This window comes from Symsagittifera roscoffensis, chromosome 1 (genome assembly GCF_963678635.1).
Source record: "Symsagittifera roscoffensis chromosome 1, txSymRosc1.1, whole genome shotgun sequence".
NCBI lineage: Eukaryota > Metazoa > Xenacoelomorpha > Acoela > Convolutidae > Symsagittifera > Symsagittifera roscoffensis.
This window is the reverse complement of record NC_087062.1, coordinates 73,510,251-73,654,429: the sequence shown is the minus strand read 5'-3', so window position 1 is coordinate 73,654,429 and position 144,179 is coordinate 73,510,251. Positions and strand designations below refer to the sequence as shown.

Sequence of the window (144,179 nt, the reverse complement as noted above, 5' to 3'; positions counted from 1 at the left end):
CTTCGAGATGCTAGGTCTGGACGTATTTGACTTCGCAATCTGTTTCAACAGTGCATCTTCATCATCAGAGCTAATTACGATCTCTTCCCAGGCTTTCAGCTGTTCAAAGGACCGCGTCCATTCCCTTTGCTCCTGCAATCTCTTTGCTTGGTTGGGCAAACTCTTCACCCTCGACTCTCAGTTCAAACAGAAGGAATTGTGCAGACTCAGGCTCACGTTTTTCGCCAAGTCTTCCTCCAGTATCGACTCTCTCGCCTTGGTATTGTTTCTTGACACTCTACCAACTCTTTTCCACCCCGTCGTGATCGCATTTCGATGGGTCAGCATTGGTCTCTTGAAAGCCTCCGGTCCTATCTCGGCAAAGAACTGTCGATATTTCTTTTGATATTTCTTCATATGATCTTTTGTCACCATGTACAGCCAAGATGTCAACGTCGCTCGAAACCACTTGAAGAACCTTATGCGGCTCCACACGTGCCTGAATTCCATTGGTATGGCGAATACCTTGCATGCAGTCTCAAACAACTCAAGTCTCCTACTGTAATCTATAGCGTACATCGACTCCGCCGTTGGCGTCTTTGACTCTCGATATTTCGTCACATTTTCCTCGATCCATCGTAAAGCCAGCATCGTGCTCACCACCAAGAGCGTCACCTTTTGCCTGTGATCCGTTAACCCTATTGACCGAATTTCTTCCACATCCCATGTTAGGCAGAGGTTTGCGTGATCCGGATACCACACCGTTTGTGCCAGACAATGGCATGGGCATTCCCCATGTGTGATATCAATGGTCCGAAGATTGTGCTCTCCCGAAGCTTCTAGGAGATGTTCAAGTTCCATCACTTTCTCATGTATCGCATCGTTCTCCTCCAAGTTTGGAGCACTATTCATCGGCTTCCCAGTCACGTTTTGTCTCTTGTGGTCACTCGTGTTCTCAATTTCCAAACCCAGAAGTTCTTCCCCCCAGATTTCACTCAAGTTGTCCCTCTGCTCTCTCGGCACCGTTACCCGGATTTTTATCAATAGCCTGTGTGAGTGATGCGACATTCGACCCAATCTTACACACTTGGGTACCGAGAAGGCTTTGTCTATTAATACCCTCTGGCTGGATACCTCCATTATCGCCATGTGCGAAGGGTAGTGGCTGCCTCATAGGTTCGCCATCACTGACCGCACTAGGGACTTCGCATTTAATGGCAGACCATAGGCCTCACTTATGGGAAATCCCATTTCCGCCTCAAGTCCAACTTTCCAGCCTCTGATGTGTTTCTGGGTTACCTGCAACACCCCAGGCCATGACTCCACGCTCAACGTGGTCAGCAAATGGTGTTCAGACTCTAGCCTCTCCAGTGACTGCGGACTGCACATCCTTGAGAAGAATCCAAGAATTGTTGCTATGTTCACGGTGGTATTCGCGTAACACTCAGCCACTATCTGTACTTCACTCTTCTCCCTTTCTGTGATGTCTTCAAACCAAGTGACTAGGTCTTCTTTTTGAAAGGACTGTATTCTGACGCATGATCGTCCATCACAAGTGTGCTTTCCGCTCCCACACGTCAGATCAAGACAACTACCCGGCTCCATCTTCTTCGCTGACCCTAGCTCACTCGTCGCTTCGCCTGACTCCCTCATCTGAGGCAAGACCAGCTTATGCACTATACTCAGTGTTGCTAGGTCTTCGGGAAGGTAGAAATGTACTGGAGTTTTTAATTTTCAAAAACTTAAATTGTGACGTCACTTTTCTGAGAAATGCTGAAACGGCCAGTTTGGAGAAAAAACAGAAAAAAAAACAAAACAAAATAGTAGCAGTGAAAACAACTATGAAAAAATAAGGACAGTTGGCAAATAAGTTCATGGAATACGCCAGTGGGAACTTCAGTGACTTTGAAAGACAAAAGCAGTAACGATCAACAAACACGGATTACAATGCAGTAGATGAGAATGATGAAGTCCAACGAGTGACGATTTGAGTGAAACCACTACTGGAAGCTTCGGAAAAACGTAGTTGGAGGAGCATCACGTCAACACAAGATGAGTTCCCCTGCCATTGCTTGCTACAGACATGGTGGTACACCGGACGTAGTAATCAGGTGTTGATCTGGGACTGTGGAGAGCTGCTCTCCATAGGTTTACCAGATTCATCACAGCCCATAACGATAGTGATAGTAGGAGTTATGATGGCGATAGGATGGCTGGAAGCTCATGTAAGGGAGAACAATAGACAGAAAGCGCCGACGAAAGAACAGTTGCAGGAATTGGGTTGTCTAAAAAATTAGATCTTTTTGAGACAATATGCAAAATCTCGAACATTCCGACGAAAGTGAAAATGATATGGGCCAGAAGACGACTGATACCATGGTTTAGAGCCAATATGACCGCATGGTTGTACGAGTGGACAGTGAGTATCAGCTGGACATTGGGGCAGGAGCTTTCAAGCGAGCTTTTGTAACTCATCGGAATGCAGTAACCACCGCAGTGAAGAGAACTCCTAGGACAAGTGGATGTGACGGAAGGGAAAAAGAAGAGATGTGTAAGAAAGACTTGGAGAGAAACGTGACGTTGTGCCTCCACAACAGCTTCTGCCAAAACAGAGAAACTAACATTGATCCTCTACCTGAATGTAAACAAAGGGTAGAAGAGCAGAAGTGTTGGAGGACTGCTTCTAACAGCGTCAGATGTGCCAGTCGGTCATATCTGGAAGTTTGACCTTGAGGAATACGAAATGCGTGGTTTTGGAATGAAGTTTAATTTTTCAAAAATTCGAATTGAGCCTGTCATGCTCAGTTTTCTCGCGACAACTGAAAACATCAAATATAAAATCAGAACAACCGAGTTACAATTGCGGGAAAGTTGTCAAATAAAGACAGTGGGAAATTGCTATTTGCAATTTCCGTCGTAGGAAACGAGAGTAGAGCTGTCCCAACTTGATATAGGAGACAGAGTGATTACAAAAGAAGATCGGAATTCAGCTGAACCAGAGTGAGCCTTCAATGGAAAGGTAGACAACTGAAGTCTCCCAATGGTTCAGACCCAAAACTACCTTCTCAAGCTAAAACTCATTTCCTTTGATTGGAACTCATTGTTAGAAAACCTCTCGAGTTATATTCAATTATATTCATGCTAGAGTTATTAATTAGCTCAATTACTCTGATTCTCAAGTGTTCTGCTATGTAAGTACCTAATTTGACTTTCCCGAGTGCATTTTTTGATAAGTATGTTGAGGTAAGGCGAGTTTTAGGTTGATCCATCTGAAATGGATCAATGTTCCACTGTCCAATAAAAAGTAACTTAACGGATTGTTCCGACCCTGTTTTTAACGGCGTTCGCGTATTTTGAGTGTTTCGAGACCTAAGTATTGGGACGTTCTTATTTTCTAGAGTGGGGGGGTTTTCGGAACGGGCCCTTAAGCTGTAACGGGTTCTAGTCTCATGTCGCAAGTGAACCGAATTGGCTCCGACCGTTTTTGAGGTAGAAAAACACAACAGATAGTGTCCCTGACTCTTGAGCCAATGGTTATAGGGCCTATTTTTCTTAAGCCTCATATGTGACCGAAGTAGGCGACTGTTACATAGTGTTTTTATGGCGCTCCTGGGTGTTTTACGACGTCATGACTACAGAGTCGAACCCACTTGACACAGCTCCGGGCTACATGCCCATTCTAGAGTACCGGTGGTACGGTTCAGCGGGAACGTGCAAACCTTCCGGTTGTACCGCGATAGCTTTTTAAGAAAACTTGAGAAAACTTCCTGGTACGCTCTTCGAACGAGGCTTAGCTAACCGAGTAAGGGGGGGGGGGGGACGTAACTAGGGGGACAAAAACACGAGCAAAAAGACAAAAAGCGAAACAAAAACAAGAAAAAAGAATGGAAAAAGGAACCAAAACCTTAAAACAAAAAAGACAGTGACTTTGACACCAGATTAGTTGGATCAAACCTTTATATTAATTAAATAGTATACCCATACTGTTTTACAAGACCGATCGTTTCGATCAATCTAGCAATCTAATCCAGTGAACCTCAATAAGTTGCCCAAGTGGGGGGCGTTGTTAAGAGTTTTCAGAAAGCTTGCAACTTAGCTGGACAACTAGGAGACTTGACTGGAAGAGGTGACCAGCCGAGTGGGAAAGTGGTTCACAAGGATTGAGCTGATCCACTAGGAGACTTGACTGGAAGAGGTGACCAGCCGAGTGGGAAAGTGGTTCACAAGGATCGAGCTGAACCGCTAGGAGACTTGACTGGAAGAGGTGACCAGCTAAGTGGGAAGGTGGTGCTGGTGTCAAGTACAGTGCACGTCAAGGGGACAACCAGCACGGGACCGGTACAACAAGAAGAGGACGCGCAGGGGTGTTCTCAAGTTGGACAAACGGGTATCGTTAAAATCCACATTACAATATAGGAAATAAGTGTAAAATTGGATAAGCGGAAACCCCATTGTTTTGAGGAAGTTTTTACTCAAGCGGGCCTGGAAACAGGTCTACGGTTTTCTCTCGAGAGGTTTAGCAACCGGCGCTTAAAGGAATTTTGGGCTTAAGAGGGGGGCTAAAGAGGGGGGAGGTTAGAAGGGGGGCTGGTTAGGTTAGAGGTTGGCGGTTGTAAATTGTAAAAAGCGGGGACACATTAGAGTAACTAATTGATCGACATTGTCGATTTAGTTACATTAGAATCTTACACGCGTTGGTGATCAGAAGCGGATATCCAAATTTAACATCGAGTCAAGGTAGGTACCCTGGTCGGATCGGTAGGGGGGAACGGACATAGACAGTTCTTGTTATACCCCATAAGATCGCTAGCAGGGGGGAGGAAAGCGCGTGGCAATCGGTACCAGACGTTTTTTTTCGGACAAAGGGCGACATCTGTCAGCTTTGAATTTTAGGTGGGTTCATCTCTCTGTTTTTAAATTTTTCCTGTTTAAATTTTTACGTTTTTGTGAGAACTTGTTATTGGTGTTTGAACGAACAGGTGATCACAAGATACCTGCGAAGAAGTTGGGGTTTCAAATTGCCTGAAACAACGAAAGGGAGATAAATACAGGGGGGTCAGTATTTGAAGCTTTTGGCCATTAAGATAGGTTTTTTGGGAAAATTTTTACTAGAGCTCAAGTGGTGGTACACGGTACAGTGGTTCAAGAGTCCCCACAACGAAGAGGAAGAAATCCTACTATCCAAACACTTGGTGACAAGTCTTGGGACAGTACCGAAGAAGTCTTGGGACAGTGCAGTCTGGGGACGGTCTTGGAGCAGTGCAGTCTTGGGACAGTCTTGGGACAGTGCAGTCTTGGACAGTCTTGGGACGGTGCAGTCTTGGGACAGTCTTGGGCCAAAGCAGTCTTGTTACGGTCTTGGGACACTGGCCTTGGGAATGTGGTCTTGGGACAGTAGTCTTGGGACAGTGGTCTTGGGACAGTGGTCTTGGGACAGTGGTCTTGGGACAGTGGTCTTGGGACAGTGGACTTGGGACAGTGGTCTTGGGACAGTGGTCTTGGGACAGTGGTCTTGGGACAGTAGTCTTGGGACACTAGTCTTGGGACAGTTGTCTTGGGACAGTGGTCTTGGGACAGTAGTCTTGGGACAGTGGTCTTGGGACAGTAGTCTTGGGACAGTAGTCTTGGGGCAGTAGTCTTGTGACACTAGTCTTGGGACAGCAGTCTTGGGACAGAAGTCTTGGGACAGTAGTCTTAGGGCAAGAGTCTTGGGACAGTAGTCTTGGGACACTAGTCTTGGGACAGTAGTCTTGGGACAATAGTCTTGGGACACTAGTCTTGGGACAGTAGTCTTAGGGCAAGGGTCTTGGGACAGTGGTATTGGGACGCTAACAAGAAGTACTGGGATAGCACCGAATAGTCTTGGGACAGTAGAGAGAGAGAGCTCGGGACAGCACGAAGAAGTGGAGTGACGGTACTAAAGGGTCTTATGACAGGACGAAATAACTGAATCAAAAGCAATAGGACTAGTCGAAATGCGATACTGATACGATCACGAATTAGTTAAGTTAAAAAAAATCTTATAAGGAACAGAAAGGTAGTTTTTCTTTTCATTATCAAAATTTTGTTTTATCCTTAGAATATGATTTTGTAAATACCAATATTGTAAATAGAATCAACTGTAAATAAAAATCATGAGACGGAGCAGGTTACCGGTGGCTGAAAAAAGATCTACAGAATCAAAGACAAAATATAACTCGTCGCTACGTAAAATGACATCGGTTGGCCCAAGAGTAACAAAAAAGAACTTTTCAGTTAGCATGGTCAACACGAGGAGTAATAGAGAGAACAAAACAAAAGAGGGCGAGGAAGGGAAACAAGCGGAACCCGCCAACGAGATTGACCTAGAAACAACTGACCAGAGTGTGGATGAGGTGGAGAAGAAGACCAATGCCGAATGCAGAAGAACCAAACCCAAAGTCCATGGAGTTCTCGCCGATAGACACTGTGGAAGACACAACGGGCAACACGCAAAGAAACTGTAAAGGACGAGTCTCAAGCAAAAAGAACGTCATTTACTGAAAGGTTGGCAATGATGGTCGGGATGAAATCAAGAGACATAGTGACGGAGGAACCGAAAACCGAGAAAGGCAAAACATTCGGAACGGTTTCCACGAAAACGACAGACACCGACCAAAAGGAAGACCAGGTCAGACCAGGGGCAGCAGCCAACAACAGGGTAACAGTTGACCATGAAACAACAACTTCTCTCGATCTGGGCGATCCGATGGCGAAGCTAGATCAGATCGACAAGAGACTAAAGCACAGCGAGGAGGATAAAGAGGTGATAAAGAAAGAATTAAGATACAACAAACATGAGTACCTGGACAACTATTTCAATCTGGCGGAAGCGACAGAGGAAAAGCTTCAGCAGATGTCAGACAAGGTAGATGCCACTGACGGAGAGCGAGGCAAGAACATCAAAAAAGACATGCAAGAAATGAAGCAACGGTATGACGCAGTGAACAGCCAGTTGGGGAGTCTGGAAACAAGAATGGACACAATGAGTAGGGAGCAGATTGAGACTTCATGTGCAATACAGACAAAACTAGACGCCATCTTGAGAAACTCTACGTCACAGGATAGGCCGGCAGCGGAACGAATGCAAGGCAACAGAGTTGACTTCGTGGAACCACAACGGAACAAACGGCAATCAACACCGTTACCATTACCCCGGGATGCCGCGAGTACAGCACCGGGAGGGGCCAAAGCCATTATGAAAAGTGGAACAGCAAATACGACGAGTGGTCCAGGGGATTCCACGACTCACAATAACGTGGGACCGGATGTCATGACGTGGGCAAGCACCTGGGAAATGATGAACAGGACACTAGAAGCCTTCGCCACGAGGAACACCGACTCGAGTGACGAAGGAAGTAACAAATCCAGGAAAACTTTCAAAAAACCGAAAGAATTCAAGGATGATTCAGATGGATGCATTGATACTTGGCTAGAAGTCATGAGATTGCACTTGGAACAAGACAACTTGAACGATGAGAGGCAAGCATGCACAGCAAAACTCAGGAACTTAGAAGGCACGGCGTTGAAAAGCGTGGTTGCGAAGAAGGAAGAGGAACGCGACACTGCGGATAAAATCTTCAAGATAGTGTTGAATCGATTCGGGTCAGGCATGAAGGGTCATCAAGCGATGATGCGATTTGAGAAGAGAAGGCAAAGGGACGATGAATCGAAAGATAGGTTCCTAGATGATCTTGAGAGCTTGAGACGAAGGAGTGACCCTGAAGAGTCGACAAACAGAAGAAACTTTAGCGTCGCCTCAAAGTTCATTGATGGGGTAAAAAGTGACGACTTGAGAACAATGTTAGCAACATACTATACATTGTCGAAAGATAGTGCACCGACTCCAGAAGAGATGAGACAGAAGTCAAGAGAGTACATGCTAATGAAACCCAAGAAATAATCATATCAGATAACAGGAATATGCAAGGGGGGAACCAACCACAAAGGTCGTCATGGTACAAGCCTAGAGATGACATGGACAAACGCAGATCATGCGCGAACTGCGGGTCAGCTGATCATCACGTGGCGGATTGCACAGCATACAAGCAGGGAATGAAGAGTCTGGGATACGCACCAGATGATGAGGATATTAGCCAGATGGAAGAACACGAGTACTATAGTGGCTTAATCATCAAAATAGGTGCAAGATGCTTCTTCTGCAATCAGGAGGGGCACTTAAGGATGGACTGTCCTTTGTTTTGGGAGGCAGTCAAGAACCAGAGTCACACCAAACATCAATTGGCATTAGCGGCGGTGCAGAATCAGAGAAATAGACAAAACGAGTTTGAAACAAAAAACTTAGAAGCACCGAGTACGGAACTGCCAGCGAAGACAGTGATCGCTGTAACGCAGGTTAACAATGCGATAGAGGCCACGGCCAGGAACGCCCTAGAGAAAAATTATGAGAAAGCGTCGTCAGAGGCGATTAACAAGGTGAAACAGGACCTAGCAACGAAGGAAATAGAGCAACGGTTGAAGCAAGAGATCGACAGACAGAGATTGAATGAGACGTTAAGTTGTTCGGTGCCAGTGCCAGAAGCTGTAGCAAGGTCGACAAAGAGTTGAAATTGCAACACTCTGAAAATGGTGACGGGAAAGCCATTTGGCATAACGATAATCGGAGCCAGGATAATGTCGATAATCACTGTAGGTGGCCATGAGGTGACATGGACATTGACGTATACGCTGATTACTTGAGTGCGATAAGCCCACAGACGACATCTAGAGCCTTGAGGGCGCGACTCACGAGAGGTGGCAGCAAGTCAGTCAGTGTGGACAACAGATACACAGAAGCTTATGTTCCGCATGAGGTGATGTTGAATATAGATGGGATAAACATCTACACGAAAACAATGATAACATGTGATAACGACCTAGCCGGACAGATCTACGTGGGCAAAGAAGAATAGAAGTAAGATCGGTTGGACACTGTGCAATGTTAGAAGAGGATACAATGCACATCGGGACGGAGGCAGACGTATCAGCACACGTGCTCGAGATGAGTGGCAAAAAGACTCAGTTACGCGGGTTACTTGATACGGGAGCAGTCTTGAGTGTTATACCAATCGAGACTTGGGAGCGAATGGGTTTCGACAAAGATGACTTGATAGACTCAAGAATACGGCTGTCAGCTGCAAACAAAGGGGCCCTTCGGGTGCTGGGCAGGACGCCGATAATAGCCCTCAATTTGGGGGAACGTAACCTGTGGATGAGCTTTATCGTGGTAGAAAACCTAGATGAATATGACCAATTCATTTTGGGCAGAGACTTCATAAGGAATTTCGACGTAACGATTGATCTAAATAACGCAATGTTCAGGATAAGAAACCTGGATAGGAGGTACGCAATTAAACCGGTAAATTTAATAATAGCGAATGAAAATAAAGCACCGGTATTTTTGAGTAGGAGGGTGAGGCTAAAGGCGAACGAAGCGGCAATCGTAAGCTTGTGAATGAAAAATTACAATGAACTAAGTGACAACAAGCAAGTATGCATAGTCCCGAATCCTAATAGTCAAAGTGCTGCTGTTTTAGGAAGATCCTTCTCGATAACCAACAGCGGTCTCTGCGTCAGTGTCTTGTTGAATACTCTTGATATACCCATCACGATACAGAGGGGGAGGAAGCTGATTTATGCTTTACCCGTTAAAACTCGATATGAAATGACTGAAAAATCAAAACAAAATGAAGTTGTTTATTGTCCCAATCATAGGGACAAAATTTGTATCTTGAAACGATTGAAAAAAATAAAAGATTCATCAGGTCTTGTGAAATCGCTTAAGTCAGAGACAGACGATGGGCTATCGAGTTGTTCGAATTTTCCGGAAAGGCCCACACTAGATGAAATGCAGTGTGATAAACCGGTCCTACCGGAGATCAAACATTTAAGGGGCAAGTTGACGGACGAACAGCTCGAAGCCATCAAGGATGTACTAGAGCGGAACGAGGAAGTTTTTTAGAGACATAAGGCAGACATCGGGTGTTGCAATTTTGTTGAGCATGAAATAGAATTTGAAGAGAGTGCGGTATCACACAGGGAGGGGGCGAGGCGCATGACCCCCCACAAATCAGAAGCATGTAGGAAAGAAATAGAGACATTACTAGAGTATGACTTGATAGAACCATCTAAGTCACCGTGGGCGTGTGGAGTAGTGATGGCCAAAAAGAAAGGCGACCAATTGAGGTTTTGCTGTGACTTTCGGTATCTGAACTCCGTCACGGTGAAGGATGCCTATCCCATACCTAGGATTGACGAGAGCCTCTCGAAGTTGGGTGCCGCTAAATTTTTTACAACTCTTGATTTAGGTTCGGCATTCTGGTAGGTCCCGCTGAGGAAGAAAGACAGGGACAAAACAGGGTTCGCTTGCGAGTTGGGGCTGTTTCAATGGAAACGGATGCCGTTTGGTCTTTGCAATGCCACAGCCACGTTTCAACGGTTGATGGCACATGCGCTGATAGGTTTGACGAAGAAGTACGGCAATCTGGTAATGTGCTATGTGGATGACGTGGTAATAACGACGCCCACACTGGAAGACCACATCGAGCGACTGGACGAGGTGTTTGCATGTATGATGAGGTCGGGGCTAAAGTGTAAACCGTCAAAGTGCGAGATACTCAAGGATTCGATAAAATACTTGGGCAGTATGGTGGACAGGCACGGCATCAGACCGGATCCAGATGCAGTGGAAGCAGTTCTAACTTGGAAATCGCCAAAAACGGAACACCAGTTGATGAGCTTCCTGGGTTTCGCGAACTACTACAGGGAATTCATCAAGGGCTATGCGGACAAGGTATACCCGATGCAATAATTAATGAGACACAAAGGCAAAAAGTTTACATGGAACAACGCAGCAGAAGAATCATTCCAGAGAATAAAGAAAGAGTTGTGCGAGGCACCGGTGTTAGGGATGCAAACGGAAAAAGGGATGCACGTGTAAGACACCCTCTATGACGCGAGCGCATCAAACGGAAGAGGCGTATCCGGACCTCAATAGTCTGAATAGAGAACTTGAGGGGACACAGAGGGATAGGAACAAGGTGAGTGTCCTCGGTGGTCTTAAGACCAATAGCATACGGGAGCAAAGTCTTGAGTAATACAGAAATGAAGTACGGGGCGCCGAAAGCGGAGATGTTCGCTGTGGTTACTTTTGTCGAGAAATACAGAGCATACTTAGGCAGTGAGCCATTTAAGCTGCGGGTCGACAACAGGGAACTCAGCTGGCTGAAGACGTACTCGATGGACCAGAGCTACATTGGGAGATGGATAGTTCGCTTGGATGAGTACAAAATGATAATTAAGCATAGAACGAGGGACAAACATCAGAATGCCGATAGCTTGAGTAAGAAGACGGAGTTCTACGAGCGACAGGATCAGACGGAGGCGGACAGTCCCGAGATTAAAGATGGCTTCTCCTCCATGGACAAAGAAACGTATGACAGTCTTCCACTCACGAGATGCCTAGACAAGTCAGGCAAACCGATAAAAGATCATCCCGAATTACCAGAAGAGCCTCAAAAGAAAACAATCTTGAAGAAGAACCTAGGGATGCCGATAGAGATTATGCTAAAGTCAAAAATTGTGAGAGAGACGCTCAAGGCAAAAGGCTATGATCTCAACCAGATGGAAACGGGAGATACTCAGGTAGATGAAGACTTGTGGAGATTACTTGAGAAACTGGCAGATGATAAACCCATGAACGTAGGAGAGGGTAGGGAGAAACCGGAAGTCACGATGCTGCGAAGGAGTGAAACAGTTGGCAACGCAGACTCTCTAAGAGGAAGCGTTACTGATGGCAAAGAAGTCGTGCGGTCACTGGTTGACAAAATCCCCGATAACATACTTGAGCGGACTCAGGTTAGGAAGAAGAAAGTGGCGTTTAAGGAGGAAGCTGAACACCTGGGACTAGGTCAAGAGTCCGGGAAGTGGTCCACGTCCACGGAGGAAGAAGAAACCGGAGAAGAGAAATTGTCCGGGGAGTGTGAAGAATGGGATGAAGATTCCGAAAAGAGCAGCGATGATCAGGATAGTCAATGCATGATACTGGCAGAGGAGAAGATGAGACACCGCGACAGGGAGCTACAAACAGATCCCTCCTCAGGAACGTACAACTCGGATGAACAAGAAGTACAAGGAGGTGAAAAACTTGAGGAAATAGCGGTATCGAGGAAACCATTCAGGGAACTATCATGCAACTCAAATGTCAGAACAAATCTGATGCCAGAAGATGATATGAAGATCGTGAAGAGGATAATATGCGTAAAGCTGAATGATGACATCCACAACCCTGGGGAAATGAATGGACAGATCATGGCACGAAAGGAACATGTCAAAGCGAGATATAGGCTGTCGGAGCTGATAAGGGCCCAAAAGAATGACAAGATGACAAGTAACCTCTCTAAATGGATCCGGACGGGGTCCAAGGAGAAAGGGGAACTCGATGAAGACAGCCACAAGATCTTGAGCCAGTTCTACAAAGAAAAAAAATATTTACTCTATCACACAGGTGATGGGGTGGTAGCGTGCAAGAGAAAAGATGAGGAGAAGATATTACACAAGCACAGCCTCATCATATTACCACAATTGTATCTGACGGAGGTGTTATTCAGATCGCACGATCAGATGGGGCACCAGGGGATAGACAAAGTGCAACAGAGAATACTTCACAGGTTTGATTGTCCAGGATTAAGGGAAGCTTGCGAGAAATGGGTGAATGCATGCCTGGCATGCCTGCAAGTAAAAGACCCAAGGAAGATGAAGTTCCCACTCAAGTCCGTTGAAAGCTCGAAGTTTAACGAGGTGGTGCAGATAGACCATCAAAAGATCTGCATGACGGAGACGGAATATAACCAGATACTGGTTATAATAGATCACTTCACAAAGTTGGCAGAAGCGGTCCCGTGTCAGACAGCCTCAGCAGAGGAGACTTGTGACCACCTTATAACGCATTGGATATCACGGTATGGTTGTCCGATGACTTTTCAGTCAGACAACGGCAAAGCCTTTGTGGGGGACTTGACAAAAGAATTGATGAAGAGGTCACACATTGCTCAAGCACACTCGACATCCTACCATCCTCAGACCGACGGGCTGGTAGAGAGACAGAATAGAACGTTGGTGAACATGTTGAAGATACATGACGGACTGGGATAAATATCTGCCGCAAGTCGTAGGGGCATACAACAGTACGCAACACTCAACAACGGGTATCAGTCCTTTCATGATGTTGGCGGGCAAGGAAAGCAATGCCTCTAACATTCTTTTACCCGGAATACGAAGGGAAAAAGACGTCGCCTCAAGCTTAGTACCGCCAGAATGTCATACCGCCCAAAAGGACAAAGAAACTACTTAGCAAATGGAGAGGACCATTCATGATAACGGAAGTACATCAACAAGGACGGTTCTATCGCTTGAGTACGGGGCGAGCAGCACATTATGAAAATCTGGAGCTTCACGTCCCATCCCCAGAGGGCTGGTGTATACCACAGGACATGGAGGGACTTGAGTACCTACTGGTGGAGCCAGCGTGTGAAGTGAACGAGAAAGGCACCAGGGAGAAAAATGATGGCAACGAGAACTTGAGTTTGGATGACAATGAAAAGATAGAAGCGGACTCTGAGGCGGAATCCTTTGTGGAAGAAGACTGGAACGATCCGGAGCAGGGTGAGGTGCCGAAGTGGACAGAACCAGATTTACCAATAACAGCGGGGACTAGGAGTGGCAATCGCAAACGGACAGGCATGAGGTACAACAGGTACGGAGATGATTTCTTGATTGATAAGATACAGCCCGATGAACTAAGCGAAGAGCTGCTAAGTGTGGGCGAACTGGCAGCTGATGATGAATCGCAAATTAACAATGATAATGAACACTACCCGCAGGAAGACTACTCGACACCAGAACGAGAGACAGATTTGGAACAGAGCGAGATAGAGAGGAGGGAGAATACGAACTTGAGGATACTAGAATGGATGCGCGCTGTCAAGAACTGAAGCGGCGAAGGACAAAGCATCCAACAAGTTGACGTATCAGCGGGAAAGCACATGAAAACGGAGGATCCCCTCTTCGGCTTGACAGAAACAGACAGGCCGCTCGAGATTCCACCAGATAATTTAGACCCAGCACCATCGACGGGGACGTCGATAAATATTTTTGTCCGGGGAGTGGGGGTAGGACTTACCCACACCGAAAAACTGATGATAAAGAAACTCAGGGAAGTGAGAGAAACGAGGGGACTGGAACTGGATGGGGAGGAGGCTGAGCCCACAATAGGACGGAATTTCGAAACGAAGTTTGAAATACCCAACGAATACTCGGAGAACATCCTGATAACGGATAGCGACTTCATTCTGTCGGACAGGACTAGCGCAATCTGTATCACGGCGGACATGAGTTTCAAATCAAGACTGGAGGCCGACTTCAAGAGAGAGTACCAGAACGTGGAGTTTCTGTTTAGACAGAGACCGGGGCTGAGGGGAATGGCTGCGCTTCCACCATCAGTAGCACAATTCCCAGGCAAATACCTGTGCTTCTTAGTGACGAGGGTCAGTGAGAGGAACACGATCGATCCTGAACACGTGATATTGGCACTAACGAGACCGCGGGACTTCATGATCGAAAGAAGAATAACGGAAGTCTTAATGCCGGTCTATGACCCGAACAGGGGCAAGCTGAGCCCAAGGTAACTATATGCTATCCTATCCGCAGAAACGGAGATAATGGTACATCTGCACAAAAATACTACCTGAGTATCGCCTAAGTCAGGTACATGGGGGTCTTGAGTTGGGCATGAAGGGATCTCAAGTTAGGTGTTGGGGTACGGAACAGGTAAAAGGATCTTAAAAGTGATTGGCATGACAATTAAATTTTAAGTGATTGATGGTGCTAAAACATAAAATGAATCTGCATGCTCTTAGAAAATTTCCATTTGAAATATTTTAGTAGAACAAAAAGGATAAGGTTTTAACTATAGTGGCAGGGGGGGTTTTAGGTTAGGAACATAGCATTTTAGTCTAAAGATCAAGTTATATTTTCAGATTGATTTGGTAAAGTCAAATTGACTACCCAACTATACTGAACTGGAAGTAAAAGAAGGTCTTGAACGAACCCACAGTCAAGCAACACTTGAAGAAGTTAATTCTCAAGTACTCAAGTTGGGTACGCTAATTCTCAAGTGGTACGCTAATTCTCAAGTGGTACGGTAATTCTCAAGTGGTACGGTAATTCTCAAGTGGTACGGTAATTCTCAAGTTGGTACGTGCGCAAAATCACCCAGAAAATGGCAGATCGATTTTGGAAGTCCATGCCCGCGGCTCTGAAGAGGCCCACGCTTGATGAACTATACATACGATTGAGGGATCTGGATTACACCCAAGTGGATGAGAGAATGGCGGTGATGCTGAACGCCATCCTCCAATTGGAAGAGCAGGGTGAATGCAGGGAGTCTGCAACAGAATCGGTTCTAATGGTCGGCTACACCACTGATGGGATATCCAACCAAGAGCAAACCAGATGGCTGTCCTGGAATGTGGATGGAGGAGTGAGGGGATTCGACTTGGCCAGGAATCCTGGCATGAGCAACAACACCGAGTATGGCGCAGGGGGGTTCCCACTACCAATCAGACCATCAGCAAGATCAGCAGGCCAGATCACGAGTAAGACACCCTCTATGACGCGAGCGCAGCAAACGGAAGAGGCGTATCCGGACCTCAGTAGTCTGAAAAGAGAACTTGAGGGGACACAGAGGGAGAGGAACAGAGCGAACCTCGACCGGGATCAAGCGAAGCTCGAAAGAGATCAGGCGAATCTGGAGAGAGATCAGGCGGTCATTGAAAAGGACCAAGTGCGGCGGGAACTCGATATGCTGAAGGCCGAGCACCAGCAAGAACAAAGGGTGTGAGAGAATGCCGCGAATTGTGAACAGCTGAAGTCGGAACTTAGGAGAATCCAGCGGCGACAGCGCGAGCTCGACATGCAAAAGGGAGCCAGGCCCAAGGAGCGAACGGACGCCGGTTCAAGACCAGAGTCACGTATGGAGGTGGATGAAGCTCCCAGATCGAAGGGACGGTTTAACCTTGACCGCGCGGCTCAGGAACACATGAACGAGGGGTTGGAGGTATGGATACCGACTGAGTCAACGTCCTCCCTGCATGGTTTCGAGACGCAACCGATACGCCCATTGATAAAGTCGCACTGCCGGGGTATACTCCGAGTTCAACCCCGAGCAGCAGTCAGGTGAGCGGGAGCTTGTCACGTCTGAAAAAATTGAATGAGAGACTACAGCTAAGAAATTTCGAGAGTCCAGCAAGAGTGGAGCTACCCCCGACTTGGAGGGAGCAACCGATCAGGAGTGTGGTAATCTCAAGTTACAAGAAGAACACGGAGGGCAGGTACCACAGGCACAATTGCATGGATTGGAGCACAGCACAAAGAGTCAGGAGGGATTGCTTCCATGACGCGGCTTGGGTCGAATACCATACGCAGCCACGTGTACCAGAGGGTCGGTCCACCTAATCATAGGGGACAACCTGCTGCGGGTGCTGACCCGGATTCAGTCGCATTGGCAGACTGGGATCTTGAGTTTCGCTGGAGCTGCGATGCCATTGATATTGGCATCACTTTAGATGCTAGGGATGGCAAGAGTATACACGGTAACTCTAATGATCGGGACTAATGACGTGTCCAGGGGGGAGTCAAGGAAGGTTATGAGGCTACATGACAAGATGAGCTGCAATGGATCCTGCCATACTCACAGTGTGTACCGTTCCCTACAATATGAAGGCTGACCAACACGCGATGGAAATGAATACGAAGGTACGAAACCTGAACGAAGTAATCAGGCAAATACATCAAAGGAGTGTCCTTCCCATTATATTGCTGGATGTAGCCAAGCAAATGGAGCGAGCTGTGTTCCCCGACGATGCATTCTCAGACGGAATCCATTTTGACAGGCCTAGGGGAGTGGAATGGTTGAATGACGTTTTCCAAAGGCACATAAGCGCGTTGGAGGCAGACTTGCTGCAGACGGCCCAATTCACATTCGGACCACCTCCAACTCCACCTTTCCTCGCCTCAAGAACTCTATCCAGTCGCCTGGGGGCGAGGGTCGATTCTAGAGACAGCTCGAGAAGTAGCCGGACCAGATTACCAGGTGCCGCACCGATGGAGGCCGAGGAAGCAACGTCATCAACACCCCAGAGTTCGGTAGTGTCCTCGGTGGTAGTAGTGGAGAGCAAGAGGGTGGAGAGACCGGCGGAGACAAGCCGGTCGAGATATCTTGAGAAGGTAAAGGAGCTGGACTTGGAAGACCTGGAATGCAGACAAGAGTTGGCGGAAGCTCTGGGCCTCGAGCGCGTGTCACGCGAGGACTTAAGTAGACACCAGTGCGTGGAATGTTTGAAGGCTCACGAGACGCATTTCTCAAGAGCGAGAATAATGGAGACGGCGGATCTGACTGGGATTCCCACAAGATCAGTCATGGGACCTATCAACTACATACCTCTCAAGATGCTGGGGAGTCCGGGACTCATGGCGGAGCCCCCTAAGCATCGAACGAGCATTGCCAGAATCAGGTTGGCAACTCCAGCGCAGTTGAGGGTGGTGGACAAACTATTGGACCCAAGAGAAATGGAACTGCCAGATGTCGCTTACGATGGTACGAGATTGGCGGACGACCCTAGATATGGGAAACCCTGCGGGAACGCCCAATTGGCCAAGACCTTGGCAGTTTACGACAGAGCAGATCCAGCTGCCGCGAGGGTGATCATCGTGGCGGGATCGGATTTCGAGGGAACGTCTCCCAAGTTGTTCTGGCCGGAGACTTTGATATACTCGCTGCCAGGGGCTGAGTTGAACCCAATGTTAACACTGGTGGTCGCGATAAAATCGTAGATGTCTTGCGAGCCCGAGCTACTCCTGTTTGCAGGTATGAATGACCACCTGCATGCGACTGGGTTTCTTGAGCAACTCAAGGGCGATGAGCCGGCGCCGAAGAGAATCTGGGAAGCTATCCAGACGTTACTTGCAGCAATGAATGAGGTGCAGGAGAACGTCGCCTCACGATTTGGATCTAAGACAAGAGTGGTGTTCACGACGTCCCCCGGGTACGCGAGCATGCCTCCCGCTCTGCAGTTTGTGTATGCGGTTTTGATCTTAATAGCCCAGGGGAATACATGGCGGATCCTGATGACAGCTCCCAATCGAGAGTTGGAACCGACGAACTTGAGGCTTCGCAAGTCAGAACTGGCGGCGGCGTGGGCGGATGTGTCCCACGCAATGAGGGGCTTCTATGAGTTAGCAGATATCCTCATTGTATTGGACGAGGTCCTCTTGCTAGAGATATCGATTTTCACCAGAAAACTCAAGTTCATTCCGGCTATAGGGGACGACCACCCAATAATAAATCGCTTGACGGCCAGCTTGTGGTTTCGAAGCATGGACTTGACCATCACGAGCTCCACCAGTAAGTCGAGGGGACCAAGCAATAAAAGAAAGAATGTGGCTGCAACAGAGAAGCAACTGGAGTCGATGGTGTATCGACTGACGCAAGAAAGAGGCAGGTGGCCGTTCCTGACACCAAGGCTGGAAAACGCCACAGAGAAGACAAAGGAGAATGCCCCACCTCTTGTGAAGCAAATCTGGAGTTTTCTTGAAGAGCAGTTGGAAGTGGCCGAGAGTAGGGAGATGACGGTGACCAGGTTCGTCACAACTGCAAACGAGGTCACAATCGGAGGATTCTGGAGGGAGCACGCAAAGGGCGAGCTGAAGACGAGAAAAGATCACGAGATTCTCAAGTTCTTGAGTCCTTGTTGGGAGAAGAAGTTCATGGCTGGAGTGTTTGGTGCAAAGGGGACCATTTTTGGAGACTTTGTAAAGAAATACTGAGCATGCCCATCAGCTTGTTGTTGGCACTGTACCTAGTTTATCCGAGGTACCTATTCGACATGGGTCCATCGTATATGTTCAGTCGGGGTGTGGAAACACTCCGGATTGACTGATATCTGGCACTGGTGCTCCTGACCCATGGTGAGCTGGTGTCATTTCATCGATTGACGAAATATGGGGAGCCCCTGTCGATGGGGAAAACCCACTCGAGCATTGACACCTTCTCATATAAATGTGCTGCGGGGCTAAAGACGCTGCTAGTGGAGTATCTCCTGATGCAGAAATGACATATGACTGGTGAGGAAAAGAATCCGAAGACGAAAGATGAATGGAGAAAAGTGAATGGTGGCATGCCTCTGTTGACAGACCAGTGCCTGGCGATGAGATCGGACCCAATAGGGATAATCCGGGGGCTGAAGGAGGTCCTAACCTGCATTTACGGACCAGCTGTAACATACGCGTTTCCAGATCCTCTAGTGACGGCTTACCGCAACTCCGTGACCAACTTGAGCCTCATAAGTGTGCTGGATGGGACGGCGCTCAACTGGTGTCAGCAAGAGGTGCTGAGGGCGCAAATGAGTAACACGGTACTCTTTGGAAAAGTGAAAGATCCAGAGTTGATGGTATAAAATTTCCGAGGGCAACTGCAGTGTAGGATGGGAGGTAAACGCGAAGGATATGCAATTCCCTGACGGGATCTTCAATTCCCTGACGGCGAGTGGACAAGAGATCTTGAGGATTCCCGCGTGGAAGAAGAGCTTCGAGTTGGTGAAAAGGGAGCTAGAGGCAATACTGGAGAAGGAAATCTTGCCAGCAACCATTCCTGAGTTCCCAACGGTCAGGAGAATGACCCTGGGAATGAACGGTTCCCTGGTGGTCCCATCCCTGTTCGCGAGAGCAGCGGCGGAGAGGCAGCAAAGGGAATTCACCGATGGCCGGGATCAAATATTCATCGGCTACACTGCAGCGGTCTATTTTCACACCTGTGATATAAAAATAAACTCCTGGACGACTCAAGCGAAGAAGATGAGAGGCTCATTGCCCCCAAAATGCGAAGTACGAGAGATCTTGAGAAAGCTTGATCGGGCGGGTTTGGGGAACATGTTGCCGGTGTTGGACGATGGCAGGATGATTGTAGAAGAAGGACACTTTGCAATAAAAGACGAAATGAAGTTTGCCACGAGAAAAAACCGGGCACCTTACGGACAGGAACAGGTGGAGATGAGACAGGAAGGGAAGGAGCTGGATGCAGCAGGCCCGTTGTATGTGGCTCTGACGGAATACAAGAAACCAGATCCAACGGCACCATCACCCCTGTCGGTGGGCAACCCTGGAGATAAAAGAAGCGGCCCTGTAGAAGATCGGATCAGGAGGATACTTGAGAGAAGGAGAGTCGAGTCAGGAGAAGAAATCATGGATGAGACTCTCAGCGAGGCAGGAGAGGAGATGGACGTGGGGAACACGCCTGAACCAAAACCAGCAGAAGAAGAATTCACTACTCAAGAACTGTTGAAGGATCTGAAAGGGGAACATTGGGCAGACACTGCCACGGCACCTCTGACCTCATCTCCCCGCAAGAATCTAGAGTTACCACTGACGAGCGAGACTTCCAATATGGGAATGATACTCTTGAGTGCAGAAGAAAGAGAAACGAATACCTTCGAGGGAAACAAGATCATGTTCTTAGGGACTCTAGATGAGAACGCTTGGCGAGAATTCTTGAGGGAGTTTAATCGAGAAGTGAATAGCGAGACTACACTAGACAATTTCAAAGAAGAACTGTGGGACACGGTGGTGAAGTTCGGAGAACCTGTCCTGATGAGAACAGGTCTGGATGAAAAAGCAAGAGGAGAGCTGCTGAGCAAGATGGTCGAATTGAGAAAGGCGCCACTGAAGACCAAAGAAGACAAATGTAAAGTGAGCTCTACTCTGAAACAAAAAACTGTCAATAAAATAATTGAAATGGTAAGGGGGGATAAGGTCGAAACTAGTAATATAATTAAAAGTACTAATATCCTTAAGGCTCGAACAGGGGGAGGCAAGAGTTGGAAGGGTTGGATGGAGACAAAGAGGTCGAATCAGTGATGATAACGGCAACGCCCCAAGTAAAGACGTGAAGTCTCGCAAGAGAAAGAGAGAGGTAGAAGGGTTGGGTAGTCCTTCGGCGGATGCTGTCTCGGAGAAAAACCTGAGAGAGACGGCCCCCATGGTTCTGGCACGATGGAAGACAGCAGCCTACAAGAGTAGCTACGAACCAAGGAAACTGCTCGAGGTAGAAAGAGAGATGGAGGTTCCCACCAACTCGACAACGGAAGAAGACTTCAAACCTCAGAGGACGAAAATGAAACGAGGTTCGACGAGCGGGGAGACATGGGAAGTAGACGTTGGCAAAGAATGGGTCTCAAATGAACACCAGGCCATTGGGAAGCAAGTAACTAGCGATCCTCTTGAGAAGAATAAAACGAGGAACACCTCCCGGCCGTGGTGGATGGCCCTGGAAACATTGAAGGAACTGGAAGACTGCCTAAAGAAAATCGACAGTGGAGTGTCACGCAAGCGACGTATCTGGGCTACCCAGCAGAAGGCTGAGATTAACAAATTAGAATTGGGGAGCCAACTGAAGAGAACTTGGCAGAACTTGTTAAGGGATCATTTTGAAGAAGCGATGAGGACATCCTCATCGGCGTCGCCGTTGATGGCGAATCCCTTCGTTAGAACAGCGGGACAATTGATGTTCGCGTGGAGCCTGGTGGGAATAGAATTAGAAACGCTGACCTCGCATGACAAGTTGAAGTTGGGTTTAAAAAGTCTAGAAATATATCAGACATTGGATAACTCAGGCTTGAGCCTGGCAAGTAGGAAAGACGCTACTTGTTTCTTGAGGTGGATAATGTCGGTGATGACTGACAGCACCATCCTAGCATGTCAACAAAGAGCAATCGGGAGTAAAGCAGTGGAAAGGAGAGTCTCAGCAGTCATCTTGAATTATACCAGAGTACTGGGATAGAAAAGGAGGAGGTTCCAGGCAGTCTCTAGAGAGCAACAGGAAGTTAGACGAGATACGGAGATTCTACAACAAGACGTTTGAGGAGAAACACGACGTGCACCGTAACTTGGCCTCGTCAGGAGAGTACTTGAAACACAATAAGAAAGGAGAATACCAGTATGTGTCTGGAGTGATGGGGAATGGCGTATAACCCTTTCCTGGACTCGGAAGCCGGAGGCGCTCACAGGAACTACGAGGTGGCGGAGCTACTAAAGATTTGGACAGAGAAGAAAGTGGAAATAGACACTGTGGAGAGAGAGAGAGAGACCGAGCTTGGGTTTGATTCTCGAGAAAACACCAGAGGTGATAAGCGTGCCGCGCTCAAGTAAAAGAGTCGAGCTGAAGATGGGTAACGGGAGCGGCATGTTGGTCACGAATCTGGGAGTGGTGTGGAAATTGCTGAGGCCCTCCTGGTGCCCACATCCCCATGCGAGCCTGATCGAGGAGGTCACTCAGCGAGTGAGGCTAGCACCGACAAAAGGCGAAGACCTAGCAACACTGAGTATAGTGCATAAGCTGGTCTTGCCTCAGATGAGGGAGTCAGGCGAAGCGACGAGTGAGCTAGGGTCAGCGAAGAAGATGGAGCCGGGTAGTTGTCTTGATCTGACGTGTGGGAGCGGAAAGCACACTTGAGATGGACGATCATGCGTCAGAATACAGTCCTTTCAAAAAGAAGACCTAGTCACTTGGTTTGAAGACATCACAGAAAGGGAGAAGAGTGAAGTACAGATAGTGGCTGAGTGTTACGCGAATACCACCGTGAACATAGCAACAATTCTTGGATTCTTCTCAAGGATGTGCAGTCCGCAGTCACTGGAGAGGCTAGAGTCTGAACACCATTTGCTGACCACGTTGAGCGTGGAGTCATGGCCTGGGGTGTTGCAGGTAACCCAGAAACACATCAGAGGCTGGAAAGTTGGACTTGAGGCGGAAATGGGATTTCCCATAAGTGAGGCCTATGGTCTGCCATTAAATGCGAAGTCCCTAGTGCGGTCAGTGATGGCGAACCTATGAGGCAGCCACTACCCTTCGCACATGGCGATAATGGAGGTATCCAGCCAGAGGGTATTAATAGACAAAGCCTTCTCGGTACCCAAGTGTGTAAGATTGGTTCGAATGTCGCATCACTCACACAGGCTATTGATAAAAATCCGGGTAACGGTGCCGAGAGAGCAGAGGGACAACTTGAGTGAAATCTGGGGGGAAGAACTTCTGGGTTTGGAAATTGAGAACACGAGTGACCACAAGAGACAAAACGTGACTGGGAAGCCGATGAATAGTGCTCCAAACTTGGAGGAGAACGATGCGATACATGAGAAAGTGATGGAACTTGAACATCTCCTAGAAGCTTCGGGAGAGCACATTCTTCGGACCATTGATATCACACATGGGGAATGCCCATGCCATTGTCTGGCACAAACGGTGTGGTATCCGGATCACGCAAACCTCTGCCTAACATGGGATGTGGAAGAAATTCGGTCAATAGGGTTAACGGATCACAGGCAAAAGGTGACGCTCAAGTGTGTAAGACTGGCTCGAATGTCGCATCACTCACACAGGTTGCTGAGGAAAATCCGAGGGACAGTGCCGAGAGAACAGAGGGATGACTTGAGTGAAATCTGGGGGGAAGAACTTTTGGGTTTGGAAAGTGAAAACACAAGTGATCACGAGAGACAAAACGTGATCGGGAAAGCTATGGGTGGTGCTCCAAACAAGCAGGAGAACGATGCGATACACGTGAAGATGATGGAACTTGAACCTCTACTAGAAGCCTCGGGAGAGCGCAACCTTAGGAGTTTTGACCTCACACATGGGGAATGTCCATGCCACTGTCTGGCACAAACAGTGTGGTATCCGGATCACGCAAACCTCTGCCTGATGTGGAATGTGGAAGAAATTCGGTCGTTAGGACTGCCCGATCATCAGCAGAAGGTGACCATCTTTGTGGTGAGCACGATGCTGGCTCTACGATGGATTGAAGAGAATGTAACGAAGTATCGGGAGTCGAAGACGCCAACGGCGGAGTCGATATACGCGATAGATTACAGCAGGAGACTTGAGTTGTTTGAGACTGCATGCAAGGTATTCGCCATACCAATGGAAGTCAGACACGTATGGAGCCACATAAGGTTCTTTCCTTGGTTTCGAGCGACGTTGACATCCTGGTTGTACATGGTAACGAAGGATCATATGAAGAAATATCAAAAGGAATATCGACAGTTCCTGGCCGAGATAGGACCGAAGGCTTTCAAGAGACCTCTGCTGGCCCATCGAAATGCGTTCACAACGTGGTGGAAAAGAGTTGGTAGAGTGTCAAGAAACAATACCAAGGCGAGAGAGTCGATACTGGAGGAAGACTTGGCGAAAAACGTGAGCCTGAGTCTGCACAATTCCTTCTGTTTGAACTGAGAGTCGAGGGTGAAGAGTTTGCCCAACCAAGCAAAGAGATTGCAGGAGCAAAGGGAATGGATGCGTTCCTATGAACCGCTGAAAGCCTGGGAAGAGATCGTGATTAGCTCCGATGACGAAGAGGCACTGTTGAAGCAGATTACAGTGTCAAATACATCTGGGTCTGGTACCTCGAAGGCGAAGAACGCGAGATGAGCAGGTGGCTTAATGGGGAATTCTAGAGTCTTGATCTTGAGAGGTAAGGAAAGGGGCTCGAGGGTGAACTTGGATGAAATCTGGGTTCACGAAAAAGAAATTTTAACAAATGAGATATTGTTTTTAACATGTTATATCTATTATATAAATCAAAATGCTGCATGACAATTTCCTGATTCAATAGGACAAAATAAATTTTAAATTACTAGCTTAAAAAGCGAAAATTCAATGGTGCAGGTGTGTGCAGATTTTGATTGCTGTTTAGCGATAGTGTGAAAATTTTACATGGTTGTGAATTTTGGGGTGTAGATAAACTTAAGTCTGCTGCAAACTTCTGTAAATGACCACTGGCACTGTACCTTGAGCAACACTCGGGTTTCTGGGGATTCACTGACAGACAGCAGCACGCGATTTGGAAATCTATCTTGAGTCCGGGGAGTATGTGCCAGTCGGTCATATCTGGAAGTTTGACCTTGAGGAATACGAAATACGTGGTTTTGGGATGAAGTTTAATCCCAAATGAAGTTTAATTTGGGATGAAGTTTAATTTTGGGATGGATTCGAATTCAGCTTGTCATGCTCAGTTTTCTCGCGACAACTGAAAACATCAAATATAAAATCAGAACAACCGAATTACAATTTCGGGAAAGTTGTCAAATAAAAATAGTGGGAAATTGCTATTCGCAATTTCCGTCGTAGAAAACGAGAGTAGAGTTGTCCCATCTTGATATAGGAGACAGAGTGATTACAAAACACGATCGGAATTCAGCTGAACCAGAGTGAACCTTCAATGGAAAGGTAGACAACTGAATTCTCCCAATGGTTCAGACCCAAAACTACATTATCAAGCTAAAACTCATTTCCTTTGATTGGAACTCATTGTTAGAAAACTTCTCGAGTTATATTCAATTGTATTCATGCTAGAGTTATTAATTAGCTTAATTACTCTGATTCTCAAGTGTGCTGCTATGTAAGTACCTAATTTGATTTTCCCGAGTGCATTTTGTGATAAGTATGTTGAGGTAAGGCGCGTTTTAGGTTGATCCATCTGAAATGGATCAAAGTTCCACTGTCCAATAAAAAGTAACTTAACGGATTGTTCCGACCCTGTTTTTAACGGTCTTCGCGTATTTTGGGTATTTCGAGACCTAAGTATGGGGAGGTTCTTATTTTCTAGAGTGGGGGGGTATTTTGGTAGTGGCCTTTAAGCTGTAACGGGTTCTAGTCTCATGTCGCAAGTGAACCGAATCGGCTCCGACCGTTTTTGAGGTAGAAAAACACAAGAGATAGTGTCCCTGACTCTTGAGCCAATGGTTATAGGGCCTATTTTTCTTAAGCCTCATATGTGACCGAAGTAAGCGACTGTTACAAGAATAGCTACCGACGTGTTGCGAGACACAGAAACGGAAAGTGCGGATCAATTTAGCAGGAAGAGGAGTTGGAATATTGACGAAGGGCCGAAGAGAATAAGTTGCAAAAAGAAAAAAAAATAGAAGGATTTAGAAGTTTTAGAGCTTCTAAACGACAAACAAAGTCAACAAAGAAGCAACGGAAGAGAAGATGTTAAAACTCAGAATTGTTTGACAAGAACTCAAATGAGAAACAAAGCAACTAAGTTAGCAATTGAAACTGAAAGGAAAACATTTAGTTGAGTTTTGAAGATTAAAAAATTGTTGCTTTTATAAATTTGCATTATGATTTTAGTTAGAGGCTTTAGAGATCTTAACTAATTATTTAAAATTGCTTGAGTGAAGAGTATATTAAAATATTCCAGCATGCATGATTGTTTTTAATCACTAACTGATCACTTTGTGGTGACATGCAAGGCTTGGGTAATCTCTTGAAGAGGGAGATTATTTCATAGTTCCTTCTAACCACCGAGTTTCTTAATATTAAAAATCAGGACCAATAACAACGAAATTTCCGAAGGGAGAAGCATAGTAGGATAATTTTAGCTTGTTGGTTGGCAGGACTGTCCTTCAACCCAACACCTTTTGAAAACCTAAAAGAAAAAGTTTTAAATCAGAGCATTGACTTTGGATGTCAGAAAAGACGTTTATTTTAAGTCATATCCTCGAAAGTGCAGATTAGCGAAAGAATTTGGAAGGCTATAGTAGTGTGGTATGAGTTTAGCCATTTAAGATCTGCAGTGAGTTGATATGAGGCAGATAAAAATAATTTGATGCATTTTGTAAAATCTGTTCGATGATACTGTACCATTTTGATAAAGACTACGAGACTCAATTAGGACATTGACCGGGCTGTCCGGGGAGTATGTGACATTCGACCAGAATGTACGAAAATGCAGTTTCGCAATAGAAAAGAACATCTAACCTGTAAGATTGATGGTTTTGATGGATTAGCGACGTTATTTGAACAATTGGACAAATCGGGAAGGGTTAGTTTTAACTGACATGCTAATTTTAAAATTTCGATTTGGACGTGAACGACACGTAACTGGTTTATATTTCGCACTCACTGAAACGGCCAAACAACGGCAATAGTTGCAGTGGAAACCACAACGAATAAACGACAACAGATTGAAATTATAACTGGAGATTGTCATCGTTACAGCCCTGTTTTTTGGAGTGACCTCGTGGTCTGGGTATACTGAATTCCAGCTGTGAGCTCACTATTTAACTAAGTTATTTTTTGCGATCTGGCCGATAGCCTTAAATAGTAACGAATTTATCGACTTGATGTTATTTGAACCCACATTGAACTGGTTTGAGTAGAGACGGCTAAAGGCATGTGAAGCTGTGTTCAGACGCTAGCGGGTCGTTTTAGGACCTAGCTTTGGTTTCCGTCGGTGTGTACTTCGAGCGAATGTTACAGGTGCAGATTGCTGCGCAATAATCAATTTATCGTCAACTCTAAAAGCGCTATTGTAGAGGAAGGGCGGCTAAGATAAATTAATGTTACAACGATGAATTTATTGCTGATATTTGACTTCATTGATACAATGCAACAGTTTGCTGACAAATATGCATTTTAATAACGCTTGTATGGCCCTGTCCAGCTTGTGCACTGACCGTTACTAAACGGAATGGCCCCTTTTGTAATTTACCTATTTTTAATACATCTAATATCGCCTTAAATGAGTGTAGTACTCTGGGACCTTAAAAACATTCTGAAATTGGAACAAATTTACGGCCTGAGCTATACACTGAGAAGTGTGAACTTTGTTTTCTGGGACCGACTACTAGTACACAGTATAATTCAATTTTAACACCATTTCGAAAAATATGCCCCAAAATAAAAATAAAAACAAAAAAAGAACTCCTCATTTTAGGATCTCCAATCGGCGAACTTTGCCAAATAGAAATGCTCGACGAACAAAATTAGGGAGCTTGAAAAAATCTCAGATGTCATTGACAAACTAGACGCCCATTATGGTTTTTACCTCCTGAAAAATTGCTTTAGCATGCAAAAACTCCTATATTTTTTGCGTACGAGCCCTTGTTATTTGCAAAATGATTTTTTGGAACGCTACGATAAATTACTAAGAAATTCGTAATGCAAGGTGACTAACGTGAAAATGGATGATAACCAGTTTTTACAAGCAGTTCTCCCGGCAGCCAAAGGTGGCTTGGGCGTTTCTTCCGCTCGTCTACTCGCTTTACCCGCTTTCTTACCCTCAGCAGTAGGAGCAAAAGATGCCTTGAGCGAAATCTTTGGTTTGGAGCATGTGGATGGAACCTATGATGATGCGCTTAAACGGTGGTTTAACCTTGGAAAAATTGAATTGGCTCCGGAAAATGAAATCCAAAAAAAAACTTGGACGGAGCCAATTTTTGACTGCGAAATTGCAGACTTGATTTTACGACTCGAACCAACGGACGTAAAAAGGTTCAACGCGTTCCAAGATAGATTTGGCTCCCAATGGTTGAACGTCATCCCGTGCAAAAATTTAAGGTTGAAACTGTCGAACCAACAACTCAGAATTGCGATAGGACTTCGATTAGTATCAAAAATATGCGAACGGCATAAATGCGTGTGCGGAAAAGACGTTACCAAGGATGGTTGGCATGGTCTTTCTTGCCTCAAAAAACAGGAAGATTCTCTAGGCATTCAAACCTGAATGCCCTTATAAAGCAGAGTCTATCATCTACTCACATTCCATCTGTTTTAGAACCACGACACCTCTACAGGACCGATCAGAAGTGACCAGACGGTTTGACGCTCGTTCCATGGGCTGATGGTTGTAACATTCGCCCAAATACTACACAGCGACGGAGCGTAGAAAAAGTACCTATTAACGACTGGCAGGCGTCAGTTACCTTGATCCTACTCGTTTTTCACCGTCTCGACCTTGCCAGTTGATTTTATGGTTTGTTTAGGGCTAAGTAAAAAGTTACTATTTTTAGGCCATCAGTCAAACGACTTTTGATCAGCTTTCGTTTACATGCGAATACAACCACATAGCTGAGTCTCGGATCCTCAGACTACATGATTGCCATTAAAAACACGGCTCGAACAACCTATTTTAATATGTTTTTGTGTGACAGTTTTACATTAAATTAATTGGAGATGGATTGACCCTTTCCTCTTTCTAGCTACTCATATTCTAAAATATCAAATTATACCGGTGTTAATTCAGACTTCTACGACATCCAAGAAGTTACAAAGTTAGTTTTATATAGTCCCTTCACATGAAACAGTCTCTGGGGGACCAAGCCTCCGCTCCCGTAATCTTCCTGAGATAACGTCCTTATCTCTTCCAATTTGTGGCACGGGAGGGTTCCGTGGAATATTCCTTCTCCACTGAAGCTTCCTTCTCCACTAATATCCACTGCTAAGAGTCTTATCGTGTGTTGTTGCCACGATAAGAGGCTTCGTATTTTTTGTCTCTTGTGCGACCGTTTTCCACAATATTTGTCGTTGTTCTGTTTTTCGTCGCTTTTCGTCAAAATGGCCGTCTTTTTCTATTTCTCAGAAATATTCACTCTTCAATCGAAATTTTAAAAATAAAAATTCTAGAATATTACTACCCTCCTTCGCAATACTTTTTCGTTGCTAAGGCCTTTATTCGTTTTTTTTTCGTGTCGCCGGAAGGTTGCGCTGTGCCATCTGGCAGAATGGCACATACTCCCCGGACAAGTCCCCATCAATGTCCCTATTGATCGCATAACACCGGGTTATCGTCAAGTAGTGTTCCAGTTCTCTATAATCAATCTTACAAATCGCATAAGAAAATGAAATTTATCTACTCCACCTCAACTCACTACGTGTTCACAAACAGCATCGTACTACATCTCACTGCCTTTCAACATTTTCACAAAATTTGCACCATGAGGAGTGCCCTGGATAAAATTTCTTTTCTGACTACTTCCGTCGTCTTGCCATGAAACTTCTTTTCGCTCTTTGTGATTAAAAAGTGGGACGTGGCACGGCCAAGCACCCGTTAAAATTAACTTAACATCACTCACCAAGTATAATCAGTTATTTATGCGGTCCTTTCAATATTAAAACTAAGAAACTCTGTGGCTAGGAAAGTCATTGAGTTATTCACCCTCTCGAGCAAGTTTACTCAAACTCACCATGTCGCCACACAGTGATATTGTGTCTTACACAGGTTAAAAACTTCAGTCATGTTTAAATAGGTAAATATACTCACCTATGTTCAATATATATACATAAGTAGTATAACTAAAATTTTCTTTCAACAATTTTAACAATTGTAACAATTTTCAAAGTTTGGTTTGACCAAACTAAATCAAAACAAAAAGTTTAACAAGTTCAATAATCAAAACTTGGTTGATTGGTTCAAGTTTTAACACACAAAGACAATCAAGTTTTTTTTTCCTTCTCTTCTCTTCTTTGCTCACGTCTTCACTTGTTCTCTTCGTTCATAATCTTCACTCCATCACTTCTCCATCCTGATCTTCAGCTTCGCTGTCTTCTAATACTTTCTCCAACATGTCCATGGAGTTGCGAGCCGTGCCCCAACTCTCCTGTTCCAACAGCCTCGGTTTGCAACAAGTCCACATTCACCTTTTGCTCCCGGTTCCTGCAAAAGCTGTTGTGAAGACATAGGCTCACATTTCTTTCTAGGTCAGCTCTTAAGACCTCTTTCTTTTCATCTTCAGTTACACAAGGCGCTCCAGCTACTCGCTTCACCGCCGTGGTGACCGCGTTTCTGTTTGTCAGGATTAATCTCTTATAGGCTCCCGGTCCTATATCTAGCTGGAAAGATTGATAGGCTTCCGTGTTCCTCGACATGTGACGCTTCGCGCGTTCATACATCCATGATGTCATCACTGCACGGAACCAAGGCATCAATCTTTGCCTTGACCATATTCTTTCAATGATTTGGGTATTCTCAGAACCTTGCAGGTGGTTCTGAAAAGATCCAATTCCCCACTCATCTTCACGTTGCTCAGCTGCTCAGGAGTCGACAGGGCCGTCTCCTGTTCACTTGTGTCCGCGTTAGCCTCCAACCATCTCACTGCCAGCATGGCACTAACCACCACGATTGACACCTGTTGATTCTGATCGGGTAACCCCGTAGAGTACAACTCCTCCACGTCCCATACTAGCATCAGATTCCCGCGTTTGGGGTACCACATCGTCTGCGCCAAGCAGTGGCAAGGATACTCCCCATTGTTCTCACTATGTTCCTTCGAGTCCGATACACTGAGGCTCCCAGCAACGGTTCCACCTCCATCAGAATTCTGTGTAAGTCGTCTTTCTCTTCTATGGTGGGGAAATCAGTGGGTAACGCTCCACTCGCTTTCTGCTTCTGGAACTCACTCACATTACCTTCGTTCAATCTCAGAAACTCTTCACCCACTACGTCTTGCAATTCGCCTTCAGATCTCTTCGGGACTGCCCGAAAGATCTTTGCCAAAAAATTATATGACCTCTCCGACATTCTGGCCAACCTCACGCAGTTTGGCACAGAGAAAAGTTGGTCAATCAACACCTGCTGTGTCCTCGCATCCATCGGCACCATGTGTGTAGGATACCTACTACTGCAATATGGTGCGGAGCTTGAACCCACCAGATATTTTGAACCAGTAGGTTTATGATAGGCTTCACTATCTTTCAGATTCATTTCGTTCTCCAGAGCTTCTCGCCAGCCTCCGATCTTCTGCTCTGTCTGCAATGCTCCAGCGAATACTTCCACGCTGAGGGACGTCACCAGCTCATGGGCACGCTCCAGGCGCTCAAGCGATTCTATCGAACTCGTCATGCTACAAAGTCCCCAGGCTGTGGTCAAGTTTACATCCGTCACCCCATGACAGTCCGCGACCAACTCCATGCCACTCTTATCCGACATGCTCAATCTTCCGTACAATCGTGTCAGTTGTCAATGCTGCTCGCTCAGCGTAATCAGGCAGTGCCCCAAGTTACAAACATGTCCTTCCATCCCACTATGTTGAGCCAAGAATGTGCCTAGCTTCAACCAATTGCTCGATGGACCTTCCTCGGACAGCTCCGTGGATGGGTTGCTCTTCCGCTTCGTCAACCTCATGGCCAGCAGATGGTGTATCATGGCCAGATCATGTAAACTCGCGTCATCATCTAACGTGATATCCGCCGTCATGTCCCAGATTAAACCGGCGTTAGGACGAGGACACCAAGAAGGCTTCATGAGTTCCCACATCGTTACTAGACTGGTTTTCAAGGGACCGTCCCAAGATTCACAATTAAAACTCACTTGCCCCTTTAGCTCGGGAACCGAGGGTTCGACCACTCGTTCTTCCAAGATAATTCCCAGCTTGGGTTGTTCCACCATCAGCATTCCGGTTTCTTTAATCCGTTCAACCCAGAAATTGAGTACTATGACTTGCTCATAGTCGAAGTACGCTTCCCTGGCTTCTTCATTCACGAAGGGATTATACGCCATCCCCGGTATGCCAGACACATATTTGAACGACTTCAGTTTCCCTAGTGTTGCAAAGTCTTTTTGTCCCTTGACTGCTTCAATCAACTCCCGGCTCACTTTCGATTCTTTGTTGGAATATCTTCTCACTTCTTCCAACTTGCGATAGCTCTCCATGTCATTCGACTCCTTATTTGGTACAGTCAACGGCATATCCTAATATAGTTCCAGGAGTGCCCTAAGGAAGTTTCTTTCTTAATCAACTCCCTTTTGCCGAATGATCTTTATACATTCTCCCAAAACAGGAGTGAGGATACGATCCACCACGAACCTGACAAAGCAAAGGGCATCCTTACGCTTAGCCCATGCTATCGCAGAATCGTCTTTCGAAATCAACGCTCGCAGAGCTTCCATCAACTCCAGCTCCTGTTCCCGTGATTTCGAATCATTACTGGCTTCATATTCCGCCTTCTTGATGCCCATCAAGCACCAAGCCAACCGTACTTGCAGATCAGTTCTCGTGCACGGATGAGCCAGGTATGCTGCCACCGTCGCAGGTGCATGCATCGTCTCGTCGAAGTATCTCTGGAGGGCCGCCCTCCAAGAAATTTCTAGTAGTTTTTCTAATCCGATTTCGTTCGCTTCAGAGGACATTACCGTACCGTATTCTTTCCAATTTAAGTTTGAATTCTCCGTAAGCTCTTTCAGATATTCCTGCATGGCTTCAGGTGCCCAAGCCATCAGGTGCCCTCTCGCGGAGTTTCTCGCTTTCAACATCTCCACATAACCCCCTGCTGGATCTCCCATGTGGACCGATTCCGGCACAGTGCCTCGACTGTACTCGACCACGTCGAGTTGTCCTTCCAGTTTCAACTTGGCCATGTTGGTCCGCCAGGGCCTGTAATCTTCAAGTCCTCCAAATCCACATTGACTGATGATCTCCATCTCTAATTTAATGTCTGCCAGGGTTCGTGCTGTTTTCTTTGATCTCACGGCTGTCGTGGTCAGACCTGCCAAGAGCATAGGGGGTATCAGATTCTCTATTTCTCCCCCTGTCAGTGTTGCACCATCTCCTTGCCCGCTCTCGCCTGAACGACCTGCGCTCGTTAAAGAGGGCACCACTGCGCTGGCTTTCGACTTCACCACTCTCGGGTTCACGGCTCGACTTCCTGTCTTCCCTTTTAGTCGCTTCAGCCCCTTTCTGGCTCGTCTAACGGGTAATTTCTTTGTGACCTGCTGATCATCGGCACTGTCTTCTGTAACTGACTCGGTCAGAACATCCGACTCCATGGAGTTCACTATTTTCTGCAGGCCCTCACGCATGACGGGTTGGTTCAATCCCACCTTCATTATGGACTGCGTCCCATATCGTCGTATCACGTCCCATGACCTTTCCATGAAGTTCACTCGGCTCCAGGTTGCCCCTGTCTTGCCTTCTAATTCACTTTGATATCTCTCCCATTCATCTTCCGGTAGCGTACTCAGGAAGGATACCCTCATTGATTCTTCGATTTTTCTCCTCCTCGGTGACTCATGGAGCAATCTTTGCGGATCCCTGCTTCGGCATTCTCTCGCCTGGCTTATTGGGTCCATCGGGGATAAGTCGGCCGACGCCTCCTTTGTAGGGGATATGAAAGACGATGGCGTCATTAGCAATAGACTCCCATCGACTTCCTCATCGTCGTCTTCACTGAACCGGTATTCTAGCAAGTCTCTCTCCAACGCTCCTAGATCCGTCTCACCCGGTTTACCCGTCTTTCCCTCGATGTCGTTATCGTTATCGTCCTGATCCATCAATTCATCATCACTTGCATCAGGTTTCGGCTTGGGTCCTGAAGGGCCTTGTCGTGTGTCTATGCCCGAGTCCGGCCGAGCCGGTAAGGTCATGTCTCCTGCGTGATAAAACAATTCATCGTTCACCAGGAATTCTACGGACTCCTCGCCATGTGGTGCCATATCCTCTATCGTTATTTATGAGCCTCCTCTGCTCTCCTTTGCCACTTCCAGCATCACTACTTTCGCCTCTCCTGACCACTTCAGTCTTGATAAGTCATCTGTGGGAGTATACACCTCGTTCCACATTTCAGCCGAGATCTCTGGTCTCCTGGAAGGTAGTGCCTTGATCTTGTTCCTACTCCAAGCATCAGGAAATGAGAAGTCAAACGTGTGCGCGGCTGCAACATTCCAGCTGATGAAGCGCGGCTCCATCCCTTCACTCCACTTCAGCATTCTCTTCTCTGCATCACGAGCTCCTCCGATGCGAGGGGCAATGATGGGAGATGTGACTCCCAACAACATCCTCCTTATCGCTTGCTGGTTCTCTTTTGCGTGTGCATAGGCCTCTGGTAAGAGTGGGACTCCCATAGCCGCTCCTGTATCCTTCACTATTGGTCTCAAATTCCAAAGCTTCGGGTTAAACTGGATGTGAGAAAGGTCCTCACGGCCCATTCGGCACTTGAAGTGGTTGTTGAAACCCATCAACACCCAACCTAGCTCAGCTATTCTTCCGAACAGCCTATCGTCGCTGGCCAGCCCTCTCAGCTCCCTCTGCTCTACCCAATTCAGCACGGAACAGTCCACGACTGAGACCAGGTTGACATACAACACAGAATTCCTGTATGCCTTGACTTGCACGTCCGGGAACGCGAAAGACATCACCGTTCCATAGACCACCGTGACGAATTCCCGCAGTCCGTGAATCAGAGCCAACGGATCGATCCGCATCATGACAGCCAAATCTGTCAGCAAGGGCATGCCACAAAACTGCTTACATTCACCCGCATCCGTCGCCACCTTATCTTCTCCCGTGACGCTTCTGTTCTGTTGCAAGAGATATTGGAGCAGGAGAGTCCTCCAGTCTTTCATCTTCGTGAGCGAGGCGGTTTCCAACTGTGCATTGAACTCACGACTTGGTCCCTGAAGTTGTTCAGGGTAACGCAACAGCACAAGCAAACCACCCAGTCGACCGTAGGTCATGGCAATCAGAGTCAGGAGTCCATCCAATCTCAAATCTGCCAACGCTTGGGTGAAGAGATTCGCCGGTCCCTTCACGAAATTTTCATGACCAAATGTCTCGTATAGGGCTAATATCAGGCCAATCGACAACTTCCTGATGTCTTTGACGAAACTCGCGATCAGGTTCCGGGATGCCCTAGGATAGCACGTCGACAGGAAGGATGGCGTCCATCCCACTCCCATTCCACCCAAGATGGCATCCGATCGTTCATACTGTGCCCTCGTGGCTAGCACGTCAGCTTGGAACTTGTCCAGCGACATCGTGTTTACGTCCTGCATCAATTTCAACACCATGCCCCCAGCTAACTCCCGGGCATCAAACAAGTTCTTCAGATACACGTGTATCTCTTTTATCACTGCCGGCGCATGCTCGAACGCGTCCTCACCCAAGGTGCACAGCCTTGGTGACAAGTACAACCATACGTTGTTGTGCGGCTTCGTGCGCAAAGCCATTGCCATGAGATTTTCTTCCGCTGACGTCATGTTCTTCCTGACTGTCCTGCCCCGCTCATTCTCGGCATGATCCATCTGTCTGAACCAGATATCATCAGCCACTTGTTGTACTAACAGATGATCGTCATCTACCCCCGGTCTTAACTTCAACAATCTGGCAAAGTTGGACAGCTCCAACCCCAGAACCTCATCCAGCACCAACCGAGTTGTGCTACAATCTTTGAGTCCCTGTATGGCATTGGAAATGTCAGCCCAAACGGCGGGAAGCTCAGATTGGGACGGATAGTAATTGTCTGGGTCTACCACTCGCACTCTGTTCGGGGCAGGAATTATCACGTTGAACCGTCCCTCTGCTATCGTTGTGACCATCGTGTACACAAACTGAAGGGGTTCTGGCAATGCAGCGTACCCTGGTGACAACACAAAGACCACCTTCGCTACATTTTGGGTGAAAAACGTTGTTTTGCTGCTGTTGCTACCTCAGCCATCGCCGAGAGCAATGTCATTATCGCCTCCCCTATGACCTCGTTGCTCGGGATCGACCCATCCGTCAGACGTGTCAACAAGCCCCTGCTCTGCAGATGATCATTTGAGCCTGCAACCACTATCACCTGCGGCTCCATGCTGACCACCCTTCGTACACTTATCATCATGCCTATTGCCTGTCCCTAGTCCAATTTAGGCGCCGTCAAGAAAATCACGTCGGGCCAAAAGAGAGAACGGGGCGTATAGAGATAATCGGAACTGGCCACAATCAGATACTTTGCAGCTTTCATCTCTAAGGGATCATAAGCTGCAAACAGGCCGTCGCCTATTGGGGCCTTCAGTTTCCCATATCTCTTGTCATCTCCATCCACCGTGGTCGTTCGGGGGTAGTCCCTTGAATACTCGCCAGGCGTCTGACCGGGTGGTTTAGCAAACTGCCTGTACATCTGGTGATGCTTGTTATTGGGCTTGTTCTCTGCCTGAAACTTGCCCTTGCGAGCAGGTGGCGTCAGTTCCCGGGCTCTCTGTCGGACGTCCGTAAGAGACCGGGTATTCAAAGGTCCAAAGGTATTGTCCTGAGGCAACCCATTCAAGTCTGTGTGCCGGAGCGTAGTCGTAGAGCTGAACTGCTCCTGCTCTGCTAGCAGCCAATCCACGCCCGGTATTCGATATAGTCGCGACACTGTGGGACTTTCCCGCCAATCATTTTCATTGCGTCCTCCCGAAACGTCAGGGTATTCATGTTCAACTTCGTGGACATGTCCGTCTTGTACTGTCCCCAATGACTAGGGTCTGATCGGTTCCAAAGCAGCAGGCTGCCTGGTTCAACTCCCTCCGCTGGCACGGCGCTCGTAGACGGTCCTGCTGCTGAAGCAGGGTTTGCCGTGGCGGGCGGATCGTTCCTCCTAGACACGGTCTGGGAGTTATTCCTGTTCTGAACCACTGATCTCCCGAGTCGGCTTTCAAGCGGTTGTGTTCTGGGAGGAGGAGCAGTCCCTAGCCTCTCTCTTACGTTTGAGCTCGGAGCGATGGGTGTGGCTGCAGCCGTCTCCATTGCCAAGGGCCTTAGGCGGTTGACGAGGGATTCGGGCACGCTTGCCCTTATTCTACTTCCTCCGGTCGAGCTGGTCCGAGCCAGAGAACTGGTCGCCCTCGACTCCTGCTCCTCTTCCCTCAACTGCGTCTGAACTACATCATTGACCCAGGGTCTCCCTCGTTGGGTGTTGAAATGTATTCCATCTCTGGTAAGCGCGATGTGATCAATCATGCGTAGCATGTTCTCGAGATCCAGAAGTCGCAGCTCGCCAGGGTTGTTTCCCACCAGATTGCGGATCATTTCATTCCACCGTGTCACGTTGCCATTCATGAAATCTGCCACTGTGGTGCCCACCAGAGAATCTGGGCCTGTACTTCTCCTTCAGTTCATTCAGGAGGCATACCAACAGAGGCTCCCACTTGCTCTCCGGAGTCACTGGGACTCTCGAGACGTCGTTGGTTCCCTGCATTATCACCAGCGTATCCAGGTGATCCTCGCTCTGGAATTCCATCATCTTGATGACCTGAGCCACTGAGGCTCCTCCAAAGGACAGAGTGGTAGTCTGACCATAGACGAAGATCTCATTCAGATCCCTCACCAAACTGTCTCCTATGATCAAGTGGCGACTCCCTGGGGGAATTACCTGGTCGCTCGTAGCGGGGTTCCAGCTCATGTCATTCAGGCAGGCGCGAGGATGCTCCGCAGCTACTTGCGTGAACTGGTGACGTGTCATCAGATTCTTCCTAACGTCTACCACGCGGGACTTTTGAAAGTTTCTGCCATGCGCGGTCCCCGAGGACACTACCGTGCGGGGTGCTCGCTCCGAGCTATTGGATGAATGATCACGACGTTGGGAAGGAACGATCCTACCCAATGTCCGTCCAGTGGTTCGGTTGATCTCATCCGTTGTTGCTCTGGCCACTTGGTTGAACGATTCTTGGAACTGAGGAGCGAGGTAGGTGTCAGAAGGGTCCGATATTGTGTTTCTTTGACTGGAAGCAGACGGTTGTGTCTGCTGAGGAGCCTCGGGCCCTCTCGATGCACGTAAATCCAAAGCCTCGGGCCCTCTCGATGCACACAGCTCCTGTACTCTTGTCCTGGGGCGTGTGTCGCTGGATCCCTCCGAGGATTTCATTGTCGCCAGAACTTCCTGTGACACTTGGCTCACCTTTGCCATATACAGCTCCTTCAGGTGCTTTATTTTATCCTCCTTGTAGGCCACTTGCAGATCTTCATATTTCTTCTTCCATTCGTCTCTTTCTCGAGCTATCGCCCTATACTCCTGGAGTTTGGCACACAGCTCGCTCTGATCTCTCTCCTTCTTCTCCAGCGTCTCAATCGTCTCCGACGTCTGGATCTCTATTTCACTCACCCTCACTCTCTTCGGAGGAGGAGCAGCTGTTGGAGAGTCGACCGAATGTGACGGGCCTGGCCCATCACGTTGTCTCTTCGCTCCGATGAGTGGCTGCGTAGGTTGGACGGGTAAGGGCATCTCACCTAGCCGGTGGTCCCTCTGTTCACCTAGTCCTGGCTCACGAGCCAGGTCGTGGCCAGACATTTCTCCACGCCGCCATCTCATCAGTCGGTTTCGACCTCTCTCGGCGGTCCCGGACTCACCGAAGGCCAACATCAACACGTCTTCTGTAGGGCGATTCCCTCGACCCTCTCGTCCTAATGCATTGAGGAGCGCGACCACAAACATCGCCAGCCCCGGGTCTTCTCGTGTAAAATCAAAATCGATCAGCCGCTGATAGATCTCGTCTAGATTCGCTTCTAGACTCGCTGAGAGGAATTCCATTAGTTCGTTCGTGTCACCCATTTCTTATCGTGTTGATTCTTACTGTCGTGTAGTTTCTTCCTGTCTCGTTTGATTCAATGGATTCAATAAACAATTTCTGATCAATCAAGATCTAAAAAACAAGTCGCGATTTAAAACCATCATTTTTGGATTTAAAAAAATTCAACTCCTTGAAACTCTCCATTGAACTTCTCTTCTCAATTCTGATTTAAAAATTTAGCACCAAGGTGGATCGTCCACCTGTATCTTTGTCAGGGTAGCACAAATGAGCGCTGTCACCTTGATGACCTGGAGTACTCTAGTCTTTTATGACAAGAAACATAAAACATATCATAACAATAACATAACACATAAACACATAAACATCTATATCATCACATAAAAACATAATCCCTAATATTGTACCTAAAATCTAACCTAATCTAAAACCTGACACTAATTCTTATCGAGTAACTTAATAAAAACCACTTATCGCCAAACGCAATTCCTAGCATATGCTCAGATAGTATTTTTTATGTAAGTAAACCTCTATGTCAGTTTCTGAGAATATCACATGTACAAGTGCGTACAACTCTCTCGGATGTAGCCTTCCCCTATTAGGATCATATACTGGTAACGAGAGAGAGGTCACTCCTCTCTCAGCCAAAAAATCCCTAAGTCGAGTCAAGGCCAATACCAAGCTCTTTGGATCTACGTGTTGCCTATCAGTGGCCTTGGTAACCAGGAAACACAAATATTTCCCTGGTATCTGTGATGCAACAGGGGGCAGCGCTATCATCCCTCCCACACCAGGCCTATGTTCCCATAAAAACTCGATGTTCTTATACTCTCTTTTGAAATCAGCCGCTAGTGCTGTTTTGAAGCTTACGTCCGCGGTTATCGCTATAGCGCACGTGCGTTCCGTGAGTATGAAATCGCTGTCCGTTATGACAATATTGTTTGAATAATGGTTCGGTAGGTCAAAATACGATTCAAAAATTTGTCCAAAAGGTGGTTTTTTAGCATTCTCGCCCTCTGTCTCTAGTTCTCCGGTTTCTCTTGCCGATTTCAATTTTTTTATTATCAGATTTTCGGTGTGGGTGAGTCCTACCCCCACTCCCCGGACAAAAATATCCATCGACGTCCCCGTCGATCGCCCAAAGTCTAGGAGATTGAGGTTGGATTGTGGCACACGTAGAGGACCATCTGGTGCGACCCAGTTGGACTCGGTATTGTCATGACTGATGTATTTGATGCCGTCTTTATCGACGTCCTGAATCGTCAGGATCGTCTCTTTTGGATCTGTCGGCAGATCATGGAGCCATTCGAGCACGCGCAAGTTCGTTAGTTCTTGCTCATGAGTCTGTTCCGCTTCTGGCTCGAACTCCACTTCCGGTTCTGATCGATCGTCGATCCAATCCTGATCCATATCATTCACCAAGTCGATTTCTTCTAGCACCGCCACTTCGTCCAGTCCCACTAGCGAGTCCATGACATCACTTACAACTATCCTGTCTACCACGAAATCCTCGCCGTACGGATTGTATTTCTTCTTGTTCTTTCCTCTCTTGCTCTGGCGTGTTTCCATGGTGAGAGGAAAGTCAGGCTTAATTCTTTTGTCAATTTCGATTTGTTCCGGGCAGTCCCAGTCTTCCTCGGCATAAGGTAGAGTTTCGTCGTCCACCTCTTCTCGCTCGGTCAACTCCAGATCCAGTGGTAGGTCGCAATCGTCCACCACCTCATTCCCGTCGTTTTTGTCGCGAGTACCCCTTTCATTCACTTCACAAGCAGGATCCACTATCAAATAATCTCCCTCTTGAATGTCCGATGGGATGCACCAGTCCTCTGACGAGGCCTTAAGTGGTTTGATATTTTCGTAATGAGCTGCTCTTCCAGTGCTCAGTCGATAAAAACGACCTCCTTGGTGCACCTCTGTTATCTGAAATGGACCACGCCATTTCTTTAATAATTTCTTGGTTCCTTTTGGTGGAACCACTTCCTGGAACACCCAGACGTAGTCGCCAACTGAGTAGGCTTTTGCATCGGCTGTCCTTTTGTCAAACCTCCTTTTTTGTCTAATTTGCGCCTGTTGCGTGTTCCACCTGCATAAGTCATTGAGGTCCTGCTGTCTTCTAATAACATCCCGCACGTACGTTTGCGGTGCTGTCCTCTTCCCCTTATATTCAGGGTAGAAAAACGTCAACGGGAGCGCTTTTTCATGACCCGTTAGCATCATGTGCCGACTTATTCCCGTGGTGGAATGCTCCGTGCTGTTGTAAGCACCCATCACTTGCGGCAAGTGCTTGTCCCAGTCATCCATGTCACGCGAGCAATAGACTCTCAGCATGGATACCAGTGTGCGATTTTGCCTCTCGACTCGGCCATTCGTTTGCGGGTGATAAGTGGTCGAGTGGGCCTGCGCTACCTGCGACCTTTTCATTAACTCCTTCGTGAGATCACCCACGAATGCTTTGCCATTGTCCGATTGGAACGTGATGGGGCAGCCATGCCTCGCTATCCACACGTTTATCAAATGATCGCATGTTTCCTCCGCCGATGCTGTCATGCAGGGTGCTGCCTCCGCATACTTCGTAAAATGGTCGATCATTACCAGCACCTGATTATAGCCCGTTGCTGTCATGCAGATTTTCTGATGGTCAATTTGCACCACTTCGTTGAAACCTGACGACTCTATTGACTGTAGGGGGAACCTTAGTTTCCTGGGATCCTTCGCTTACTGACATGACAGGCATGCGGCGATCCACTTCTCACAAGCCTTCTTCAATCCCTGCCATTCGAATCGTTTCTGTATCCTGTTATACACTTTGTCCACGCCTTGATGGCCCATCTGATCATGTGAGCGAAAGAGCAAGTCGGTCTGGTATAACTGTGGTAACACTATTGAATTGTATTTATAAAGGACCTTGTCCTCCTCTTTTCGTTTACAGGCTACGATCCCGTCCTTATTCAGGTACAACAAGTCGTTTCGCTTCAGGTAGAATTGCTTCAAGATGTTGTAGCTGTCTTCTTCCAAGTCTCCCTTGTCAGGTGCTCCATTCTCGATCCATCTCTTCAGACTGCTCGTCATTCTATCATTTAGTTGAGCCCTTAGGAGATCCGACAGCCTGTACCTGGCTTTCAAATACGTCTTTACCACGTTCATTTGCCCACTCATTATCTCTGGAGAATGAGCATCGTCCATCAACTTGACACACCATATCTTTTTCAAAGGCGTCGCTTCCTGCACAGATGGTTCCAGATTGGTACGGACGACCGTACCATGTGGCAGCAATCTGGTTGGGCGTTTCGAGACTGCTATCAGCTCGAGCTCGTCTGCGGCATTTCACGGATCTACCACAGTGCCCTCTTCATCTGAGGTGTATCTGTCCCTGTCTGGATCCTGATGCGTTTCTCGGTCCAGCCCGCGCTGCTTCCAGTCTACCAACAAGGAGTGGATTGCGATCTCTGACATATCGGAATTGGAAGTTGTTTCAGATGTGTTGTCCCAGGACTGGGGCCTCGAGTCAACACTCGAGTCGACTGATTCCCCAACATCATATTCCAAGTTGTCTGAGATGTTTCTCGACTCCCCGCACAAAACTCTGTCCATTGGTCGCTTCGAACCCGACTCCCCGGACAAAGTTCTGCCCCTAGGTGGTCTCGTCAACCTCTCCCCGGACAAGTCGTCGTGCACGGGCTCAAAGGTGTCTGACTCCTCAGACAAGTCGTCCTTGACTGGCTCGAAGGTATCAGACTCCCCGGACATCGTCTCGTCCCCGGACGACCAATCTGGGCTAGGCTCGTATTCTTCTTTTGCATCCGTGAAATGCACTCTCCTCGCGAAGCTAGATTTCGACTTGATCCTGACTTCCTCAGTGGCTTGGGTCTGATTCAGTGCTCCATATTCAGTGAAGGAGGTTCTCAACAAGACCTCCTTCGGCATCGAGCTCACCAGCTGGTTGACTATCGACCTGCAATTCCGTTCAACGCCTCGGCTGCGAATGGACACTGGCCTCTTCTCTGTTCTCTCGGTGACAGTCAACCGCTGCATGGTCTCCATCCACTCACGATCATGCCTATCCACTTCCCTGTCCAACAAGTCGCGGAGCTTTCCCATGACGTCCGACGCCACGTTCACCGTACTGTTCAATAAAGCCATGCTGTTTATACCCAGCCTGGTAAGTTCTTGCTGTACCAAATTGGATCGGACTAGCAGATCCAACGGAACAGGCTCACCTCTGGCTAGAAGCTTTATCTCCGCGGCCGTTTCCACTGGAAGGTCAGGGTGTCCGGGTATAGGATGCCCTGACTTGTCTAACCACCTAATAAGTGGTAGTTTGTCGTAGGTTTCCTTGTCCAGAAATGAAAACCCGTCTTTGATTTCTGATTGGTTAGCCTGCTTCTCCTCGAGGCGCTCATAAAATTTTGTCTTTTTACTGAGGCTATCTGCGTTCTGGTGCTTGTCACGGGTATGGTGCTCTATGATCATGTGGTATCCATCCAGGCGCACGATCCAACGACCAATATAACTTTGGTCCAGCGAATAGGTTTTCATCCAGGCAAGGGCACGATTATCCACACGTAACTTGAAGGGAGCACTCCCCAAGTAGGCCCTGTTTTTTTCCACGAAAGTGATCACCGCAAACATCTCCGCTTTTGGTGCGCCGTACTTCATTTCAGTATCACTCAGGACTTTACTCCCGTAGGCTATCGGACGAAGAACCGTTCTCCCGTTCGACTCCTGCTCCTGGTGAAGTATGCCCGATATCGCAACCACTGATGCATCCGTGTCCAGCACGAACATCCCCTTCTCTGTTGGCATGCCGAGGACCGGTACCTCGCAAAGTTCACGTTTGATGTTTTCAAATGAAACTTGTGTCTCATCAGTCCAAGTGAACTTTTTGCCCTTGTTTCTCATCAACCGCTGCATGGGGTATATTTTGTCAGCATACCCCTTGATGAACTCTCGATAAAAATTAGCGAATCCCAAAAAACTCATCAGCTGTGTATCTGTTTTAGGTGCCTTCCAGGTCAGCACCGCTTCAACCGCTTCAGGATCCGGTCTCACTCCATGTTTGTCCACCAGGCGGCCCAGATACTTTATGGAATCTCTGAGGATTTCACACTTAGAGGGTTTACATTTCAGACCCGCCTGCTTCATGCAAGAAAACACCTCCTCCAACCTCTCTATGTGGTCTTCTAAGGTTGGTGTTGCAATCACGACATCATCAACATAACACATGATGAGATTCCCGTATTTCTTAGTGACGCTCGTGAGTGCCTGGGCCATCAGTCGCTGGAATGTGGCCGTCGCGTTGCACAATCCGAACGGCATCCTCTTCCACTGGAACAATCCCAGCTCGCACGCAAAGCCTGTTTTCTCTCGATCTTGCTTTCTGAGTGGCACTTGCCAGAACGCAGAGCCCAAATCCAACGTCGTGAAGAACTTCGCGTCTCCCAGCCTGGATAGGCTCTCATCGATGCGGGGAATCGGGTATGCGTCCTTTATAGTCACCGCGTTCAGATAACGGAAATCACAACAAAATCTGAGTTGTCCCCCTTTCTTTTTCGCCATGACCACGCCACAAGCCCACGTGGACTTCGACGGCTCGATCATGTCGTACTCCATTAACATCTCGATTTCCTTCCTACACGCTTCTGACTTGTGAGGGGTCATTCTTCTCGCCCCTTCCTTATGAGGTACCGAGCCCTCTTCTATCTCAATCTCGTTTTCTACAAAATTACAGCAACCTATATCGGCCTTATGTTTCGAAAAAACGTCTGCGTTCCGACTTAGCACCGCTCTGAGCGAATCTAGTTCCTTGTCTGATATTTTACCCTTCAAATGTTCTATCTCAGGTAGGACTGGTTTTTTTACTGCTAACTCTGTTTCTGTCGGCCTCTCAGGAAAGTTGGAACAACCAGACAGCCCATCATCTGTTTCCGACTTCATTGAAAACAATTTCCTAGAAGATTTCAATTCATTCACTCTCTTCATTATACATTCTTGGTTCGCATGCAATGGAAATTTAGTTACATCAAACTTTTTCAAGTTCTCCACACTCTGAAAGTCTGTGTTCAGAGGCAAAGCATAGCCAAGTTTCTTTCCCCTCTGTATTGTCACTGTTGTTGCTTCTGTGTTCAATAACACACTCACACACAGTCCGCTCTGAGTGAGTGAGAAGCTTCTTCCTAAAATAGCCGAGCCTTTACTGTTTGGATTTGGTACCAGACACACTTGTCTGTCATTGCTGAGTTCATTCAAGTTCCTCATCCTAACGTCGCTACTACGGCTTGGTTTGGTTTTAATCTAACTTTTCGATCCAGAAAAATCGGCACCTTGGCCTGGTTAATTAAGATCTTATTAAGGGTCTCTTTTCATACTTTCTCTCAGGATCCTTGATCCTAATCAACCCGTCATTGAGATCGATCGTGACATCAAAGTTGCGCACGAAATCCCTTCCTAAGATGAACTGGTCGGATTCGTCCAAATTCTCCACTACTAGGAAGCTCATCCAAAGATGTCTTCCTCCGAGCTGCAGTGAAATGATCGGGGTTCGACCAGTCACATAGATCGCTCCCTGATTGGCAGCTGCCAACCTGATGTTTGTCGGTATGAGATCCGACCTTTCAAAACCCATGTCAGTCCAAGTTTTGACTGGCATGACACTAACCACTGCTCCCGTGTCTAGCAGTCCCTTTACTGAAAGTTGTCTGCCTTGCACGTCCAGCACGTGTGCGGCCAGATCGGCCTCGCAACGTATGTGCACCGCATCTTGTTCGAGCATCGCGTTGTGTCCGATTCGTCTAACCTTCAGCTCCTCTTGACCAATGTATATCCGGCCAATCTGATCGTTCGCATCAGTTATGTGAGCTTTCGTGTAGATATTGATGCCATCCACATTCATTAGAATCGGGTAAGGGCCATGGACATCGATATAATGTCCATCCACTTTCATCAGCCTCGGACCTCCTGTTGTGAGCAGCGCTCGCACTGCCCTGGAGTCCAGTTTGGGATCTTTATCCTACAGGTAGTCGGCATAGATGTCCAGGTGCACTAGTGTAATCTCGGATGGTTCACTCAAGTTCTTGACCACCTGGTGCCCTGCGACTGAGGTAATGGACATTATTTTCGTCCCCTCCTTCGTCATGTCGAAAGTTCTCACAGATATAACGTTTCAGTTTTAGTCCCTGTTTCCTGGGTTCCTCTTTGTCTTCTACTTTCGTCGTTTTACCCAGAATACTAAAACTTTTCCGAAGATCTGTGCTCTCCAACTCCGACCTTACCCATTGCTCCACTTCTTTCGTGGCTAGGTCCTGTTTGACATTCTGCAGCGCTGTCCTTGCCGCCATGCCGTAATCCACCTTGAGTGGGCTAGACGACTCTGCCTCCAGGTTCGAGGCTACCACCTCGTCAGGCAGTGTCTTTACCTTCTTAGTCGTAAAGGTGCTCGGGGTCGTCTCCTTTCTCCGAGACTCAGCCTCGTTCATCAGACGTGCTCGACTGGCCTTGACACCCGAAAGCGCCTCTTCGTGGCGGGGATGTTTCGCGTCCGCCACTGCATCCCAAAATTGAGTACAATCCGACTTGAAGTGTCCCTCCAAATTACAGAAATAACACCTCGGACCATATTTCATGATGAGCCCTCTGACGTACTCTTCGTGATCCTCGTCGGTCGCGTCGGCGTCCTCGAGAAAGTAGCCTATCGCCTTCATGTTCTGTTTGTATGCAGAACACGCGGAAACGTGATGCCCCATCGAACCACAATTCGCACACGATCTCCTCTTATCCATGTCATCGCGAGGTTTGTACCAACTGGAGTTCGCACCAGTGTTTGTCCCGCTATAGTTACCATAATTGCTGTAACGGTTTTGCGCCCTCGGTTTTATGAGTAAATACTCGCGTGACTTCATACGCAAATCATCGGGCGTGGGTACCTGGTCAAGTGACAGGGTGAAGTGTGTGGCCAACATCGTCTTCAACTCCTCACTCTTTACTCCGTCCATGAACTTCGAAGCAATCGCCAAGTTCCGTTCGGATATTCTCTCATCGGGATTGCTTCTCCTCCTAAGCAATTCAAGGTCGTCCAAAAATTTATCTATGGATTCGTCATCTCTTTGACGCCTCTTTTCGAACTTCACCATAGCCTGGTGCCCTTGTACTCCAGAGCCGAAACGATTCAGCAGGATGTCGAATATCTTGCGAGCGCTGTCTCTCTCATTGGCTCTTTTCGCCATTACGCAATTTAGTGCCGTACCCTCCAGGTTGCTCGTTAGCGCGCTGCACTCTTGTTTCTTGGAGAGACTCTCTTCCTCAAAGTGTAACTTCATCACCTCTATCCAAGTATCAATGCAGCCGTCTGACTCGTCTTTATATGACTTCGTCTTTTTCAGTGTCCTTCTTGACCTCTCTCCTCTCTCGGTTGACTTCGAGAGTTTGTTGATGAATGTTTCGAGAGATCTGTTCAGAGGCTCAAACATCGAGGCATACATCGTTGTGTCCTGTGAGACTGTAATCAGATCTGGTACTGAACTGACTTGTGGCACAGTTGGCAACCTTGTCTCCGGGGTAGCATCTGCCTCCGGCGGGACTGGGTTCGTCCAGCCAGGCCTCGGCGGGGCTGCCCTTGGCCGCTCCTTGTTTCTAGGTTCGTAGTTCGTTCTCGAGCTTTGCTGGGCTCTGGCATTGCTGCCCGTACCATCTCCATCATTCGCATGGCGGGAGCGCTCCCTTTGGTTGGAACGCTCCTGCCAATTGCCCCCATTCAGGATCGCGTCAAGCTTCCGCATCATCAAGTCAGACTTGGCATCTAACCTTTTCTCCAGGCTAGTCATCGTGTGGGCGTAGGTACTATCATGATCGTTCAACAATCGCATGGTCATCCTAGCCTCTCTTTCCTGTGACTCCTTGTTTGCCTGTGCCAGGCTCTCCGCCAGGCATTGATCGGTGTTGCGAATCAATTGAGCCTGATCAACCCTCGCCTGCGACTTCGCGTGCGTTAGTTCATCTCTCAGATTCTCTCGATCCTGGTGAGCTCTCTCGTCAACCTGATCTATTCTCTTAGTCATTTCCCGTCTCAGTTCATCCAGACCATTCATTACGCCAGCGAACATGTCACTTATGTCGCCAGTGGCCCCAAATGACGGGGTTAGTCCCAAAGAAGATGAGGTCAACTGCGGCTGCAGCCTGGTGCTTGATGACGCACCGCCTTTTTGCTTGCTCAACGACGTCATCAATCTGTCGAACGTTGATGACGCTCCCATCGTTTTCCCATCTGACATGGGCTTGGTCGGCGAGGCGGACGACGCCTTCCTGCTCATGTCGTTCCTTGGGCACGGTGTGAAGTTCACATCCGGATGGGTTATCTCCGGGTAGTCATAACTGGAAGATAAACCTTCAGTTCGTAGTGACGCCATGCGCTCATCGTACAAAGACTTCCAACTCTTCTTGGCCTTCGAACCCGGTTGTTCTTCACTCGGGCTTATACTCGACATCATCGCGTTGTTACTCTGCTTGGCCAGAGATGAGTGGGTATTAGCCGAATGTGATTATTCTCTCCTCCACCTATGACTCTTGGTCTCCGATTTGGACATTCCCTTGAATAACACTTCCTCTCGCGGCTCGACCTCGGAACGCTCCGAGGTCTCCTCCGTTCTCTCGACTTCCTCCCGCTCGAGGTCCTCGCTTGGCTCAAAGTCGGGTCGAATTAGCGTCCGTTCTCCTTCGTCAAAGGGGTCCACAAGCGTTTCGCTCGCGGTTCCGGCCTCGGCGCTCCGCCTTTGATCGCCATCGAGGTTTTTCTCGCTCCTTAGTTTCATTTCGCTCACTGAAAGATCAGGTTGACCTTTAGTCGATTCGGTTTCGGCAAACACGTCGGAGGCGCTGCTAAACGAGGACTGACTACGCCTAGTTTTAAATTTTCGCGTGCTGCCCTTGATCAGCCTGGGAATCTTAGTAGTCGATCCTAACGAGTCCCTGCGCTGCATGCTTTGTGACAAAAAACAATATTCGTATGAATTAATGGCGATGCACACGTACCTCGAACAAGTTCAAGTTAAATTACTTAACGCTGCCTCTTCGATCTCGTAAGTATCAAGAATGTCTCTTAGGTTTCTCAATGACAATCTTAGTGACTCAGCTACAGTTACACACACAGGGCCTGCTCAGTATTGATATAATGCTAACTCAACCCTGTTGTATAGTATAACAGTATCACAAAATTTTCACAAGATATAATCAACACACAAAACACAATCGATAGTCAGATAAGAATATCCTACAGGTGACAGCGACCTTTTGTCAGTATCAATTTATTGCCACACAATTTATCAAATCACTGCTTTGTTAAAATTAAACAATCTTTGATAAAAAGCAGTGATGATTCAGAAAAAGATCAATAAAACTTAGTCTTAAAGAAAAAGACTTTCCTCAATCGGAACGATCCGAAAGAACAAAGCCCAGGACACAGTCTTCTCAAGTGGGTGTGTATTTGCCTAATACACCCACATAGGTCTTCTTGTAGGTGCCCTGCGATTGCCCGAGCTGTCCTACTAAGTAGCTCAAGGCAACCTCTGATCGAAAATTTCTATAGTCTAAGAAAAAGCTCTCCCACACCCGGAGTGCTCCAAGTGCACGAGAGTAGGGAACAACTTTTCTTCTCAAGTGATTGTGTATTTGCCTAATACACTCACCAAGGTCTTCCTTTATTTGTTCCCGGATTACCCGAACTTTCCTATTAAGTAGCTCAAGGCAACCACGCAACCACACAAATTTTTTTTTTATTCGGGTACTTCTGATACACCCGATCTAGAATCCAAAGTTGATCACAAATTTCCGGGTCAAAATGGGCTCTTATGATCCTAATAAGGACGCCTAATATCCTAATATGATCTTAATTAAATGAATATTTTCCGTTTCCCAAATTGCCACAGAAGGTTTCCTCAAGTTTCTAACAAGGAAGGTTGTTTAGAAGGTTTAGGACACTCCGGAGGGTTACTTCGGAGGGTTGTTAAGACACTTAGCCTACCTCGGAGGGTTACTTCGGAGGGTACCTTAATCACCCAAGTTACCTCGGAGGGTCCCCTTAAATTTACTAAGGAGGGTCAATAAGATGCTTAATATGCTCCGGAGGGTTACTTCGGAGGGTACCTCCAAAATTTTCAAATTTCTGAACTTCACTTAGAAGGGCCTTCAATTAGCTTCAGTGAGCGTCAAAACAAGCTAAATTCTCTATGGGGGGGGGGCTATTTTAACTTTTTTGGATGATCTCGTGGAAGTTTTCCACTAAGGAGGGTTGCTAAGGGCTTTAGCTGACTACGGAGGGTTACCTCGGAGGGTTCCCCAAAAATCAAGAAAAAAGGTTATGTTACCGCGATAAAGTCTCCAAAAGCGGTCCACCTGACTTAAAACTAGATTGGCTGACACGGTCAACCTTCCCAGTTGGATAAAAAGGTGTTTTGGTAAAATTTTCTGCCGCTCGGAGGGTTACCTGTGATTTGGACCCTTCGAACCAACAAATTCTAAAAAAATTTTCTTTTCCGAGATTATCAACCCAAAAACGGTTGCAGTCCGGAAAAGTGGTCCAAAACGTCGACTTATGGTACTAAAATTATCCCGATCGGTTGGCTAGTCTTTGAGAAATTGCCAAAAACGTGTTTGTCCAACTGGCCTTTTTCCACCACCTATATAGGTTCTGAGAGACTTTTTCCGCAATTCCTATTGAAAGTGCCTAAAAACAATCGAAACGAGCGTATTAGCCCTGTACGGCACTGGAATTATGCAAAAAACCGGACCAAAATTGGTTTGGAGACAAAAATTTGGCCAATAACTATCAAATTTGGACCCTCCGATTCCTTCCTTTTCCAATCCTTAAGTCGTTAGCTCTATCTACGGAGCTAATCGGAGGGTTACTCAAGAATTTTTCTGGCAGCCGAGCACGTTATGCTAGCACGCTCCTAACACAAAAAATTTTATTACTCAAACTCTAAAAACTCAAAAACTCGATCCCCAAAACAGATTGACAAATTTCAGAAAATTATCAAAAATTTGATCGAAAAACTTTGGTTTTTTCCAACTTTTACTGAGTCTTTTCTCACGCAGTTTCTCTAGTTAGGTGGATTGAACTACGTAGCTACTCCCTATATAAAAGCTTTTTGCTGTTCGGAAAAGCTCGGATATCCAAAAATTTGGGGATCTACAGTTTGGTCGAAAATCGATAATTTTCGACAAAATTTGGGTGTTTCTTGGGTCTAATTAGGAGATAAGTAATATGTAATAAGGATAATAACCTATTAGTAGTCATTAATGAATAGTACTATACCCTCCTTTGCACCAAAATACCCGAATTAAGACCCTTAACTCGGAAATTTGTAATCGACGGAGGGTACAATCGGACCGCGCCAATCGTGCCCCCCACCACTTAAGTTTTAATGAAATAGTACCCGAACGATACTAAAATTGTTTCAACGATACCCAACAGTCGTTTTGGATGTTGTCTCTATGTCCCTGTTGAGTGTGGAACACGTCGGTCAGCTTGCCACTCTACCCTCCGGTCACCGGCAAAATCACCATTAACGTGCTTAAATACTCAAATTACACTCAAGGGAGGGTATCCAACCCTTCACCAAAACACACAATCTTTCTATCAGAAACGATATAAATCAAGCTGAAACAACAACAAATAGGAAAGTCAGATCACATCTCGTCCGGAAATAACATATAAACTGTCACTTTACGTTTTTTACTGTTTTTGGTCTTTTTTGGATTTTTTACTGTTTTTTGTACTTTTTTTTTGTTTTCAAATAAATTTGTTTTTGGCTTTTTCTTGGTTATACACTATTTTTGTTTGGTTTTACGCTTTCTCTTTTATTGTTTTTGGTCCTGGGACCTCGGGACAAGCGGGCTCTAGATTTCCCACCTAACCCTCCGGCCCCCGGAACTTTCGGTGTTAACTAAGTTAAAAAGCTAAATAGTACTAGACGGAGGGTACGCACCTTCCCCCTAGTACAATAACGGTCATTAAGGCCTCTAACTCGGGCATGCGCCCGGAGCGGAGGGTTCGTCGCTGAAACGCTTGCTGATCATGATGGTCTTATGCCTTTGACAGGCCCACTCAGGAGCGCCATAAAAACGTCTATGTAACATTCGCCCAAATACTACACAGCGACGGAGCGTAGAAAAAGTACCTATTAACGACTGGCAGGCGTCAGTTACCTTAATTCTACTCGTTTTTCACCGTCTCGACCTTGTCAGTTGATTTTCTGGTCTGTTTAGGGCTAAGTAAAAAGTTACTATTTTTAGGCCATCAGTCAAACGACTTTTGATCAGCTTTCGTTAACATGCGAACACAACCACATAGCTGAGTCTCGGATCATCAGACTACATGATTGCCATTAAAAACACGGCTCGAACAACCTATTTTAATATGTTTTTGTGTGACAGTTCTATATTAAATCCATTGGAGATGGATTGACCCTTTCCTCTTTCTAGCTACTCATATTCTAAAATATCAAATTATACCGGTGTTAATTCAGACTTCTACGACATCCAAGTAGCTACAAAGTTAGTTTTTAATAGTCCCTTCACATAAAACAGTCTCTGGGGGACCAAGCCTCCGCTCCCGTAATCTTCCTGAGATAACGTCCTTATCTCTTCCAATTTGTGGCACGGGAGGGTTCCGTGGAATATTCCTTCCCCACTGAAGCTTCCTTCTCCACTAATATCCTCTGTTAAGAGTCTTATCGTGTGTTGTTGCCACGATAAGAGGCTTCGTATTTTTCGTCTCTTGTGCGACCGTTTTCCACAATATTTGTCGTTGTTCTGTTTTTTCGTCGTTTTTCGTCAAAATGGCCGTCTTATTCTATTTCTCAGAAATATTCACTCTTCAATCGAAATTTTAAAAATAAAATTTCTAGAATATTCCTACCCTCCTTCGCAATACTTTTTCGTTACAAAGGCCTTTATTCGTTTTTTTTTCGTGTCGCCGGAAGGTTGCGCTGTGCCATCTGGCAGAATGGCACAGGTAAGCAGCTTTTGTGGGATGTAACGGTAGTAGACTCCTTAGCTCCTTGTAGGATTAATGCCGGGTCTGTTTGTAACCCTGGTACGGCTGCCGCTGAAGCGGAAGAGCGAAAAATTGACAAGTATAAAGATCTTGTAAATGATGGATATCTTTTTCAACCGCTAGCTTTTGAAATTCAGGGCGCGGCCGGCCCCAGCACAGAAGTTTTTTTGAGCAAGCTTTGTAAGAACCTAAGCATATGCACTGAGGAACCCAGAGCAGGCAGCTTTTTAAAACAGAGAATCTCCCTGGCAATACAGATTGCGAACGCCGCTTGCGTACTCGGAACAATAAATGACAAAATAACTTTCGACGAAATTTTTTACTTGTAACACTTGTATATTATATTATCTCGTGTCGAGTTGCGTGTTCTTATTGAAGAAACGTAACCCGTATCGATTTTAATTGAAAAGGACTTAAACACTTGTCATCTTCTTTTATCATTATCACTTCCATATCTAGAAAATTCCAAGGATTTTTTCTGGAATACATGATGAAGGGACTCATGACTGTAACCTCGGTTACTATGATACTTTTGACCTTCTGATTACCTTTCTAATATCGCAAGCTTAAGCTTCGCATCTGTGTGGCTATCCTACAGAAACCATCGTGTGCTCTTTCCTGTTTTTTAGATGGGGTGAATTAAATATGACTGAATTGCAAGAACATGATGACAACGCAACAATTAATGAAACAGAAACGGACAACGAAAATGTTTTAGTGGAAAGAAACGGCGAGTTTTTGGTTGGAAATGATAATAGAAATGAGAAATTTGAAAATGAAGGCAGCAATGGCGGTCAAACGAGGGAACCAGACGCTCAGTCTGAAAGTGAGTTGCGAGAATACGCGGATGAAAATGAAGTCATTCAAAATGAAGGTGTCAATGGCGATGCTATTCCAGAAGAATTGAGTACCACGGAACACCAGAATGTTGATACATATGCTGAAAGCAGAACGGGAAAAACAGAAAAAACTGTAAAAAACCGGTCGGAGAAAAGCTCAGCTATTTCCTCTCCCACGACAATAAGTTTTAAAAGCGAAAAGTTAGTTTTGTACCAAGAAAAATATTAAAATGTGAAGTCTAACGTGTTCGGAACTATGTCCATCGTAAGGTTAATAGAACAGTTAGTTTTGTACGCTTTTAAAGAAAGTTAAATCATGCAAATACCTAATTCTGAGTAAAACTGGCATCATTTTATCAGAAACATTAAAAGTATTAAGTGTACCTGGTTTATTGTTCCGACCATTTGAACAATTCAAGCAAATAAAGCGAGTGAGCAGGCCTTGAAAATAGTTTTATTCGAGTAAAGTTAATTTTTTTAACCCGATTTTGAAATATAGAAAAAATTCAAAAAATATCTGCAAAAAAATATGAAATTTTATTTAATTTTTTTGTTTTTTGTCATTTTTCTACAAAACCTGTTGATTTTTTTGTTTTTTTTTGTCATTTTTCTACAAAACCTGTTGTCCAATTCGCCTAGTTTACTATGTCTGTTGAAGATGATGAGTCTGTTACTATGCCTAAATCGTAGTTTTTCGTTCGGATCTTTTTATCACACCACGCAGAAAAAGCGACACTAATTTGGAAAAAAATTTGTAGTTTTTTAAGACTATCGTCGGAACATTCTGTGCTACTTGCACAGAAACGAGCTGTCCTTGTTACTGAATTGTTGTTTTTGAAACCTAATGTTTTTCCCGTGTAATTTCGACCTTGTTTTGTAGAAGTAGAACTTTGGAGATGATCGAGGACGCAAGAAAAGAACACGCCAGAAAAATGAAACGTCAGAGAGATGCAGCTCGGAAACAACAAGAAGTATGCTTTTTTAAATTTTGTTTGAGACTTGAAAAAATATTGAGAAATTTAATTAAAATTGTCAGATAATTCTTTTTAAAAACCTGTGTATATTGCATTCGGGAACCAAGTCTGTTACAACATGCGAGTCAGCTAGCGAGCGTAGTTTTGCATTACATATCCTTTTTCTCATCCAATTTGCAAGTAAATGGGCTCATTTCTAGGCACTTATGCTGCAGAATCTGGTGAATTTAAAAGCAGTTGTTCTATATGCTTCGTTGTTGGCTAGTGTTTGTCAATTGTTCAGTGACCATTGTGCAGATGCGATAGCCTTATACTTATGAACTCGAGATCGGTTGTTCGACTCCAGCACATCGCAAAAGTTTTGTTTTTCACGGTTTTTTTACCTTTTCTTTTTTCAATAATTAAGTGTAAAAGAACGGAATGATTTTCACTTATATAGGTTGCGCTAATTTTTGTTCAGGGAAGTTTGTTCGCGCTTAATTTGTGCTTTTTTTGCGATTGAGTTTTGATTTTTTTTAACTTCAGTTCATTTCCTATGTTAAAAGGAAGGTAGGCTCCATTAGTGAACAGCAAAAGTGCAAGGGTAACAGAAAACGTGAATGATTTCTAGTTTTAAAAATGGACTTTAATTTTCCAAGCGAAACAAAAGGTTATCTGTTGATCCAATTTTCTCTAAATGGGATAAATCAAAGAAAATTGTGCCAATCGTTAACATTTCTTGAAATTTAAAGAGCTTTAACGAAGTTTTTCGAAAGTTGAAAAGTTTTCAAAAATTTTTACCAATTTTTTGTTTCCACAGTTTTTCAGAATTAGATTTTATTTTCCCAATGAATTTTATTCACTGGCACTCAGCTTATGTTTTTATCCAAGCGAGTATACTGTCATATTACGAATCCACTTTTTTGTAACCAAACTCGCTAATATAAGTACTCATATGGTGCCACTTTCGCTGTGTAGAATTGGCAAGTTTTTTTATTCGTAAAATGGCGCTAAAACATCGAAGTTTAACTCTACCTATTTAGAACTAAGTGTTCAATGCTTGAATTAAGCATAAATAGGCTATTACAAGCCCGATTGTTCGCTTAACGCTCGATTTTAGCTTAAAAATTAAAAGTTTTAAATCTGTTTTTCCCTCAATACTGGGACAGTTGTTTGAAGTTTGTTAAATGTCATTCGTATCAGGACCGAGAGGGCTTCATTATGATATATGATTCGACCCATTCCGATGTTTGTTTGTGGTTCCTGATTTTGCGTGAAAATCAAAAAAAAAGAAAAAACTGAATCACATATGGAAACAAAGTTCCTCCCCAATTTTCAAATGGCCCGAGCAATGAGCTTGTGAAATCCATTTAACTCGATCAAAATTGCTTTCCAATATAAGATTGGAAACTGTGAGGAAAATCTCGCCTAATTTTTAGTTTTAAAACTTAATTTTTGTTTGGATATGAGTCATAAATGTAGTGAATACTCTAATGTAGGTCTTGTATTTTACGGTTTGACTTAAAATTTGTTTTTCGTTCCGTTCATTTCCTTTGTTGAAGGGAAGGCAAACTCCACTATCGAACCGCAAAATAGTAAAGGTCACAAAAAGTTTGATCGATTTGTAGTATCGAAAAAGGATTTGCTTTTCAGGTTTCCCAGCGGAGTAATAAAAATTACCTGTTGATCCAGTTGGCTGAAATTTGGTTTAATTTAAGTTTATTTGAATCTTGGTTTTTAAATTGCCCTGGTTCATTTTTTTCTTTGAACTTCGAAAATCAGTCGATATTTTTTTTTACTGATTCCGAGTGTTCGTTAACTTTTAACCAACTGACTGTTAGTAAAGTTTTACGAATATCCAACTCAGTGGAGAAATTATCTGATTCAAATTTCTTAAAACAGCTAGTTAGTGAAAGTATAGGGATATCAAAGTTCAATCATTACACTTGCGAAGCAATGGCGATGCTATTCCAGAAGAATTGAGTACCACGGAGCTCCAGAATGTTGATACATACGCTGAAAGCAGAACGGGAAATACAGAAAAAAACTGTAAAAAACCGGTCGGAGAAAAGCTCAGCTATTTCCTCTCCCACGACAATAAGTTTTAAAAGCGAAAAGTTAGTTTTTTACCAAGAAAAATATTAAAATGTGAAGTCTAACGTGTTCGGAACTATGTCCATCGTAAGGTTAATAGAACAGTTAGTTTTGTACGCTTTTAAAGAAAGTTAAATCATGCAAATACGTAATTCTGAGTAAAACTGGCATCATTTTATCAGAAACATTAAAAGTATTAAGTGTACCTGGTTTATTGTTCCGACCATTTGAACAATTCAAGCAAATAAAGCGAGTGAGCAGGCCTTGAAATTAGTTTTTTTTCGAGTAAAGTTAATTTTTTTAACCCGATTTTGAAATATAGAAAAAATTCAAAAAATGTCTGCAAAAAAATTTGAAATTTTATTTAATTTTTTTTTGTCATTTTTCTACATATAAGTACTCATATGGTGCCACTTTTGCTGTGTAGAATTGGCAAGTTTTTTATTTGTAAAATGGCGCTAAAACATCGAAGTTTATTTCTACCTATTTGGAACTAAGTGTTCAATGCTTGAATTAAGAATAAATAGGCTATTGCAAGCCTGATTGTTCTCTTAACGCTCGATTTTAGCTTAAAAATTGGAAATTTTTATCTGTTTTTCCCTCAATACTGGGACAGTTGTTTGAAGTTTGTTAAATTTCATTCGTATCAGGACCGAGAGGGCTTCATTATGATATATGATTCGACCCATTGCCTGAGCAATGAGCTTGTGAAATCTATTTAACTCGATCAAAATTGCTATCCAATATAAGATTGGAAACTGTGTGGAAAATCTCGCCTAATTTTTAGTTTTAAAACTTAATTTTTGTTTGGATATGAGTCATAAATGTAGTGAATACTCTAATGTAGGTCTTGTATTTTACGGTTTGACTTAAAATTTGTTTTTCGTTCCGTTCATTTCCTTTGTTGAAGGGAAGGCAAACTCCACTATCGAACCGCAAAATAGTAAAGGTCACAAAAAGTTTGATCGATTTGTAGTATCGAAAAAGGATTTGCTTTTCAGGTTTCCCAGCGGAGTAATAAAAATTACCTGTTGATCCAGTTGGCTGAAATTTGGTTTAATTTAAGATTATTTGAATCTTGGTTTTTAAATTGCCCTGGTTCATTTTTTTCTTTGAACTTCGAAAATCAGTCGATATTTTTTTTACTGTTTCCGAGTGTTCGTTAACTTTTATCCAACTGTCTGTTAGTGAAGTTTTACGAATATCCAACTCAGTGGAGAAATTATCTAATGATTCAAATTTCTTAAAACAGCTAGTTATTGAAAGTATAGGGATATCAAAGTTCAATCATTACACTGGCGAAGCAATGGCGATGCTATTCCAGAAGAATTGAGTACCACGGAACACCAGAATGTTGATACATACGCTGAAAGCAGAACGGGAAATACAGAAAAAAACTGTAAAAAACCGGTCGAAGAAAAGCTCAGCTATTTCCTCTCCCACGACAATAAGTTTTAAAAGCGAATAGTTAGTTTTGTACCAAGAAAAATATTAAAATGTGAAGTCTAACGTGTTCGGAACTATGTCCATCGTAAGGTTAATAGAACAGTTAGTTTTGTACGCTTTTAAGGAAAGTTAAATCATGCAAATACCTAATTCTGAGTAAAACTGGCATCATTTTATCAGAAACATTAAAAGTATTAAGTGTAACTGGTTTATTGTTCCGACCATTTGAACAATTCAAGCAAATAAAGCGAGTGAGCAGGCCTTGAAATTAGTTTTATTCGATTAAAGTTAATTTTTTTAACCCGATTTTGAAATATAGAAAAAATTCAAAAAGTATCTGCAAAAAAATTTGAAATTTTATTTAATTTTTTTGTTTTTTTTTGTCATTTTTCTACATATAAGTACTCATATGGTGCCACTTTTGCTGTGTAGAATTGGCAAGTTTTTTATTCGTAAAATGGCGCTAAAACATCGAAGTTTATTTCTAACTATTTGGATTTAAGTGTTCAATGCTTGAATTAAGCATAAATAGGCTATTACAAGCCCGATTGTTCGCTTAACGCTCGATTTTAGCTTAAAAATTGAAAATTTTAATCTGTTTTTCCCTCAATACTGGGACAGTTGTTTGAAGTTTGTTAAATGTCATTCGTATCAGGACCGAGAGGGCTTCATTATGATATATGATTCGACCCATTCCGATGGTTGTTTGTGGTTCCTGATTTTGCGTGAAATTCAAAAAAAAAAGAAAACACTGAATCACATATGGAAACAAGTTCCTACCCAATTTTCAAATGGCCCGAGCAATGAGCTTGTGAAATCCATTTAACTCGATCAAAATTGCTATCCAATATAAGATTGGAAATTGTGTGGAAAATCTCGCCTAATTTTTAGTTTTAAAACTTAATTTTTGTTTTGATTTGAGTCATAAATGTAGTGAATACTCTAATGTAGGTCCTGTATTTTACGGTTTGACTTAAAATTTGTTTTTCGTTCCGTTCATTTCCTTTGTTAAAGGGGAGGCAAACTCCACTATCGAACCGCAAAATAGTAAAGGTCACAAAAAATTTAATCGATTTGTAGTATCGAAAAAGGATTTGCTTCTCAGGTTTCCCAGCGGAGTAATAAAAATTACCTGTTGATCCAGTTAGCTGAAATTTGGTTTAATTTAAGATTATTTGAATCTTGGTTTTTAATTTGCCCTGGTTCATTTTTTTCTTTGAACTTCGAAAATCAGTCGATATTTTTTACTGTTTCCGAGTGTTCGATAACTTTTATCCAACTGTCTGTTGGTAAAGTTTTACGAATATCCAACTCTGGAGAAATTATCTACTGATTGAAATTTCTTAAAACAGCTAGTTATTGAAAGTATAGGGATATCAAAGTTCAATCATTACACTTGCGAAGCATAGATTATTAGTACGAATTTTCTTTTTCTTTTTTTGAATAAGTAGGCTGATGTAGCAGTATACTTAATGTGCTTTGACATTTGATTAGTAAAAAAGTTAACACAGCTGATGCATTTTAATCATCAAATGAACCGAAAAAAGTTACTTGTTTCAATTAGCAGTAATTGATAAAAAAGCTCGATTTCAGAATTTTTCCAACTCACTGTAACTCGATATTTCTTTGAACTGCATAATTTGTACATAATTTGGCTGTATGCTTTCCAATTTATTACATGCAAACTTGTGTATTTTTGTATTTGGGGCAACTTTTGCTGCATCGAATTGTCAATATATTAGCATATATAGCTGCGTTATTGGTGGCTAGTTTTTTGGATTTTAAGCATTGGTGGCTGAGTGGTTGGTGCTTGAGACTGAAATTTGCTAGGTCGCAGATTGGAATCTGAAACGTAGCTGAGTTTTTGCTAATTCGGGGCTCATTTCTTCCTTTTATTTTTTCACTTGATAGATCTGCTTTTTGGCCGTGTTCTCGCAAGTGATTGCGAAGCGCAGCCTTGCCTCTTTGTAAAAGTTTCTTTAATTTGAAAAAGTTTTTTTTGTGGTATTATTGTTCTCTGATGTTCAAATGTTGTCCAATTAATTTTTACTGTTTTCTTTCGGTTGTTTTTCATCAAAAACGGTCAGTAGCTGATTTTTTTTGGGTGAGTGTAGTTTAGCGGACAAACCTCCATCCCCCCCCCCCCCCCCCCCCCAGGAATTTGACCCCCAGTGACCCAAAGAGTCCCCCTTTGTGCTATAAAGGGGAGTGCGTGCCTTATGGCCTTTTTTCAAAAATTTAGCTGTGGCGCAAAAAAATGGTCGAAATACGGTCTTCATAGTGAATTGCGAAAGCTCATGAAATCAATGAGGTCGACCTAAAAAATCCACCCCACCCTTCGCGAAAATCCTGGATCTGCCCCCTGAAAACGGTTTTGAGTGTAAAGAGATTTCTTTCAAGTTTTTTTTGTTCCTGCTCATTTTATGAGCACGTTTTGTTTTTGCGGCAGATACCGATTGAATTAGGCCAAGTTTTTCGTATTTTATGAATACTTTCTATTTCACCGTAAATTTTTCAAAAACTATCTGACCGTTGAGAAATCAAATCCATCCGTTCAGATTTTTTTGTTTTTCAGGAATTACAAGCCAAAGAAAAGGAGAGTCGAGCCATTTTTGACGAATGGTGTCGTCAGAAAGACCAAGAAGCGAGAGAAAAACGAAAGAAAGACCGACAGCAGCGCGAAAAGTTATACGAGGTAATTCCGTTTTCAACTGAAAAAGAAACTGAACTAAGTTTATCTGCCGTCTTGAATTAACATCACAGTGTTTTTGTTTAGGAAATCAATAAGGATGACAAGGTAAGACATCAGTGATTTTATCACTCAAACCCACGTTCGTTTGAAACATCATTTGTTTAAAATATTCTATATGATGGGACTATTCGTGACATCCACTGAGTTGCTTAAATAAGAAAAGTTGGACTCTCTCATTTGTTTTCTGTATCAAAAAGGATACTAAATGATGCATGGTTGTGTCATTACCACGTTCCTTGTAAACTAAGTTGAATTGACTCGACTGATTTACAGCATCAGAAACTAAAATTCACTCCTCTCCTGAGTTGACGTGATTGCAGTTTGCTTTCTCCAGTCTCTTCGATTGGTCCAATGGACCGGAATCGATTGGGATGGTGGCGTAAACTGAACAGTTGAAATGCTCATTCGTAATTTATTTTTGTTATAATTGATGTAGGATCCGTGTCATTACCACGTTCCTTGTAAGCTACAGTTGAATTGACTCGACTGATTTACAGCATCAGAAACTAAAATTCACTCCTCTCCTGAGTTGACGTGATTGCAGTTTGCTTTCTCCAGTCTCTTCGATTGGTCCAATGGACCGGAATCGATTGGGATGGTGGCGTAAACTGAACAGTTGAAATGCTCATTCGTAATTTATTTTTGTTATAATTGATGTAGGATCCGTGTCATTACCACGTTCCTTGTAAGCTACAGTTGAATTGACTCGACTGATTTACAGCATCAGAAACTAAAATTCACTCCTCTCCTGAGTTGACGTGATTGCAGTTTGCTTTCTCCAGTCTCTTCGATTGGTCCAATGGACCGGTATTGATTGGGATGGTGGCGTAAACTGAACAGTTGAAATGCTCATTTGTAAATTGTTTTTGTTATAATTGACGTAGGATCCATGTCATTACCACGTTCCTTGTAAGCTACAGTTGAATTGACTCGACTGATTTACAGCATCAGAAACTAAAATTCACTCCTCTCCTGAGTTGACGTGATTGCAGTTTGCTTTCTCCAGTCTCTTCGATTGGTCCAATGGACCGGTATCGATTGGGATGGTGGCGTAAACTGAACAGTTGAAATGCTCATTCGTAATTTATTTTTGTTATAATTGATGTAGGATCCGTGTCATTACCACGTTCCTTGTAAGCTACAGTTGAATTGACTCGACTGATTTACAGCATCAGAAACTAAAATTCACTCCTCTCCTGAGTTGACGTGATTGCAGTTTGCTTTCTCCAGTCTCTTCGGTTGGTCCAATGGACCGGTATCGATTGGGATGGTGGCGTAAACTGAACAGTTGAAATGCTCATTTGTAACTTATTTTTGTTATAATTGATGTAGGATCCGTGTCATTACCACGTTCCTTGTAAGCTACAGTTGAATTGACTCGACTGATTTACAGCATCAGAAACTAAAATTCACTCCTCTCCTGAGTTGACGTGATTGCAGTTTGCTTTCTCCAGTCTCTTCGGTTGGTCCAATGGACCGGTATCGATTGGGATGGTGGCGTAAAACTGAACAGTTGAAATGCTTATTCGCAATTTATTTTTGTTATAATTGATGTAGGATCCGTGTCATTACCACGTTCCTTGTAAGCTACAGTTGAATTGATTCGACTGATTTACAGCATCAGAAACTAAAATTCACTCCTCTCCTGAGTTGACGTGATTGCAGTTTGCTTTCTCCAGTCTCTTCGGTTGGTCCAATGGACCGGTATCGATTGGGATGGTGACGTAAACTGAACAGTTGAAATGCTCATTCGTAATTTATTTTTGTTATAATTGATATAGGATCCGTGTCATTACCACGTTCCTTTTAAGCTACAGTTGAATTGACTCGACTGATTTACAGCATCAGAAACTAAAATTCACTCCTCTCCTGAGTTGACGTGATTGCAGTTTGCTTTCTCCAGTCTCTTCGGTTGGTCCAATGGACCGGTATCGATTGGGATGGTGGCGTAAACTGAACAGTTGAAATGCTCATTCGTAATTTATTTTTGTTATAATTGATGTAAGATCCGTGTCATTACCACGTTCCTTGTAAGCTACAGTTGAATTGACTCGACTGATTTACAGCATCAGAAACTAAAATTCACTCCTCTCCTGAGTTGACGTGATTGCAGTTTGCTTTCTCCAGTCTCTTCGATTGGTCCAATGGACCGGTATCGATTGGGATGGTGGCGTAAACTGAACAGTTGAAATGCTCATTTGTAAATTGTTTTTGTTATAATTGACGTAGGATCCATGTCATTACCACGTTCCTTGTAAGCTACAGTTGAATTGACTCGACTGATTTACAGCATCAGAAACTAAAATTCACTCCTCTCCTGAGTTGACGTGATTGCAGTTTGCTTTCTCCAGTCTCTTCGGTTGGTCCAATGGACCGGTATCGATTGGGATGGTGACGTAAACTGAACAGTTGAAATGCTCATTCGTAATTTATTTTTGGTATAATTGATGTAGGATCCGTGTCATTACCACGTTCCTTGTAAGCTACAGTTGAATTGACTCAACTGATTTACAGCATCAGAAACTGAAATTCACTCCTCTCCTGAGTTGACGTGATTGCAGTTTGCTTTCTCCAGTCTCTTCGGTTGGTCCAATGGACCGGTATCGATTGGGATGGTGGCGTAAACTGAACAGTTGAAATGCTCATTTGTTATTTATTTTTGTTATAATTGATGTAGGATCCGTGTCGTTACCACGTTCCTTGTAAGCTACAGTTGAATTGACTCGACTGATTTACAGCATCAGAAACTAAAATTCACTCCTCTCCTGAGTTGACGTGATTGCAGTTTGCTTTCTCCAGTCTCTTCGGTTGGTCCAATGGACCGGTATCGATTGGGATGGTGGCGTAAACTGAACAGTTGAAATGCTCATTTGTAATTTATTTTTGTTATAATTGATGTAGGATCCGTGTCATTACCACGTTCCTTTTAAGCTACAGTTGAATTGACTCGGCTGATTTACAGCATCAGAAACTAAAATTCACTCTCCTGAGTTGACGTGATTGCAGTTTGCTTTCTCCAGTCTCTTCGGTTGGCCCAATGGACCGCTATCGATTGGGATGGTGGCGTAAACTGAACAGTTGAAATGCTAATTCGTAATTTATTTTTGTTATATTGATGTAGAATCCGTGTCATTACCACGTTCCTTGTAAGCTACAGTTGAATTGATTCGACTGATTTACAGCATCAGAAACTAAAATTCACTCCTCTCCTGAGTTGACGTGATTGCAGTTTGCTTTCTCCAGTCTCTTCGGTTGGTCCAATGGACCGGTATCGATTGGGATGGTGGCGTAAACTGAACAGTTGAAATGCTCATTCGTAATTTATTTTTGTTATAATTGATGTAGGATCCGTGTCATTACCACGTTCCTTGTAAGCTACAGGTGAATTGACTCGACTGATTTACAGCATCAGAAACTAAAATTTACTCCTCTCCCGAGTTGACGTGATTGCAGTTTGCTTTCTCCAGTCTCTTCGGTTGGTCCAATGGACCGGTATCGATTGGGATGGTGGCGTAAACTGAACAGTTGAAATGCTCATTCGTAATTTTTTTTTGTTATAATTGATGTAGGATCCGTGTCATTACCACGTTCCTTGTAAGCTACAGTTGAATTGACTCGACTGATTTACAGCATCAGAAACTAAAATTCACTCCTCTCCTGAGTTGACGTGATTGCAGTTTGCTTTCTCCAGTCTCTTCGGTTGGTCCAATGGACCTGTATCGATTGGGATGGTGGCGTAAACTGAACAGTTGAAATGCTCATTTGTAATTTATTTTTGTTATAATTGATGTAGGATCCGTGTCATTACCACGTTCCTTGTAAGCTACAGTTGAATTGACTCGACTGATTTACAGCATCAGAAACTAAAATTCACTCCTCTCCTGAGTTGACGTGATTGCAGTTTGCTTTCTCCAGTCTCTTCGGTTGGTCCAATGGACCGGTATCGATTGGGATGGTGGCGTAAACTGAACAGTTGAAATGCTCATTCGTAATTTTTTTTTATAATTGATGTAGGATCCGTGTCATTACCACGTTCCTTGTAAGCTACAGTTGAATTGACTCGACTGATTTACAGCATCAGAAACTAAAATTCACTCCTCTCCTGAGTTGACGTGATTGCAGTTTGCTTTCTCCAGTCTCTTCGGTTCGTCCAATGGACCTGTATCGATTGGGATGGTGGCGTAAACTGACGGTTGAAATGCTCATTTGTAATTTTATTTTGTTATAATTGATGTAGGATCCGTGTCATTACCACGTTCCTTGTAAGCTACAGTTGAATTGACTCGACTAATTTACAGCATCAGAAACTAAAATTCACTCCTCTCCTGAGTTGACGTGATTGCAGTTTGCTTTCTCCAGTCTCTTCGGTTGGTCCAATGGACCGGTATCGATTGGGATGGTGGCGTAAACTGAACAGTTGAAATGCTCATTCGTAATTTATTTTTGTTATAGTTGATGTAGGATCCGTGTCATTACCACGTTCCTTGTAAGCTACAGTTGAATTGACTCGACTGATTTACAGCATCAGAAACTAAAATTCACTCCTCTCCTGAGTTGACGTGATTGCAGTTTGCTTTCTCCAGTCTCTTCGGTTGGTCCAATGGACCGGTATCGATTGGGATGGTGGCGTAAACTGAACAGTTGAAATGCTCATTTGTAAATTGTTTTTGTTATAATTGATGTAGGATCCGTGTCATTACCACGTTCCTTGTTAGCTACAGTTGAATTGACTCGACTGATTTACAGCATCAGAAACTAAAATTCACTCCTCTCCTGAGTTGACGTGATTGCAGTTTGCTTTCTCCAGTCTCTTCGGTTGGTCCAATGGACCGGTATCGATTGGGATGGTGGCGTAAACTGAACAGTTGAAATGCTCATTTGTAATTTATTTTTGTTATAATTGATGTAGGATCCGTGTCATTGCCACGTTCTTTGTAAGCTACAGTTGAATCGACTCGACTGATTTACAGCATCAGAAACTAAAATTCACTCCTCTCCTGAGTTGATGTGATTGCAGTTTGCTTTCTCCATTCTCTTCGGTTGGTCCAATGGACCGGTATCGATTGGGATGGTGGCGTAAACTGAACAGTTGATATGCTCATTCGTAATTTTTTTTTTGTTATAATTGATGTAGGATCCGTGTCATTACCACGCCACGTTCCTTGTAAACTAAGTTGAATTGACTCGACTGATTTACAGCATCAGAAACTAAAATTCACTCCTCTCCTGAGTTGACGTGATTGCAGTTTGCTTTCTCCAGTCTCTTCGGTTGGTCCAATGGACCTGTATCGATTGGGATGGTGGCGTAAACTGAACAGTTGAAATGCTCATTTGTAATTTTTTTTGTTATAATTGATGTAGGATCCGTGTCATTACCACGTTCCTTGTAAGCTACAGTTGAATTGACTCGACTGATTTACAGCATCAGAAACTAAAGTTCACTCTTCTCCTGAGTTGACGTGATTGCAGTTTGCTTTCTCCAGTCTCTTCGGTTGGTCCAATGGACCTGTATCGATTGGGATGGTGGCGTAAACTGAACAGTTGAAATGCTCATTTGTAATTTATTTTTGTTATAATTGATGTAGGATCCGTGTCATTACCACGTTCCTTGTAAGCTACAGTTGAATTGACTCGACTGATTTACAGCATCAGAAACTAAAATTCACTCCTCTCCTGAGTTGACGTGATTGCAGTTTGCTTTCTCCAGTCTCTTCGGTTGGTCCAATGGACCGGTATCGATTGGGATGGTGGCGTAAACTGAACAGTTGAAATGCTCATTCGTAATTTTTTTTTGTTATAATTGATGTAGGATCCGTGTCATTACCACGTTCCTTGTAAGCTACAGTTGAATTGACTCGACTGATTTACAGCATCAAAAACTAAAATTCACTCCTCTCCTGAGTTGACGTGATTGCAGTTTGCTTTCTCCAGTCTTTTCGGTTGGTCCAATGGACCTGTATCGATTGGGATGGTGGCGTAAACTGACGGTTGAAATGCTCATTTGTAATTTTATTTTGTTATAATTGATGTAGGATCCGTGTCATTACCACGTTCCTTGTAAGCTACAGTTGAATTGACTCGACTAATTTACAGCATCAGAAACTAAAATTCACTCCTCTCCTGAGTTGACGTGATTGCAGTTTGCTTTCTCCAGTCTCTTCGGTTGGTCCAATGGACCGGTATCGATTGGGATGGTGGCGTAAACTGAACAGTTGAAATGCTCATTTGTAAATTGTTTTTGTTATAATTGATGTAGGATCCGTGTCATTACCACGTTCCTTGTAAGCTACAGTTGAATTGACTCGACTGATTTACAGCATCAGAAACTAAAATTCACTCCTCTCCTGAGTTGACGTGATTGCAGTTTGCTTTCTCCAGTCTCTTCGGTTGGTCCAATGGACCGGTATCGATTGGGATGGTGGCGTAAACTGAACAGTTGAAATGCTCATTTGTAATTTATTTTTGTTATAATTGATGTAGGATCCGTGTCATTGCCACGTTCTTTGTAAGCTACAGTTGAATCGACTCGACTGATTTACAGCATCAGAAACTAAAATTCACTCCTCTCCTGAGTTGATGTGATTGCAGTTTGCTTTCTCCATTCTCTTCGGTTGGTCCAATGGACCGGTATCGATTGGGATGGTGGCGTAAACTGAACAGTTGATATGCTCATTTGTAATTTATTTTTGTTATAATTGATGTAGGATCCGTGTCATTACCACGTTCCTTGTAAACTAAGTTGAATTGACTCGACTGATTTACAGCATCAGAAACTAAAATTCACTCCTCTCCTGAGTTGACGTGATTGCAGTTTGCTTTCTCCAGTCTCTTCGGTTGGTCCAATGGACCGGTATCGATTGGGATGGTGGCGTAAACTGAACAGTTGAAATGCTCATTTGTAAATTATTTCAGTTATAATTGATGTAGGATCCGTGTCATTACCACGTTCCTTGTAAGCTACAGTTGAATTGACTCGACTGATTTACAGCATCAGAAACTAAAATTCACTCCTCTCCTGAGTTGACGTGATTGCAGTTTGCTTTCTCCAGTCTCTTCGGTTGGTCCAATGGACCGGTATCAATTGGGATGGTGGCGTAAACTGAACAGTTGAAATGCTCATTTGTAAATTGTTTTTGTTATATTGATGTAGGATCCGTGTCATTACCACGTTCCTTGTAAGCTACAGTTGAATTGACTCGACTGATTTACAGCATCAGAAACTAAAATTCACTCCTCTCCTGAGTTGACGTGATTGCAGTTTGCTTTCTCCAGTCTCTTCGGTTGGTCCAATGGACCGGTATCGATTGGGATGGTGGCGTAAAACTGAACAGTTGAAATGCTCATTCGCAATTTATTTTTGTTATAATTGATGTAGGATCCGTGTCATTACCACGTTCCTTGTAACTACAGTTGAATTGATTCGACTGATTTACAGCATCAGAAACTAAAATTCACTCCTCTCCTGAGTTGACGTGATTGCAGTTTGCTTTCTCCAGTCTCTTCGGTTGGTCCAATGGACCGGTATCGATTGGGATGGTCACGTAAACTGAACAGTTGAAATGCTCATTTGTAAATTGTTTTTGTTATAATTGACGTAGGATCCATGTCATTACCACGTTCCTTGTAAGCTACAGTTGAATTGACTCGACTGATTTACAGCATCAGAAACTAAAATTCACTCCTCTCCTGAGTTGACGTGATTGCAGTTTGCTTTCTCCAGTCTCTTCGGTTAGTCCAATGGACCGGTATCGATTGGGATGGTGGCGTAAACTGAACAGTTGAAATGCTCATTTGTAAATTATTTTTGTTATAATTGATGTAGGATCCGTGTCATTACCACGTTCCTTGTAAGCTACAGTTGAATTGACTCGACTGATTTACAGCATCAGAAACTAAAATTCACTCCTCTCCTGAGTTGACGTGATTGCAGTTTGCTTTTTCCAGTCTCTTCGGTTGGTCCAATGGACCGGTATCGATTGGGATGGTGGCGTAAACTGAACAGTTGAAATGCTCATTTGTAAATTGTTTTTGTTATAATTGATGTAGGATCCGTGTCATTACCACGTTCCTTGTAAGCTACAGTTGAATTGACTCGACTGATTTACAGCATCAGAAACTAAAATTCACTCCTCTCCTGAGTTGACGTGATTGCAGTTTGCTTTCTGCAGTCTCTTCGGTTGGTCCAATGGACCGGTATCGATTGGGATGGTGGCGTAAACTGAACAGTTGATATGCTCATTTGTAATTTGTTTTTGTTATAATTGATGTAGGATCCGTGTCATTACCACGTTCCTTGTAAACTAAGTTGAATTGACTCGACTGATTTACAGCATCAGAAACTAAAATTCACTCCTCTCCTGAGTGGACGTGATTGCAGTTTGCTTTCTCCAGTCTCTTCGGTTGGTCCAATAAACCGGTATCGATTGGGATGGTGGCGTAAACTGAACAGTTGAAATGCTCATTTGTAAATTATTTTTGTTATAATTGATGTAGGATCCGTGTCATTACCACGTTCCTTGTAAGCTACAGTTGAATTGACTCGACTGATTTACAGCATCAGAAACTAAAATTCACTCCTCTCCTGAGTTGACGTGATTGCAGTTTGCTTTCTCCAGTCTCTTCGGTTGGTCCAATGGACCGGTATCGATTGGGATGGTGGCGTAAACTGAACAGTTGAAATGCTCATTTGTAATTTATTTTTGTTATAATTGATGTAGGATCCGTGTCATTACCACGTTCCTTGTAAGCTACAGTTGAATTGACTCGACTGATTTACACCATCAGAAACTAAAGTTCACTCCTCTCCTGAGTTGACGTGATTGCAGTTTGCTTTCTCCAGTCTCTTCGGTTGGTCCAATGGACCGGTATCGATTGGGATGGTGGCGTAAACTGAACAGTTGAAATGCTCATTTGTAATTTATTTTTGTTATAATTGATGTAGGATCCGTGTCATTACCACGTTCCTTGTAAGCTACAGTTGAATTGACTCGACTGATTTACAGCATCAGAAACTAAAATTCACTCCTCTCCTGAGTTGACGTGATTGCAGTTTGCTTTCTCCAGTCTCTTCGGTTGGTCCAATGGACCGGTATCGATTGGGATGGTGGCGTAAACTGAACAGTTGAAATGCTCATTTGTAAATTATTTTTGTTATAATTGATGTAGGATCTGTGTCATTACCACGTTCCTTGTAAGCTACAGTTGAATTGACTCGACTGATTTACAGCATCAGAAACTAAAATTCACTCCTCTCCTGAGTTGACGTGATTGCAGTTTGCTTTCTCCAGTCTCTTCGGTTGGTCCAATGGACCGGTATCGATTGGGATGGTGGCGTAAACTGAACAGTTGAAATGCTCATTTGTAATTTATTTTTGTTATAATTGATGTAGGATCCGTGTCATTGCCACGTTCTTTGTAAGCTACAGTTGAATCGACTCGACTGATTTACAGCATCAGAAACTAAAATTCACTCCTCTCCTGAGTTGACGTGATTGCAGTTTGCTTTCTCCAGTCTCTTCGGTTGGTCCAATGGACCGGTATCGATTGGGATGGTGGCGTAAACTGAACAGTTGATATGCTCATTTGTAATTTGTTTTTGTTATAATTGATGTAGGATCCGTGTCATTACCACGTTCCTTGTAAACTAAGTTGAATTGACTCGACTGATTTACAGCATCAGAAACTAAAATTCACTCCTCTCCTGAGTGGAAGTGATTGCAGTTTGCTTTCTCCAGTCTCTTCGGTTGGTCCAATAAACCGGTATCGATTGGGATGGTGGCGTAAACTGAACAGTTGAAATGCTCATTTGTAAATTATTTTTGTTATAATTGATGTAGGATCCGTGTCATTACCACGTTCCTTGTAAGCTACAGTTGAATTGACTCGACTGATTTACAGCATCAGAAACTAAAATTCACTCCTCTCCTGAGTTGACGTGATTGCAGTTTGCTTTCTCCAGTCTCTTCGGTTGGTCCAATGGACCGGTATCGATTGGGATGGTGGCGTAAACTGAACAGTTGAAATGCTCATTTGTAATTTATTTTTGTTATAATTGATGTAGGATCCGTGTCATTACCACGTTCCTTGTAAGCTACAGTTGAATTGACTCGACTGATTTACACCATCAGAAACTAAAGTTCACTCCTCTCCTGAGTTGACGTGATTGCAGTTTGCTTTCTCCAGTCTCTTCGGTTGGTCCAATGGACCGGTATCGATTGGGATGGTGGCGTAAACTGAACAGTTGAAATGCTCATTTGTAATTTATTTTTGTTATAATTGATGTAGGATCCGTGTCATTACCACGTTCCTTGTAAGCTACAGTTGAATTGACTCGACTGATTTACAGCATCAGAAACTAAAATTCACTCCTCTCCTGAGTTGACGTGATTGCAGTTTGCTTTCTCCAGTCTCTTCGGTTGGTCCAATGGACCGGTATCGATTGGGATGGTGGCGTAAACTGAACAGTTGAAATGCTCATTTGTAAATTATTTTTGTTATAATTGATGTAGGATCTGTGTCATTACCACGTTCCTTGTAAGCTACAGTTGAATTGACTCGACTGATTTACAGCATCAGAAACTAAAATTCACTCCTCTCCTGAGTTGACGTGATTGCAGTTTGCTTTCTCCAGTCTCTTCGGTTGGTCCAATGGACCGGTATCGATTGGGATGGTGGCGTAAATTGAACAGTTGAAATGCTCATTTGTAATTTATTTTTGTTATAATTGATGTAGGATCCGTGTCATTACCACGTTCCTTGTAAGCTACAGTTGAATTGACTCGACTGATTTACAGCATCAGAAACTAAAGTTCACTCCTCTCCTGAGTTGACGTGATTGCAGTTTGTTTTCTCCAGTCTCTTCGGTTGGTCCAATGGACCGGTATCGATTGGGATGGTGGCCTAAACTGAACAGTTGAAATGCTCATTTGTAATTTATATTTGTTATAATTGATGTAGGATCCGTGTCATTACCACGTTCCTTGTAAGCTACAGTTGAATTGACTCGACTGATTTACAGCATCAGAAACTAAAGTTCACTCCTCTCCTGAGTTGACGTGATTGCAGTTTGCTTTCTCCAGTCTCTTCGGTTGGTCCAATGGACCGGTATCGATTGGGATGGTGGCGTAAACTGAACAGTTGAAATGCTCATTTGTAATTTATTTTTGTTATAATTGATATAGGATCCGTGTCATTACCACGTTCCTTGTAAGCTACAGTTGAATTGACTCGACTGATTTACAGCATCAGAAACTAAAATTCACTCCTCTCCTGAGTTGACGTGATTGCAGTTTGCTTTCTCCAGTCTCTTCGGTTGGTCCAATAGACCGGTATCGATTGGGATGGTTGCGTAAACTGAACACTTGAGTGCTTATTTGTAGATCAGTTTGTTTTAATTATTGTAGGATCCTTGTAATTGCCTCGTTTATTTTACTCAGCAGTCGATTTAGCTCGACTGTTTTACAGCAAAAAAGCAATCCTCAATCCTCCGCTGAATTGTCATGATAGTTTTTTGCCTTTTCCAGTCTCCTAGATTGATCGTTTTCCACCGGTACAGTAATTTTTTTAAATAAAAGCTTTAGTTGGTTCCTTCCCGCCTCCTCCATAAATTTTTAATCAGTGAGTTTAAAAACCCTGCTTTTGAAATCACCGCAGCCATTAATCCAAATTTTTATATGTATTTTTTGATTAGTAATTGTTTATAAATTAGAGTAGTGATGAAAGTTTATTGTGAAGGAGGAGCGTGCGCGGGCTAGTTTTCATGAGTGGGTTCGGGAGAAGGAGCGACAGAGTGAAAGGGACAAGTTAATGCTGCAGTACAAGCGACAGGAAGAGCAGATGGCACAGTTCACACGAACCCAGGAGGACTCGGACATCGCATTCAAAAAGTAATTCAACAACAATGTGTAAAATGACAGTTTTAAACGTCACGACAGTGTTTTGATTTTTTTTTTCACTTGGCCTGTTTTTTTATGCGCCCGGTGGTTTTCTGCAGCGTTTTTGATGGTTAAAAAAATCGAATTTTGCATCAGCAGCGAAGCTTCAACATTTTTAAGTCGACTTAAATGCCTCTTATTCTGAGTTTTTCTTTAAGTGTCAATAAATGTAGTGAAAATCCTTAGTTGGGTAAGATTTTTTTTCGATTTTTTGATAAAGACTAAAAGTTGTTACGCTCAATTTTTTTTCCCGCAGTTTGACTAGCTGTTTACCCTTGTGATAAGCAAGGGTATTGCAAATGGGTTCCAGAATTTTTTCCAGTTGCTAACTTTGTTCACAGGACCCACTCCTCGACTCCTTCACCTCTCTGTCCTCGTTGTAATTCCAACTCGATTTGCTTACACAAGCAATGCTTGTGTTATAGTATGAACTATCTTTTTTTCCAGCCTAAATTACAAATATTGTTGCGACGCAATTATTGTTGCGATAAAATGTGTTCATTTTGAAAGTGTTCATTTTGATCAATAACCTGCTATTAAGTACAGCCAATGCTAAGGATATCAAAACATACTATTATTGTTCCGACTTTAGTAACGAAAGTAGCAGAATATTTGTGCTCGGGGTGGTTTTTTCCTCAGACAAATTTCGACTTTTTAACTAGCCATTTTTTAACGGGACTTTATTATATCATTCAAAAAGTTTTGTTGTTCTGAGCTTAAATTTAAGATATTTCACCTGTGATCGTTTTTGTAAAGTTATGGGAGTTAACAAATTGCCATTTTGGCTAATTTGAGACAATTAACGCGCGATATATTTCTCGCTATTAACGCTTAAGCGGAGATTTAATCCGTCATTGAAATTGTTCCAAATTGGTTGAAGGAAGCTTGTTTGCCTTAATTGATTTCTTACTAGGAACGAAATGTGTCATTTTGTACTTAATATGGCGTGTGGTTCACAAAAAATCTCAAATTAAAAAATATATATTTTATTTTCATTACATTTACTTTTTTCATGTTATTACTGCTCGATAGACTGCTCTATAAACTGAGGCATGCTAGTTGGTATTTTTTTCCAAATTGACTGGTACTGCTAATGCGTCATAATTGGCGTGCGTCACTTAGACACTTTTGAAGACTCAAAGTTTTACTAATTCAGTTTCCCAGTAGCATTATCGGTCATTTTTTTTGCTTGTGTTTGCGAAGTGCAACTTCGCCTCTGCGTAAAAAATTTTTTGCTTTTTTTTGGTGTAATAGGTTTGGGCCCGCTTACACTCGCAAATAAAAGTGTTCGTTAGAAGTGTTCATTTATTTGAAAATTTCACTGTAGCCTTGGAAATTGCATAGCATCTGTTCTGCTTTATTTGTGACTGAGTGGCTCATGGTACCTAATAAGCTTCCGTGGCGTAGTGTTTAGTGTGTGAGACTCTTAATCTCTAGGTCGCAGGTTCGAATCTTGGATGTAGACTAATTTTTGCTAATTCGAGGATTATTTTTAATTTTTATCTTCGGACTTTATAGGGCTGCTTTTTGTCATTTCTCGAAGAATTTTTCTCATCAAGCGCCTCAATATGTGGCCACTAAGCCGGTATAAACACAGACGCGAAGCTTGCTTCGCAAACACTTGCGAGAAATGACAAAAAGCAGCCCTATAGTGGCCACATATTGAGGCGCTTGATGAGAAAAATTCTTCTCTGTGCGTTGTGTGTTTTAAGGTAGAGTGGAACTTGACTTTTTTTTTAAGTTTCAATTTTTTTTCTAAAACTTTGGGGTTTTTGTCCTTTTTTTGGCCCATAAGGTTTCGGAGGTTTTTATATCGCCTTAAGGACCTCATATTGCGCCGTTTGGGGAGTAAAAAGTTTTTGTGTGCGTGTGTGCTTTTAGGGAGAGTAGAACTTTTTTTAGGTTCAAATTTTTAACTTTTTTTTCAGTTGGAAGGGTTTTTTTGCTCATAATTTTCGGCTTGGTTACTACTTGTTAAGATTTTTTCGGATAGTATTTTTGCATTCTACTGACTAGGCATGTTTTATCAAATCTATTTTAATAGATTTTGATAGATCTGTGTGCATGTATAGTTAAATATATTTTTCGACATTTTCGTTTTTTTTTGGCTGATGGTTTCTCGGCTTTTTTGTTCTCGATTAAGCTCTCGGTTTAGTCTTTTTTTATCAGTTTTCATTTTGCCGAAATAGTTCGGTAGAGTTTTAGCTTATTGACTTCCGACTTTTATTCCGTCGGCTTATTTACCGAATATCTTATTTTCTACAATTTTCCGATCTTATTTTTCAAATTGATAAGACCCGGCGCCAAATTTTCCAATGCGCAAATTCAACACCAATGGGACCTCTTAAAAAGGTTTCGTTTTGCCAGATTAAATGTTTCAAATGTAACATAGTTGGAAGTCATTTTTGCTAAATGGTAAGCTTCATGCTGTTTCAACCCTGTATTTGTTGTAGCGCAAGTGGTGCGAAGCTCAGCTTAGCCTCTGTCTTTGAAGTTCACTTCAAATTTATTCGCTAAAAGTAAAGCGAATTGCGCTTCCTAGTAGCAAAAGTGCAAAATCTAAGAAGTGCAAAATCTAAAAAGTGCAAAATCTTAAAAAGTCTCGGATCCCTTTAAGTATCCCCCTTGGGTACCTAGTAACGAATTGCTTCGCCTATAAAGAATGAATTCAATGGTTAAGCATACGTGATTTTTTTAACCTAATAACGAATCTCTCCCCCCCCCCTTTTTGCAAAAGAGGAAAAAAGTTAAAGAGATCATATTTCTCTAGTTGTAAGTTGAAATATATTTTTTCTTCGAAAAATCAAAAGTTGGAAAGTTTCCAAAATGATAGTCATGTTTTAATTGCTTGGTTTATTTTTATACTCCTGTTTTTCGGATTTGTTTGTTTTTTCTTATATTCTTTGGTCTAGCCCTTTTTTTAGTTTTGTCCTTTTTAAGTGTTTGATCTTTCGTAGTTTGACATTCGATTTCTTTTAAGTTTAAACTTAAATTCATTTTTTGAGAAAAGACAATTAACGCTCTACAATTACGAATGTGCAAATCGCGCAGTAAAACGTGACAACTTCTAGTTTCAAGATTTTATTTTCACTATTAGGTTTCCCTGCGTAGTAAAAAAATACCTGTCAACCCTGTTTTCTCTTATTGGTTTGGTTTTGTGAAAAGTTGCTCAATCATAAAAAAATTCTTGAAACTATGATATTTGACGTAATTAGTTTTTTTCAAAGTACAGTCAGAACTTTTCGAATTTCCTGTCTCGTTACTGTTTGAAGTTTTTTCAAGGCGTATTTCTAAATTTTCCCTTGCCTTTTGAGTGATTTGATACCGTTTTTCCCTGTGTTTATTCATGACATGAATTTTCAGTCATGCCATGTCATCAATAGAGCGGTAAAATCTTACAAAATTACTTATTTTATGGCAAATTGTTCACAATTTTGATGAAGTAATTATGAAGAGAATAATTTAAGACATAGCAAAATAATCTTAGATATTGTTTGCAAACTGCGGTTTCGCCTTTGGAAAGCAAGCAATGAGAACTTCTTGCAATAGCAAAGGTGACCAGTTGCTCTGACCACAGTAATCACTGCAACTTGTTATAAAAAATGTTAAAATTAGCAACAACAATGAAATAGATTTGATAGGATGCCTCACTTGACCAGCTACGACCTCGATCATATCACTCTTTTTGTTCTGACGTTTTGAGAAATGTGGAGGAACCATGTATTAGTGTTTAAGTTTTTGTCTTTTTACTTTCCACGAAAAATTAGGTACCACAAATAATCATTGGAATGGGTCGAGTGATATACCAAATTAAAGCCCTTTCAGTCGTGATTTGGATTTGAATGACATAAGAAAATTTTGAGCCAATAAAGCGAGCGAGCTAGCAGGCGTACAACCGACTTATTATGCTTATTTTAAGCCCTGAAAACTTAGTTTTGAGCAAGTAAAGTTAGTTCCTGGAGCTTTTAGTGCCATTTTGAGAACCAAAAAATTCAATAAATTTTCTACTAAAACAATATTGACTTTTTTATTTTTTGTTCTTTTGGTCATTTTTCTGCAAAATTTTTGTCAAATTTGCCTATATTACAGTGACTGTCGAATATGCCTAAATTATAGTTTTACGCCAGATCCTTTTATCACACCACGCAGAAAGAACACTAGTTTGAACAACGATTTTTTTTGTAGTTTTTTAAAGATTATGGTTAGAAAATTCTGTGCTTTTTTGCACAGTAACCGGCTATCCTTGTTATTTTGTGAATTTGAGTGAGTGAATTTAGCATTGAGTTTGTTTAGCTAAGTTGCACTGCGAGTTGTACACAAAATACAAGTTTCCCAAAGTATTTTTCTGCTAGTTATCAAACTCACTGTCAGGTTTTACCCTGAAATAATTCGTAAAAGGCATCGTTCGTAATTCTGTTTTGCGTAACAAGGATGACCTGTTGGTTAGGTGGCTGAAGCAGAAGAAACGACAAGAGGAGGAGCAAGTGAAGTCGATGCGACAACGCACAAGACGCACTGAGAAGATGAGACAAAAGTGGGAGAGGTACAACTACCGCAGTTTCTTCGACAACACACCACTCTGAACTGGTCAGCCCAACCAGCGATCGATGAAAGAAACACTCTTGTGCCATGTAGTTTTAAGTGGGATACGGGTTGAAACTAGGTAACCTGTATGTAAGATATGATATTGAAACAACCACGCAAAAAAAGGTGAATAGTTGTAGAATTGCGACTGGCTGTACCCATGTTGCCAAATAAAAGTGCTGCCAACATGCAAATAATGTCGATGCTATGTAAATTTGTATTTAAAAAATTTGAAAGTTTGTATATACGGGGCCTGTATAGTTTTTATAAAATAAAGCTGTACAATATGTATATAGTTTCAAATTATATACCTTAACATATTAGACTGTTTGTAAAAATTTAATTTTTTTCCTTTGTTCAGTAGATTGCAGAAAAAAGTTAAAGTTATTCAAGGAGTTCCTGAGAATTATCCCGATGGATTATGATATGATTTTCAGATAGCATTTGAGGGAGTCCTCCCAACCAACAAGCGTTGCAACCAACGTTGGCAAAATGACTCGTAAGTTGACTTGTGTCGATTCAACTGTCGATGATTGGGAATGGTGTTGTAAATATTTACACATAAGTTTTAATACACGATATGAGTTTACACTTATTTTGGTCGTGTTGCTTTGCGTTTTTTTTTCCGGAAAAATTTTGTTTTGATGGTCTGACTTTTGATTTTTTTGAAGCTGACTACATAGGCTAAGCTATGCATAAGCGGTGCCAAAAATTGGTTCAAATTTTAGCTTCGAAAGATTAGTTTGATTCTAGAATTCACAGCAGTATTAAAAGATTTGCCGACTAGCTAAAACGAGCCGTTTGATACACTAGAGAGACCACTTTTGCGAAACATTAATTTTACTTGCGAGAGCATGTGACTTGGGCTCTTTTTCACTCCATCTGAGAATTTTTACAAGTAATTTTTGTGGTCATAGTCCGATTGCAGTGGCGTGCGCAGAAGTTTTTCTGGGCCAGAAATTTTTTCGATCTGAAAATTTTGTCGACCTATTTTAGTTCGACGAACTTGCTTTTCCGATCTCTCCGAAAATACTATAAGGACCCTATTTTGCCAAAAAAATTTGCTCCAGGTTCAGGCAAGTTTTTGAAAACACAGGCCAAAAAACGGCGTTTTTGGGCATTTTTTGGTAAATTAAAAAATTCGCCCCCACCCCCCTCGGCATGCTACTGTCCGATTATTATCAAAAGTGGCACGTGAACTTCGGCGATCACAAACTTATTTGGTCTCCATACTTAACTTTGTAAAACCCTCTTAACACCAAAAACCCTCGTAACTACATGCTTATATCAGGTGGGTAAAAGGAAAAAGAGCCGTGACTTGTAATCGGGAACTAGACTTGTTCCCCATAAATATTTTTTCTTAAATGTTTTGGGTTTGAGTTCTGGCCGGACCCTGTTTTCTTTTCCACCATTTGTCTGCGTATGATACAGTGGTTTATTGTACAACTTCGTCATAACGGGCCTTCCATTTAGGTCAAAGGTAAAGCACGCGGCTTCGTAACATATGGTCGCGGTTTCGATCCTCGACGGGATAGTTTTTAGTAATTAACCTTGCTTTATTTTGGAACATCAACATCAACGGTAAAGGTCGCAGCTTCATAACATAATTACTAGGGTTCGAGTCCCAGCCGCACCTTGTTTTTTCGCGATACGTGGAAGTTAATTTAGTTGAATCGTCGTACTATCGATTTTCCTCATATTTTTGTCTGCTTACCGTCTAATGCATAGTTTTGTATAATTATCTTTCATGGTTCCGGCGTATGTGATCGACTTAGTTACTTCATTTTGGGTCGTTAAAACTCCAAAAGTAGATTATGTTTCAAGGAATGGAGCGTAAAACTGCAAATTTCAAAATCTACATATTTTAATCTAGGGTTCATAAATTACATATAGATTACAAATTAATTTTGATTTCACTTAAGCTTTTCATTGGCTCAATTGCTCTGTATTACTTTTTCTGGGATATCGCAATTAGGTGTCGGTGAGGTCTTAAAATCTTCATAGGTTTAAACGAAAAAAATTTCAGACGGTAAAATGATAATCTTTAGTTATATTCGATCGACTCAGTCCTCTTCGGAGATGCGTATATCCTCAAGGAAGTGTCAGGGTAGCAATGATTTTGTGCGGATAATTCAATTGTTTGACGAGCCTCTTAGGGAGGGAAGGATTTAAGGCGTAGGTGCATTTCTTTTTCAGACGATTTTTGGATACCGCAAAGAAACCTCGTAAGGAGTAAGTGGGTATCATATAAAAGCCCTATTAGCTGTGAACAGGTTCCAAAATCGGCGAACTTATTTGGTCTCCATACTTAACTTTGTAAAACTCTCTTAACACCAAAAACCCTCGTAACTACATGCTTATATCAGGTGGGTAAAAGGAAAAAGAGCCGTGACTTGTAATCGGGAACTAGACTTGTTCCCCACAAATATTTTTTCTTAAATGTTTTGGGTTTGAGTTCTGGCCGGACCCTGTTTTCTTTTCCACCATTTGTCTGTGTATGATACAGTGGTTTATTGTACAACTTCGTCATAACGGGCCTTCCATTTAGGTCAAAGGTAAAGCACGCGGCTTCGTAACATATGGTCGCGGTTTCGATCCTCGACGGGATAGTTTTTAGTAATTAACCTTGCTTTATTTTGGAACATCAACATCAACGGTAAAAGTCGCAGCTTCATAACATAATTACTAGGGTTCGAGTCCCAGCCGCACCTTGTTTTTTCGCGATACGTGGAAGTTAATTTATTTGAATAGTCGTACTATCGATTTTCCTCATATTTTTGTCTGCTTACTGTCTAATGCATAGTTTTGTATAATTATCTTTCATGGTTCCGGCGTATGTGATCGACTTAGTTACTTCATTTTGGGTCGTTAAAACTCCAAAAGTAGATTATGTTTCAAGGAATGGAGCGTAAAACTGCAAATTTCAAAATCTACATATTTTAATCTAGGATTCATAAATTACATATAGATTACAAATTAATTTTGATTTCATTTAAGCTTTTCATTGGCTCAATTGCTCTGTATTATTTTTTCTGGGATATCGCAATTAGGTGTCGGTGAGGTTTAAACGAAAAAAAATTTCAGACGGTAAATTGATAATCTTTAGTTATATTCGATCGACTCAGTCCTCTTCGGAGATGCGTATATCCTCAAGGAAGTGTCAGGGTAGCAATGATTTTGTACGGATAATTCAATTGTTTGACGAGCCTCTTAGGGAGGGAAGGATTTAAGGCGTAGGTGCATTTCTTTTTCAGACGATTTTTGGATTCCGCAAAGAAACCTCGTAAGGAGTAAGTGGGTATCATATAAAAGCCCTATTAGCCGTGAACAGGTTCCAAAATCGGCGAAGAAATCATCTAGGGGTTTAATTGAAGTATCGTATTAAAGCCCTATTAATCGTGTAAAAATAACAAATTCTAAAAAAAAAATTCGGTGTTTACAAAACATGGTCCGTTTTTTTTCTCGGTTTTCGGACACATTTTCAGCAGGCTAGTGACTAGATAACGCGTTATAAAATTAAATCTCTATAGTTTTCAATTTTTTTAAGAGTAATTAACGTGGTGAGTACTGTTGTATAGGTCTTGTGACTTCTTTTGTTTTTTTTTCAGGAAAGTCTTAAACTTTGTTCACGCTCAATTTTGATTTTTCGTGGTTTGACTTGAAATTTTTTCAAGTTCATAGCATTTTCATTGTTAAAAGCAACGCAAACTCAACTATCGAACAGCTAAAATGTAAACTTCACGAAAAAGTTTTGCCTATTGATCCAGTTTTCTCAACTTGGTTTAATTTTACCAAAAAGTGTCCATCATAAATTGTTCTACAAACTGAAAGAGTTTTAAGGCCATCATTTTTTTTCTTCAAAATTTATAAGGTTTTTGAAAAAACAAGTCAGTTTTTTTCAGTTTCCTTGCGTTCATTAGTCTTTTTCAACTGTCAGTTGGCTATATTTTTTACGTTGCTAATACTTACTGCGGTAGGGAAAAGCGTATCTTGAAGCTCAACACATACCCCAGCCCCAACTATATTGAATCTTTTTCTCAAATCCGTATTTTCGCCATCAAACACTTTTTGTTCATGACTGCATTTCAAATACCTGAATTTTTGATAGATTTTTTTCAGCTCTAAATTTTCGGTTTATATCATATCAGCTTAGTGGCCTCATATTGCGTCGTTTGATCAGTGAAACATTTTTTTATTGGTGAGAATCTTCTGAGGGGTTCTTGAAAATTTTGTTGAAATTTTTTTGAAAACAATTTTTTTTTGCGCAACGAGTGTCTGCTCAAAAATGGGCCGCTTTTTTTTCTGCTTCATTATTTTTGTTTCAATGCTAGTTTTTTCGACTACTGTTTTCTGTTTCGTTTTCTATCAGCTAGTTTGTCATGTTGTATTTTTGTTGTATCGCAAGTGTTGTTTTCTTTCGGTTACTGTTGTCTGAAGATTCTGTGCTATTTGCCCAGGAATAGGCGCGACTGTTTTTTCTTTGATAAAGTTCTTTTTGCAAACTCAAGACTCGTGGTCAAAATTTTTTGACATCCAACGGAAAAATGTGATGTTTTCGTTTGTTAAGTATTTTTAAAAAGTATTATCTAACTGACATCTGTTTTTTGGTCTTAGCATCCTGATTTTCTACAACCCTTTTCTTGTTTTATTGTTCAGGCAAAATTCGAAAAGATGTTCGGTATCAGGTGATATGTGTTGCCGTCATAAGGGACTATGGCCTAGGGTGGGGTTTTTACACCGCGATTTCACGTACCTCTCTCTAAGCAATCTATTGCGTGAATCTTTGATTTATATTTTAGCAATTAATATCAAGCTTTCATATGATAACAGAAGCTTTTGCACCAGAGATTGCTCAGAAATAGGTACGTGAAATCGCGGTGTAAAAACCCCACCCTAGGCCATACTTTCTTATGACGCTAAAACGTATTACCTGATACCGAACGTCTTTTTCGGATTTTCCGTGAATGAGAGAACCAGAAAATGGTTATTGAAAATCAGGATGCTAAGACCAAGAATCAATATTGCTCGTAGTGAAGAAACTTATATAGGTCTGGTGATTTTTTTTTTCAGGAAAAGTCTTAAAAAATTGTTCAAGCTTAAATTTCATTGTTTAACGGTTTGATTTTTGATTTCTTCTAAATTCTTTTCATTTCTTTCCTTAAAAAGAAGGACAACTCCACTATCGAACGGCAAAAGTGTAAAGGTCACGAAAAATGTGATCGACTTTTAGTTTCGAAGGTGAAGTTTGTTCTTCAGATTTTTCAGCGGAATAAAATTTTTAGCTATGGATCCATCTTTCTCAAATTAGGTTATTTTTATCAAAAGAAGTGCCAATCAAAGTTTTCTCAAACTTCAGAGTTTTAAGGGCGTTTTTTTTCCTGTTTTCTTGTCATTTTTCTGTTGGCTATGTTTGTTTTTTGAGTTTCAATGAACGTAGTGAAGACATTCTATAGGTCGAGCTGATTTTTTAGGTTAAACACTAAATCTTGTTTTTGCAAATTTGATTTTTCTGCGGTTTGACCTTTAATTTTCTCTTAAATACCTTGCGATAAGAATGGGTATTGCAATGGGGTACTAGACTTTTTCCCGTGAAAAACTTTGTTCACAGAATGGTCCTTGTAGTAGGTTGTAATTATATTTTTTTCAAAAAAAATTGCCATTTTTCTGTTCGTGGTTTTTGTGTTAATTTCTGTCGGTTCATTTTCCGTTTTTGTTAAACTCTTCTTTTTTATCTGGTAGTGTTTTTATTGGCTCACTTTTTAAAGCATGGGTTTTGTTCCAATTGAAACAGTTTTTTTTACTATAACTGAAAGTTCAGTAATTTGTAAATTTACCAAGTCTGATTTTGCGTAATTTTTTGGTTTATTTTTTAAAAATGTTTGAGCAGTTTATTATTTTGGCTTAGTGAATTGAAACATTTTTTTTACTATAACTGAAAGTTCAGTAATTTGTAAATTTACCAAGTCTGATTTTGCGTAAGTTTTTGCTTTATTTTTTTTAAAAATGTTTGAACAGTTTATTATTTTGGCTTAGTGAAGTTATATTGCGTAGTTTCGATGCAAAACATTCGTATAGGATGGGCCGTTTTTGTTAAACTCTTCTTTTTTATCTGGTAGCGTTTTTATTGGCTCGCTTTTTAAAGCATGGGTTTTGTTCCAATTGAAACAGTTTTTTTTTACTAAACTGAAAGTTTGGCTTGGTGAACTAAAACAGTTTTTTTTACTACTTAGTTTATTATTTTGGCATAGTAAATTGAAACCTTTTTTTTACTATAACTGAAAGTTCAGTAATTTGTAAATTTACCAAGTCTGATTTTGCGTAATTTTTTGCTTTATTTTTTAAAAAATGTTTGAACAGTTTATTTTTTTGGCTTAGTGAAGTTATATTGCGTAGTTTCGATGCAAAACATTCGTATAGGATGGGCCGTTTTTGTTAAACTCTTCTTTTTTTTATCTGGTAGCGTTTTTATTGGCTCACTTTTTATTGGTTCACTTTTTTTGCTTTATTTTTTTAAAAATGTTTGAATAGTTTATTATTTTGGCTTAGTGAAGTTATATTGCGTAGTATCGATGCAAAACATTCGTATAGGATGGGCCGTTTTTGTTAAACTCTTCTTTTTTTATCTGGTAGCGTTTTTATTGGCTCACTTTTTAAAGCATGGGTTTTGTTCCAATTGAAACAGTTTTTTTTACTAAACTGAAAGTTTGGCTTGGTGAATTCAAACAGTTTTTTTTACTACTTAGTTTATTATTTTGGCATAGTAAATTGAAACAGTTTTTTTTACTATAACTGAAAGTTCAGTAATTTGTAAATTTACCAAGTCTGATTTTGCGTAATTTTTTGCTTTATTTTTTAAAAAATGTTTGAACAGTTTATTTTTTTGGCTTAGTGAAGTTATATTGCGTAGTTTCGATGCAAAACATTCGTATAGGATGTGCCGTTTTTGTTAAACTCTTCTTTTTTATCTGGTAGCGTTTTTATTGGCTCACTTTTTAAAGCATGGGTTTTTTTCCAATTGAAACAGTTAGTTTTTTTACTATAACTGAAAGTTTGGCTTGGTGAATTAAAACAGTTTTTTTTACTACTTAGTTTATTATTTTGGCATAGTAAATTGAAACCTTTTTTTTACTATAACTGAAAGTTCAGTAATTTGTAAAATTACCAAGTCTGATTTTGCGTAATTTTTTGCTTTATTTTTTAAAAAATGTTTGAACAGTTTATTTTTTTGGCTTAGTGAAGTTATATTGCGTAGTTTCGATGCAAAACATTCGTATAGGATGGGCCGTTTTTGTTAAACTCTTCTTTTTTTTATCTGGTAGCGTTTTTATTGGCTCACTTTTTATTGGTTCACTTTTTTTGCTTTATTTTTTTAAAAATGTTTGAACAGTTTATTATTTTGGCTTAGTGAAGTTATATTGCGTAGTTTCGATGCAAAACATTCGTATAGGATGGGCCGTTTTTGTTAAACTCTTCTTTTTTATCTGGTAGCGTTTTTATTGGCTCACTTTTTAAAGCATGGGTTTTGTTCCAATTGAAACAGTTTTTTTTACTAAACTGAAAGTTTGGCTTGGTGAATTCAAACAGTTTTTTTTACTACTTAGTTTATTATTTTGGCATAGTAAATTGAAACAGTTTTTTTACTATAACTGAAAGTTCAGTAATTTGTAAATTTACCAAGTCTGATTTTGCGTAATTTTTTGCTTTATTTTTTAAAAAATGTTTGAACAGTTTATTTTTTTGGCTTAGTGAAGTTATATTGCGTAGTTTCGATGCAAAACATTCGTATAGGATGGGCCGTTTTTGTTAAACTCTTCTTTTTTATCTGGTAGCGCTTTTATTAGTTCACTTTTTTTGCTTTATTTTTTTTAAAAATGTTTGAACAGTTTATTTTTTTGGCTTAGTGAAGTTATATTGCGTAGTTTCGATGCAAAACATTCGTATAGAATGGGCCGTTTTTGTTAAACTCTTCTTTTTTTTATCTGGTAGCGTTTTTATTGGCTCACTTTTTATTGGTTCACTTTTTTTGCTTTATTTTTGGGTGGGTAAAAGGAAAAAGAGCCGTGACTTGTAATCGGGAACTAGACTTGTTCCCCATAAATATTTTTTCTTAAATGTTTATGGTTTGAGTTCTGGCCGGACCCTGTTTTCTTTTCCACCATTTGTCTGTGTATGATACAGTGGTTTATTGTACAACTTCGTCATAACGGGCCTTCCATTTAGGTCAAAGGTAAAGCACGCGGCTTCGTAACATATGGTCGCGGTTTCGATCCTCGGCGGGATAGTTTTTAGTAATTAACCTTGCTTTATTTTGGAACATCAACATCAACGGTAAAGGTCGCAGCTTCATAACATAATTACTAGGGTTCGAGTCCCAGCCGCACCTTGTTTTTTCGCGATACGTGGAAGTTAGTTTAGTTGAATAGTCGTACTATCGATTTTCCTCATATTTTTGTCTGCTTACTGTCTAATGCATAGTTTTGTATAATTATCTTTCATGGTTCCGGCGTATGTGATCGACTTAGTTACTTCATTTTGGGTCGTTAAAACTCCAAAAGTAGATTATGTTTCAAGGAATGGAGCGTAAAACTGCAAATTTCAAAATCTACATATTTTAATCTAGGGTTCATAAATTACATATAGATTACAAATTAATTTTGATTTCACTTAAGCTTTTCATTGGCTCAATTGCTCTGTATTACTTTTTCTGGGATATCGCAATTAGGTGTCGGTGAGGTCTTAAAATCTTCATAGGTTTAAACGAAAAAAATTTCAGACGGTAAAATGATAATCTTTAGTTATATTCGATCGACTCAGTCCTCTTCGGAGATGCGTATATCCTCAAGGAAATGTCAGGGTAGCAATGATTTTGTGCGGATAATTCAATTGTTTGACGAGCCTCTTAGGGAGGGAAGGATTTAAGGCGTAGGTGCATTTCTTTTTCAGACGATTTTTGGATACCGCAAAGAAACCTCGTAAGGAGTAAGTGGGTATCATATAAAAGCCCTATTAGCCGTGAACAGGTTCCAAAATCGGCGAAGAAATCATCTAGGGGTTTAATTGAAGTATCGTATTAAAGCCCTATTAATCGTGTAAAAATAACGAATTCTAAAAAAAAAATTCGGTGTTTACAAAACATGGTCCGTTTTTTTTCTCGGTTTTCGGACACATTTTCAGCAGGCTAGTGACTAGATAACGCGTTATAAAATTAAATCTCTATAGTTTTCAATTTTTTAAGAGTAATTAACGTGGTGAGTACTGTTTTATAGGTCTTGTGACTTCTTTTTTTTTTTTTCAGGAAAGTCTTAAACTTTGTTCACGCTCAATTTTGATTTTTCGTGGTTTGACTTGAAATTTTTTCAAGTTCATAGCATTTTCATTGTTAAAAGCAACGCAAACTCAACTATCGAACAGCTAAAATGTAAAGTTCACGAAAAAGTTTTGCCTATTGATCCAGTTTTCTCAACTTGGTTTAATTTTACCAAAAAGTGTCCATCATAAATTGTTCTACAAACTGAAAGAGTTTTAAGGCCATCATTTTTTTTCTTCAAAATTTGTAAGGTTTTTGAAAAAACAAGTCAGTTTTTTTCAGTTTCCTTGCGTTCATTAGTCTTTTTCAACTGTCAGTTGGCTATATTTTTTACGTTGCTAATACTTACTGCGGTAGGGAAAAGCGTATCTTGAAGCTCAACACATACCCCAGCCCCAACTATATTGAATCTTTTTCTCAAATCCGTATTTTCGCCATCAAACACTTTTTGTTCATGACTGCATTTCAAATACCTGAATTTTTGATAGATTTTTTTCAGCTCTAAATTTTTCGGTTTATATCATATCAGCTTAGTGGCCTCATATTGCGTCGTTTGATCAGTGAAACATTTTTTTATTGGTGAGAATCTTCTGAGGGGTTCTTGAAAATTTTGTTGAAATTTTTTTGAAAACAATTTTTTTTTTGCGCAACGAGTGTCTGCTCAAAAATGGGCCGCTTTTTTTTCTGCTTCATTACTTTTGTTTCGATGCTAGTTTTTTCGACTACTGTTTTCTGTTTCGTTTTCTATCAGCTAGTTTGTCATGTTGTATTTTTGTTGTATCGCAAGTGTTGTTTTCTTTCGGTTACTGTTGTCTGAAGATTCTGTGCTATTTGCCCAGGAATAGGCGCGACTGTTTTTTCTTTGATAAAGTTCTTTTTGCAAACTCAAGACTGGTGGTCAAAATTTTTTGACATCCAACGGAAAAATGTGATGTTTTCGTTTGTTAAGTATTTTTAAAAAGTATTATCTAACTGACATCTGTTTTTTGGTCTTAGCATCCTGATTTTCTACAACCCTTTTCTTGTTTTATTGTTCAGGCAAAATTCGAAAAGATGTTCGGTATCAGGTGATATGTGTTGCCGTCATAAGGGACTATGGCCTAGGGTCGGGTTTTTACACCGCGATTTCACGTACCTCTCTCTAAGCAATCTATTGCGTGAATCTTTGATTTATATTTTAGCAATTAATATCAAGCTTTCATATGATAACAGAAGCTTTTGCACCAGAGATTGCTCAGAAATAGGTACGTGAAATCGCGGTGTAAAAACCCCACCCTAGGCCATACTTTCTTATGACGCTAAAACGTTTTACCTGATACCGAACGTCTTTTTCGGATTTTCCGTGAATGAGAGAACCAGAAAATGGTTATTGAAAATCAGGATGCTAAGACCAAGAATCAATATTGCTCGTAGTGAAGAAACTTATATAGGTCTGGTGATTTTTTTTTCAGGAAAAGTCTTAAAAAATTGTTCAAGCTTAAATTTCATTGTTTAACGGTTTGATTTTTGATTTCTTCTAAATTCTTTTCATTTCTTTCCTTAAAAAGAAGGCAAACTCCACTATCGAACGGCAAAAGTGTAAAGGTCACGAAAAATGTGATCGACTTTTAGTTTCGAAGGTGAAGTTTGTGTTCTTCAGATTTTTCAGCGGAATAAAAAATTTAGCTATGGATCCATCTTTCTCAAATTGGGTTATTTTTATCAAAAGAAGTGCCAATCAAAGTTTTCTCAAACTTCAGAGTTTTAAGGGCGTTTATTTTTCCTGTTTTCTTGTCATTTTTCTGTTGGCTATGTTTGTTTTTTGAGTTTCAATGAACGTAGTGAAGACATTCTATAGGTCGAGCTGATTTTTTAGGTTAAACACTAAATCTTGTTTTTGCAAATTTGATTTTTCTGCGGTTTGACCTTTAATTTTCTCTTAAATACCTTGCGATAAGCATGGGTATTGCAATGGGGTACTAGACTTTTTCCCGTGAAAAACTTTGTTCACAGAATGGTCCTTGTAGTAGGAATGGTAAATATCACTTCTGATATGCTCAAGTTTTTAAAATGCAAATAAAATTACCAGCATTTATGAAGTAATTAGGTAAGGACTGTCCAGGTTGTAACCCATTTTCCCATTTTTCTGTTCGTGGTTTTTGTGTTAATTTCTGTCGGTTCATTTTCCGTTTTTGTTAAACTCTTCTTTTTTTATCTGGTAGTGTTTTTATTGGCTCACTTTTTAAAGCATGGGTTTTGTTCCAATTGAAACATTTTTTTTTACTATAACTGAAAGTTCAGTAATTTGTAAATTTACCAAGTCTGATTTTGCGTAATTTTTTGATTTATTTTTTTAAAAATGTTTGAACAGTTTATTATTTTGGCTTAGTGAATTGAAACAGTTTTTTTTACTACTTAGTTTATTATTTTGGCATAGTAAATTGAAACAGTTTTTTTACTATAACTGAAAGTTCAGTAATTTGTAAATTTACCAAGTCTGATTTTGCGTAATTTTTGGCTTTATTGTTTAAAAAATGTTTGAAGTTTATTTTTTTGGCTTAGTGAAGTTATATTGCGTAGTTTCGATGCAAAACATTCGTATAGGATGGGCCGTTTTTGTTAAACTCTTCTTTTTTTATCTGGTAGCGTTTTTATTGGCTCACTTTTTATTGGTTCACTTTTTTGGCTTTATTTTTTTAAAAATGTTTGAACAGTTTATTATTTGCGTAATTTTTTGCTTTATTTTTTTAAAAATGTTTGAACAGTTTATTTTTTTGGCTTAGTGAAGTTATATTGCGTAGTTTCGATGCAAAACATTCGTATAGGATGGGCCGTTTTTGTTAAACTCTTCTTTTTTTTTATCTGGTAGCGTTTTTATTGGCTCACTTTTTATTGGTTCACTTTTTTTGCTTTATTTTTTTAAAAATGTTTGAACAGTTTATTATTTGCGTAATTTTTTGCTTTATTTTTTTAAAAATGTTTGAACAGTTTATTTTTTTGGCTTAGTGAAGTTATATTGCGTAGTTTCGATGCAAAACATTCGTATAGGATGGGCCGTTTTTGTTAAACTCTTCTTTTTTTTTATCTGGTAGCGTTTTTATTGGCTCACTTTTTAGTGCTTCACTTTTTTCGCTTTATTTTTTTTTAAATGTTTGAACAGTTTTTTTGGCTTAGTGAAGTTATATTGCGTAGTTTCGATGCAACCATTCGTATAGGATGTGCCGTTTTTGTTAAACTCTTCTTTTTCATCTGGTAGCGTTTTTATTGACTCACTTTTTAAAGCATGGGTTTTGTTCCAATTGAAACAGTTTTTTTACTATAATTGAAAGGTTGGCTTAGTGAATTGAAAAAGTTTTTTTTACTACTTAGTTTTTTATTTTGGCTTAGTAAATTGAAACAGTTTTTTTACTATAACTGAAAGTTCATAAATTTGTAAATTTACCAAGTCTGATTTTGCGTAATTTTTTGCTTTTTTTTGAAAAAATGTTTGAACAGTTTATTTTTTTGGCTTAGTGAAGTTATATTGCGTAGTTTCGATGCAAAACATTCGTATAGGATGTGCTGTTTTTGTTAAACTCTTCTTTTTTATCTGGTAGCGTTTTTATTGGCTCACTTTTTAAAGCATGGGTTTTGTTCCAATTGAAACAGTTAGTTTTTTTACTATAACTGAAAGTTTGGCTTTGTGAATTCAAACAGTTTTTTTTACTACTTAGTTTATTATTTTGGCATAGTAAATTGAAATAGTTTTTTTTTACTATAACTGAAAGTTCATAAATTTGTAAATTTACGAAGTCTGATTTTGCGTAATTTTTTGCTTTATTTTTTAAAAAATGTTTGAACAGTTTATTTTTTTTGGCTTAGTGAAGTTATATTGCGTAGTTTCGATGCAAAACATTCGTATAGGATGGGCCGTTTTTGTTAAACTCCTCTTTTTTTTTATCTGGTAGCGTTTTTATTGGCTCACTTTTTATTAGTTCACTTTTTTTGCTTTATTTTTTTAAAAATGTTTGAACAGTTTTTTATTTTGGCTTAGTGAAGTTATATTGCGTAGTTTTGATGCAAAACATTCGTATAGGATGTGCCGTTTTTGTTAAACTCTTCTTTTTCATCTGGTAGCGTTTTTATTGACTCACTTTTTAAAGCATGGGTTTTGTTCCAATTGAAACAGTTTTTTTACTATAACTGAAAGTTTGGCTTAGTGAATTGAAACAGTTTTTTTTACTACTAAGTTTATTATTTTGGCTTAGTAAATTGAAACAGTTTTTTTACTATAACTGAAAGTTCATAAATTTGTTAATTTACCAAGTCTGATTTTGCGTAATTTTTTTGCTTTTTTTTTTAAAAAATGTTTGAACAGTTTATTATTTTGGCTTAGTGAAGTTATATTGCGTAGTTTCGATGCAAAACATTCGTATAGGATGGGCCGTTTTTGTTAAACTCTTCTTCTTTTTTTTATCTGGTAGCGTTTTTATTGGCTCACTTTTCATTGGTTCATTTTTTTGCTTAATTTTTTTAAAAATGTTTGAACAGTTTATTATTTTGGCTTAGTGAAGTTATATTGCGTAGTTTCGATGCAAAACATTCGTATAGGATGTGCCGTTTTTGTTAAACTCTTCTTTTTTATCTGGTAGCGTTTTTATTGGCACACTTTTTAAAGCATGGGTTTTGTTCCAATTGAAACACTTTTTTTACTATAACTGAAAGTTAAGTATTTTGTAAATTTACCAAGTCTGATTTTGCGTAATTTTTTGCTTTATTTTTTTAAAAAATGTTTGAACAGTTTATTATTTTGGCTTAGTGAAGTTATATTGCGTAGTTTCGATGCATGAAATTCGTATAGGATTATTTGCTTAATCATGGATGGGCCGTTTTTGTTAAACTCTTCTTTTTTATCTGGTGGCGTTTTTATTGGCTCACTTTTTAAAGCATGGTTTTTGTTCCAATTGAAACAGTTTTTTTTACTATAACTGAAAGTTCAGTAATTTGTAATTTTACCAAGTCTGATTTTGTGTAATTTTTTGCTTTGTTTTTTTAAAAATGTTTGAACAGTTTATTATTTTGGCTTAGTGAAGTTATTTTGCGTAGTTTCGATGCAAAACATTCGTATAGGATTATTTGCTTAATCATGGATGGGTCGTAAAAACTTAAAAAACTTCGCAGTTCTGTTTTCGGCTAGAACAACAGTTCTGTTTTCGGCTCAACAGGTTCCGACCCAAAAATTGTCGCCTGTGTTGCGGCTCGGTGAACAGTTTCTTATTGTAACTAAGGCTAGTCATGAACTTCACCAGATACAACTTTGAAGTTTTTGCAGCTGTAGTTTTTCCATTTTTTTCAAGTTAATTTTTCAAGTAATTTTTTCAACTTAATTTTCCAATTTTTTTTATTTCTGTTTTTTTTCCACTGTATATATTGTTGCGCAAAGTTAAGCGCAATTCGAAGTTTTTGAACCTAGTTCAATACTGTATGTTGTGTTTTGCCACAGTTTTTCATGAAAAAGAGTTTGAGTTTGAAACAAAAGTTTAAATTTTACGGTTGTTGTTTTTGGCGTTGTCAATTGTTTTACGAGTCGGTGGCTTTGTGTATCGCAAGTGGCGCGAAGTTCAACTTCGCCTCTGTGTTGCAATGTAATGTCATTGGCTAAAAGGAAGGCAATTGACGCTGCTCAATTACGAAAGGCACGAAAAAACGAACAATTTCTAGTCTCGAAATTAGACTTATATTTAGGTTTACCAGCCGAATAAACATTTTTTTAGTTACATTGTTCTCAAAAAGGGTTTTTTTTTCGGAAAAGTATCAGTCAAAAAGTGTTTTTGAAACTCAAAGAGCTCGAAGGCTATGCATTTTTCTTTGAAACTTTCAATTTTTTTTTAACCAATCTCCTTGCATTTATTGGCTCTTTTACAACTGTCTGTTGGCTATATTGGGTATCGCAAGTGGCGCGAAGCTCAACTTCGCCTCTGTGCTGCAATTTAATGTCATTGGCTAAAAGGAAGGCAATTGGCGCTGCTCAATTACGAAATAGGCACGAAAAAATGTGAACAATTTCTAGTCTCGAAATTAGACTTAAATTTAGGTTTACCAGCCGAATAAACATTTTCTTAGTTAGTGTTGTGAAAATGGGTTAATTTTTTTTCGGAAAAGTATCAGTCAAAAATTGTTTTTGAAACTCAAAGAGCTCGAAGGCTATGCATTTTTCTTTGAAAATCGAAAGTTTTTTTCCTATCTCCTTGCATTTATTGACTCTTTTACAACAGTCCGTTGGCTACATTTGAAATCGCTTAGCTATTACTCTTATTCTTGAAGTTTTTTCCAATCCACTACCGCAGGAAACCAAAGAAAACTTATAAAAAATCAGATTATGTTTGCGTAAATTTTTTTACAACAGTAATGCCTGCGTTATTATACTTATTTACTTTTGTAATTTCCTCATGAATCTATGCTGCTCATGTTCTGTTTTGCGAGCAAATTAGTGGCATATTTTATGGCACTCCTTGCTGCCTGGTGTTTATTATGAGAGAATATTAAGATAGCAAAGCGAATCAGTCTCCGGGGAAGGCAAATGATTTATAGCCTGGAGTTTTGACTTTCAAATCCCGTAACCGACTAATTTTTCAGTTTCAAAGTTTTTCTAGTATTTGGTTAATTTGAAGCTCCCTTTTGCAGCTGTTTGTTTTTTTGCTTTGTCAAGAACAGCTTCGTGACTTTTTTGATGTAACCGGGACGTTCTGTGAATTGATTATTAAAGTCTGTGCTACTTGCATAGCAAACTCTACCCTGGCACTTTTGTTGGATCACCATTTTGAGCAGTAAGGATTTAACACAATTTCTAGAGGTTTTTTTGAAGTTTTGACTGCTTAGGCATATTAAGAGTGAAGATTAATTGAAACTCGGCCAGTGTATTTCAAGTATAGCATCAAAAACTTTTTTTTACAAGAATGAATGAGTTATCTTTTTTTGCTAAATGAGTGCAGCTAAATTTGACGTGTTAAACCCTACCTCTCTTTATGGATAAAAGTCAACAAGTGGCTGAAATTTTTGATTTTGAAAAAGAGCCCAATATTGGACCATTACATGCTACTTGCAATTCAACCGTCTATTATTGCACCGACCACTTCACGAAATAAATGAGGGAACTATGGAGTAGTTTGGATTTTTTCTGCTCAATTTTGAGTATCTCAAAGAGGTCTTGTAGGAGTTTAAGTTTGTTGTCATATCGAAGCCTTATTAGTCGTAATTCGGATTGCACGAATTCTTTCTCCCTTGTCAAGAAAAACTGGTCTGAATATATTGATTCTTCAGCTGGGGATATACTCGCTTTTTTATATCACGCTTTTATCTTTTTTAGTGTAAAAGATCAAAGTGATAGGTCGTGATGATTTTTTCAGTTTTTTTTTCTCAAAAGGCAAACTCCTTTGTCCAACGGCAACGCGAGTCACTTCTAGTTACACTCGCGAGAGCAAGTGTCTTGTAATCGTGAACTAGACTTTTGTTCCATAAACAACTTCTTACAAATCTATACGAAAATGTGAAGGCAAGTTGCTTTATTAGTGAACCTTAGCAATTTCAAAACTACTTCCCAATTTACCTAGAGGTGACGCAGTTGACTTCGTGCCCTAAGATCTGTGGTTCGAGTCTTGGCTGGACCTTATTTTTTTTCTGTTTGCCTGAAATAGTTTTTTTGTTTCAAGAAAATAGTTTGAAACAAAAGTTTCAAATTTTTGGGTGTTGTTTTTGGCGTTTTGTCAATTTTTTTACGAGTCGGAGGCTTTGTGTATTGCGTTGTGTATTGCCAAATTCGGTATCGCAAGTGGCGCGAAGCTCAACTTCGCCTCTGTGCTGCAATATAATGTCATTGGCTAAAAGGAAGGCAATTGACGCTGCTCAATTACGAAATAGGCACGAAAAAACGAAAACATTTTCTAGTCTCGAAATTAGACTTAAATTTAGGTTTACCAGCCGAATAAACATTTTCTTAGTTAGTGTTGTGAAAATGGGTTTATTTTTTTTCGGAAAAGTATCAGTCAAAAATTGTTTTTGAAACTCAAAGAGCTCGAAGGCTATGCATTTTTCTTTGAAAATCGAAAGTTTTTTTCCTATCTCCTTGCATTTATTGACTCTTTTACAACAGTCCGTTGGCTACATTTGAAATCGCTTAGCTATTACTCTTATTCTTGAAGTTTTTTCCAATCCACTACCACAGGAAACCAAAGAAAACTTATAAAAAATCAGATTATGTTTGCGTAATCTTTTTTACAACAGTAAATGCCTGCGTTATTATACTTATTTACTTTTGTAATTTTCTCATGAATCTATGCTGCTCATGTTCTGTTTTGCGAGCAAATTAGTGGCATATTTTATGGCACTCCTTGCTGCCTGGTGTTTATTATGAGAGAATATTAAGATAGCAAAGCGAATCAGTCTCCGGGGAAGGCAAATGATTTATAGCCTGGAGTTTTGACTTCCAAATCCCGTAACCGACTAATTTTTCAGTTTTTAAGTTATTCTAGTATTTGGTTAATTTGAAGCTCCCTTTTACAGCTGTTTTTTCTTGCTTTGTCAAGAACAGCTTCGTGACTTTTTTGATGTAACCGGGACGTTCTGTGAATTGATTATTAAAGTCTGTGCTACTTGCATAGCAAACTCTACCCTTGCACTTTTGTTAGATCACCATTTTGAGCAGTAAGGATTTAAGACGATTTCTAGAGGTTTTTTTTTGAAGTTTTGACTGCTTAGATATATTTAGAGTGAAGATTGCTTGAAACTCGGCCGGTGTATTTCAAGTATAGCATCAAAAACTTTTTTTAAATGAATGAATGAGTTATCTTTTTGTGCAGCTAAATTTGACGTGTTAAACCCTACCTCTCTTTGTTGATAAAAGTCAACAAGTGGCTGAAATTTTTGCTTTTGAAAAAGAGTCCATTATTGGACCATAGCATGCTACTTGCAATTCAACCGTCTATTATTCCACCGACCACTTCACGAAATGAATGAGGGAACTATGGAGTAATTTGGATTTTTTCTGCTCAATTTTGAATATCTCAAAGAGGTCTTGTAGGAGGTTAAGTTTGTTATCATATCGAAGCCTTATTAGTCTTAATTCGGATTGCGCGAAGTTTTTCTCCCGTGTCAAGTAAAACGGGTCTGAATATATTGATTCTTCAGCTGGGGATATACTCGCATTCTTATATCACGCTTTTATCTTTTTTAGTGTAAAAGAACAAAGTGATAGGTCGTGATGATTTTTTCAGTTTTTCTCAGAAGGCGAACTCCTTTGTCCAACGGCAACGTGAGTCACTTCTAGTTACACTCGCGAGAGCAAGTGTCTTGTAATCGTGAACTAGACTTTTGTTCCATAAACAACTTCTTACAAATCTATACGAAAATAAGAAGTTGCTTATTAGTGAACCTAGCAATTTCGAGACTACTTCTCACTTTACCTAGAGATGACGTAGTTGATTTTGTGCTCTTAGATCTGCGGATCGAGTCTTGGCTGGACCTTATTGTTTTTCTTTATGCATGAAATAGTTTTTTTTTCAGGAAAAATAGAATTGTCGGACTTTCGTTTGTCTGCTTATGTTTTGTCGTCTTAGTTGCCACGTCGGGAAATTTTGTTGTAAGGCCAGCAAATTTTATCGTAGATCCAAGTGATTTTGATTTACTTTCGAAATTTTTAAAATTAATAACCCTGATTAGTGTTTTTCGATTTCTTCTGAATTATTTTTTTCCCACAAAAAAGTTTTTTATTTCATTTTTGATGTTATTTTTGTCACATCACTTTGTGCTAGCTTGTACTGCGCTTGCATTGTATCGCAAGTGATGCGAAGCTTCACTTCGCCTGTGTTTCAAAAATGGATTTTAATTTTCTGAATTCTAAAAATATCTAGTGATCCAGTTTTCTTTAAATGTCATATGCATTATTTGAATTATTTCTCGAGTCATTAAATATACAACACTTTGTCCAATAAACAATGAAGTGGTTACTTCTGTTATTCGGATTCGAAGAAAACGCAGAATATAATGCTTGACGTGGCTTTTGTTCAGGCCAGTTTCGGCTTTTAAAAAGCGTTTTTGACATTTTTTTTTACACAATCTGAAAGTCATCTTGTCTTGAGCACAATTTGTCGCCGATTCATATTGGTTTGAATTTAAATCTACTTTGATGATTATAATTCAAATTAGGATAATTAACGCGCGATAAATTTCGTCCATATATCAACGCGTGAGCGTCGATTTAATACGACTCAAAAATCTGTTCCAGTCTTATTTGAGACAAGCACTTTCGAACGTTGCTAGACTCTAACAAAACTTCTCGTATATCAGGGCACAGCCCTGAATGTTCCGACTGCCATTTAATACATATCAAATAGTTTGCGAGAAATGAAAATATTGAAAAACTATAAATTTTGGACTCAATCAAATTTGAGTCGTACAAGTTTAGTACGACAAATTAGCAAGCCTAAATTCAATTTGGACCGATATTTTGTGCAGGATAATTCGCGTTACACTCTCAGCATTATGAATAAATACTTCAAAGCGCGCATAATTTAGTCCAGCATATGGCCAAATTGGCAATTTTCAAACTTCCAGAACTTTACAAAAATTAATCGAAGGTAACATATCTTTTTAGATTTGAACTCAGGAAGTTGATATCTTCAAAGGGGTATAAATTTTTCTTAAAAACTATTCCGATCGGCGAAAATTGACTGAATAATAGACTCCAACCCATGCATAAATAATCCGTTTTCTTCGAAAGTCGGAACAATAACATTTTTTGTTCTTTTATTACGAGGCCAAACTGTGCATTTTGTGCATTGTAAGCGGATTCCGCAACAAGGACGCTCCCTTTGTTCTTCTTTTGTTCTTTATTTTCCTTTGATCGTTCCGACTAAGTTTTCACATGTTTAAAGACTTGTATCTGGAACCCAGGCGCATACAGACACAAAATTGTGTGCCTATCCAGTGCGCAGTTTGGCCTCGTAATGTTATATCGCGTGTGGGGAACTTTTTTAAAATCATTTTTAAGCTTTCTTTTTTAAAAAATTGATTTAATCCCTGATCCTAATGACCTATTCCTTGGTCTTTAAGTGGCAGTTGGAGCATTCAGGGCTTAGAGCTGATACAAGCAGTTTTTCTTGTATAAATTTGTTTTTCGCTACTTGAATTTGATTCACATACTGCGTGTGTTGGAGTTAGCTAACCAGATAGTAAAATTAAAAGTGTTTTTGTCGTAGGTGGAAACCAAAGGGAGTTGGCCAAGGCGAAAAAGGTGAAGGACAACACTGCCAAGTCTAAAGCAAGTGCAAATGAGGGTCTCAACCGAGAACAAATCAAAGAAAGGTACAAATTATCATTTTAAACATTAACGGGAAGTCCATGACACCTTTTTCATAGATCCTTGAATATTACCAACTTGATTGTAACCAATGTTTATGTATAATGTATCGAACTTAGTTTATGTTTTATCAGGGATGCTGCTCGTATGCGGGAGAAACAGGAAAAGAATGCTGAGAAAAAAGGCAAAGGAGACTCCTCTAAATAGCATTATGCCCTCTTGCAATACAGTAACTTGAAATCCTGGTGAGCGGACACCTGAAAACTCTAGAAACACCTTCAAACCTTTGGTGTGCAGTGAAAGGTTCAGAGCAAATGATGTACATTTCGTTTTGATGAATGACTAGAATAATTAATCTCTACTGTTAGAAATATATTTTATACTTCGAATGTTTTGCGATGGATTATTGTTTTTCGAAATTGTAAAGTTTGACCATGTTTTTTTTCTCTTTGGAGCTTTTCGTTTTTGTTCTTTGAATTTTGAATTTGAATTTAGAGACAGTATAAAGATCACATATGTGTACTTAAATACTGCATCAAGGTTACTGTACGGGCAGTACAGCCCAACTAGCAGTAACCTAAGGGAAACCTAGATAAATGAGTGAGAGCAAAACCGAGTTAAAATATGAGGGTACACGAAATTTACCCTATAAACATGCCAACAAGTAATCGATTGTCATTTAAGTACACTTTTTTTTATTTCACGTAAAAGTGTTTCTTCTGTTTGTCAGTAAACTCGTTAAGGTTAAGAGGCAATAGGTTATTTGACATTAGGAAATTATAGCATTTCACAATTTTGTACGAAAGCGAATTTTGTGCTAACTTTGATTTTCTCAAAGGTAGGGGTATACAATCTAAACTATTCGACCGGGTACTACGACGCGTTTTTACATAATCAAGATTCAAAAATTTTAAAGGCGATTTTCCAAGGAACTGAAAAATTGTCTCGGAAAACAATTGGCTGATAAAAATTTCATGTACTCTGAAGTTTGAATTTTGAAAAATACTCCGACACATGATCATACTTTTGAAGGAAGAAAATGGTTCTTATGATTTTTTTCTGTGCCAAGAAAATTTTATCAAGGTTTGATTTCGATGTACATCCATAAGCTAATAAGCCATAAGAAATTAGTGGAATCACGTATGCAATGTAAAACTGAGTTAATGCCTGTTTAGAGAAACAAGATCTTCCTCGATATAAAACACCATTAAGTTTGGAAATTTTCGTGCAAACTTTTACAGTCTGCATATTGAAATTCAATTTTTTGTTAATTTCAATACCCAAATATTTGAAACTGTCTTTATTTTCCATGTTTTCACCAGCAATGGAAATTGAGTCATCAGGCATAGCTTTACCAAAACCCATCAGTTTACTCTTGTCTATATTAATCGATAACTTGTTGACATTACACCAGTCATTTAGGCTCTGAGTATCTGTTCTGAAATTTTTCAAAAACGCTCTCGTTTTACCAGAACCAACAACAGCAGTGTCATCGGCAAAAAGGCTTATCTCGGATGTCTTTGTTACATTTGAAATATCATTGATATAAATCAAGAACAATAAAGGACCTAAAACCGAACCCTGGGGAACTCCACAAGTTATTTTTTCAAATGAAGAATTTATGATACCATCACTTACAAATTGTACTCTGTTAATTAAATAATTTTTCAACAAATTTAAAAATTTACCACGGAACCCATATTTTTCTAATTTATTGATTAAGATATCGTGATCAACAGTGTCGAATGCTTTCTTAAAATCTAGAAAAAGTTCCATTTCACTATCTCTTCGTTCCAAAACTGAGCGCATATATTCGACTATACGTGAGATTGCCTGTACACATGAATGTTTTTGTCTGAAGCCAAACTGTTCAGGGCAAAATTTTATACTTCTGTAAAAATTTGACCATTCTTCTATAAATTAGTTTTTCTAAAATTTCGCGTATAGTTGATAGAAGGCTGATGGATCGGTAATTACCAAAATTAATTTCACTTCCACTTTTGAACAGGGCAATCACTTTCGATATTTTACAATCGTCAGGAAAAGACTCTGAGTCGAACATTTCATTAAAACAAACAACTAAGAGCTTCATAATGACTGGTGCACAAAGTTTAATCATAACATTACTCAAATCATCATGACCAGTGAGTTTTTGTTCATCAGTCGAGTTTTTGTTCATCAGGTTCTTAATAACCTTCGCCATTTCGAGTTTTTGTTCATCAGGTTCTTAATAACCTTCGCCATTTCATCAACATCAGTGGGAAAGAAAACAAAAGTATCAGAGTTTCGTGAATTTTTATCGTTGTATTTTAACTCAAACTCCACGAAGTTTTTTGAAAGTGTGGGTCCAATGGTAGCAAAAAATTTATTCATGTCATTCACCTCTAATTTCACGAATTGGATTTCTTTTTCCCACAAAATTTATTGAAAACTTGAAATATTTTTTTGGAATCATTACAACTTCCAAGTTGATTGTCATAAAACTTTCTTTTCTCCGTCATACTCAGCTTTTTCGCCTCATTTCTCAATTTTTTGAATTTAGCTTCTGTTTCATCGTTCGGAAGTGTTACCATTTTTTTGTGAGCAGCGTCCAGTTTTTTGCATATTTGTTTCACATTGTTGGAAATCCAAGATTTTTTGCAATTGTTTTTTAAAATCAATTGGTTTCAAAAGACAAATTTTATCGAAAACATTAATCATTGAATACGTTAAACCGTGGATTTTTGTATTTACTGATTCCTTATCACTCAACTTTTCAAATTCGACATATAGAAGAAATAATAACTTTAGTAGGTTGTCATCAAGCTTCAGTTTTTTAAAATTTCTGGTATAAATAACAGTTTTGAAAGGCATTTCAACCGAAAACGGCAATTCACCCAACAATGCATAGTGATCACTAATTGTGGTTTTGAATACTGTCACCGGATAAAAATCTTCTGTTATAAAGTTGTCAATGCATGTTGCGCTCTTTTCAGTAACTCTGGTTGGTTCTCTCAAACAAAAATCCAAATCGAAAGACTTTAAAAGCGTTTTATAACTTGTTTAGAGAAACAAGATCTTCCTCGATATAAAACACCATTAAGTTTGGAAATTTTCGTGCAAACTTTTACAGTCTGCATATTGAAATTCAATTTTTTGTTAATTTCAATACCCAAATATTTGAAACTGTCTTTATTTTCCATGTTTTCACCAGCAATGGAAATTGAGTCATCAGGCATAGCTTTACCAAAACCCATCAGTTTACTCTTGTCTATATTAATCGATAACTTGTTGACATTACACCAGTCATTTAGGCTCTGAGTATCTGTTCTGAAATTTTTCAAAAACGCTCTCGTTTTACCAGAACCAACAACAGCAGTGTCATCGGCAAAAAGGCTTATCTCGGATGTCTTTGTTACATTTGAAATATCATTGATATAAATCAAGAACAATAAAGGACCTAAAACCGAACCCTGGGGAACTCCACAAGTTATTTTTTCAAATGAAGAATTTATGATACCATCACTTACAAATTGTACTCTGTTAATTAAATAATTTTTCAACAAATTTAAAAATTTACCACGGAACCCATATTTTTCTAATTTATTGATTAAGATATCGTGATCAACAGTGTCGAATGCTTTCTTAAAATCTAGAAAAAGTTCCATTTCACTATCTCTTCGTTCCAAAACTGAGCGCATATATTCGACTATACGTGAGATTGCCTGTACACATGAATGTTTTTGTCTGAAGCCAAACTGTTCAGGGCAAAATTTTATACTTCTGTAAAAATTTGACCATTCTTCTATAAATTAGTTTTTCTAAAATTTCGCGTATAGTTGATAGAAGGCTGATGGATCGGTAATTACCAAAATTAATTTCACTTCCACTTTTGAACAGGGCAATCACTTTCGATATTTTACAATCGTCAGGAAAAGACTCTGAGTCGAACATTTCATTAAAACAAACAACTAAGAGCTTCATAATGACTGGTGCACAAAGTTTAATCATAACATTACTCAAATCATCATGACCAGTGAGTTTTTGTTCATCAGTCGAGTTTTTGTTCATCAGGTTCTTAATAACCTTCGCCATTTCGAGTTTTTGTTCATCAGGTTCTTAATAACCTTCGCCATTTCATCAACATCAGTGGGAAAGAAAACAAAAGTATCAGAGTTTCGTGAATTTTTATCGTTGTATTTTAACTCAAACTCCACGAAGTTTTTTGAAAGTGTGGGTCCAATGGTAGCAAAAAATTTATTCATGTCATTCACCTCTAATTTCACGAATTGGATTTCTTTCCCACAAAATTTATTGAAAACTTGAAATATTTTTTTGGAATCATTACAACTTCCAAGTTGATTGTCATAAAACTTTCTTTTCTCCGTCATACTCAGCTTTTTCGCCTCATTTCTCAATTTTTTGAATTTAGCTTCTGTTTCATCGTTCGGAAGTGTTACCATTTTTTTGTGAGCAGCGTCCAGTTTTTTGCATATTTGTTTCACATTGTTGGAAATCCAAGATTTTTTGCAATTGTTTTTTAAAATCAATTGGTTTCAAAAGACAAATTTTATCGAAAACATTAATCATTGAATACGTTAAACCGTGGATTTTTGTATTTACTGATTCCTTATCACTCAACTTTTCAAATTCGACATATAGAAGAAATAATAACTTTAGTAGGTTGTCATCAAGCTTCAGTTTTTTAAAATTTCTGGTATAAATAACAGTTTTGAAAGGCATTTCAACCGAAAACGGCAATTCACCCAACAATGCATAGTGATCACTAATTGTGGTTTTGAATACTGTCACCGGATAAAAATCTTCTGTTATAAAGTTGTCAATGCATGTTGCGCTCTTTTCAGTAACTCTGGTTGGTTCTCTCAAACAAAAATCCAAATCGAAAGACTTTAAAAGCGTTTTATAACTTAACACTTCTGGTTTTTCATCCTTGGCAAGAATATCAAAATTAAAATCTCCCACAATAACTGAATTTCCTTTCAAAAGTCGAAGTTCATTTAATAGATAATCCAGATTTTCTAGAAATGTTGAATATGTTTGATTAGGTGATCTATTGACCGTGCATATGTTAAAATAAGTTAGTTTTTTCCAAATAGTTATGGTAAGATACTCCAAATCAGAAATTAAACCCTGAAGAATAAATTCAACTCCCGTCCTGACAAAAAAATCTACACCGCCACCCCTTTTTTTCCCTATTTTTAAAAACCCGTTTTTGATACCCATCCAACTGAAAAAAGTCCAAAAAATCATTGTCAGTTAGCCATGCCTCGCAAAAAGCTATAACTAGTGGTTTTTTTTTGAGTGAATCAACCAAAACACATAGCTGGTCATGATGTAATCTGAGTGATCTTCTATTAAGAAAAAGCACACCCTCATTTCCCCAATATTTGGTTCCATTAGGTTTCCCAAAAAAGAACAGAACATTTAAAGCAAGAAGCCAAGTGTATATAGTATTTAAGATCCCGCGTTACTTTCCTCATCATTTTAAATACACTGCGGTCCACCTAGATCTATGCTTTTTTGAGCAGGAGGAGACACATGCTCAATGACTGTTTCCAACAAGCTACATAGCCGGTCCAGTTTGTTGTCATCCTTATCATGTTTGCGCTTTCCAACATAAAATGTACTCAAAGTTTTACCTTTCTCTCCACTAGTAGGAAACGTAGTATTTGATTTAGAACCAGAAAAGCTATCACCCTGAGTAGATCCACTATACACATGCATCTGTACATCTTTATCAACACTTCCATTCTGCAAAATCATGTCAACATCGTTTTTGCTATCGACTTTTTTCAGCACGCCCTCTACTCGCTCCATAGGTTGGCAATTGTTTGTAATATACTCTACATTGACCTGCTTACAATGTTCAATAACTTGCTTGTCATGATCCGCTAACCGTTCCACAATATAAACTTTTTTCGTAGGCCCATATTTTTTCAAAGACGCTCTATTTCACCAAATTCTATCCCTCTGATGATTACAAAATAACTTGACAATAACTGGCTTGTTCATATTTGCACTCATTAGATGATGACAAGCTGCAATATCTTCCGCCCTGATATTTATCCCCATAAATTGTTGAATAAGTCCTAAATTTGACGATAATGGGTCATCTGATGTTTGTATTCCCGAAAAAATCAAGCACCTGTCGTCTTTAATGGCATTCAGCGCGTGAAGATCCTTAATTTCCGTCTCAAGGTGGGATATAATATCGTCTCTGTCAGCAATATCTTGCGCTAAATCCATAAGAAGAGAACGAATTTGCTCGATATCGCTTAGATTCGCTGCTTTGATTTTGTCATTAAGGATCTGCATTTCGAAAAATAACGAAAGAAAGCAACGCGAGAGAATTTGAATTAGGACGACCGTTTAGCGAGCATTTGCTTTTCTGTCTGCGACATTTGCATTTCTGTCTGCGCATTTGCTTTTCTATCTGTTCTAAAAGGGATGGGAAAGAACTATGGACTGGAGTACGGGACATATTTATTTTTTCACGCGACTTGAAAGATCAATGCGAAAGTCGGGATCGGAAAATATGAATTCTAAAGTAACTTCATTTTTTCCGTTTCGTTGACCTTCTAAGGATTGAAGTGTAAAAAAGCTTTTAAAAGAACAAAATGAATGTCAGTTACATAGGTCATGTTGATTTCTTTTCGTTTTCTTAAGAAAAAGTCTGAAAATTGAATCACGCTCAGTTTTTTTCCGTTTGATTTTTTTTTCAGCTCAGTTCATTTTCTTTGTCAAAAGGAAGGCAAACCCCACTATCGAACAGCAAGATTGCGAAGGTCACGAAAAAATTGAGTGACTTGTAGTTCCAAATATGAACTTTATTTTCCTGAATTTCCAGCGGAATACAAGTATTATCTATTGATCCAGTTTTCTCGATTGTTTTATACATATTGAACAGTTTAAATAGGATAGTATTAAGACAAAAGTGCCATTCATAAACAATTCTTAAAACTCAAAAAGTTTCACCCTATATTTTTTCTTCGATGTTTGTAAAATGTTCAAACATTCTGAATCATTTTTTTTTTGTTTCCTTTAGTCTTATGCACTTTTCCAACCAACTGTTGGCAATGTTTTTTAAAATTTTTAAAATCAAGTTAAACAAACTAGAAATACACAGGATGAAAAATCTTCAAGCTTTCTCACTCATCATCAAACCTGCTTCTAAGAAGTGCCAAGTATTGAGAAGAAAGTATCAAGTTTGAGATTGAAACTTTCTTACTTGATCAGAGGAAGTAGATAAAATGAAGCAACAATAAGCACGTCAACGATAGACAGTTCATGACATGTGAGTTGAATCAAAGAGTAAGTTATTTGGTATTTACCCAGCAAGTGTATTTTGGTGTTTACTTATTTTATGAAGTTTTAATAAGAAGTGAAATTTTCATGTTTCTGACGCTCAAATACGCCTGCAATTAATGATTTTGTCATTTGAGCTTCAGATTAAAGACAAAGAGATTAACTTATTGTATTGTTTTGAACTTTTTTCTAATCTATCTCGCAAGTAAGTGTTCATTAAAAGTGTTCAGTTATTTGGAAATTTCACTAGCATTGGAAATTGCATAGCATCTGTACTCTGCTTTATTTGTGACTAGTGTTTGGCTATTAAGTGTGACGCTTCTGTGGCTGAGTGGGTAAGAAAGTGTGAGACTCCTAATGTCTTCGTCGCAAGTTGGAATCTCAGATGTATCTGATTTTTGCTAATTCGAGGCTTGTTTCTACTTTTTTATTGCCCTTGATAGAGCTGCTTTTTTGTCGTGTTCTCGCTAGTGTTTGCGAAGCGAAACTTCGCCTCTGTGTACAGTAGCGTGCCAAGGGGGGAGGGGAAGGGGGGATAGGGGGTTGCCAACTCCTGATTTCCAATTTTTCCAAAAAGTCTCCCGTTGGTATAATTTTACGCGATCCACTTTTGGCGCCAATGTACACTATCTCGCCAAAAAGACTCAAACAGGAATTTTTTCTTAGTGTCTGTTGAAAAACCGTTTTTTAGATAAATTGTCACCAAAATATTATTAATTTTATTTAGGAATTCAACAAAAAAAGTTAGGCCCGTAAATTTTGACGTGAAACGTTTTCAAGTCTTTGTGCGTTTTTGCGGGATTTATTCATTTAGCTCAGAAACATGGCTCAACGCAACACGTTGTTTCGAAACGCAGTTTGAAATTGTTGGCTTACTACAACAAGGTTGGACCTTTGGAAAAAAAGCCAATACGCTGAAAATAAACCGACAAACTGCGTACAGTGTTTGCAAAGCTTATCTTAAAGACCCTACCTTCTCTGGGCTTTCTAGATGTGGAAGAAAATCAAAAGTTAGAGGAAAGGAAGAAAAAATCTGGGTAAAAAATGCAAAGAAAGGAGACAGAAAACAATGTATCAAGTTACTACAGTCTGATTATAACTGTTTCAGCACGAAACCATCTTAGCAACTACGGTCAGACGTATTTTGTAAAAACATGGTTTTTCGAGCAGATCCGCGTTTCTGAAACTAAATATGGGCAAATCGAACAGTGCTTTTCGGAAGAAGAAATGCCGTTTTTGGGCTTAAAATCCAAGCTTTATGCAGTCCGTTATTTTTTCAGACGAATTCCGATTTGCCCCGCAGACGTCCGTATTCGAGTTCGGCGTCAACGTGGCGAGCGTTATAAGCCACAGTGTAGTTTTGTAGAGTTCTTCCTGTTTTTCTGTCATGTATTGGGGGTTCATTACACCTGACGGTGGTTTTGGAATCGTAAAATGTCCCCTGCCATACAACGCTAAAGCTTATAGAGACGTACGTGATCAAAATTTTATCAAGAAATTTGCCAAATTTGGCTGAAGCTCATGGAAGACAATTGCCCTGTTCATAGTGCAAAAATCATAAGAAATTATTTAGCCGAAAATCAAATCAAATTCAGACCATCGAATAGCCCTCATACAGCCCTAATCTAAACATCATAGAGAATGTGTGGGCGTTGATGAAGAAGCGAATGACTGGATTGACCCTAACCAAAGAAAACTTAGAAGAAAGCATCGAAATCGCTAGAAAGTCCATCTTGTGTGATTTTTGAAAAAAAACTATAAATTTATCCTACGAGAGTAAATTTAGTAATAGAGTCGAAAGTTGCTGCTCATCGTTATTAGTTCTTTTCTCAGTAAAAAAAATCCGATCTTTTTTGTCAAGCTCCAGTTTTTTTTTTAAAAAAACCTGAAAATTAGGTTTGTATGAGTCTTTTTGGCGATATAGTGTAACTAAATTTGAGGGGGGGTAGTCAACATTTTGCAAAGGGGCCTAAAAACGCCTTTTTGGCCTGTTTTTCAATTTGTCTCAGCTCGACAAAATTTCAAAAAACCGCTCCCCCCACCCTCTAAAAAAGTTTTCCGCACGCCACTGTTTTTATTGAAACATTATTTGGCAGAATGTTAAGCTCTGGCGGCCTCTTTACCTAAAAATCAAAAAAGTTGCGCCGAAAATCATTATAAGGTAAGTTGAGGCGCTTGCAACGTACCGTGTTTCACTCATTACTTGCCTGGTTTTTAAACATGTGCATCGAAGAGTCCGCTCGACCAAAAGACTGACAAAATCTAGAATTTGTTACTTAACAGGGTGACAATGGTAGCGTAAGATTAAAGTGTATGCTCAAAACGTAAGCGCGACATTTTTGAAATAGTGTTCAAATTCATTTTGTTAAAAGTTTTAACTTCTTACTCCTAACTGAGAAAGAACTAATTGGTCACAATGATTTCCTACAAGATTCGAAATATATCCGTAGTGATTTTTTGAAGTTGTTTATCTTGCATTTTGTTTTGCATTTTAGAGCTGCTCTCTGCATTTTTTCTTTGAAAAAGGCAGCTTTGCGTCTCTTTTATAAATGCATGCCTATTAAGAAAAAATTGTTCTAAAGCTTGCTTTCAATTGTCACAAAAACTCAAAAAAGTGAGTTTTTTTTTTAAATTTTAGTTGAAACAAATGGTTAGATTTTTGTGCTTTTTGGGACAGGAGTTGATCATTCTTGTGACTATTTCCGCTTGTCGCTTCGAGCTGTTAAAACAGTAATAATTCTTCCGACTATTGAAAATGGAGAGGAACTTTGTATTTGCGAATAAGTTCTCTAGATTTTTCGGTGTGCTTTAGTTTTTTTTTCTTGTTTTCCACGCAAAATCAGGTACCATAAATAATCATCGAGCTGGGTTGAGTTATATATCATATTAAAGCCCTCTCAGTCGTGATTCGAGACACGTCAAAAAAATTCAAAACTTAAAAAACCGGTTTATTTTTTTTAAATTTTTTGTCTTATTTCGAGCGAATAAAGCGAGCGAGTAGTTTTATTTTAATTGATTAATTACTTAAAAACTGACAATAGCTTAATTTCAAACGGAAAAATTTAATTTTGCTTGGGTAAGGTTATTTTAATTTAAGTGTTTTAGCGCCTTTTTGGAATCAAATTTTTCAAAACATCAAAAAACTTTGATTTTTCAAAAAACAAGAGACATTTTTTGAAAAATTTTTGTTCGATTGCTTTTCGTTTTTCAAGTAATTTTCCTTTAAAAATTGTTTTCCAATTTGCTAATCATAGTATGGTTGTCGAATATACCTAATCCACAGTTTTTTGTTCAGCTCCTTTTATCACACCACGCCGAAAAAAAACAATTATGAAAAAACTTTCAAATGATCGAATATGCCTAAATTGTCGGACACTGACTGTCGAATATGCCTAACTTATAGTTTTACGCCAAATCCTTTTATCACACCACGCAGAAAGAACACTAGTTTGAACAAATAATTTTTTGTGTTTTTTTAAGACTATGTTCGGAACATTCTGTGCTTCGTGCACAGTAACCGGCTACCCTTGTTCAGATATGAAAACGTGCTATGATTTTTTTCGGCATTCAGACAAACGATTGACTAATAAGCCATTCCTGATTGTGCTGTTCTGTTCACCGCACCCATCATGTACTCATCTTATAATAGTGGAGTAAATAATTTTACGTGGCATAATATCCCGACAGCCAAACAAACTGCAACTTTTGTGTCATTCATTTTTTTACTTCGCCATTAATTTACGAAAGACTTTTCGTATTCGAGCTCAAAATTTTCGAAACTACAGCTGATAGCCATATTTATAGTCGTCAGACAGTTAATCACTCGTATTTCTTATGTTTTTTTGGGAAATTGTGATAGGGTCCGCAGATACTGTACCCAATGCCACCTTCAAGCCTTTCCCTGTAATAGACTTCCCCTGTAAACTACTTAATTAACAAAAATTTTGCAAGCTTGGATATTAAGTTAATCTATTTTTATTTTCCACTTACTTAACAAATGGTCACAATAAGCTCCTCTAGAGATATGAATTGGAAAGACGCTATATTCATTAAAACAGCCTCCTGATATATTTTTTTCGCTTTCACTTGTTCTCATTGTTTTGATACGCAACCCATTTATGATCATTTGCTTTTTTATATCTTGGACTATTCTTGTGTGGAAACAGAAAACTAGTAACAGGAGTTTCATCGAAACGCACTCTATTTCTTAAGAACATTTATATCAAATAAAAACTTCGTCGCTTTCTATTGCAAAAAAATCGCGATTTTTTTACTACCGCCCATCACTTGACTGTGAAATTCGCTGGTTTTAATATTATTGTTTTAATTATTTGCTGTTTGAATTATGTTTATTTGGGTCTCGATTGCTTCTCAGCTTGGGGCTAATTTATCGGTCGAGCAGTTTCAGACAGGCAAAACGAGGTAAGGTTTCCCCAAGTTTGTAAAATAAAATGAAATTCGTGTCGTTGCAATAAAGTGTCCTGTATAAACATCAAAAGTTGTTAGTTACAATTTGACATTTTTTGAAGTGTGTTTCGCTCAAGCGGAAGGTATGTGCTAATTAAATTGAGTTAATGTTTCAAAACTGATCGTTTATCTTCGTCAGAGATCTTCGGGATCGCAGTCAACATTCAAATAGATATCTGCGGCTGGGAGATTAGTTAATTCAAAACACAATTAGTCGCGATAAGTCATAACTCACTTAAAGGACTCCCGCAGATAACAGGGGCGTTAAGCTGTTAATTAAAATTCCGAGTTCCGCTTTAATTGATACCAATACCCGGTTCAAATTACTAATCCGATATTACACCTCAAACAATTCATAAATCCCATTATAAACATAACTATTAATTGTTTTTGAATCAGTTTAATTAATTTCTATTAAATTGCCATCCGACAACGTCTGTTGACTAGCATATCATTAAGCAGAGTTTCATTCGTTACAACCTTAAAATGAAAACGAAACACAGCAATTTCTCCATCGAATCAATTTTAGCTGGAGATGAAAATCAACACACACCTGATGCCGAAACGTTTGGCCAAGAATTTTTTCGCTCCAGAGAAAAATCTCCAGTAGTATCTCAAGAAATAGTTCAAAATAAGTTGACGCCAGGTAAGATTTTTCAATTTTCAAATATCTCCGGCTGCTTTCTAGTCTTCTGACAACGAAGTGTATATGGTAAGTACAAACGGTAATCGAGCTTCCCTTGGGAAAATAAAAGATTGTGCTGAATGACATTTAGAAGACAATGGATGATTTTATAAGTTTTTCTGTTGCTACGTTATTTCTGACAAAAAATTTGATTTTCAAAAGATGACAATTTTGACACAAACTCTGTCTCGTATTATAGGCTGTGTGGCAAAAGGGAGAAGCCGAGAAAGTGACCATCTCAGTGAACACGAAGAGACCTTTTCACTCCTCGAGACAAGTGGTGATCAAACAAAGCTTCACCTGACAACGACGGAAACTTCCACCAAGCCGACAAACACCTCTGATTACGTAACACAAACAGCCGACAGGACTGTGGATCAGGTGACGTCATCGTCGAACTCTAACTCGTGTAGACGAAGTAGGACCACTTACACTCCGTGGCAGTTGCACCAGTTGGAGTCTTCCTTCGAGGACAACCCTTATCCAGATGTGGGCCAGAGGGACTACCTCGCTGGAGTGATGGGAGTGACCGAATCACGCATCCAGGTAAGCACACTCCCACATGCGCTCACGCGTAAACGGTAATTTTTTTCTCACGCTCCAAAATTCACAATAACGAATAAGGGTTTAGTGAAAGTGTTTGATTTTAATCGAATTTTCAGAAAATTGATAGTTTGATTCGCTTCGAACTTAAGTTCGATTTCAATTTTTTCATATAATGTGATTGGCACTCAAAATCGATTTATGAATGGGAAATGTTAATTTGGTCAAAACCTTAATTGTACTGAGATGAGTTGACTGCATTCATTTCAGGTCTGGTTTCAAAACAGACGAGCCAAGAGGCGCAAACTGGCTCGGGTATTCCACGGTGACATCAATGAGCATCAATTGAACCCGAACAACTTCCACATTCATCACAGTCAGGCAGCAGTATCAACTAGCATATTTCTACCTCCTTCCCATTTAGCCGAACAACCAATGCATTCAATTAATCGCGGAGCGTCTAATCACACCTTGGCTTACTCAAACATGCCTTCGTGCAAGGATAGAGTCAGTAGTATTACATCACTGCCCACAATCGACGATCGCCTCAGCCAAGAATCGATTCGAAGTAGGATTTTACACCATCCAGGTTTCAAAAACGGAGATTGGCAGTCTGATTTGTTAGCATCTCAGATACCTCGAATGAATGGCACCTTCACGAATAACCCCTTCATTAATTTTCCAACGCAAGGAAGGCCAATAATGTACCCACAACTGTTGGAAAGTTCAGTTTTTCCATCGATTAATGAGAAATAGTTGCTTAAACAGCTTTGGTCAGCATAAGCTTAAAACTCAACAGTTTAATTTATATTGTAATTGTCCTTGATAGGTGAACAAATTATTTCTTAATTTTGAATTAGAATCTATTTTTTTTGTAATTAAACGTTTAAACTAACTGTTCTTTTTGGATCAAATTCATGAATTGAAGCCGAAACAAAGGTCAACAATACAAATTTAAAATCTAGCCAACTTGAATTGTTGAAAAGTAGCAGAAATTAGAAAATTAAACAATTTTTTGTGACTTTAAAATCGAAAACGGCTAACAGCACAGAAAAATTGATAATTATTTTTTCTTGAGCGCTCGGAAAAGAATTTCGGTGGTCAACCTTGAACAGATAACAAAACTGCTCGTATCAGGGCGAAGTCCTGAATGTTCCCACTGAAATTTAAAGTCTATGATGGAGTAGTGTTTGCTTTCAGAAAAAGGGTGACATTTAAAAAATCAAAAACTCAAAACAATTTTTGCGGTTAATCAAAATAGCATGCCTCAAATCAATTTGTAACGATTTCTTAGACGGATTAAATCTCAAATTTCCGTCTCGAACTAGCAGTCTTTAACCCCCCCCCCCCCCCCCAACATCACAAAAACTGATCACAGCTGAAATATCTTTTTGCATTTGAGCTCAAGACAACAATAATTTTCGAATGATATAATAAATTCCGCCAAAAATTGCTAGTTAAAAACTCGAAATTTATCTGAATAAAAAAACAACCCGAGCACAATTATTCTGTCAATAGTCGGAACAACAAGAGTTACATCTGCACCGAATAAAAGCACGACAGTTAAATCTACAAAAAAATTTAAAAAAAAATTCTTTCTTTCTGTTTCGTGGTTTTTAAGCATGAGGGACTAAAAAAGTATCCAAAATCAGCTTAGAAATTGTTTCATTAAAACTTAATAACAAATTTCTCATATACTAAAATAAAATAAAAAAAATAAAGATTGTGACACTTCACTCTTTGCTGTGAATGTGTGTAAAAATGGGTAGATTACTCTGTTAAGCTCCAAAAAGTAGTTTCCTCTCAAAGTTTGTCTATACTTAGAACTGAAGAAGCCCCTTGGAAAAGTGTCGGGGCAAGTTAGTTTAAAAAAGTTTCTTTTTTGGAGTCGATAAGCAGAAATCATAAAAAGAGGATTGGGAGGGTTTGTCCTTGTACTCAAATCTTATTTTCTGACAATGAAAATCCGTTCTTTTAAGTTTTCCTTGCTATTTGACTAGTTATTTGTTTTATGTATGTTCCTATCACTCTGCTTTACTGTAAAAAATTGCCAATCACTCATAATTTTACAACAAAAATTTATCTGTTAGCTTAAAAGATCGAAAATAATGAAAAATTCACGAAGCCCATGAATTCACCTTACAATTTTCAGAATTGATTCCATACAAATACTGTGGCATTTATTTTTTGAGCATTGAGGTTACATGACAAAACATCCCTTACTTTAATATCACAAACGAGAAGGTCCCAAACGAGTAAAACCCAGCCGATAAGATACCACACCAAAAGATACTTTTTTCAACATCGCTCACGACATAAAATACCATAAAAAACAACAAAGAAAAAAAAATCAGGCGTTTAACTTTTTAAAGCAAAAACTCAGTTTTGGTTAAAATCATAGAAACGGCAACATATTTTCTGCACAATTTTGCTCAGAAATGACCTTTTTAATCTTTTGGACTTCAAAATGAAAATGAACTATCTAAACAAGCTAGACTACAAAAGATTTTGCAATTGTTTTCTAAGTTATCAAAGCCATTTTTGTCAAAAATGGCCAGGTTTTCAGACAAATCAAGTCAATATAAAAAAAATTTCGCAAATTTCTAAGGCCTTGAAATCAATTTCACTGCAAATCAATTGCCACTCAGTTCAAAAAAACTATCATTTTTTGTTTTCCATCAACTTTTTATCGCTAGACGCAACTCTCAAATGGCCGTCAGGCGCCTTTCGCCAATGGTTTTATAATGCTTCCATAAAAAAATTGGAAAGCAGATTTTTTGACAGAGCATATCCCCTTACATTTTTTGAAAATGAGCCGTGAGCTCCTCTAATTTTTCGAGATCGTTTTGCGATATATCCAATTTGGTTGCCACACTGCTGATTTGCTCAATAATTAGGTCAAAAGCGGCTGGTCAACTCCGGTATAAAACCAAGGGCAGGAATTATGTTCAACATTAAGACTAGCTCGCTGTTCGATTGATAAATCTTCTAAGGGCCCCATTCAGAATTTTTCCGCATATAGCTCTAAAAGAGGTGAAACTGATATCCCTCAATGTCAGTTTGGTAATGAGAAGCAAAAATATTCAACGCCGCAATTTCAAAGTCGCATAAAAGTTTTTGCGAGGATAGTTCACTGATAGATGATTTGGGTGCGGTTACAAATCTGTTGTATGTTGATAAAGGTCTATTGCTAGCAGAGCGTAAGCACAAGGTGGACAAAAACCTGCAATTTGGACGTAGATAGCGTAGAGCTAGCAAAACTGACTGATGAAAATTTTGCTAGGTTCTGTTATACGTTTTGTTTTCGTTGAGGTTTTCAATATCGTCAAAAATTAATGTTCGTTCCGAGTTGTGCTTCCGCTATCAAAATGTGAGTTTCCCCAGTAAAAAAATTCAGTTTTAACTATTCAGTGAGTTACAAATTGAGACAAGACTGCCACGTATCAGGGCGAAGCCTTGAGTGTTCTGAATGCTTTTCAAGGTCTATGTGGCAGTAATGAGTTGAAAAAATTAAAAGTAATAAGAATCAAATAAAAATTTTTGTAAATTTGAGATTTGTTTTGTGAAAATCATCTCCCCACACCCCATATAAATTACAAAGTGATAAATTTCGCTCGTAGTATCAGATCAATTATGGCAATTAGGCTTCCTTCAAACAATTTGCAGCAATTTCTAAGACGGATTAAATCTTTAAACCCCCATAACTTTACGAAAAAATATCACATGTAAACTATGTTTTCAAGTTTAAGCTCAGGACAACATTACTTATTGAATGATATGGCTAGTTAAAGGTCGAAAATGGCTAGGTAAAAAGTCGAAGTTTTTCTGAAGAAAAAACCCACCCCGAGGACAAACATTCTGTTACTTTTGTTACAAAAGCCAGAGCAATAATGAATGCAAAGTATATGCTTTTTTAATTGAATGATTTTAATTCAATGCTAAATTTACACTAAATTAAACTCATGTTGGCGGTATGTGATTCAAAAAATGAGTCGGAATTGATTTTAATTATCTTATATTTGTTTTGTTCTTAAATAACGTGAACTTAATTGAGGTATCATTACTCAAGTTTTACTTCTGATTACACTTGGATTATGTCTTTTTTCATACTTTATGAGATCTTTTTAATTGGCATGGGATCTCATGGTATGGGCAATTTTAGCACGTGGGATCTTTTGTTATGGCATCTTTCGCCATGGTAGCTTTTGGTGTGGTATCTTTTGCCCTGACACCATTTTAATAATAGCATTGAAGAGAACAGCATTTGTCTCTTTTTCCTTCCCACACCTGCAAATTTATTAGAGAAAACGTTCTGTTCACATTGTCAAAGTGTTATCAAATTTGGCATACTAATTAGGCCATGTCAAGCATATTGGGTCTTGATACTCAACCTTGTAAAACCACTCGTTACACAATGAAATCGTTGCTTATGTAAGGTGGGGAAAAGGAAAAAGAGCCCAGCATTTGAGTCACAATTTGAAATCAAAAGAACCGAAATTTCGCTAATATTCATAGATAGAACTACAAGACCTCTACTCCTTGTTGAGAAGTTTTGACCGCAATAGTGGTACAACCTGAATTTTGTAGGCCACGGCTTCGACGTGAAAAAAAAAGATCTCAACGTACAAAACAGTCTCTATAACGACAAAAGGTCTCTAAGTTCCTTCGATTGATTTTCGGCGGATCACGTAAAAACCATGATTGTTTTTTATTTCATTTTGCCTATATACCTTCTATTTTTCCAGGAGCGCAATTATGAATAATTTATATTTACTTTCTGTAGGAAGTGTGTGGACAATGTTTTTAATGTTTTATCGATAATTTCTATTTCATTGAGTAAATGTTTGAGCTTGGAAAAAAAAAACATCGAAACTCTATCTTGGCTGCTTGGCTCAGCGCATGGAAACACAACATTGAGGTTGAGAGGATTATTAATTTTGAAGAGGAGCTTGTTCTGCGCATTTAAAGAAATATTTTTTGATATATTTCGGTTCATGTCAGAAACTGGTGGATTGCTAATTGCAACTGAAAAACGTAGATTACATGTAAAGCTCTTGCCCCACTAGGCTCCAAAGAATTAGTTCTGAATTGGCTTATGAATCCCGTATCTTAAAAATTACAAAAGGGGGTCTGGGTGTAACTCATTTTGAGCGGAAAAACTGATTGAATGGTTGGTTTTGGGTTATTGTTCCGACCAATTTTTTATGAAAGAATTATAGGGCAATTTTTGTTTTTTGAATTGAACACTCTTAGTGCTCAATTCTGGTAATTAAGTAAATTATTTTTCGATGCTGTTAGGATATGGAGCCCGGGTCGAGGCCCGTGACTACTGTTTTGGCTTTGTTTGTCGCGGAAACGTTAATTCCGTGACCGAAAACCCATAGTCTGACAGGGTTTTCAGTCGTGGACCACTTTTGGAAATACTGTATCTCGGTCGCGATGGTAGAAAAATTAGTCGCAGATAGAAACTCGAAATAGTGTACCTCAGTTGCAAGGGCCGAAAATTAGTCGCGGCATGGTCGAAAAAATAGTAGCAGTGGTCAAATAACTAGTGGCTGCGGTCGAAAATCTTGTCGCGGCAGTCAAAAAATTAGTCGCATTTTTTTGGAAAAAATTTAAACGGCAGTCGAAAAACAAGTCGCGGCATGGTCGAAAAATTAGTCGCGGCGGACGAAAAATAAGTAAGTCGCAACATGGTCGAAAAATAGGTCGCGGCGGCCGAAAAATTAGTCGCGCCAGTCGAAAAATTAATCGTGGTGGCCGAAAAATTAGTCCCGGCATGGTGGAAAAATTAGTCGCGACTATGAAAAAGTTTGTCTTGATTTGTGGTACTGCAGTCAAGGTCATATTGAGCCGACCATTAGATGGATGTTAATGAGATACTAAAGGTCAAAGTCGGGACAGGTCTCCCGTCAACCACCACTCATGAAGTATCTAAACACTCTCTTGATACTGTTGAAAGAGTACAGTTCTGTCATGTTATTTTTTATGCAACTAATCAAGCAGTAACCAATTTCTAATTCAAACTTTTATGATAGGTTTTATTCAATAGTTATTAGTAGATAGTTTGACATTTCACATGGCGCAGCCAGCAGTTTCGACCCATGAGGGACGGACTGAACTTTTAGGGGTTCTTGTATTTCGGCCCAAGCCATCCCCAGACCCATATTTTACATGGGAAATCTGGATTGGCCAATTCTTTTTAGCGATTAATTTTAGAGAACATTGTGATCCTAAAGACCTCCTAGTCGATCCCGCGGAGGTATTTGACGACCCTCCTCCTAGACCGGAAAGGATTCCAGATTCAGAAAATGAAACCAAAAGAAATAACAGGGTAGCAACAGTCCGAGCGGAAATCAAGAAAGTGAACGAAATAAATATCGAAATGCGGAAGAAAGGTCCAAGTTAGGACAGAACATATTGTATCACGAAGCGGACCAACGAGTCAAATCACGATTATTTTTTGCCCTAGGAACCAAAGGGAAGAAACGTTTTATCCAAAAAGTTCCCCCTTACCATCCTGTCTGATGTCACTTTCCAGGAGTTTTTCGCCCAATGTGAAAGCCTATTCAAAAAGGAGAAGAACTTTATAGTCGAACGCATGAACCTCTACAACGCCAACCAAGCCGACAGGGAAAAACTAGAATCAAGATTTTTAAGATTCTCAGGCCAAGCAGTTTTATGCGGATGGTCAGTAGCAATCGAGAAAGAGTTAGTTCGAGACATCTTTTTTGCGAAATTGAAATTCAAAGATTTCCAGAGAGATTTTTATATCCGCTGGAGAAACTCTGCAGAGGAAACGCTTAGTTCCTTGTAACACTTCAGAAACAACTAGAAAACAATTCTAATTCGAACTACTCAAATGCGAATTCAAATAACCCATTCAGGGTCAAACAGGAACCTACACTATCAGTTCAGAAAAAGAACATACTAAACAGAATAAACCGTGCAAAAAATCAGAATTTTACATTCGAAAAAACCAATTGAATCAACCAATACTCAGAAAGCATGTTATTTTTGGCAAGGATTATTCTCCCAATCATAAATCATCATGCCCAGCTAGGGGCGTTATCTGCAATAATGCTACAAAAAGGGACGTTTTATGTAACTCTACCAAAAATGTAATTAATGTAGATAACGAGTCTAGTTCTACAGTAGAAGAAGATGTAAACTTTACAACGTCGGACAGTGAATCAGAGTTTGGTGTCCTAAAAATTTCAACTACCAATCACCAACGTCCTAATCCAATCATTTCTCAGAGGGAACATTTATCCCCCTCGACACATATCATACTAGTCCCCAAGTTAATCTCAATAAAAAACTGAATGTCATAAATTTACCCTCCGGAAAAATCAAAAACCTCTCCAAGTTACCTTGAGGGTAAACAATTTGTTTTTCGAAGCCACTGTAGATACGGGCAGTGCAGCCTCTTTTGTAAATTAAAATACAGCGGACCTCCTCCTAAGAACAGGAAAAAAAAGTAAAACTGTATCCTAAGTTATTGTTGCCTATAGACATATGATATATAGATTATAATCACAAACCGATTGAATTATTTTGAACTCTAGTAACAGACATATCTCTTTAGCCTGGAAAGTCAAATCAGCCAAGTTTCTATTAACAGAAAACAGGAGAGATGTCTACTAGGTCTAGATTTACAAGTTGCAATAGGGGTCAAAACAACATAATCCCGTCCTCAGGAGATTCTTGAAGTCGAAGAAAACGACATGACGGAAAAATCCACCCACTGTATAGTTTTTTACTCAGATAAGCTCAAAGAAATCTTTACGAGGTTTGGCAGATAAAAAAATCATCGCGTGCACAGTTTTCAAACAACTTCTAATTTCAAATCAGGAAAAAATTCGGAGAGTACCGATTCACATTCAAAAGAAAGTTGGAGAGTAAATCAAGCGCCTTATCAAAGAAGGTCACATAGTCAAATTGAAGAAGTGTACCGGTGATTTTTTTCTAGCACCGGTGGTTATTACGGAAAAAAAGGACAGCTAAGTGAAAACAGCGGTGGACGGAAAATCCAAGAATGCTCACATTTTTAAAAACCAATATAAAATGCCAAATCTTCTGGAACAATTCTACGTAGCAGCCCAAACAATCAATTCTAATTCCCCAGGTGAAGTATTTTTCACTTCCTTGGACCCTAAATACGTTTTTAGTCAGATCCAATCAAGCGATTTGGCTAGTAACCACTGTAATTTTAACATTGTATCTGGAGACGCTGCGAGAACTTACCTGCTTCGAAACTGGTTTTTACGGGCTTTCAGAAGGACTTAAAGAATTCGAAAAGGCAACGGACAATACTCTTAGTAATATCCCGGGAGTCATTTGTTTTCTAGACGATATTTTAATTGTTACAAAATGGTCGCTTTCCGACCACAATCTAACTGATAATAACGTATTCGAAAGTTTGTACAAAGAGGGTTTTGCATTGAAGTTATCGAAATGAGAATTTTCTGTGAAAAAAAAAGATCTTTTGGCCAGATTTCGACATTAATCATCTAGGCTACAGACCAAAACACTCCAAGGTCCAAGCCATTCTAGAGCTGAAACCCCCCAAGAACTCTTAAACAATTAAGATTTTATATATGCGTACTTAACCATCTTCAACAATTTCTACCTAACCTAAAGTTATACACGGAACAATTCCGCCCATCTCTGACATCTTCCAACAAAGAGAAGTTCATTTGGTACAAGAGCCAACAAGATGCTTTCGAAGCTATATTGAAACTAATATCGGATATCACCACGATGTACCACTATGACACCAAGAGAAAATCAAGAATCAAGTGTGACACCAGCCACAGTGGGTGAGAGGCGGCTCTAGAACAGAAAATCACTGAGGACACATGGGTATCGATATCGTTCGCATCTAGGTTCCTTAATGTTCAAGAAAAGAAACATAGCACCAACGAACTGGAATTATTAGCAAAAATTTGGTCATGTGAACACTTTAGGAGTTACCTATTGGGCAACACATTTGAACTGCTTACCGATCATAAAGCAATAATCTCGGCTCTGAAAAATAATTGTGGCAACAAATTTTACCAATCAAGACTAACCAGATGGGCCGATAGGCTCCTACCCTTTAATTTTGACATATCTCAAATTTCGGGGTCAAAATTAGTAATCGTTGATTATCTATCTCAATATCCCACTTTCGAAGCGCCTGACCCTTCTAATTTTGACGAACAGTTTGTAGTCAAGTCATTCATTGAACTTCTCTCAGTTTGTGACACCATAAAAAATTATGGAAGGCAGAAATTTCCAACGCGGGAAAAATCCACCCATACCCTTCAACTAATCACCCAAACCAAGCAGACAAGGATTTGTTCACCCACTAAAATCTAAATTCAGGAAACAAATGTTCATTTAACAAAACCGTTGTAAAATTTGTAAACTTTAGACAAGAGGGCGACAAATTCCAGCCGGAACCGAACAAGCAATCAGATCTCTCCAAATTAGTTTATGCGCGAACGGTAGAGGGCGAACGATCATGTACGCACTTTTCCGCCAAATTAGATGTAAATATGCAAATATCTGAGGATGCCCATTCCCTCAACACATCAAATCACTCCAATCTAATTTATGCATAACCACTAGAAGGCGAACTTGCTTGCGTTTTTCCCGCCATTTCTCGCAACCAATCAGAAGCTAGAATTAACTCAGCGGAATCCTCATCCAACTCTCTTGTCATTTTCCGCAAATCTCTGCCACCGTCGAGTACTAACAAATATCAGCCAATCAAATCAATCCGACCGAGTTCTAACCAATACATCCTTTTTTCAGATAGTGGTCTAATGAACCAAGAGTATCTCAGACAAATGACAGTTTCGAACTCCTTCTCAACGAAGTAGCGCCCATACCTGATGGCTTTTTCGCAAGAACAAGATGAATGAGAAGGGCAGGGGCAATAAGGAGAAAGAAACCCACATAGAAGAAGGAAAGGAGAATTCAACTGAAACTCAAATACGCCCAAATCCTGGCAATTCTGAGATCGAAAAGTGGAAAGGCTGCGACCATCCAGAAAAAGAAGATCATAGTAAACAGGATAAACTCTTCAAGACCAAAAAAGTTTGTAGGTGACGATATAAACTCGCTCCCAGGATTGACCTGCATTCTCGACGCGGAAGTTCTGTCAGAATTGGTCGACGAACCTACCGCCTTATGAAACAAGCGATCCTCAGTAAAGACTACGAGGGGTTTTCAAATTATACCCATACATCAAGTCGTTTTGGAATGTAGCAGCAATCGTGGACGGTTGCATCGTTATTGACGACCGCATCGCTTTTCCTTCGTGTTTGCAAAAAGCAGTACTATCAAGACTACATAGACCCCACCCGGGCCAGGGAGCCATGGTAGACGCGGCGCAGTACATCTGGTGGCCAAGAAGAAACCGGGATATAGTCAGAATGTGCAAGAAGTGCAAGAAATCTACTTTATTCAGTAAGAACTTGAAACCCATTAACAAGTTTAACTCATCGAAGCCTCTTCTATTATTGAATGAATCTAACCAATAAATTCAACTAGATTACGCGGGACCACTATCGGTTGGAGCAGGGTGTCAAATTTACATTCTGGTAGCTATCGACCTCTATTCTAATTACCCTTCAGCTATGTTAACTAGAACAACAGGTGCCGAAAAGATCTTGAAACTTCTAAAGGACTATATCACCATTCACTCTATTCCAAAATCAATTAGAACGGACCAATACTCAGGTTTTAAAAACAATGCAGTCAAATCTTTTTGCGACTCCAAGTGGATAAAACACGTTTTCTGCCCAGTAGGGGACCACCGAGATTGTGGCCTAGTTGAAAGGACTATTCAGACTATTAAAAAGAAATGAGTAGTGATGCAACTGGAGAAAAACTCCGAAACTATAAAAGACGCATTGAAAACCATTTTTGAGGATATAAGAGTTAAAAAAATGGCGTCACAAATTCTTCGCCCTTTGAGCTGCAGTTCGGAAGAAAACCTAATTCCGAATGGTCGTCAATGTTCGAAAACTTAAAAGCCAAATTAAATTTAGATTCCAGGAACTTAGAAAGGGACGTGCTAACCACGGAAGAAAGAAGGGAGAACTGTGACAGCAGATCTAGAGTGAAGATTGTAAATAAAAGTTCCAGTAGCCCAGAAGTCAGAGATCCCACTACTTCAATCTCAGAGACATCTTATTACCAGGCTCTAGAAAAGTTAGCCTAGTCAGCTAGTGAATGGATGAAACTGAAGGAAGCATTGACGCAAGAACAGGGAGCAGAAGCCTTGAAGACCCTGACGGACAGGAACCAGATATTGGCTTCATCCCTCAGGAGCAATCTCACATCGGGAACACTGAGACGCAGATCCAACATCCCGAAATTGACAAATTCGAAATCGCAGAATAATCTTCATAATCTGTTATTTTCGGACCCGTCCAAAGAAGAGGAATTTCGTAAAATTCTTGACAGGAGATCCGGCAAACAGTCATTCAGACCTTTCAATGAACATATTTCAAAGTTTTCCGAAAACACTTATACGACAGCATCGGGCAAGGTTAAAGAAATACCATATAGCTCTTAGGTTGAGAAGTAGTTTTTTCAGGCAAACAAAGCTCCTCAAAACAAGCCGTGCAGAAAAGGACCACGAGAACCAGAGTACAGGACAGCATAACAACCTCAGAGGACGATCTAGCCCCACCAACACCTAAGGCGAAAAAATTGACCGCAAAGACGACTCTCATAACACCCCCTCAAAACTGTCAGCCCGTCTAAGGAAAATTGACCCAAAATTGTCCGAAGAAAGATACACCGCAGAGCAACCCACCTCTTCAGGAGCAGGGCTAAAACCGATCAACCCAGTCGTGGACCTAATTCTGTCATCCTCAAGTTCGGGAGGGGTGAGGACGACAGAATCGCATTGTCATCTCCCGCCACACCTCAGATGCGACCACCAGCCCGGACTGGGACTGAAGCGCAAAACTGTACGGCAGAAAATCACCCAATAACCGTAACTCAACCTGAATCATAAAAGAAAAGCGAACTAGCACAACACAGCCCAAAAAGAAAGGGAAAGGCAACCTTCCCACACAACCAAAGCCAGACGCCGAAATCTCCAACAGAGGCACCCACGACCTCAAAAGTGAAACAGACTCTTCCAAATGCTCAGGAATGGATCCCGATTTCATCGGAAGGAGATGACCAGAGCCCGCAAATTGGCTAACAGCCATCACAAGAAAGCAAAATGTAGGTTTCCAAACAGAGGAAGCAGAAAAAGACCTCTTGACCAGATACGAACGACTTACAGGATGACTAAACCTCCAATTCCTCGAGATTATCCGGAAGATCGAAGAAACAAACTGAGTCTTTTGGAAGCCCGGTCAGACATGCGGTGGAAGAAGTCACTCCGGACCAAGTTGTCCATCCTAAAACGCCACCTAATGTAGTAAGCATCTCGGGGGGGGGGATTTTCATCTTCTCCACCAACCCCAAAAAGAATCATGAGGGTCTTCAAGAGGTCTGCTAAAAAGGAGTAGACGAGCAACTTTTTGAAAAATAAGAACTGAAAATTGAAACTCATGTCATAGTTTCTGAAAACTGAAAACTGAAACTGAAATTTTTAATTTGTCATATCAAGTCTTTCCAAATTTGTAAAAGGGGGGAAATGTGGTACGGCAGTCAAGGTCATACTGAGCCGACCATTAAAGGTATGTTAATGAGATACTAAAGGTCAAGGTCGGGACACGCCTCCCGCCACTCACCACTCATGAAGTATCTAAACACTATCTTGATACTGTTGAAAGATTACATTTCTGTCATGTTATTTTATGCAACTAATCAAGCTGTAACCAATTTCTAATTAAACCTTTTATGATATGTTTTGTTCATTAGTTATTAGCAGATAGTTTGACATATCACATGGTTATGTAAAAAATGAAAGTTTGTCTGCTTTGAACAATTGGCCCGTATTGTTTCATAATTCCGATTTTCGAAACAAAAAGTACGCAAAATTTGATCAGATACTGAGATGCAAGTGTATGGGTTACGGACAAATCTATATAGAGGAAAAACAGTTAACATATCGCAAACGATTTATCAAAAAACAGCGAAACATACTTCCTCAAATTGAATAACGCCAACCAAGCCGACAGGGAAAAACTAGAATCAAGATTTTTAAGATTCTCAGGCCAAGCAGTTTTATGCGGATGGTCAGTAGCAATCGAGAAAGAGTTAGTTCGAGACATCTTTTTTGCGAAATTGAAATTCAAAGATTTCCAGAGAGATTTTTATATCCGCTGGAGAAACTCTGCAGAGGAAACGCTTAGTTCCTTGTAACACTTCAGAAACAACTAGAAAACAATTCTAATTCGAACTACTCAAATGCGAATTCAAATAACCCATTCAGGGTCAAACAGGAACCTACACTATCAGTTCAGAAAAAGAACATACTAAACAGAATAAACCGTGCAAAAAATCAGAATTTTACATTCGAAAAAACCAATTGAATCAACCAATACTCAGAAAGCATGTTATTTTTGGCAAGGATTATTCTCCCAATCATAAATCATCATGCCCAGCTAGGGGCGTTATCTGCAATAATGCTACAAAAAGGGACGTTTTATGTAACTCTACCAAAAATGTAATTAATGTAGATAACGAGTCTAGTTCTACAGTAGAAGAAGATGTAAACTTTACAACGTCGGACAGTGAATCAGAGTTTGGTGTCCTAAAAATTTCAACTACCAATCACCAACGTCCTAATCCAATCATTTCTCAGAGGGAACATTTATCCCCCTCGACACATATCATACTAGTCCCCAAGTTAATCTCAATAAAAAACTGAATGTCATAAATTTACCCTCCGGAAAAATCAAAAACCTCTCCAAGTTACCTTGAGGGTAAACAATTTGTTTTTCGAAGCCACTGTAGATACGGGCAGTGCAGCCTCTTTTGTAAATTAAAATACAGCGGACCTCCTCCTAAGAACAGGAAAAAAAAGTAAAACTGTATCCTAAGTTATTGTTGCCTATAGACATATGATATATAGATTATAATCACAAACCGATTGAATTATTTTGAACTCTAGTAACAGACATATCTCTTTAGCCTGGAAAGTCAAATCAGCCAAGTTTCTATTAACAGAAAACAGGAGAGATGTCTACTAGGTCTAGATTTACAAGTTGCAATAGGGGTCAAAACAACATAATCCCGTCCTCAGGAGATTCTTGAAGTCGAAGAAAACGACATGACGGAAAAATCCACCCACTGTATAGTTTTTTACTCAGATAAGCTCAAAGAAATCTTTACGAGGTTTGGCAGATAAAAAAATCATCGCGTGCACAGTTTTCAAACAACTTCTAATTTCAAATCAGGAAAAAATTCGGAGAGTACCGATTCACATTCAAAAGAAAGTTGGAGAGTAAATCAAGCGCCTTATCAAAGAAGGTCACATAGTCAAATTGAAGAAGTGTACCGGTGATTTTTTTCTAGCACCGGTGGTTATTACGGAAAAAAAGGACAGCTAAGTGAAAACAGCGGTGGACGGAAAATCCAAGAATGCTCACATTTTTAAAAACCAATATAAAATGCCAAATCTTCTGGAACAATTCTACGTAGCAGCCCAAACAATCAATTCTAATTCCCCAGGTGAAGTATTTTTCACTTCCTTGGACCCTAAATACGTTTTTAGTCAGATCCAATCAAGCGATTTGGCTAGTAACCACTGTAATTTTAACATTGTATCTGGAGACGCTGCGAGAACTTACCTGCTTCGAAACTGGTTTTTACGGGCTTTCAGAAGGACTTAAAGAATTCGAAAAGGCAACGGACAATACTCTTAGTAATATCCCGGGAGTCATTTGTTTTCTAGACGATATTTTAATTGTTACAAAATGGTCGCTTTCCGACCACAATCTAACTGATAATAACGTATTCGAAAGTTTGTACAAAGAGGGTTTTGCATTGAAGTTATCGAAATGAGAATTTTCTGTGAAAAAAAAAGATCTTTTGGCCAGATTTCGACATTAATCATCTAGGCTACAGACCAAAACACTCCAAGGTCCAAGCCATTCTAGAGCTGAAACCCCCCAAGAACTCTTAAACAATTAAGATTTTATATATGCGTACTTAACCATCTTCAACAATTTCTACCTAACCTAAAGTTATACACGGAACAATTCCGCCCATCTCTGACATCTTCCAACAAAGAGAAGTTCATTTGGTACAAGAGCCAACAAGATGCTTTCGAAGCTATATTGAAACTAATATCGGATATCACCACGATGTACCACTATGACACCAAGAGAAAATCAAGAATCAAGTGTGACACCAGCCACAGTGGGTGAGAGGCGGCTCTAGAACAGAAAATCACTGAGGACACATGGGTATCGATATCGTTCGCATCTAGGTTCCTTAATGTTCAAGAAAAGAAACATAGCACCAACGAACTGGAATTATTAGCAAAAATTTGGTCATGTGAACACTTTAGGAGTTACCTATTGGGCAACACATTTGAACTGCTTACCGATCATAAAGCAATAATCTCGGCTCTGAAAAATAATTGTGGCAACAAATTTTACCAATCAAGACTAACCAGATGGGCCGATAGGCTCCTACCCTTTAATTTTGACATATCTCAAATTTCGGGGTCAAAATTAGTAATCGTTGATTATCTATCTCAATATCCCACTTTCGAAGCGCCTGACCCTTCTAATTTTGACGAACAGTTTGTAGTCAAGTCATTCATTGAACTTCTCTCAGTTTGTGACACCATAAAAAATTATGGAAGGCAGAAATTTCCAACGCGGGAAAAATCCACCCATACCCTTCAACTAATCACCCAAACCAAGCAGACAAGGATTTGTTCACCCACTAAAATCTAAATTCAGGAAACAAATGTTCATTTAACAAAACCGTTGTAAAATTTGTAAACTTTAGACAAGAGGGCGACAAATTCCAGCCGGAACCGAACAAGCAATCAGATCTCTCCAAATTAGTTTATGCGCGAACGGTAGAGGGCGAACGATCATGTACGCACTTTTCCGCCAAATTAGATGTAAATATGCAAATATCTGAGGATGCCCATTCCCTCAACACATCAAATCACTCCAATCTAATTTATGCATAACCACTAGAAGGCGAACTTGCTTGCGTTTTTCCCGCCATTTCTCGCAACCAATCAGAAGCTAGAATTAACTCAGCGGAATCCTCATCCAACTCTCTTGTCATTTTCCGCAAATCTCTGCCACCGTCGAGTACTAACAAATATCAGCCAATCAAATCAATCCGACCGAGTTCTAACCAATACATCCTTTTTTCAGATAGTGGTCTAATGAACCAAGAGTATCTCAGACAAATGACAGTTTCGAACTCCTTCTCAACGAAGTAGCGCCCATACCTGATGGCTTTTTCGCAAGAACAAGATGAATGAGAAGGGCAGGGGCAATAAGGAGAAAGAAACCCACATAGAAGAAGGAAAGGAGAATTCAACTGAAACTCAAATACGCCCAAATCCTGGCAATTCTGAGATCGAAAAGTGGAAAGGCTGCGACCATCCAGAAAAAGAAGATCATAGTAAACAGGATAAACTCTTCAAGACCAAAAAAGTTTGTAGGTGACGATATAAACTCGCTCCCAGGATTGACCTGCATTCTCGACGCGGAAGTTCTGTCAGAATTGGTCGACGAACCTACCGCCTTATGAAACAAGCGATCCTCAGTAAAGACTACGAGGGGTTTTCAAATTATACCCATACATCAAGTCGTTTTGGAATGTAGCAGCAATCGTGGACGGTTGCATCGTTATTGACGACCGCATCGCTTTTCCTTCGTGTTTGCAAAAAGCAGTACTATCAAGACTACATAGACCCCACCCGGGCCAGGGAGCCATGGTAGACGCGGCGCAGTACATCTGGTGGCCAAGAAGAAACCGGGATATAGTCAGAATGTGCAAGAAGTGCAAGAAATCTACTTTATTCAGTAAGAACTTGAAACCCATTAACAAGTTTAACTCATCGAAGCCTCTTCTATTATTGAATGAATCTAACCAATAAATTCAACTAGATTACGCGGGACCACTATCGGTTGGAGCAGGGTGTCAAATTTACATTCTGGTAGCTATCGACCTCTATTCTAATTACCCTTCAGCTATGTTAACTAGAACAACAGGTGCCGAAAAGATCTTGAAACTTCTAAAGGACTATATCACCATTCACTCTATTCCAAAATCAATTAGAACGGACCAATACTCAGGTTTTAAAAACAATGCAGTCAAATCTTTTTGCGACTCCAAGTGGATAAAACACGTTTTCTGCCCAGTAGGGGACCACCGAGATTGTGGCCTAGTTGAAAGGACTATTCAGACTATTAAAAAGAAATGAGTAGTGATGCAACTGGAGAAAAACTCCGAAACTATAAAAGACGCATTGAAAACCATTTTTGAGGATATAAGAGTTAAAAAAATGGCGTTACAAATTCTTCGCCCTTTGAGCTGCAGTTCGGAAGAAAACCTAATTCCGAATGGTCGTCAATGTTCGAAAACTTAAAAGCCAAATTAAATTTAGATTCCAGGAACTTAGAAAGGGACGTGCTAACCACGGAAGAAAGAAGGGAGAACTGTGACAGCAGATCTAGAGTGAAGATTGTAAATAAAAGTTCCAGTAGCCCAGAAGTCAGAGATCCCACTACTTCAATCTCAGAGACATCTTATTACCAGGCTCTAGAAAAGTTAGCCTAGTCAGCTAGTGAATGGATGAAACTGAAGGAAGCATTGACGCAAGAACAGGGAGCAGAAGCCTTGAAGACCCTGACGGACAGGAACCAGATATTGGCTTCATCCCTCAGGAGCAATCTCACATCGGGAACACTGAGACGCAGATCCAACATCCCGAAATTGACAAATTCGAAATCGCAGAATAATCTTCATAATCTGTTATTTTCGGACCCGTCCAAAGAAGAGGAATTTCGTAAAATTCTTGACAGGAGATCCGGCAAACAGTCATTCAGACCTTTCAATGAACATATTTCAAAGTTTTCCGAAAACACTTATACGACAGCATCGGGCAAGGTTAAAGAAATACCATATAGCTCTTAGGTTGAGAAGTAGTTTTTTCAGGCAAACAAAGCTCCTCAAAACAAGCCGTGCAGAAAAGGACCACGAGAACCAGAGTACAGGACAGCATAACAACCTCAGAGGACGATCTAGCCCCACCAACACCTAAGGCGAAAAAATTGACCGCAAAGACGACTCTCATAACACCCCCTCAAAACTGTCAGCCCGTCTAAGGAAAATTGACCCAAAATTGTCCGAAGAAAGATACACCGCAGAGCAACCCACCTCTTCAGGAGCAGGGCTAAAACCGATCAACCCAGTCGTGGACCTAATTCTGTCATCCTCAAGTTCGGGAGGGGTGAGGACGACAGAATCGCATTGTCATCTCCCGCCACACCTCAGATGCGACCACCAGCCCGGACTGGGACTGAAGCGCAAAACTGTACGGCAGAAAATCACCCAATAACCGTAACTCAACCTGAATCATAAAAGAAAAGCGAACTAGCACAACACAGCCCAAAAAGAAAGGGAAAGGCAACCTTCCCACACAACCAAAGCCAGACGCCGAAATCTCCAACAGAGGCACCCACGACCTCAAAAGTGAAACAGACTCTTCCAAATGCTCAGGAATGGATCCCGATTTCATCGGAAGGAGATGACCAGAGCCCGCAAATTGGCTAACAGCCATCACAAGAAAGCAAAATGTAGGTTTCCAAACAGAGGAAGCAGAAAAAGACCTCTTGACCAGATACGAACGACTTACAGGATGACTAAACCTCCAATTCCTCGAGATTATCCGGAAGATCGAAGAAACAAACTGAGTCTTTTGGAAGCCCGGTCAGACATGCGGTGGAAGAAGTCACTCCGGACCAAGTTGTCCATCCTAAAACGCCACCTAATGTAGTAAGCATCTCGGGGGGGGGGATTTTCATCTTCTCCACCAACCCCAAAAAGAATCATGAGGGTCTTCAAGAGGTCTGCTAAAAAGGAGTAGACGAGCAACTTTTTGAAAAATAAGAACTGAAAATTGAAACTCATGTCATAGTTTCTGAAAACTGAAAACTGAAACTGAAATTTTTAATTTGTCATATCAAGTCTTTCCAAATTTGTAAAAGGGGGGAAATGTGGTACGGCAGTCAAGGTCATACTGAGCCGACCATTAAAGGTATGTTAATGAGATACTAAAGGTCAAGGTCGGGACACGCCTCCCGCCACTCACCACTCATGAAGTATCTAAACACTATCTTGATACTGTTGAAAGATTACATTTCTGTCATGTTATTTTATGCAACTAATCAAGCTGTAACCAATTTCTAATTAAACCTTTTATGATATGTTTTGTTCATTAGTTATTAGCAGATAGTTTGACATATCACATGGTTATGTAAAAAATGAAAGTTTGTCTGCTTTGAACAATTGGCCCGTATTGTTTCATAATTCCGATTTTCGAAACAAAAAGTACGCAAAATTTGATCAGATACTGAGATGCAAGTGTATGGGTTACGGACAAATCTATATAGAGGAAAAACAGTTAACATATCGCAAACGATTTATCAAAAAACAGCGAAACATACTTCCTCAAATTAAATAACAAAATAGAACGCAACTCATGGTGACAAGTGCCAAAAAACACTTCCCCAAACTATATGGAACGTCCAAAAATCCAAACTTATCTAAAAAAAAACTTTTTTTTGGACATGATTGAAGAAAAACGTTGTTGCTCGGATCATATTGATGATTTTTACCCTCGCGATAAGCAAGGGTATTGCAATCGGGCACTTGTCTTTTTCCGGCGAATAGCTTTGTTCACAGAATGGTCATTTCAGTAGGAATGAAATAACACTTCTGACATGCTCAAATTCTAGAAAACTAAATAAGATTACCATCATTTAAGTAACAAATAGGTAACTTCATCCAATAAAACCATGAAATTTTTGAATCTATAGTTTGTCCAATTTTTTCAAGTAATATTTTCAAGTGATTGGAAGTTTATCAAGCTATTTGAATACTCGCTGTTCTATTCTGCCAGAGGTTTTCATCAAAATGAGTTTTAGTTTGAAAAAGAAAAAATTGAAATTTTTGGGTGTTGTTTTATTTGGCGTTTTGCCAATTGCTTTTAGGAGTCGTTGGCTCTGTGTATCGCAAGTGGTGCAAAGCTCAGCTTCGCCTCTGTGTAATAGAGTTGGATTCTTTTTAATGAATTGATTCTTCTTTTTAATGAATTGATTCTAATGAATTGATGAAAATAAATTCCAGAACACTCATTGGCATATTTCAATTGCTAGCAACAAATTACAAACAAGACTGCTCGTATCAGGGGGTGAAGCCCTGAATGTTCCGACTACCTGTTTAGGTTTATGGAGCAGTAACAACATTAAAAAAATAAATGAAATAAAACAAAATGAAAAAAAAAATTCTGAAGTTTGAAAATTTTTATGAAATCATCCCTGCACACACCATATAAAAAACAAAAGAATAAAATTCGCTCCTTGTAACGAATCAATGTTCGCTCCTTGTAACGAAGCCCTGTAACGAATAAAATTCGCTCCTTGTAACGAAGCCCTGAATGTTCCGACTACCTGTTTAGGTTTATGGAGCAGTAACAACATTAAAAAAATAAATGAAAAAAAAAACAAAATGAAAAAAAAAAAAATTCTGAAGTTTGAAAATTTTTATGAAATCATCCCTGCACACACCATATAAAAACCAAAACAATAAAATTCGCTCCTTGTAACGAATCAATTATGACAAATAAGCTTCTTTCAACCAATTTGGAACGATTTCTAAGTCGGATTAATTCTCCGCTTACGCGTTAATAGCGCGAAATATATTGCGCGTTAATTGTCCCAAGTTGGCCAAAATGGCAATCTTTAAACCCCCGTAACTTTACAAAAAAGTGATCACAGGTGAAATATATTTTCAAGTTTGAGCTCTGGACAACAATACCTTTCGATTGATTTTCAAAAATTCCGTCAAAAATGGCTAGTTAAAAAGTCGAAATTTGTCTGAAGAAAAAAACCCACCCCGAGCACAAATATTCCGTTACTTTTGTATCAAAAGTCGGAACAAAAAAAATTTCTGTTATGTGAACCGTTTTTAGCTTGTTGTTGCGCAAGTACTGCAAATGTTCCAGTCAAAAAACTACAAAAAGGTCAATCCTGCATTTTTTTTTTCAAAAACGGTACTTCAATTAGCTTAAAAATTGTATGAAAATGATAAATACTTTTGTTCTCAGGCTATATGCAAAACAAACAATGATTTATTATTAAAATTTGGTGCATGAAGAGTACTAGATTAAAGCCTGTAGAAAATGCGGTGGAAAAAATTTTCAATGGTTGTAGTATCACTGCAGTTTATTTTTTTAGCATAAAACGTTTCCAAACGTTTCTGACAGCTATTGAAGATTTTAAAACGGTATGTGAACTTTAAAGGACAAACAATTTTTGGGCTTAAAAATAGCAATTTAATTATTTGTAACACTAATAATTTGCGCCTCAAATCACAATTTTTTTCAATTGAATGTGTTCAACTCAATAGAATTTTTGCGTTACATTGGGTCAATTTTTTTCGCACTGGTTTATCGAATTGGTTTTTCTTGTTGCAGTTTTTTTTCGAATTGGTTTTTCTTGTTGCAGTTTAATTCCATTTTTTGATAAGATATGTGTCCTACTATGCTGACTGAGTTAAGTCCTTGAGGTTAACTCACAGATTAATTTCGGATAGGGTACACCGTCTGCTCGTCACGCTATCTTATTTTCGGCCGGATAGATTCGTGCAACTTCTGAGTCTAATACCGATCCTAATCTTACTCTTATATCTACTAGTCTCAGGGTGTTGAACTAGTCTCTGCTAGGCTCAATAGATCTAGAGTATACTGGCTTATTGCAACTGCTGAAGTTCTCTTGGAGAGGCAACTAATTTCTAAGTTGAATTCAAATCTCTCTGGTGCTGAAATTACAAGTACTTTCAGCACTTACAAATAAGTGGGTTGTTAGTTGGATGGATTATGATTTGTTAATATTAAATATTTTACAGTGGTAAAATATCTAATTTATCCTATAATAAAATGTAGTTTAGATCAGGTTCCACCCATCCGGGGTTTACAGAGTTTTTTAGAACTATCTTTCTTCTCTGCAATTCGAAGGATGGATGATGAACGTTGGTATTTGGCGAACATCATTTTCTTGTCCGGTTCCTCTTGGAGAAGAACGTTCCAGGACGCTGGAATTATGGATAGGAAATTGTTATGTCGTCATTCGACAACGACTGTGATCCCCAATGAAATCAATCCGATTTCAAAATGGTTTGCTATGACAGGTTTTTCTGTATTATGTAGAGAACTTGTTTTGTGTGCAACCTCGTCTCCGAATGGCCTGAAGATCGTTTGTGGAAGGGATACCTTGTAACTCGGATCTGTACGTATACTTGAAGATCGAGGTGTTCATTGGTCTAGTTCAATGAAGTCCTTTTCTGCGAAGTCAAGTCGTACTCTAAATCCTTTGAGTTGTGATTGTGGACGGCATGTCGGTTGTGCTTAGCCATTCTTTTGTTCGAGTGTGATGGGATCATCTAGTCTTTGGATGTTCGTCTTTGTTGTTGTGTTTTGATCTATATACTGCAAAGTGTGATTTACATTTTATAAAATTATGTTAAATCAATTTTTTAATCATGATTTTAGTTAGTCGTTTTCACAAAAGCATTTTGTTTTAGTTTGGTTATTTTGAAGAGTTACTCACCCTTGAGTACCTCTTATTAAAAATAGGAGTGTGGTCACAAAGCGTGGATGTAGCGCGGTGGGTTAGGCCGGCTATAGAGCATGCTCAGGACGTCCTCTCTGGTGGGTTAGGCCAGGAGTGGGAGTATGATTTCATGCTGTTTCTTTGAGAGGTCCTGTTATGTGATAACGTTTTATGTTGGGTTTATGTTGGTCTTTCTTATTTTATTTTGGTTGTGTCCTTTTTTCAAAAATCAAATTATTTTTGGTATGGGTTTGTTTTATGACTTTTTTGTGTTTTATAATTTCTTTCTTAGACTTTATAATAGTCTTCAAAAGAATAAATTACCCAGTTTTAAACTGGGTTAATCCGGTTTGGGTACCGTCGGTTTTCTTTTCTTGGTCATGCTGTTTTTTTATGATTTGTGGTGTTTAGTAAGTTGCGTTGGTAGTTTGGTTTAGTATATAATTCCTTTCCAACCGGGTTAAAGGAAAGTTTGAAACTTGTTATCGTGTGTTAGAGTTGTTGAGAGTGAAAGCTTGAAACTTAAAATCATTATTTAAACAATTCTTTGTGGGCGAGCTGTGCGAGTTTGGATAGAATTCTTGTGCGAGTGAAATGAAAATATTGAAACGGTTAGTACTGCTTTCTCATTTTTTTAATTTATTGCATAGAATTTGAAGTTTACGTAGAAAGTCTTCGTGATGGGACAAAATATATACATTTGGGTAACTGGGTCATAGTTGCGAAGGATGCCGTGGAGGTTAGTATTTTTGATGCAAAATGTAAAATTAAGGAAAAATGGTGACGTGTACTTTGAGTTGAGAAACTGAAACCGATGATGAGGTTGTCTTGATGGGGTATGCAATTCAAATGATTTTGGATAAAACGATAGTATGTATATGTGTGGGTTTGTTTAGTGCGTAACATAATATCGTGGCAACAGTGCAAATCGCGTTCATGTGGTGAAAGAAAGTGAAAACTTAGTGAAAATAACTGAAATTTGTCATGGAAACTTTCGTAAGCTTGAATATCAGTTACTGATTCTGAAATTATGTGATCATACTTTCTATCAAAAATATTAATTGTGAATACGTATGATGTTTTGATGAAAAATTTTTCTGTTAGTTGCGGGTTTGCAAAGCGGTCTTCATCTAAAAATTCGTTAGCTCGGGGTGCAGTGAATGTTTTTAGTAACTTTTTATATCCAACGTAAGTAAATTGTCGAGGTGTTAGTGTTGTAGTGAGTCTATATAACATGTCTTTGTTCTTTTCTATGCTGTCATGAGTATTAGTTAGTGTTAGGCAAAGGGGGTTAGTAAAATTATAATAAGCTGTCCAATGAAGTGTTGGCATTAAAACATGTTCATCTACAAAATTGCGTGTGTCATTAGTATCGTTAGGTGTATTTAATGTATATTGCGGAAATGAGGGTAAGGTGATTGCAAGAAAATTTTTCGTGTTTGTATGTTGCGAGTGATTAATATATTCGCGGGCTGTTCCGGGTTTGGTCGGGAATGGGTGATTTGGGAATTTTCGTTTAAAAGTGCGATAAACTCGGTGAGTGCTACTAGGTGTTTCGGTGGATGTGGGTGATTGTGTGAATGATGGAGTGTAAGCTGAGTAGGGTGTAGGAGTAGGTGGATTTGAGGATGTTATTATGGATGATAGTTGATGTATTGTGAGGATTTTAGGGTGTATTAACTGTTGTTGTAAGGTAATAAAATTATCAAGTTCCTGGGAAATTTGGGGGGTATCTGGAGAATTATTATATGATCTGTCGGAATAAAGTGGAGAATAGGTTGGGGTCACTTGCGAAGCATAAGAAGGAGTAGAAACGGATGGGAGTGGATGATTTGATGGGATTGGTTGAAAAGATGGTTTTGAAAAAACTTAGGAGTTGGTCCGAGTATAATTTGATGGAGATAGTTCGAAGTCTGCAAATTCGTCAGGGGTTTCTACATTAGGGTTATTAATTTGTGAGATGGAATATAAAACTGAAATATCTGAGTTAGTATCAGAATTCGTGCTTGATGATATATTAATAATCGGAAAATTGGGTGGTGGGAAAGCAAAAAGTGGGATTATTGGGATTGGAGTTTGGAGGTTGGCTGGGTGGGAATTTGAGCGATGGAGGGATCCAAGTTGTCGGCTCATCGTGGGCTAAAAAAAATGATTATTTTGAGACTGAAAAATGGTGGTGTGGGGTTGTTCTATAAATTGTTCGTATGTATTATCATTTTGTGAATGATGTGTCATTATATGTTGGATGGGGCTTTGTGCTATATTTGGTCTAGAATTTGGATTATTTGTGATTGCTAGGTTTCGGAAAGTACGTGGAACTAATGACAAAGAATGGTTTTGTGGTAGGGGTGGCAACTGTGGTGCGGTAGGTGTTATCTCTATATTATTGTGTTCTTCGTCGTAAGTGTTTTGTCTTGTGGATATTTTTGTGTTATATTCTTTTATTTGTGCATCTAGAAGTATTTTGTTTATTGATGATGAAAAAATTCCAAAAAATCCTGCAAACAGTATACGTGCTACACTTGCTTGTCTGTTTACTTGTGTGTGTATAGCGCATGTAATATAGATTCCTTTTAAGAGTGAGAAAAGAAATCCTATAAATCCATTGCGTATAAGATAGTTAATTTTTCTAAGATGTAATAGGGCCATCCTAGAAAAGCTAGAATTTCGTTTTTTAAGGTGACAAAACTGAAAATATTTATAGGTGAAATATCTTGTGGTCTGTATTTTTCACCGTTTAAATATATGTAGTCTTCAATGTCTTTAAAATATCCGCTATAATCTTGTGTATAAATATCTGCAAATCCTGCGGTTTCGGCAAGTTTTCTTAAATTCTGGTCAATTGACTGACTTTGTATTGTGTCCATTTGTGTTAATAATTCTTGAAATTGTTGTGTTCTAATGTGATATTTGATTTCTGATTTAGAATATATTCCAAATGATTGTAAATCAATATTTGGATTACGAGCAATAGCTCTGGTGCTTTCGGGTGAAAATTTTTTGAGTGATTGCATTAACGTAGGGTATTGTCTAAGGAGATTTTATTTGTCTTCATCAGGATTCAATTGTACTACATTGTGGCTATTTTCTGATCCACATGGGACTGCGATATTCCAAAAATATGTTCGTCTTGAAAGTGTGTCGACAAAATGTACTTTATTTTTATAGAATATAGGGATTCTTTTATAACAACGTTTGTCTTCAAAAACATATTGTGGTGATACTTTTTTGGTACAAGTATGAAACCATAAAATATTTCCTTCGTAGTCTAGAAAATTTGATCTATTTCCTGATAATAAGTATCCTGCGTAGGGTATTTTTAGTACTGCTAGTGCGAGTGATTGTAGGATTTGTGTTCTTTCCAATTCGCATAAATGGTGAAGTGTTTCTAATTCGGAGAGTGACATTTCTTGAAAAATCCGGCTAATTGTGTAGTCTTACTTCATATCTAAGTGGATATCGTAATGAATATTACCGAAATAGGTGCTATTCATTAGTGATAGTTCTTGTAAACGTGTACTTTTACTGTCATGTGGTGGTAGTTTTCCACCAGGTTGACCTGTGCTTTTTTGAAAGTTAACTGGTATGTATGATGTTCCTTCATTTATAGGGTGACTTGTGGCATAAGGGTCAAATTTTATTTTTCCAGTGGTCATGTCGAAACCTTTTTCGTATTCGACAAGTATTTCAGAATATTGTGTCTTTATTAATTTACTATTTTCCTGTCTGTGTTTCTATTTCTTGTGATGTTTAGTCTGAGTAGTTGGTTTTTACAATCATCGGGATTTAGATGTAAAAGTCGTTCTATATTACTTTGATAGAATGATTCGTGATCAAGTCGGTTCTTATTTCCATTGAAAACTTGTGAACAGTGTACTTTCTTTCGGAAAATGTTGCTGTAAATTTATATCCTGTGACTGTTGTTGCTCGGGTTTTTGAATACAATGTTGCTATTACATTTGTAGTTTCTATAGCTTGTGGTTCTATTTCGCATTGTGATACTTGATTTATTGCATATTTGTGTAGTGTTTTTTTTGTTCGGTTTCTTCACAATCGTAGTGTGTTACTAATAAATCCTGGGGTCCTATGCGAGGAGAAGGATTTGTGTTTTGGTCGGAAAACATTAGAAAAAAGATGTGTTGAAATGTTAATATTTTTAGAATATACATGTGTATGATAATCCTGAGTATGGGTTATAAAATGTGATGTAACCAATTGTGTTTTTGGTATATCTATCGTATTTATATATTATTTCAGTTGTTATAAATGGTGGTGGTAGCGATTGAGCTGTTATATTTGGTGGATTTAATGAGTAGGGATGTTGAAAAAATATTGTTAAATTTGATCGTGATTTCGAATTTCAATTGGAGACTATTTTGTATTTGAATATTGTGTTCACGAATATCTTCGTGGATATCTTGTCTATATTGTAGTCTGTTGAGTGCCCAACTGTGGAGTCGGTTACTATCTTGATGTTGTCCAAATAATGGTGGGGGTGCTACGAATGTATTCCAGTCTAGTCGTAAAGGGATATTTGTTGATGATTGTTCTCGATATCTAGCGTCGAGGTTATTTGGGAAATTTAAAGGGAAAGGCGTCGGTGAAATTTGACCTAATGATGGTATTGACGGTAGTGATAATGTTTCTGATAGTGATGATAGTGTTGTATCCGTAGAAATATCTATTGGATCATTCACTAGGTTTGGTTCACCTTGTGTATATGAGTGTGTTGCCCAATATGGTAGTCGTGCGGTGGGATTGGGGGGCTAAAGGGATTTTCACGTATTTGTTCATATGTTGGTATTGAATTTAAGTAATCTGAGTGTATATTTGAGGTGCTCTGTTGTGAAACTAGTGTGGGAGTTTCTGGCAATGTACTACTTAAAATTTCTGGGGTAGTTGGTGTTGGTGATTTGGGTATATCAAAATGAACTCTAGGGGTTTGAAAACTTCTGTTTCGTCGTGGATGTATAATTTGTCTATTTATTTCGACTGTATTTTGGTTTGACTAATGTTTCTTATTCTGCTTAATTCTTGTGGTAATGTGGGGTACAAATTATATGTTGGTTCACTTAGAGGTGCCTGTAGCTGAACTGGTTCCAATGGTTCGGATAAGCGAGCGTGTCGTTCTTCAAAAGTGTATGGATTATCTTGAAAAGAAATTCGTGTGGATGTATGGGGGTTTTGGGTAGTTGGGGGTAATGCTGGGTTTTCTTGGGATGATGTCGGTGAAGACTGATTTTGTGATTGTTGGTTAGCAATTTTTGAAAGTGTTCTGATTGATTTTTTCTAGTGGGAAGATTTATGTTTATTGTAGTATTCTTCAATGAAAAGAATTAAAAAGATTGTTGCTAAGGCGTATGTGACTGTTGCTTTTTTTACACATTTGCACATTGTCAGTATTAGTAAAAATATGATGAATATTATAAATAGTAAAAAAAATATCTGTTCTACTAAAAATTGTTGGTATCATTTAAATAGATTTTGAATTATCGTACCTGTGAATATGATCAATGATTTCAGAAAGTTGGAGATATATTTCAAATAGGGAGTAGAAATTTAAAAAAAAATGTTGCAAAAGATTATTAAAATGATTATGAAAGCTTCAAAAGTATCAAATAGAAATATGAAAAAAGTTTGAATAGTATGAAAAAGTTTATTAAAAAATTTAAAATTGTATTTTTAAAGATATTGATTGATCGAGAGAAGAGCATTTTAGAAATGATTTCTTTGTCGAATACTTTTTGTTGTTTGAGGCGAGATTCAAGTGTGGTCGAGTTATTTATGGATTTTTTGACAAGTGGGTTGAGTTTTGTGAAAAGTTGTTGGGGGCTAATTTTATGGTGTTCGGGAGGTCTTCTTTGCTTTATTTTTGTTTGTCGGGTGATCTGGGGTATTTTTGAGATATTTGTACTTTAGGCCAAACGAATATGGTCCTTTTTTTACTTTAGGCTAATTTGCCATTTGTGGTTGGAGGGTTTTTGAGGTCTGAGTTGGGAAAATATTGTTGATCTTTGCGTTATTAGATAGGGGAGGGTTGTAATATTATGGTGGTATTTATTTTAGTTGTCAAGTTTTATCGAGTTGCTTATTTTTGACCTGGAGGTTGTAAAGTTATAGTTATAGATATGCCTGGAGTTCAATATCTTTCTGCTAATAGGTTGGTGTTAGAGTTATAGAAGGTGACGGATTTAAGTGAATCCTATTGGCTGAATCTGATCTAGAATTGTTGCGTATTTGTGAGCATGTTATCTTGAAAAATGAAAGTTCAGAATGATCCAGAGGTGCAAAAATTATTAATTTTTTTTTCAAATCAAAGTTGTTTTTGAAATTCAACTTTCTTTAGTATTTTAGATTGGGGATTGAATGTTTTGTAGTTTTTACGTGGTTGGTTTCTAAGTCGTGATGATTCTCTATGTTCTGATTTTTCTACTTGTTCATGTGGTAAATTTTTTTCTATCAGTTTCCTCATTTTTCTTTCTTTTTGAGGTATTTTTGGGTCTGATATTTTTTGATTATTTTTAGCTTCGGTTTGTTTTTGATTTTGATTTTCATGATGAACGTTGTCTTGTTCATCTATTTCTTTTTCTGTATGTTGATGATTTTGAATAACTTTTAAACCTGTGAAAGAATATAATTGAGTTAATTCGCGTAGTGCTTATTTTTTTGGGTAGTAGGGCAATAGATTGTTACGATGTTGAACAATTTCTTTTTTATTTGAATCTGTGAATTTATACGTTACGTCAGTGGATTTGGCAATTATTTGGTATGATCTTTTTCGAAGGGATTGTAATTTTTTAGAGATTCCTTTTTGCGTATTAAAGTTAGGTGTTAGGACAAATGTTCCAATTTTTAAATCTGTGGCAGGTGTAAAGCGTGAATTAATTTGGTCGTTGATGTTTTGCCTTTGTAACAATTTCTTTGTTACTTTTTGGTAAATTTCATTGTGTTTTTTATCTCTATTTAAAATCCATTCGGTGTGTGTGCCGGAGGCTACTTTAAGAATTTGTGGGTGATGAAAATGATCTTCATCAGGTGTGTGTAAAGGTAGGTTATTACAAATTGAGTCTTTATTTGGTTGGCAATAACCTTGTGCATTTTTATGGGAATTTGCTGTAAACATAATTGGCTTACGTGGCTTTGATTAAAAACCATTTCGTATGGTGACATTCCAAAAATTGTCGTGATTTGTGAATTGTATGCTAAGGGAAATAGTTTTACAATCTGCTGACCATTCTGTGTATTTTGTATCATTTCCATTTATGATACATCGGAGATGTTCTTGTAGTGAACGGTTCATACCTTCGACTAAACCGTTTGTCCAAGGTGCATGAGTTGTACGTGGTTTATGTTTGATGTTATATAAGTGGCATAGTGTGATGATTTCAATATTTATGAACTCTGTACCGTTGTCTGTAACTAAGTTTTCGGGTAATCCGAATTTAGCTATCCAATGTTCATAAAGCGTCGTGTAAGCATAATAAGCATTACAATGTGGTACTGGGTTGAGTGCTAGATAATGTGTGAATGCGTCAACAATGACCATAATGTAGGAGTTTCCTTCAGAAGATGGTGAAATTGGTCCTTTTGTATCGAATGAAATGCGATGGTTAAAATATAAACTTTTTCCTTTAAAATCTTGTTTTTGTTCTATTTGTTTTTCATTTGGATAAGGTTTGTTTAATTGACATATTATACAATCATTGCATAATATTTTTATCCAAATTGGTGCATTTGGGAAACAAAAATTTTGTGTAAAGTTTGAGTATGTTTTTTTCTGATCCCGAGTGTCCTTTAGTATTTTGTGTATGTGAGATGTTAAAAGCTATTAATATCATACTTAAAGGAAGACAGGGAACTTTTGAATCATTTAAATGAGATTCTAAAAGATCTGTATTTTAATTAATTGTTGTGTTATTAACTTTTCGGAAACATCGGAGGAGTGTTTTGTTTCCTAAAATTGTGGTATCTGCTTTTACGGGCTTAGTTTTGTATTTGTGCCATGATTTTAATTGTTCAATTACTGGGTCGAGATTTTGATATTGTTTTAAAAGTTCAAGTGTAAATTTATCTGTTGGGGGAGAAAAATATTGTCAATTTCTAGTTTTGATAGGGGAATTGTGTCAAGTAAGTCATGGAGGTCAGAAACTTGATTTATTGTGTATTTTGAATCATTTGTTTGCGGTCCTGATAAATTTATTTTATCGGTTAAATTTTCTTTTTCGATTATTGGAAAAAGGTCTTTTTGTTGTTTTATTTTTTTTGTTGAGTGTTATTTTTTATCCATTGTGAGTATGGAATTGGTTTAAAAGTTGATGTGCCTAGTAAATCAACTTCATAGTGATTATTCTGGCAATTTAAGTAGAAAGGAAAATGCTGTAGATTATTTATTTGTGATTGATCAATGTCAGTTTTTACTGCATATTTGCATTCTAGTCGGGGTGATGTTTAATCTTTTGCGAGATAAAATTTATTATTTTGTGGTATTCCAACTGTAGTTTTTCTTGTGAGTAATTCAGGTGGCATAATTCGACTTAATGTATCTGGTAACGCAAGGTTTTTTCCTGCTGTCCAAACTATATGTAGGTTTGGAAATTTCATTAGAATTAGTTGAAATCTATAAACTCTATGATTTGAATTTGACTTTTGTGTAAAGAGAAATATAATTGGTTTGTGATCTGTGAATAGAACTGTTGGGTGTTTTGATCCAAGTATCAGAAATTCATATTCTGTAAGTGAATAAAATATAGCTGTACATTCTCTCATTAGAGTTGAGAGTCGTAGCTCTGCTTGAGTGAATAATCGTTAATTTGCTGATATAAGGTTCATTTTATTTGTTCCACTATGTGATTGTAGCAATGCTGCGCCGATGCCAAAATTTGATGCATCGCACATTGCATAGACTTGTTGATTTGGATCTGGAATTGTATTTTAAATTTGTTCAGTTAAAAGTTTTTTAATTTCTTCAAATCGTGTTTGATGTTTAGTGGTCCATTCAAAATTATTTTGTTGTCTGAGGATATTATAGAAGGATCTTAAGTATAATTGCATTTTGTAAACATATTTACTTAAGAAATTTAACACTCCAAGGAATTCTTGGATTTTCTTTTTATTTTTTTTAGGTGGCTGAAGTTTTTGAATGGCATCAATGCGTGATTTTAATGGAGTGATAGTTTCTCGTTCTATATTATGTCCTAAAAACTTAACGCGTGTTGTAAAGAAGTGTGATTTATCGGGAGCTGCCTTCAGATTTTTGTTCTGAAGTATTTTATGATACTGTTCTAAAACTGTAAACTTTTTTTCTTTAGTTTGTGATTGCATAAAAACATCATCTAAGTATGTGGTTGCATTTTTCTTGAATATTAGTGGTCTAAAAATTTTACTCACAAAAGCTGAAAAAGCTGCTGGTCCTATGGATATTCCATAGAATAAGCGATTGAATTCATAGTGCTGATTTCCAATAACAAATTGTGTTAAATGTCGTGATTGTTCATCTAGTGGCATTTAATTATAAGCACTATTCATATCTGCGGTTGTAAAATATTTACCATTTATCTTTGTTAAGATAACTTGTATGGGTTCAATAGGCCAATTGCATATTGATTCGTCGATTAGTGAATTGAGGTATCTAGCGTCTAAAACTATTTTTTTTTTATGATTCACCTTTTGCTAGAATGATAACAGGGTTGATAAAGGTGTTAGTTTTTGGTTGTTCTTCCTTATTTACTGGTGAGATAATTTCGTATTGTTCTAAAATGTCAAGTAATCTGTTTACCTTGTCATGTAAGTGACTTGGTACTTTACTGGCTCTTTCTCTTTTGAAAACTGCGTCGGGTTTTAACGGGAGGTGTAGTGATGAACTAATTTTTCCAACGTCAAATTTTGATGTTGCGTAGACTGTTGAATATTTTAACAGTTGTTTTGCTATTTATCAAATTCAATTTGTGTAATTTGTGAATGTTCAAAATTAAACATTTTAAAAAATTTTTGTTGTTCTT

The 144,179-nt window shown here is 39.8% G+C and overlaps 2 protein-coding genes and 1 long non-coding RNA gene across 3 annotated transcripts; all 3 read left to right on the top strand.

The window, feature by feature from the left end:
• Window positions 1–53,788: 53,788 nt before the first annotated feature.
• LOC134857013 (uncharacterized) lies at window positions 53,789–78,148 on the top strand. Its single transcript, XM_063873335.1, has 6 exons — window positions 53,789–54,227; window positions 54,907–54,997; window positions 61,095–61,214; window positions 61,296–61,316; window positions 73,005–73,156; window positions 77,652–78,148. Exons 1-6 carry the CDS (start codon window positions 53,833–53,835, stop codon window positions 77,785–77,787), a joined length of 915 nt encoding a protein of 304 aa, XP_063729405.1. The 5' UTR covers window positions 53,789–53,832; the 3' UTR covers window positions 77,788–78,148.
• Window positions 78,149–78,201: 53 nt separating this feature from the next.
• LOC134857012 (uncharacterized) lies at window positions 78,202–98,844 on the top strand. The gene is made up of 3 exons (XR_010164872.1): window positions 78,202–78,287; window positions 98,306–98,411; window positions 98,541–98,844. It is a non-coding gene; the product is annotated as an uncharacterized LOC134857012 (long non-coding RNA).
• Window positions 98,845–110,334: 11,490 nt separating this feature from the next.
• LOC134839778 (homeobox protein vent1-like) lies at window positions 110,335–112,162 on the top strand. The gene is made up of 3 exons (XM_063855401.1): window positions 110,335–110,824; window positions 111,063–111,409; window positions 111,677–112,162. The coding sequence occupies exons 1-3, from the start codon at window positions 110,665–110,667 to the stop codon at window positions 112,160–112,162; spliced, it is 993 nt and encodes a 330-aa protein (XP_063711471.1). The 5' UTR covers window positions 110,335–110,664.
• Window positions 112,163–144,179: the final 32,017 nt, after the last annotated feature.

Bases quoted from the DNA above. Each gene is read 5' to 3' on its own strand.
- LOC134857013 (XM_063873335.1), top strand. From the start codon at position 53,833: ATGACTGAATTGCAAGAACATGATGACAACGCAACAATTAATGAAACA. The intron at 61,317-73,004 runs GTAAGACATCAG...TTTATTGTGAAG, and splicing joins AAATCAATAAGGATGACAAG to GAGGAGCGTGCGCGGGCTAG. The intron at 73,157-77,651 runs GTAATTCAACAA...CCTGTTGGTTAG, and splicing joins TCGGACATCGCATTCAAAAA to GTGGCTGAAGCAGAAGAAAC.
- LOC134839778 (XM_063855401.1), top strand. From the start codon at position 110,665: ATGAAAACGAAACACAGCAATTTCTCCATCGAATCAATTTTAGCTGGA. The intron at 110,825-111,062 runs GTAAGATTTTTC...CTCGTATTATAG, and splicing joins TCAAAATAAGTTGACGCCAG to GCTGTGTGGCAAAAGGGAGA. The intron at 111,410-111,676 runs GTAAGCACACTC...CATTCATTTCAG, and splicing joins TGACCGAATCACGCATCCAG to GTCTGGTTTCAAAACAGACG.